This window comes from Cheilinus undulatus, linkage group 21 (genome assembly GCF_018320785.1).
Source record: "Cheilinus undulatus linkage group 21, ASM1832078v1, whole genome shotgun sequence".
NCBI classification, from domain to species: domain Eukaryota; kingdom Metazoa; phylum Chordata; class Actinopteri; order Labriformes; family Labridae; genus Cheilinus; species Cheilinus undulatus.
This window is the reverse complement of record NC_054885.1, coordinates 16,134,423-16,256,318: the sequence shown is the minus strand read 5'-3', so window position 1 is coordinate 16,256,318 and position 121,896 is coordinate 16,134,423. Positions and strand designations below refer to the sequence as shown.

At 38.7% G+C, this 121,896-nt stretch overlaps 8 protein-coding genes and 4 non-coding genes across 13 annotated transcripts in view; 1 reads left to right on the top strand and 11 right to left on the bottom strand.

The window, feature by feature from the left end:
- Nucleotides 1–7,316: 7,316 nt before the first annotated feature.
- Nucleotides 7,317–9,145, bottom strand: ndufa4a (NDUFA4 mitochondrial complex associated a). Its single transcript, XM_041816836.1, has 4 exons — nt 8,986–9,145; nt 8,141–8,229; nt 7,935–7,995; nt 7,317–7,583 (listed from the first exon to the last, which is right to left on the bottom strand). The coding sequence occupies exons 1-4, from the start codon at nt 9,025–9,027 to the stop codon at nt 7,527–7,529; spliced, it is 249 nt and encodes an 82-aa protein (XP_041672770.1). The 5' UTR covers nt 9,028–9,145; the 3' UTR covers nt 7,317–7,526.
- Nucleotides 9,146–11,489: 2,344 nt separating this feature from the next.
- slc35b1 (solute carrier family 35 member B1) lies at nt 11,490–20,459 on the bottom strand. The gene is made up of 9 exons (XM_041816963.1): nt 19,895–20,459; nt 18,913–19,016; nt 18,654–18,784; nt 17,990–18,020; nt 16,825–16,985; nt 16,590–16,716; nt 12,887–12,993; nt 12,633–12,786; nt 11,490–12,181 (listed from the first exon to the last, which is right to left on the bottom strand). The coding sequence occupies exons 1-9, from the start codon at nt 20,017–20,019 to the stop codon at nt 12,129–12,131; spliced, it is 993 nt and encodes a 330-aa protein (XP_041672897.1). The 5' UTR covers nt 20,020–20,459; the 3' UTR covers nt 11,490–12,128.
- Nucleotides 20,460–21,013: 554 nt separating this feature from the next.
- Nucleotides 21,014–31,318, bottom strand: fam117aa (family with sequence similarity 117 member Aa). 2 transcript variants are annotated; one of them, XM_041817116.1, is made up of 8 exons: nt 30,890–31,318; nt 29,092–29,237; nt 25,267–25,362; nt 24,982–25,098; nt 23,096–23,212; nt 22,647–22,872; nt 22,385–22,550; nt 21,014–22,163 (listed from the first exon to the last, which is right to left on the bottom strand). In XM_041817116.1, the coding sequence occupies exons 1-8, from the start codon at nt 31,011–31,013 to the stop codon at nt 21,950–21,952; spliced, it is 1,206 nt and encodes a 401-aa protein (XP_041673050.1). In that variant the 5' UTR covers nt 31,014–31,318; the 3' UTR covers nt 21,014–21,949. The 2 variants fall into 2 exon arrangements, with proteins under 2 accessions (XP_041673050.1, XP_041673052.1); XM_041817118.1 differs by lacking the exons at nt 29,092–29,237; nt 30,890–31,318 and adding an exon at nt 25,799–26,180.
- A 2,002-nt stretch (nt 31,319–33,320) lies between these two features.
- kcnh6a (potassium voltage-gated channel, subfamily H (eag-related), member 6a) lies at nt 33,321–70,727 on the bottom strand. The gene is made up of 16 exons (XM_041777875.1): nt 70,652–70,727; nt 67,498–67,728; nt 66,412–66,561; nt 65,977–66,080; nt 65,169–65,478; nt 64,749–64,951; nt 47,427–47,840; nt 44,247–44,664; nt 43,511–43,710; nt 42,495–42,747; nt 41,861–42,054; nt 39,676–39,775; nt 39,304–39,591; nt 37,157–37,340; nt 36,463–36,670; nt 33,321–33,921 (listed from the first exon to the last, which is right to left on the bottom strand). Exons 1-16 carry the CDS (start codon nt 70,725–70,727, stop codon nt 33,655–33,657), a joined length of 3,600 nt encoding a protein of 1,199 aa, XP_041633809.1. The 3' UTR covers nt 33,321–33,654.
- trnac-gca lies at nt 37,047–37,118 on the top strand. The gene has a single exon. It is a non-coding gene; the product is annotated as a tRNA-Cys (tRNA).
- Nucleotides 43,351–43,422, bottom strand: trnac-gca. The gene has a single exon. It is a non-coding gene; the product is annotated as a tRNA-Cys (tRNA).
- trnac-gca lies at nt 45,046–45,117 on the bottom strand. The gene has a single exon. It is a non-coding gene; the product is annotated as a tRNA-Cys (tRNA).
- Nucleotides 66,601–66,672, bottom strand: trnac-gca. Its single transcript has one exon. It is a non-coding gene; the product is annotated as a tRNA-Cys (tRNA).
- Nucleotides 70,728–77,941: 7,214 nt separating the features above from the next.
- Nucleotides 77,942–88,208, bottom strand: LOC121529013 (glial fibrillary acidic protein). The gene is made up of 9 exons (XM_041816656.1): nt 87,688–88,208; nt 84,143–84,203; nt 83,960–84,055; nt 83,114–83,275; nt 82,859–82,984; nt 82,188–82,408; nt 82,055–82,098; nt 79,528–79,610; nt 77,942–79,370 (listed from the first exon to the last, which is right to left on the bottom strand). The coding sequence occupies exons 1-9, from the start codon at nt 88,206–88,208 to the stop codon at nt 79,329–79,331; spliced, it is 1,356 nt and encodes a 451-aa protein (XP_041672590.1). The 3' UTR covers nt 77,942–79,328.
- A 12,191-nt stretch (nt 88,209–100,399) lies between these two features.
- nucb1 (nucleobindin 1) lies at nt 100,400–107,918 on the bottom strand. The gene is made up of 13 exons (XM_041778528.1): nt 107,825–107,918; nt 106,250–106,373; nt 106,053–106,160; nt 105,839–105,971; nt 104,207–104,307; nt 103,328–103,513; nt 103,151–103,241; nt 103,018–103,076; nt 102,805–102,897; nt 102,603–102,692; nt 101,661–101,831; nt 101,426–101,543; nt 100,400–101,334 (listed from the first exon to the last, which is right to left on the bottom strand). Exons 2-13 carry the CDS (start codon nt 106,367–106,369, stop codon nt 101,249–101,251), a joined length of 1,356 nt encoding a protein of 451 aa, XP_041634462.1. The 5' UTR covers nt 106,370–106,373; nt 107,825–107,918; the 3' UTR covers nt 100,400–101,248.
- A 667-nt stretch (nt 107,919–108,585) lies between these two features.
- ccndx (cyclin Dx) lies at nt 108,586–112,526 on the bottom strand. The gene is made up of 5 exons (XM_041817519.1): nt 112,523–112,526; nt 111,415–111,692; nt 111,117–111,332; nt 108,885–109,214; nt 108,586–108,735 (listed from the first exon to the last, which is right to left on the bottom strand). Exons 1-5 carry the CDS (start codon nt 112,524–112,526, stop codon nt 108,586–108,588), a joined length of 978 nt encoding a protein of 325 aa, XP_041673453.1.
- Nucleotides 112,527–118,251: 5,725 nt separating this feature from the next.
- Nucleotides 118,252–121,896, bottom strand: part of tbc1d17 (TBC1 domain family, member 17) — an 11,490-nt gene continuing 7,845 nt past the window's right edge. The window contains exons 14-17 of the mRNA XM_041778517.1: nt 121,060–121,157; nt 119,983–120,099; nt 119,789–119,875; nt 118,252–118,969 (exon numbers count right to left, since the gene is read on the bottom strand). Coding sequence (XP_041634451.1) covers nt 118,808–118,969; nt 119,789–119,875; nt 119,983–120,099; nt 121,060–121,157 — 464 coding nt within the window. The 3' untranslated portion in view covers nt 118,252–118,807. The remainder of the gene's footprint in view (nt 118,970–119,788; nt 119,876–119,982; nt 120,100–121,059; nt 121,158–121,896) is intronic.

The window sequence follows — 121,896 nt, the reverse complement described above, 5'->3', positions numbered from 1 at the left end:
GGAGGGAGAGCGGTTTATTCCTTCAGTAATGCATCTGCGAGCATTCATGTCTGTGTAAGTCTGAGTGGAAATAAAGAGGTAATTGAGATGTAACTAAGGCATTAAACAGGCGGTATTGACATGATGATAAAAGAGGATGAAAGCTATCACAGTGTGCTTTATCCTGGAGGAGGTTTTTCATATTTTCCCATACTGTGTGTTTAATGGAAGGAGAACATGTAATAGATAGTTTATCATCAACGCAGCTGTAGCTTATAGAGAGTAAATGTGAGTGTGAAAGATAAGGTGACATAATCGATAAGTGTTTAGTGCCAAGAGGAGCTGTAGAGTGGAGGAGGTATCACTTACAGCTCCTGCTATGTGATAACATATAACACTTAATTCCCAGTGAACACACCAGTCAGAGATATCAACCACTGCTTCATGAAAAGATGCCATTCTAAACAGTAGCCGCTGTATTTAAAGGTATAATGTGCAACCATCAATATAACAGACACAGTACTGTGCAAGTTTTAGGCATGTGTTGCTTTGAAGTCAAGGCCAAGCTGACACCATCAAATTTGCAAAATCTAAATAGCACAAAAAAAACTTGTAATGGAAACACCTGAATTTCGAAAAACTTCTCAAATATCGGTCAAAGGTTTTTACGCTCTCATGAGGAGGTTTATCAGATGTTTCGACGACCAGTCGACCAGCATGGAGAGAAGAGGAGATGAGACTTTTCTTAACTTCATACTTATACCCTTATACATGGCTTTTTCCATACATACCAACTTTGCCTCTGAACTATCATTTGTTGCCGTTGTCTGTTGTTCAAGATTGTCAAGGCAACCGCTGTAGATGTAATCATAACGTCCAGCTTCTTTCCAGCAGAGTCTTGCACAAGATGAAGTTTTATAAGAATTGCGAGGCTCTTGCCCAAAACTCCCTTCAATGGAAACATATTCAACTTAGTCAAAATGTAGGAAATATCGCTTTCATTTTGTGACAAGCTGTAATGAAAACACAGCTTCTAACGGCCACTTTCACAGACTGTTCATCTTCGCTGCCATGTATCTCAGAAAGGAAATGCCATAATTTGCCGCTACAACATTTTTCCAGTGTTAGATTTATTCTAATTCACACAATAAGAACAGAACTGTTGATCTTGATTATTTATCGTCATATGTGGATTTAAAAATATTTTGGTGTGCCTGGCTTTACAACATACAATATCCTCCAACTAATCTAGCCATTACCGTTCAGGACTCACTCAGTTACCACGTCTCTGCTTTTGCCCAGCAGCAGAGAAGAGAAAAAGTAAGGAAACAATGGAATGATAATGGAGCTCTAGCCAGTTTGTGGCTCCAGTGGGACCAGTGTTCACATGCGTCACTGGGGTTTTGGTGAGATACAGCCAGCCTCAGTCTGATTGAGTGCAAATTAAATTACGTTTCAATGGTTTGAAAGGAAGACAAAGAATAAGGACAAAAACAAAGAAGAATCTTTGTAATATTTGAGTGTAATCATTTCAGGAGAACATTTAAAGACCTCGTGTTTCCTCAGAGCAAATGTTACAGCTAGTTTATCACAGTGGTTGTCGCACTTTGTCTGCTGAGTACAGGTGATAAAGGTGGAAGTTTTAGTGCAAATTGATATCAAATCCCTTAAAATAGGGCATTATGCTCACATGTTCAATGTTTTATTTTCATTCCTTATATCCAGGCATGGCACTACTCATGGGAGTTGTGGTCACTTTGGCACATTAGATGCTCTCTGATATATAAGATATGTAATCTGCACAGGTTCTAAAGCACAGAACATTTCAAATATGCAGACAAATACTGTAAATTACACTGGGATTTTAAATAGTCAGATGGCACATCACATTTATTTCTATTATGCCTCTATTCAGCTCACCTGATTAAACATTAAAAGGGCCTCATGCATCAGTGTGGAGCCAATCAATTTCTTTAAATTCTAAAATGTGAATTTAAAATTTGAATATGTATGCTGCGAAACTGGACTTTTGGGTACCTATATGTTCCAGAAAACATGATAACATGCAAACCTTGGTGTACTCTCAGTTGACAAATATGATAAGGGGCCCTAAAAAAAAAAAAAAACATCACTTAGTGCACTCTGGGGTGCTCTACCTTTGGAAAAAGCAATGTAAAGTGCCCTCTATGATGTCCTCTCAGTTGACAATAAAAAACACTACAGTGCCCCCCAGTACATGAAACATCATAAAGTGCCATCTAGGGTGCTTTTACAATAGGAAAAACAATGGTTAAGTGCCCACCAGGGTGTTTTCCAAGTGGATAAAACATGATAAAGTGCCCTCCCAGCAGTGGTTTTCAACTGGACAGGCCTAAGGACCCACCACTACCTTCCTATTGGGAATCATAAACCACGTTTTTACAAATCTCCAACCACTGAAGACTGAACACACTCTATCTTTTCTCCCTTAGCATGGAAATTTCTCGAGGAATTATCTCGGGAAAACCAGAACCGTTTGAATCTTGAGAAAATGGCTTAAATGTAGTGGTTGTGGTTGAGTGCCTTCTTAGGTGCCCCTTCAATAGCCATAACATGTTAAATTATCCTCCAGGAGGCCCTCCCATTGGATATAACATTGGCAAAATGCCCTCTAGGGTGCCTTCCAGTGGACAACTGGTAAAGAACCTTTCCCTGCCCTGACAAAGCTCCTCAATATACTGCATTATGCCACATCATCAATGACAACTGCTCCAGTAGAGCGGTCCCTCTTCAAACTGAAGCTGGCCAAGATTCAATCCTATGATAAAAACATTGAATTTATTCCAGCTTACTAACTTTTTCACCATAAATGAACAACTTTTGTGCACCACTGCCCCACAGAAGGTGCCCTTTTAATTATTTTCGCCCCTGCCCCTCAGACATCCTGTGTCCACTACTGCCTTAACAAGCTCAATCATTAGTTCACGCAGCAACAAGTGGCTGCATTCAGCTCAGCCTGTCTTGTTTGTTGCACATTGACAAACAGCAGACATAGTTAGCCTCTGCTATTAAACATGATGGATCATATAGCTGCTAAAGAGCCACAAATGATCATTTTTGAGTCAGCAGATCCTAAACCACAGCAAAAATGAGTTATGTATTTTTTGCATGCAGTTATAGCAAACTTTTTGGAGTATAATTTGTTGCTCCAACTAAATAGGCAAAATTAAGAAAGTTTAAATTAGGTCTAATTTGGCAAAACTTGGTATAAAGTCAATAATAACACATGTGCTAAAGGGAAAAACTGCCAAAAAAGAAGAAAAAATAAAACGATTATTTTCTTGGCAGGGTATGGCTTCCTAAATGATTAAAAATGGAAGAAATTTCTGCCAACAAAATATCATCCTCTCAGCTGAGATGTTAAAATGAAAGTATGCAGGATTACAACACTTGAAGAGATTAACACCTGCTGACATACTGTGTTTACTCAACATTGCATTCGCTTTATTTTCATTTCATGTAAACTACATGAAATGAAAAAGGAGAAAACCCACACTATGCTTGCTAAGAGTCTTTTAGTTTGCAAGCTTGGGTGTATGCAGATGCAGATATATCAAGTTTATTACCCACCCTTGTCTTGCGCACTCTTTAAACCCTCCCATCCTCTATGAAGATGCTTTAGTAAGGACTTTGTTAGCCCAATCTCTACAGGATTCTGCACTCTCCCTGTTACTGGACTGCCTGACCTTTGGCATGACCTTTAGAAGACAATTTGCAGCAGCAGCAATCGCCCCGCGTCTCCCTCACATTATTTTCCCCTCATTATTTTTTCAATGTTACCTTTGCAGCAGGGCAGGAAAGGCCTGGATTCTGCACAGAGGTCAGGGGTCAGGGAAAAAGAGGGTAAAGATGCAGGTCAGGACTGGCTCCACAGCCCTGTGTCCGCTGAGAATTCATCGCCATGAAGCCATTTAAACTCTGAACCCTCCAGCTGTCCGTCAAAGATGACCCTCAGTGGTGACTGTCACAAGGTTGGGTGATAAGGAAGCTCCTCAGCATGAAGGAATAAAGAAGACCATTTTTAGGGGTCTCCAGTTTTAGGTGTCAACAACATAACATAATTCTTTGGAAGTGTGCACATCCTGCACAGGCATCACATTCGTAAACTTTGCATTGCTTTGTTGTTTATTTGGACATCATGACTATAATGGGCAAATTTGAACAATTCAGTGGGGAGACAAAATACTTTGTAGTCATGGCATTAGCAGATCAGTAGGTGTTTGAAAATTTTTCATGCACTGTTGTCCTTTGTTGTAATTTTGGCAGTAGAATATTGCAATGCAGCTCAAAACGTGATGCAGGATGAGGTTGGTAGACACTTTTTAACAGCTTTTCTTCTCTCACAATCCTGTATTTACAGATGCTATGCTGGAGATACAAGTGCATCTAAAAATATATTAAATTCATCAGTATAAAGTGAAATATTTTTTGACTTATCTTGATGATAATGGCTCACAAAAATCTACCATCTCGAAATATTAGAAATATAACAAAACATCAGTCCAACAGAAAGGATTTCTAATGCAGAAATGTTGACCTTCTGGAATATTGTGCTTTTCTATGCACGCTGTAATAAGTTGGAGCTCCTTTTACACAAATCACTGCATCTATGCAACATGGCATGGAGCCAATCAGTCCGTGGCACTGCTTGGGTGTTTTGAAGCCCAGGTTGCTCTGATAGCAGCCTTCAGCTGGTCTGTATTGTTGAGTCTGATGTCTCTCATCTTCCTCTTGGCAATCACCCAGAGATTCTCTATGGTGTTCAGGTCAGGCCAGTCAAACACAGTAATACCATGGTCAGCAAACCAGTTTCTGGTAGTTTTGGCTTTTCATAGTAAAGTCAAAATCTCATGAGCTACTTTTTAATGAAAAACTTAGCTTACACAGACAGGGACATACAGGTCACTATGAAATGAGAAAGTGCTTTTATTTTCTTATTTTCACAGTTGTAAAAAACATTTAAAACAGAATTTATCGGCCTCCAGCTGGTTTGAAAGACATGTTTGTGTTTCTGCAGTTACACAATTTACACTCACAGGATGATTTATCAGTTTGTCTTTAAAATTTTCCCTGGTTGCTGCCTCTCTCACACTGCCCCTACCACACATGTGCATACTGCATCTTGTGATGGTTTCATGCTAATGTTTAAGGATAAGCACAACCAATGGCTCAAACTGACGCAGGTCAGAGATGAATGGCAGCTGTGTTGCATTATGCAAAATTAACAATGAGTATATTTCCAGCCTTTAGTTATTAAACCTTGAAGAGCACAATTGAACAGAGGCAGAAGGGCGCACAGCCTGTGGGCTGTAGGTCTGTACTTTACAACTATCACTGTTGGCTAAGAGCTCAACTACAGGTGCATCTCAAAAAATTAGCATATCATGGAAATGTTCATTTGTTTTAAGCTGTAATTATTGAGAAATATTTCACTTAGAGTAGCAGTAGCAGGCGAAAACAGATGGTACTAAAGGTGATCATATTTTACAGTAATAGTAATTTAAATAGCAGTGTTTCCTTTTTATATTCCTATACCCAGTATCAATAAATGTTTTCACAATTGCACTGATTGCTCAATATAAATGCATTAATTCCACCCCTGGATTTCTTTCTGATGATTTCCTACTTGGCTCACCCAGATTCCTTGCAGAAGATTTACCCAGTGGACTAAGAGGAAAGTTCCCTAAAAAAGTCAGAGTGAGCAAATTATGGATTTGCATTTACACAAGCATCACAGCCTAAAATCTGGCACATTTTTATCAGTTTTGTGCATGTGTAAAAGCAGCCTTAAATCATTCCACATTATTTGTTGTATGCACTGAAGAAAAAAGCATGTTGGCACGCTATTATTTGCATTAATCTCAGCAAACACACGCTTTTGACAGCCATAACAACCAGTAGAATTTCTCTCGTATTTTTATTTTTCAGGTATAGTTACAAAATCATTGATGCAAAACTTTTAAGTAAAGTTCAGAAGTATATAAAATACCCTGATTTGAGGATCCTCTCATCTATACTGTAAAAACCTTGAATAGCACACTTTGGCCACAGCTAAGGTTATTTATTTGCAATTTAACAGTCCATTTTTTATCAAGTAAATCAGCAGTCACAGTTATTAATGCACTTAATTGAAGAAACCTGAAGCTACTTGTACATTTGACATTTCAAGATGAGATCATTTAGCTTGGTTAATTAAAATAATCACTCAAAGGTAGGAAGCCTAGAAGTTCCAACAACATAGTGGCAGCATAAAATAGAGACAAAATGTTCTATTTTTCCGAGAAGTGTTCGTTAATTCTTCCATATTTTTGTTCCCAACAGTCCACAAGTACTTGACCAGCCGCACAGCATGCCACTTATTTTCATCAAATTGAAAAATGCAGCTCACATCAACAATAAGAGAGCTTGGGATAGATGTTTTTGCATTATTTGAAATATTGGTTGATAAAGGCCTGCTACACTCTGTACCAAAGTTAATTTTCTTTCCACCAGATGAGAAAAACATCTATTCATGGTGAAGGTAAGTGAAGATTAAGACGTGGGCTTCTGTTCAAATAGGAAGGTCTCCTTGACATTTTCTGCCCTGCGTTGGCTGCTCATCCTTGTCGCATTTCCCAGAGCTGCATATGGGACGACACGACCTGTTGACATTTACAAACTCATCCGGATGAAAATGGCGTCGCTCTATAAGAGGAACACCTACACGTGTCCCACTATAGTCCTGTTTCTGCTGCTCAGTGTCACACATGGGCATGTTATTGCTTTAAAAAAACTCACGTCAACCTTTCCTGGGAGAAACTGGGTTATTTCACTCATCCTTTCCCAACAGGAGTCTATTCAGTCTTTTGAATGCTTGCAGTAGATGCATAGGATAGCTGGTAGGGCCCATAAAAAGGACCAAATGCTTCTGAGATTCCCGAGCGTTGTTTCGACTGTCACAGCTGCCACAGAAGGGACCTGGCTGCTCAAACGTGACCAGGTTAAAGTCTGCCCCTGCTGTACCGATAAGGCACTGGATAGCAGCCAAGAATAGCATGCCACATAATGCAACGGCAGCTGAGTTAAAGGAGGACAGGGTGAAATGAGGTGAAAGCAATAAGCCCATACAGCCCATATAGTAACAGCCAAGCATGATGTAACTGTAAACAATGTGTAGAGGTCGGCCTCGGTGGTAACGCAAATAAAGTATATTAAACATGCATTCAAGCAAGCAAGCTGCTATGAAAATATAAAAGTGATGTAGAATTAAAGCACATGGCAAGCAAAACGCACAAAAACAAAACCACAAAAATGCAGCATTCTTTTCTCTGTATTGAGGAGAAAAGACTCCTTCATTTTATTGACAACTGACAATTACAAATAAGAGACAACGTTCCAATAAGCTGATGAGATGCAATGGTAACTTAAATATGATTCATTGTGCGGTTTTAGCCTCTGCATCCCTCTGTTCGGCATGGGGCTGTGCGGATCAGCTCATCTTTGTACTTTTGGTCCAGCAGACATGACCTTTAGAAATCAGGACGGTCCTTCTTCAGCTTGCTGTAGTCCATGTTAACTGCGTAAAACTGAAGGAAAAAGCAAACACAGGGATAAATGACCTAGGGCTGCCCTCAATCTAGCATCTGAACTTGACAAGTAAAACTCCTGCACTGGAAAACCAAGAAATTCAACTTGTGCTTTGGACTCCTAATGCAGCTTTTGATGAAGTGTGAGAAGTTAAAGACATTATAAGATTTGCTACTACAAGTCAGAGTTAACCTGATTATGCTGTTTGATTAATCCAACTGTTAAACTGACCCATGGCTCAACACAAGCCTGGCAAAGTTCCATCATGAGCCCTGAAAACACTTGTAAGCACTGACAAAAGTCAGCATTACACGGATTTTAAGATTCTGTAAGTGGTGAATAAGGCACACCTTGTACTGATCAGTTGGGGCAAGCTTGTTCCAGGGCTCTGGGTTGTTCTTGCGATCCCAGCTGCAGAGGAAAACACAGACTTACATTGTGGCCACTTAAACCGCAGACAAACCATGGGCTATTTCAACAATGCTGTTCCCATTAAATCTATATAACAAGCACATCCAAAAGATAAAAATTCTCATGACATGAATTAATTCCTCACCAGACATCAGGGTTTCTCAAGCCCAGACGTGCAAGGTACAGCATGGACATGGCTGCCCCCCCGCCGATGAAAAAAAAAAGTGGGATCAGCTGCAAATCAAAGACAGGAGGGTTAGACCTTGATGCAAAAGGCACTAACAGTCAAGTAAACAGACACAGCTACAAAGTGTATACAAAAACGTAGCCGTACACTTATCAAGGCTCAACATTTACAACTGTTAGTTGTCCTTAAAATGTAGCTGTAATATTAATAACAAACACAGTTCAGACTATTTGCCCTTGCGACCTACAACTCTTATTTCTTTATGAGCGGGTTTAAATCCAGTTTTGTAGCAATCCACAGCTCTGTCAGTACTTCTTGAATACCTTAATGGAACCACAAACTAAAAAAAAATAAATAAATAACAAGCTTTCAGGAAAGAAAAGACTAAATTAATCGTTTAAACATCTCCAATGCTAACGCTACCTAGCCTGCTAACTAGTAGCATCAAATGCTATTTTGAGCTCTGAGGACCCTGCTGGGCTCGCTATCAGTTTCTGACTTCGTGACCTGATTTGACTCTAAAGCATCAACTGCCACATAGCTCTGAGCTCATTGTTCACAACACTAAATTCAGCTGTATTTCTCTGCTGTTGTCAAACTTAAAACCAGCATTAAAGACTCTCTTGTTACTGACAAAAATCCTCAAAGTCAGTGCGGTCAAAGGCAGACTACTAGCTTGCTAATGCTAACGTCGCTAACTAGTTAGGCTAAGCTAAGTTAGCTACACAAACCCAGACGGGTCAGGTTTAGAAAAACAACTCTGAAAGGGATAAAGAAAAGTGAACGATGCGGGCTGTACTTACGGCGGGGTGGGTTTTTAGCTGTTTGCGGACCAATGCAAACATTTTGCTGGTTAGGGAGGCTTACTTATCTCAATTTGTACAGAAATAAACGGATTACGAACACTCCTGCCAAGGCGGTGCGCAATTTAATCTACGTGTTTGGGCGGAAGAAAGGCCGAGAGTAGAAAGTTAGGATGCTTCAAATACTGCCTGACCGTAGCAGCGAAAACAAACTTTTATTTATCATTATTTTAAAGTTTTAAGGCAGTCCCGTCCAACTTTATGCATTGTATTTATAATACATGTTGTATTCTTTTATTTATATGCGTCAGTGTCACTTCTGACCATTTTCTCACAGTATTTCGTAATGGCAAAGTTAAATAGTTAAAAAATGTCGCACTATGATCAGTTTTCAACCCTGAAACCAAACCAACCAATACACCAATGCTGGAACAATTATCCACACTCACGTTAAAGTACGTTCACAATAACATTGATTGAAATTGTCATGTGTATTAGTACTTTCTGGTTCACAAATCATCCTATATTAATAGTTTCACTTTTCTCCAAGGTGGTATAATTAACCTTATTTTATGGTGCAGTCGTTGTATGATGTTAAGGTTATTGCAATGCAACATTTAGAGGAATACAGCTAAACTCCAGTCATCTATGTGACATGATTGAGAGAAAAGAGACTGGAGCAGTCAGCTGGAGGAACTGTATTCACAGCTAGTTAACAGCAAGAGGCGCTGTTTCTCTCCGCCACTTCAACAGAGGGAAAACTTCAGGGCAGCTTTTCTCGACCTTTTTCTGTCAAGATGCCCTTTAAAAGGGTGAAAAATCCAAGGCCACCCTGTCAAAATCTATGAATAGGAAATTAATATTTTACACCAGTGATTAGTGTGGGAAAATAATTAAAACATGAACCTCCAATGGACGCTTATGAACAATTAACATGTCTTTTTTACATAATGCTCATTTAGACCTTAAAAACACACTTCCACGTCCTTGGCTTTACACTTTAGGAAGTTATGATGACCTCAAAACAAACACTTTGGTGTAGTTTGTACGGTGGCCCAGGAGTACAATACAAAAATTACCAAGTGTAAAATACTTTCACAAACCTTGAAACAATATTAAGAAAAATACATTCGCAAAACACTTTTACAAATGACAAAACAAAATTTGTCATTTGTAAATGCCAAATTTTATATTTTGTAAAACGGATTAACAAAGTCAAATACAAAATTATAAAGTCTGAAACACTTTCAATGGAAAGAGTTCTAAATTTCATTAAAAAAAATGTACTTCTTTTAAAATTGTAAATGCAGTTTTCAAAACAAATTTACAAAACAGTTTTATACATTCACTTGAGGCTTTTTAATTTTAAAAATTTGTTTCAAGTTTAGTAAAAATGTTTCAGACTTTGTGTTTTTCTATCAGACATTGTACATTTGTTTCAGTTTTTTTTAAGTGTTTTTGTGAAGTGTAAATTTGTGTTGTCTCTTTTAAAAATATGTCACTAATGTCACGTTTCAATGAAAAAATGTTTTAGTTAAATATGTTTCAGACTCTGTGAAAGTTCGGGTTTTGTCAAAGTTTTTATGAATTTGTAATGTATCACACTTTGTAAATTTGTTCCAGGTTTTTTTCTTAGTTTGGTTTTGTAAAATGTACTTTTTGTTTTGTCATTTTTATGTTTTTTTTTTTGTTTTGTTTTTTTTTTTTTTTTTTTTTGTTAATTTATTTTTTTAAATACAAAAATGTTTTGGTTTAACTAAATCTGCTTGAAACTTAATAAAAATGTTTCAGACTTTGTAATTTTGTATTGCACTTCCAGGCTACCATAGTTTTGGCACAACTGCCTGAGTATAAAATACATGATTTTTGCACGACTGACATATGCCTATTCATTTGCTATTCTTAACATTAATGTGATTTCAGAAAAGGGCTTATGAGACAATTTTGATTTATGTTAGGATAGCTATGCATAGTCATGGGAATTCTAATTCTTAGTTGAATTTGAAGCATTTTGAAAACACCCCAGACAATGTCAGAAGGCACCCCGGTTTAGGAAGGCTGCTTTAGAGTCAGTTATGGACCCATATTTTATATATATATAGATATATATATATATATCTATATATATAGATATATGTATATATCTATATATATATAGATATATACATATATCTATATATATATATACATATATATATATATATATATATATTAAAGGAGGAAAACAATGTCAAAAATTGGTTTGTTTAAAATTCAATAGACACAAAGAAGACTAGACTTACTAGTTTAGTTAGAAATAGGGAAACAGAAGGATATATCTAATTCACCCAGTTTGTTAAAAAAGTGTTGCTGATGGAAATTACTTTGATAAGTGTTAACAATATCAAGTGTCCATTTGCTATTTTCAGCCATTTAAAAAAGCAGAAGCCTTTTAAAAGATTTCATCTTAACCACTGATGACTACCACTCCATTTAAGTTTAAAAAAACAAAATACACAGGAATTTATCACATTTTCCCTTTTATGGTAAATTTTCAACTAGTAGAAAATAAAACAATTCAATTGTAAGATTGGACATAACAGGCTACACACAACCGTTTATATTTCATAATAGCATGATAGTTGGCCATGTTTGCCAATAATTAAGTATATTTTTAATAACTGCACATAGTCAAGCAACATCTTGTAAACCAAGCCTTTTTTGGTTTTAAGTTAGTGACTGAAACAATGGAGATTTCTGTCTTAGGCTTTCTATATTTCAATATTCATTCAAAGGAGGTGTGCTGGTTCCAGAAACAAATATTTGTCTAAATACAGTATTTCCCACTTTTCCAGTCATAATTCCTCTTTGACTGTGTGATGTCTGAGTCCAAAAAAGAGATGTGAATGGCCCATCACAGTTCATCCAGGATTTGATCCCAAGTTAACCGTGTCCCCTTCAACAAATCCACTGTATGTAACAGAAGCTGGAGTGGAAAATAAGAGAGCTCCTTTAAATACAGCGAAGCTTCAAACATGAGTGTATTTAAACAGCTCTGAGGCACATACAGGATGCCTGTACAGGATTTCTTCTGAAAATAAGATACTGGCTATAGAGTGAGTCCGCTTCTTCTGCAATCTTTCCCTTTTGTCCTTCACATGTCTTTAGTGGGTCGTCTTCTTCGGGGCTTTGCCATATTTAGCATCCAATCCAAGACCTAAAGTGAGAAAATAAACCAGATATGTTTGAAGAAGAAAGGTGAACATCAGCAGCTAAACACCCTAACTTTTAAAAATTTGGATGCCACTATGAGAAGTTACAGGCATCAATAAAAGACGACATGAGAGTCATGTGCATTCTAGCACATTCTTGAACTATGTCAGTGTTTAATTTTGTACCTTGCTTACAGCTATTCTTCCAATGCATTATTTACCAAGCAGTTTGTGTGGGAAGCCTAAATATTCCCCAATAGGACCTTATTGTTTTTATTTAAACACATGCAGTAACTATCTAGCAGAAGATTTTAAACAAGTTTTTGCAAGCATTTTACCACAACTGTCATAGATTTTTAAAGAAAACACTGCATCAGTGAGTAAATTATGGGATCTTTAAAGCAATGGGAGGGGAAAGAAGGGGCAAAGGAGATGAATCCAGAGAGGAACTCTCACCAAGGAACACCAGGATAGTGCCGACCCACTGCATCGTAGTCATGACGTTTCCGAAAAGAATAACTGAGCCGAGGATGGTGAAGAACTTCCTGGTGGTGGTGACGATGGAGCAGGTCAGGGGCCCAAAGTACACCACCGTCATGAAGATGAAGGTCTGGTTATAAAACACATAAAAGAGTTTAATTTGGATGTACACAACCAGGGAAGTCAAAGCATTGAAGACAGATAATGGACCGATTTCTTCCTTCACCCACCTGCCCTAAAGCACTGGTCAGTCCAAAGAGAAGAATGTTGTAGAAGATGCTTGGGTGGCGTTCGGTGAAACTAAGGAAATCCCAAACTTCCCCCGTCCATAATACAGCTAAGACCAAAGAAGAAGAAATGTCAGATTTACTTTAGTTTCAGGTATTCTTGCTGGACTATTTTAGGCACAGATCTGTTGAGGAACTCAAAGCATGATGGTCATACTGTAGTCAAAGAGCACCATCATGTGGTGTAATAATAGAACAACAGTTAAATCTAAACCTTTGTGGGGGTGCGTCAATAATAAGTTGGAGTAAAGGTATTAGGAACTCATCCTATCTTAGGAAATAACAGCCCATCAGACGATTGAAAGCGGAATTCTTGCAGGGTCGCCGGAATGTCTTAAACAAATGACATCTGGCGACATTTTAACACAGCTGAACTTGAAGTTCTCTTGAAAACAAATATAGCTTTTCTGTGACACGGCCTTTTAAAGCAAGAAGCAGATGTGCAGCAGAGACGAAAACCTAACAGACAGAAGACTGCCAATTAGTTTGCTATAAGTGAGATAACGGTTTCTCAGTTCTCATACCAGCTTTGACCTTTTGATCATATCTTTCAGCCCATTAGCGCCTAACATTAGAAAGCACCTCATTAGACTGCATTTGTTTTATGCGTGTGAGCCTTTAGAATATTTTAGAAACCTCCACACAGAAAAGAGGGCTTTGAGGTGCAGTATTTCTTATCTATAAAGATAACACTGAGCACTTTCGCCTCCACTGAATTAATGAGTTTCTTCACCTGAGAGAATTGTGCACACCCTTTTGAAAAAGCCTCTAATGCAGAATCCATTGAGCTTTGTTTGGATGTCTCACTTATTTCAATCACATTTCTTATAGTTTAAATACAGATATTTGCTCTGGGGTTCACGTAGAAATGTATTTCTATGACACAAATCAAGAAAAACAGCGCATTACATTGACAGCTATGACAGCTGAAACTATTACAACGTCAATAGATACAACATCCAGCTGCAGATGAATAAAGTGTTGAGTTTACAAGCATCTTAAAGAGACGGTACATTAAAAAAGACATTTGTTGTTCTGGGTTTTTAGTTCAGTTATTTGCAGAACTATTACTGTTTTATTTTAGAGCAAGAGAGGATTCATCGCTGAGTAATTGCTAAATCACAAGGAACTGGCCTTGATGTGATGGTGTACATACTTAGAAAAACATGAAAGTAAAAAACATGAGCACAGAAAAAAGAATGATATGCAAAATGTTATAGGAAAAAGTGATAAATATTAGCTTAATACATTTGAAAAGCTGCAACATAACCACATATCCCATTTAATGTGGCACTGGTGAACATCAAAAGGCAATTAACTGCATTTATTATTACATTCTGTTTAAAAGTTGAACTTTTTCAAAACTATTTTTATCTGAAAATTTGTCCACGTCCTATACTGGTGTGACCAACATACCAGTATAAAATGACAACATGTCCCTTCTTTACCGCAAGTACAGCTGCAACCATCACCTTCTACAGTGTAAAGCAGTATGGCCTAGGCCTATTGGTTACTTGCAGTCTGTGAATCTGTACTTCACAACTATCAGAGCTACTTTAGGCTGAGAGCTACGGGACTGTACCAGGAGGCAGAAGGAGTAAAAACTCTGCAGACGATATAAATGGTGTTTGCCCACTATGTGGTGCCAGCTCAAATCGTCCCAACTAAGGTTAAGCTATTAATTGAAATTTAGAGTATCATCACTGGGAGCCTGTTGGGATTACATTTACTCAAATTACTGTAATTTTACTTTTCGTTGAGTACAATACTCAAGCACTTTGAATGTTATATGTATTTCTGTGTATACTGTCCCTTGAATTGTGTACGACGGAGCTGCTGTTAAAATGCAAAACAAATTTCAGACCTTGCATCTGACAATCAAGTATTATCAAATCAAATCACTTTTTTCAGCCTCTGTTGACTACACAGTAGCACATAGTGAGAAAGATCCCACACCACAACCCAAAACAGACATGCCTGGTCATGTTTCTGATGGATTTGTGTCGTTTTTAATGACAGAAACATTTGCACCATGAGTGAAGTTACCCGCTGAGTTAGAGTACCCAACTGTGACTTCAGGAGATCATAAAGGATGCATAATCTTTATTCTTCATCAGTATAAATTGCTTTGCTATGAGGTTGACTTTCTGCTTTGCTCTTGCCAGAGAAGACCCACCTTGTCACAGCTTTTCAAGAGTTACTTCAGCTCTGTCATTTTGTAAAATATTCAAGTGAGTGGTGAAACTTAAGTAGTAAAGCCCAATAATTTAAAACTTTTTAAGTTTGAAATGTAACTCTACTCTATGTGAGTTTAATTAACACCGTCAAATTTTCAGTGTGTTATACTTTATCATAGAGGTGTGACTTCACCTCAACAACCTGGTTGAAGATCTATGCTCTTGTTGTTCTTGCCAATAAGGAAAGATCATATTTTACTGTACAACTCCTTAGTAGCTACTCAGTACTTAAAGTAAACTTTATATTAAATACTTCTTACTTTTAATTGAGTAGATTAAAGCCGAGTACCTTTTCTTTTACTCAAGTAAAAGAGTAACTGTAACTTTTGAGTACAGTTTCACCCTGTGCTCCCCAAACTCTCCTGTATGTTCAATAGTACTTACTTTGCAGAGATAGAGATCGTTCATTTCTCTCCCTTTTATTAATGATACCATTATTGATACTCCTTTCAATCCAACTAATTTTTATACTTCATTGTGGATTTCAACATGGGATTAATGGCACTCAGTGGAGGTTCAAGCAGGAAGATTGTTTCTTACTCATTCATCAGTCACCACTCCTTCATACGTACATCTCCCATTTCCCATCTCCCATCATGCATTTTTTCTTTCTGTGACCAAAAGTCTTCCATTGTTGTGTTGAGCATCACAGCAGTTTCTCAAATCCATACTATGACTGCATCCCCACATTGAAAATGTACAATCAATACTGTAATGCAAAAAATAAGTGCCTGCCAAGTCATGCCAAGTCAAGCCTGTACCACATAAAATGCATCGTAAGAGAGCTACACCACTACACAGAACTGATCATTGCAGATCATCACAAAGAAAGAGGGTTTTAACCTTTTTTCATTCTGGAAGACCCACAACAACAGGCCATGAATTTTAATACTGGTGCCCTTACGTTCTGGACGACATAGTTCAGATTCAAAGCTCCTGTGAGAACCAGTTGGTTTATGATGATTTGGTGAAAACTGTGGACAATCTGTTTACTTATTTTGCGTATTTATTTGAGTCGGTTTCATAACAAGCTAACATACTCGTACTCATACTCATAACAAACTCCCCACAGGAGCCTCAGTTTAGATTAAAAAACATTAACATGTCAGTCAGCATAAAGCTTCGCAAACATTAAACCGGTTTTATACAAATAAGTCTGTATTTGCACATTTTAATCAACTGTATGAGTGAGTTCATGACAGCTAAGTACCACAAGCATTACTAAAAGAAAAACTAAACACTGAGAGCATCAGTCTATCTGTAATATTTTGGCAGTACTGAATCATATCAAGGTGATTCTTCTCATTAGTTTCTCCTCTCTGACTGCAGGGGAGCCAATCAGGAAGTAGCCTTGGTGCAGGCACAAATTAAGTCAGACAGGAGTTTGGCAGAGAGCACAGCTGACTCACCTATTCCCAGCACCAGGGTGGACCACAAGTTGATGTTGAGCATCATGTGGTTGGCACTGGTCTGGAAGCGGGCCCTCATGTGGTCCTGGGCCACACCTGTCAGGCCGTCCAATGTCAGAGAGACGAGCTATGTTTCCGCAAAACATACCAGAAAAAAATTGAGAGAAAAGACACAATAATGATAATAAATGTGTAACAGGAGAAACGGATGAAAAATGAAGGTTTTTGAACTAACCAACAGAATCTCTCCGAACCCAAACACATGGTCATCCGCAATGGCTGAGGTCTTGTTTGGTTTGTAGAGAAACAGAGCAACGCCACTTACAATCAGCAGCACACACAGGTACTTAGCTAGCGGGTACTTCTTCCTCAGTATTGTCACACCGAGGATCATCACTGCAACAATACAACAGCGGCATGAGGGTTTGCGTTAGTCATGCCCTGGATGCAATGTCAGGTCTACAACCCTGTGTTTAAGAGAGGAGAGTACAGATGGCCAAAGAGTGTTTGAGTGTACGTCCGTATGTGTAACTAGAGATAACCGAGCGGCAGAGTTATAGATATAACCCTACATGTTCAAACAGAACATACTGTATCCTGCTACGTGTGCTTTCAGTCTGCATTTTACGCACTGTGTCCTTGAGCAGTTTAAATCTATACCAGAATATCTCTTCTTCGTTATGCACTACATTCAATGTGCTTCATATTTTGAATCAATCAGTGTAAACAAAGGTGAAATCCTGAGGCATAAAACCTGTACTGTGAATGAAAATGATAAGATGGCTATGACTAAGCTACCAAATAAGTAGCTGCTACTTTGTAATGAGGAAGACATGAATGAAAATCCTGACTCTTTGCTTTTTATTATTTTATATTATGTTTTTCCAGTACTTATCACAGTGTAAATTAAAGTACTTTTTCTTCTTTTATTCCAAAAAAATCCATCACAAACGATGAGCCTTGTTCTTTAATAATTCACATTAATAATTGACATTACAGCATTGTATTGAAGAGATTTTGCAAACAGTTTAGGTTCACTCTTCTATCTGTCAATATGGATAATAACAATAATAGACTTTTTTTGATCATAAAACCATCAGTTAAAGTTGGCAAAACATTTCAAGGCTGCAATACCTTCTAATATCTTTGGAATAAAGCCAGCTTTTAAATGCAAGCCAAAATTCCTGTACAAGTTCACACTAGAAGCAAATATCTTTAGTAGTATAAACTGGAAAAAAATGAATCAGGGCCCTGCAACTGCATTTTACCAGTGAGTCTTCTGCAAGTATGGTATTTAATTTGGATTTTGTAAATTATATTATGCATGTTAGATATTGATGTCCAAGAAATGTGAAGGCAGAAAGCAGAAGGCTAACTCAAAATAATGCCATCATATTTACCTGGTATGGGCTTGCAGGATTTCCCCAACACCTAGAAAGACAAAAACATGGATTTTAGATGTATGTGCACCAAGACATGCATCCATGAATTTTCTACACTGCTTGTCCCATTTGGGGGTCATGGGACAAGCAGTGTAATCAGGCTTAAATTCATATCTACAGGATATTGAGAGTAAGGATAGATTGATTATCGGCCTAACTGAATCAAGGCTGATTGTTGGCATTTGAGCATATGGTATCACCTCCTGTTTCCGTTTATGCTGTGTTGCTTGTAGAAGTTTCTCAGGCTGATAGAGCTTGTGCTAAATTGTTTATTTTCCTTCATTTTTTTGGTCATGAAGTTTTCTTTTCTGACATTAAGTACAATTTGTACATCATAATAAATGCAACTGAATATAAGCTACCATGTCTTGGCCCTGAAAAAAAATCAGTAAACCCCTAATTGAGAGACATCAATTAACCCCATGAGCATGTTTTAGATGGCAGGAGTAAGGGGAATACCCACAGAGAACCAGCATATGCACAAGGAGACCACTCAGAAAGGCCCTGTCCAACCAAGAGTGGAACCAGGAACCTTCCTGCTGTGAGGTGACAGTACTAACCACTGCACAAAGACCCAACATCCCCCAAAAATAATGTTAAGTTATTCATGTGGCAGACTAACCTGTGTAGGGTAGTTGACATACAGAAGAGCAGAGTTACTGGACACCATGGCTCCAAGATAAGAAAGGGAACACACTCCATAGAGCCAGCTCTTGGTGGTATCAGGCTTGGAGCCTTCAAAAAACTGGATCACTGAAAAGGAAATGTCACATGAAATAAGGCGTCTAAACTGTTATTTTGACTGACAAATCATCATCATCTCAACCACATCTGTCCTGAGAGATTGCTTGAAAGATTCAGGATTCAAAACAAATACTTACGGATTTTAGCGAACAGAGCACTGATTATACACTGGATGAGGACTAGTGTTCTGGCAAATCTGAACTTCTCCTTTTTGTCTCCCTGACCATAATCCCCTCGAGTGCTGGAAAAGTCAAACAAATAACCTTGTGTTAGGAAGGAGCATGGGCTATGGTGTCAAGTGCTTTAAGGAGCCTCCATGCTATGAAAAGTCTCCTCAGACAGCAGACCCATAATGCATTAAATTTCAACAGACAGGGTGTGGTACTAATGGTGACATTTTGTTAAAGAGGCCAAGGACTTCTAGCAGTTGTCAAACAGAAGTAACATCAAACTTACAGGAAAGTGCAATATCAACACTGCTGACAACAACAGATTAGAGCCAGTGAATGAGGCTGGTTAAAAAGCTTTTAGGGTGAAGCTAAAGTTTACCAAGTAAACACTCTGAAACTTGATCTGATCTGGTATAGGCAGCAACATACCAGCTGTGTCATGCCCTAGTATGCGATGTGAATACTCTCACTGTCCAGGTTCTTGGACTGGCCTTTATGAGCTGGACTTGACATCAAAAAATGAAAGCTAATGGTTGTTTACAGCAGGCTGATAGACAGTCATTAACACCCATGGGACGCTAATGCCCCAATACTGAACAACAGACCCAGATCAAATGCTACAGAGAATGGGGTCACAACTTTTATCATAAGTAATAAAACAAAACAAACTCCTTTCACAAATGCAACGATTTAGGGTCAGATTAGCGTGTTTTATTGATGCAGGGGTTGTCGTACCTCTTATTAGCACAGCATAATGTAAAGTTTCTGCACTAGTACAGTCTGTACAGCGCAAGTTGTACTTTTGTAAAATTCAATTGAGTCACTTTGATTGGATATCTGTTGACGTGAGGTCCACCTATGAATGGGTGATTTGATAATGGAGTTTGGGGCTATAAACAACCTTACGTTGTCTTTAATGTAGTTTAAGACAGGTGAAGCGGTTACTTACATAGTCTCTTGTAATATTCCGTAGTAAAAGTAACAAACGAAGACTCCAAGGAAGCAAACAGCGAAGCGTATCCGCATGTTGTCCCACATTGAAGCGGGTTTTCCAGCTCCCTTTCCCGCAGCCATGCTGTCGTCCACCAGCCCGGGGATAGAAACCGACACCGCCGCGCTCCCTGCGCCCCTCAAACCGACGTCTCGCTCCACTATAGCCGCTGTCACGAGCCCGGAAATGGTGCTCGCGCTTTCACGTTATTGTTTTTTTTTTTTTAATTTACCTTGAGTTTAACTGCAAAATATCGTCAAAGCGCCTCATGCACAGGTACTGTTTATTTGTCAGAGCTTGTTAGCGATTCCCTGGGCAGGTAGACAGGAGGTTATCTTGCTATTTGTTTTCTATGTATCATTTTGTAGTTTCTTTAGCCTCCAATTGTCAAGGTTGTTCTCCTTGCAAGCTGTAAATTTAAAAGCGTCCCATTTTCAGATGGGTTGTGGCAGCCAGAAGAGTACTTTGTGATTTCATTTAGAAATAAAACCCTATATTTGGTTGGCAAGAGCGGTGGCGTCAGGATTTTTGGTTTAAGAAAGGACCACATTGTGCCCGTCAGCATAGCCTGATGAATGGAGCTGAATTAAACATATAAAAAAAATTGAACAAAACTCTACAAAATGTGTCTTGTCACTCTTTTCAATTTAAAGCCAAAAACACTGACAGGGCGATGGTTTTTCATTTTATTTTATATTTTGGCTTTGGCTTTAAATTTCATAAGGCAATTGAGCAGGCACCTATTAAGAAATACGAGGGCCTTCCTTGAAAATGTCGCGCGCCCTTTTGCCGTCGTAGGATGTGGATTAACTTTATTGGTCCATGTAAGGCAAAAGAGAGCCTCTTTCGGCAAATCACAAAACAGCTTTTTGAAAAGGGCGGGACTTGTATTTAAAAACCGCAAATCCACGTGTCAAAAACAGACAACAAGACTGAAACCACAAGTACGGCAGGTATTACAGAAAGCCTTTAGGCTTCCTGTAACTATGTCTGTTTTCCTCCTCACAATGGGAGCAGAGTAGTTTAAAGGTTATACTTTCTTAACTTTATACGAAAAGATGCATTCACAAGGCAGAAGAAATGGTACCTTTTAATCACTTTTGCATAGCACCATGCTAACAGAAACCGTCCGTTTGAATATAAACTCGTGTATGCCAATATCAAAAAGTAAACCCAGTTATAAGCACTTTACCATCATATAAAAGGGTTCATATAAAACAAAAACTCAAATGTGATGCATTTGAAGTCATTACAAGCAATCAATAGTGCAGCAGTATAGTAAGTAAGCCTGCTGGAGTCAAGTAAAGCTTTAACCATTCCCCACTGCTCCTGATAAATAACCAAAAAACAAAAGCAGCCAAATAATATCATCAGTGAATACAAGAACAGAATCACCAGCAAAGAAAGATACAAAATATATACTCTGAATATCTTCCTATGAATGCAGCAATAGAAAAATAGGCAACTAAAGGCCAAAATTTTCTCCTCAACTAACAGATTTGATGAAATTACAAAGACAAATCCATCAAGTACTTTTATCAAACAAGTCTCTGAGAATAAAGCCGAGAGTTATCTAAACTTCACAATACTTTACTAGAATAAATCAATAATAAAGTAAAGTAAGAAAGAAGTATCGTATGGTTCAAGTGCTTTGGTTTTCAGGTCAAAATTCACTCGGTCTGACATGAAAGTTCAAGCTAACTGCACCATTTGTCAAAACTGCTGTTAGAAAATATTTCTGTCAAAAAGAATGATTAATTAAAACATTTCAGGATTTTTTTCAACATTTTCAGCACTTCAATCTTGTAATGTTTTTCATAGCACATTTAGGTGTTTCAAGTGCTGTAACCATCAGCACAATACAAGTCATACTGTTTCCTCATTTGATCTCAACAATTATGGCACACTAATGGTGTAGTTGATCACAGATGTCTTGCAAATAAACATTTCCAGTTTTTGCAGGCTCTGATGGAGCAGCACGGTTTAGTCCAGAGTCTCTGCTCACATATCCACCTACTGCATGCCCAGGTGTCTGGTGGGAGACGCCTGACCAGGGCAGCCTGTGACTGGAGAGACTGACAGGCCCCGGAAGAGGAGGTCCATGGAGGGCAAGAGGGGCTTCAGGAGACTGACGGGGCAGAAAGCAGAGCCTCCATGGGGGGTAAAGTTGACTTTATTTGGGTCAGGGCAGGATGGCTGGAGGGGGGGCTCATCCTGACAGGCAGATCTGAGGGTAAAGAGATGCAGAGATAGTTGGCATGTCTTCAAGGGTGGCATGAGCTCAAGGTATACATTTACAAAAAAATCAAAACAAAATCATTATTTTCATAGTAAATATGTGTTAGTTGATGTAGAACTATGAGGTTTGCAGGTACTTCAAACCACTGTGCGGAGTATACCAACATGCTTAATTGATCTATGCATTATGGATAGAAAGTGTCAACATACATTGCTTCTTCACAAACTCGTATTCTCTCGCAGCCCTCAGGCGGCTCACGCTGGAAAGAGCAGGTTTTGGTGGTATGAGGGGAAGAGGAGCAGGGTTGCATCAGAGGAGGGTCCAATGCAAATAAGGGAAGCGATGAAGAAGGGGAGAGACGACAGTTCACCAGCTCTGCAAGGATGAAAGCAATATCCACAAATTACCACCTTAAACGTGTTAACTATGTAGAGCTTCTCTATACAATTTATGTACCGTGTGGTGTCTAACCTGGTTCTCCAATAGGACAGGGAGACTGTGAGGGAGACAAAAGAGATGGGTTCAAAGGACAGGGGGAGTTAGAAGGTGATAGAAGTGATGGATCTAAAGGACAGGGGGAGTGAGAAGGAGAGAGGAGTGAAGGATCCAGAGGGCCAGGGGATGGCTCACTCTGAGATCCACTGCTGCATCTCTGGGCAGGGTTGGGGGCCCTGTGGCCATCTGGGATATCCAGAATCTGTCACATAAAGAAGGCAGAAAACTGTTACATTTTTGTGGGACAAGAAATCAAATTTGTAAAATAGGGTGTGGATGTCCTGACTGTCCCAACATCTCACTTCACGTTAATGGTTGTCATTAGTTTTCATGATATAAATAGTATATTGTTGCAAGAGGCAAGCTGCATTTAATTTCAGAAAAATTCAATTGTTTCTAAAACTTCTTAAGTTTAGTGGCCTCACCTCATGCTGATCATCTATTTTCTCAGAGACAAACACTTCTTCCAGTTCCAGGTTGAGGCCTTCAACACTTCGTCTCAGACGGGAGGCGAGTCTGTTCAGAGGCATGAGTGGCATCGTCTGGAGAAGCACGACTCAAAATCAGAAAAAAATGTCTGCTAATGGATAAATGCAACTTTTTCTTTACTTTCACAGGCAAATTTAGCTCTGTCTGACTATACTTAGCAAGTTTGAACTGTGCAATATAATTATAGCAGCTGGGGAGTGTATGAAACACTAACATTCCTCCAGTCAAATTTATCTATTACATGATCAGTCTCCTAAAGTCAATGCAAGACTAATAGAAGTGAAGAAAGGTCTGACTTAAGGGAAAAACATCAATGTGGAAAAATGTACTAGTCCTGACTTTTGTGATGCATGATCAATTCACCAAAAGTTAATATTTCTATTAAAAACATACATATATATTGCATTCTCTGCAGATTTCCCTTCTAATCCGACAATCCTTGTCACTGCTTCTTCACTCCTCACGGTGGCACTTATGACATGATTGAGTGAAGCATAAACCAAAGTTAAGAGGTCAAGGAAGTAATCAGGGGGTTAAATAAGAGGAAGAAGAGGACAGCTGTATAATGTTGGATGGGGTTGAAAAGAAGTCACAATTTGAAGCAAAAGAGAAGAAATTGACACTAAATCACAGTAAATAAATAATAAAATGTGGGCCATATATTTTGTAGCGTATTGTCTCTTACTGAACTGTTTTGTATCATATTGTGTTGTCTTGCACAGTATCACAGCATTTTTTGCATTTCCATAGCGAAAAAGTTGGAAAGGGTCCCAAAAAACCAACTCATACCATCCCACTTCTCGGCACCCTTCTGCAGGAGTACCAATCTTACCTATCCGTCCCAAAAAGGTGGAGCTACACACACAACAATAGGGGATTGCACTGACATCAGGTCAGCACGTGACATGACTGCTCGGCTCCAGGCTGCAGAATATGGAATTCTGCTCTGTGAGGAGCAGGCAAAAACAGGAGAAAAACGGACTAATATCTGCTTATATCTGGGATATTTGGACTCAACGGAGATCCACACTGTTTCCTAGTCTGTGGATATTGATATCTGGCCTCAAATCAAGTTGGGGTTAAGATAATTAAGATGTAGTTATTTTATTTTTAAAAAGCATTTGCAGCTGAAATAAAGCTGTTTAAAGCTTATTCCCTACTGATTTCTCTCACTCATCCTTACAATAACTCTGCAGCTGGACCAGCAGACTCACGCTGCATGTGACTTCACATTCATAGCCTTTACAGCCAAGTGTGGGTACTGTTGTCTGTAGAAACGCAAACTATTTTGGTGTTTAGCGTACTGAACCATACCAAACCATACTCAATCAAACCGCACCACCTGGTGGAAACGAGGCTCAACACATCGTATCATATCATATACCATGATAGCATAGTATACTACTGTATACTAAACTGAATTGTAAATCATTATATATAATCATATCGTATTGTATCAGATCCTAACACATATTATAACATACAGAACCATAACTTACCACATCACATCACATCACATTGTGAGTTACCTTCATATACTAACTTCAGTTACTAATGTAATTTAAATTTTGTCTAAGGTTTCAATCACCAGGTCTCATATACAACCCAATAGGATTTTGCCCTTGTAATGACATAATATGCTGGTTTCAAATAGTCTTTCCATGACAACATGCTTTGATGACAGCAGCTCCTAAGAAAAGCACCTGTGTTTTTTATATCTCTGTTACTATGCTCCTTCTAGTCTGCCTGTGCTTTTGCATTAGAGTTAGGCATGGGAGTTTTGCTCTATGAATCTTTGGTTTACATGTAATAAAAAGATCACCTGAGAGATGCCCGCTGCATGGCCTGCTGGCAGGGGGTGGTGGTGTGGGAGCTCATGTCCAGCAGGGGGAGGTGCGTGGCGTGAGCGCTTCTGTAACTGGTGCCTCAGCTTCGCCACCTGAAATATGGTTCAGGCGTCACTTTGATTCATTTTGAAAAGGGGGAGGTCACTCGCTTTCCCCCACTGGGGCTGTTAATGTTTCACAGCATGAGTAAGAGGCGTGTAGAGTAAGGGGTGTGAGCGGAGCAAAAGCACAACTGATCAATGAACTGCTGGAGTACTCGCCTCTCTCAGGTGCTCAGCGCTTCCCCATGATGCTGAGCGCTTGTGTCCAACAGCGCTCCTTCTTCCTCGGGTCTCTTCGGCCCAGGAACTTGGAGTCTTTGCAGAAAAAATACAGCGATGCAACAAGTTAGGAGTCTATTTTTAAATGTAAGGTAGAAAAATGCCTGTTTTGGCACCGTTTAGAGGCATCTTGAATTTGTTTTATTAAACCCAATGAGCCTGTATCGACACAACCACTATAGGTGCAGAACAGAAGTGAGCTCCACAGCTGTGTCACACACCTGCCACAAACCAGCTGTACAGAGGCAGACACTGAGAAAACCACAAAACAGCCATGCTTCAGTATTCATAGCAAAAAAAACCCTAAACCACATCTTTGTAGAGGTTCTAAATTAAGTGCAAGAACCAACAGTTAAAGTAAGTTATCACTCATCAGAAAAGCCTGTTATTCAGAAATAAGAGTAAACAAAGAAAAGCAGCCATTTTTGCACTTCTTTTGTCAATCACAGCTCCAGAGGGTCAATTATAGTACCGATTTCTTCACATTGACTCTGGATCTTCTACCCGGTGGAGTCTGGTCCACTGCTCCGGACTGCTGACAGTTCATCATCACCCGTCCAAACCAGGCAGAGTTGACCCCAAGGACCAGTCTCTTCGAGTCAGCTGCTTCACCCCTCACTGCTTGTCCGTGCCATTCAGAAGGCAGCTAACATTACACACAGTCATGTAGCTCTCACTGCCTGCCTGCCTGGCCTGTGGCTATGTCATAGTCTTGTCTCCTGTCCCCCCAAAATACAACTTGCTCTTAAGGTGTCAGCCTCACGACTTGGAGAAATCCTACCAGGGCCAAAAACGAAGCATAGACACTTTCTCCTGCACCCCTCATATGCAGTCCATTGACTGGCTATGTAAGTCAGAATCACCGTATGAGTCAGTCGTGGTGACATCGGTGTTGAGTTACAGCTAGCAACTCCCACAATCATCCAAAACATGAACCCCCCAGATCATGGGACCCAAAGCTATAAAAAGACTGACTAGTCTGGCAGGGCTAGTGTTTCCATTTTGAAAGACTCATTAACGTGTATTTAATTCCTGTTTGCAGCATGGCCTACATGATGAAAACAGTGTTTCTTGCAATAAACACTTATAATTAATTAATTAAATTGTTTATACATTTTTTATCTAATCTTTTTACTGTTCTCTTTTAAGGTTATCTAACAAGTGTAAAGCTTGTCTTGCCTGATCAACAGTCCAGACAAGAATCTTCATTACATAATGCAAAACTGAGAAAAGCATCAAATCTTCACAGTGGAACACATTTGGCACTCCATTTTAAAGCTCCAGTGAGGCCTCATTATGACCTTAAAAAAGCAAACAAGATCATCCACATACAGACTAACCATTTCTATATAGTATGCATTTTTATGTTTGCAACTTTTGGCGTGGGGTAGATATCAGGCAACAGGATTTAGTAGTTTTATTCTACACTTTCCATGGTGAAGAATATCAGTGACAGACACATTTGACTTTACATTTGACTTTGAGTCAACTCTGAACTGCATGGTTTTTATATTGCTCTTACAGTTACTTAAATTGTATGGGTTAGGAGATAAAGTATCATTTTTTTAATCGTACAGAAATAATAATGGGGGGAGGGGGCATATTTTTGTTAGAAAAGCCTGAAAAATTGTATTTTGCATGATATGTGACCTTTAATCTCTGCTGCTGCTGGCAAAGCTTAACCTCCTCCACCTCAGCCTCCTTCTTGACAGAGTAAAGCTTGTTGCATCTTCATATTCAGATTCATACTACTATGGATTAATTGCTTTTGAACTAATTTTATTGTATTCAATAAGCATTGACATTAATGTATCAATCCGTATAGGGCTACTAGCCATGGGCTCCCTGGAAAATCAAAGCATGCTGCTTGACTGACTCAGGGAGCATCTTTTTTCAGTTTTTTCCCTAATCATCAGGCCTCATTTACCAATAAGTTTCTAAGATTTTTCACAAATTTGCTCTCAAGTTTCAAATTTCTAAGAGAAACCTATGTTGGATTCATGACACGTGTTAAAGTGCTGAATTGTCTGCACCTGTGTTCTTAAGTTGATGAATGCCAGGAGCTCATAAGCTCCTAATTAGGATAGAGAAACACCTTTTCATGTCCATATATAGACATATAAGGGACACACAGGAGTGAGGAGAAGTGCGATATCAGTAATTTTCAAGTTAAAAATAAATCATAAAAATAATCGCAATACTTTTGATAGTTCTAAAATAGATGTAGTCCTATTTAAAATAACATCAAAAGAGGAAGAGTTACTACCAGTAGTGGAAAGAAAATATACTGTATACTAAAATCAGAGTCATTGGGTAAAATCACTTGTTCAGACAGTGCATTCATCACAAAGGTCATGCATCATGGTGCAGCTCTTCTTTTTGTTTTGTTTTTCAAAGTGATTATAATTTGATTAAAACACATGTAGAATTTATTATTTATTTATTCAAATTAGTGTCTCAGGATTAAAAAAACAACTCCCTAAAAAGTGCAAAAGTTATATTGAAAATATAACTAAATATGTAATATTTGCCACCAAGATCAAACACTGCATGTTTAAATTAATACTTGGCTATATTCAGGTCATGTTTTGGTGCATACTTAATTATATTAAAGTGTTAAATTGATAAAGAAAAATAAACAATAAAATTAAGTTAAAATACTGTTTTATGTGCCATTATTAATCTTTCATATTTGAGTGCTAATGAGTGCATAATTAAACATTTTATCCTGTCATATCTGCACTCAGATGTTGAGAAGAGTGCTGAACTGGTCTTAGATTTTGTTCTGAGTTAAGAGGAAACGTTTGCGACCGTCAGAATCTTCTTTAAAACTGCATAAGAGGGCTTTAAGAATAAAGTCCTGTTGCCCCCATTAGATGAAGCTTTGGTCCAAAGGGGGCAAGATAAAGATAACTATTTATGGCTTGGATCATTACATAGTGTCAGTGTTAAATTTGAAAAATTGAACGCAGACATGTAATTTAAAAATATATCTCTCTTATTACTGATATGTTCAGACTTTAAGGGTGTTTAACAAGTGGAACTTGTAATCCTGCATGAGACTGGTAAAATGTTGGGAAAAACAGGGATAAAAGCTGACTGACACACTGTTCAAATCTTCAGAACTTTTAACCCACACAAGTAAATAATTTGTCTAATTCAAAGGAAACTTAAAGTATTTTGTAACTTCTGAGAAAGAATATTAACGTTGCAAAAAAATGGCAAAATCATGTGAAGTAATGGAAAGGAACTGTTGCACAAGTAGCTGCTGGGTTGGGTGCTGCTGCATGTGTGGTTGAGACGAGTGCTGGGGGATGGGGTGTCTGTATAATGAGGTCAGGAGGGGTCTGCTCCTCACAATGGGGGCAAAGGGGGTTCGCTCGGGTTTTTTAACTGCATGTGGAGCGAGGGAGAGGCCGCAGAGCTTGGTCGATGTTAGTCGGGAGGGGGGGCTTTGTACATCAGTTAGAAGCCGATACAGTGGAGGGAGGGAGCAGAGTTTAAAGAAGAACAAAAACAACTTTATCCAGTTGGCTGCCTTCAACCCGCAGCGTCAAACTGGAACAACAAGACACCTGCAGAGGCAACGTCACATATCTCATCTTTTATAGATATTGTTAACACTATTCTCACTGTGTTGTCTTGCAACATGAAGCAACAGGTATCATGGGTAGTGTTAAACAGATTGCTGGTCATCTTGTCCTGTTTTGAGTGATTGCAGTTATTACACCAATTAATTTGACAGTATTAGGTGATGGTATTCACCTGTGTAGCTTTGTCGTTGACACATGAAATAGCATAGCTCTCTGCTTCTTTGGGCCAATGTCCCTGCAGGTAGGGTCCAACTATGGCGTCCAGAGAGAGAGTGCGGCGGATGGTGGGTTTGGGTGGACGAGCTGCGGTCCTGTCAGCTTTTTGGAACAGATATAAAACAAGATTAGCAAAGGATGCTACAGAAGTTACATAAAAAGTTGCCTGTTCATGTCATGTTTAGCTTGTTTCAGCGCTGCATGTGACATTTAATGAGGATAAACATTATCTTTACACGCCAAGGTTTCCTCCCCACCAATAAGAATGCAGCATGCAGAGTTGTGTGTGCACGTTGGCAGCTCTTTGTAATCTCTGGCAGGTGTGGACTATGCTTTTGACCTAGAGCTAAGCAATCACACAGACTAGAGTCTACGCTGTTGTCAGTGCAGGTTTCAGGCCTGCAGGATGTATAAATAAACATGCAGATGTGACTTTGATGGATACAGTCAGAGGACGTTGTGCACAGAGTAAAACAAAAAGGCTGCTGCTGTGAGAGCATGAAGCATGCAGCACTGATCCCACAGGTCAGAGAGCACAGGGGCCACTCAGAGTCCAAATAACATTATTAGAACAGGGTTGTGTTTCAGGGTTAGCTATGGAGGCCCTAAGAGGACAAACATCCTTTCATCTATTGTATTCCATTTCCTGGGATAACAGGTGAATTTAGGCTGCTTTCTTGAGCTCTAAACCCAATAATGCTGTTATCTCTGTGTAACAAGGCTAGCTTTCCTTGGATGTGGTGTAATCTCTTGAGATCTTGAGAAATCAACCTAAATTCAACTGTTATGTCAAAAACAGAGTCAAATCAAATGTATGGCTCCTTAGGGCTTCCTTACTTTGCATAAAAAATCATAAGAATCAAGCCATATTTGTAATCAAATAGCTGTTATATTCTTCCCTAATTAAGTTTTAGAGTTTCTGTTACATTGTGAGTAAAAGTGCAACAGCTTTTTTGTCAAAATTTGGCTTTATATATGCTTCTCTAATACACTAAGAAAAAAAAAGATAATTGAGGACCTACTTAAAAATGCTTCAGTTTGTTACAAGCCATTTTAAGTAGGTCCACGATTTTCTTTGTTCTGTGTATAATACATTGCCTTCATGACTGATTATTATTGCTTAAAGCTTCAAATATGATTTATTTAAACTGTCATTTTACAGACTGAAATTATCTCTGATGTCTTTTTATGACCGACTAAAGCCAACAAGACAATCAGAGAAAAGACTACCTGTTTCAATATACAGTAGTTATTTCATACTTGTTACTCCTGGCGCAGGGTAGGTGTCAGACCTGTTTTAAAGTCTTTATTAACATTTTTCAACACCAAAGATTCCTTGATATTTGCGTGTTAAACATTTAAGATACAGAGGGATGAGCAAAGAAATAAACCAACATGCTTTGTCCACAGTGGTCGCCAATATCCACACAACCCTTAATGTTGTGTACAGCAGCTTTAATCTTAATTTATCAACTGAATTATTTTGTCTAATGAATGCCCCTTTATAGCTTCTGTGACAGGCATTTTTCTCTGATAAACAGCCCAAAACATTAAAATACTTACATTTTGTAACCTCTAGAATGGTAAATACTGATTTTTAATACATTTTAACATACCTTTAATCCACTAAGTTTGTTACCTTTAACTTTCTATGTCGACATCGTCACTCGAAATAAACTTTCTTGTTCCCTTTGGACCACATGGAACTAGACTCAGATTTAACCCCCTCCTCCTGTATCTGTGCGTGTATTTACCCGTTTTGACCTCCCTGTAGAGGAGACCGGAGCCCCTCTGGAGCTGATACGGGACTGTGGCTCTGAGGGGCAGCAGGCTGGGGTTGCTGCACCCCCGAGGTGCTCCTCCGCTTCTGCCCGACATCCCCCACTCAGGGATCGGCTAATGAAAACACACTCACAGCTAGCTCTGTGCTTTTCTTCTTCGCTGCAGCTCTGCACGGCTGTGGCTCTCCTCTGGCCCACATTCAGTCCATCCTCAAAACTGACCCACAACTCTTACCAGGCATTGTCTCCTTTATAAGGCACCCAGGTCGAGTTTTCTTTGATGATAATGCCCATTTTTGCTGCTCTAAAGTTAATTTCGACTTTAACGCGTCTTGTTAAAACTTTGCCTCATCCTGCTGCAGCTCTCGCGCTTGTTTCCCTGTACTGTAAAGTACAAACACAGCAGCTCCGTCTATATAGATGTCTCGTGCAGTCAGTAGGCCTTTATTATTTCAGCAGACGACGACCTAGTTGGCTGCTGCAGAATACTACTGAGCACTTATTGGTCTTCACTTCCATCTGTCTCTTAAAGGGGAAACCCCTCCCTGAACTTAAAGTTCCCATCCACTTTGTTCGGATTGTTCCCCCACCTCTCCCCCTCGTCCTCCTCTTCTTTAAGCCCACGGCCAGACCCCTGCATACATTCACAGTGGGGTTGGGTTTTTGTGTGGTCTCAGAAGTGAGGTTCAGGGACCCTAAAGGTCACCAAAGAAGCTTAGAGCATTGGTTCCCAACTTGGGGTCACCCCCCCTAGAGGGGGCGCCAAAGAACCAGGGGGAGAGGGGGGTGCAATGCCCTGTCTGCTCTGAGGTTGTAAACTTTGAATTTGGCCATATTAACTACTTCCAAAAAGCTGGGACATTGTGTAAAGAATGCAAATAAAACAGAATGCAATAATTTGCAAACTCATAAACCCATATTTATTCACAACATAACAAAAAAATCAGAGGCTGAAACTGAGACATGCAAAAATACTAGCTCAGTTTGAATTTGATGGCAGTGACACTTCTCAAAAAAAGTAGGGACAGGGCAACAAAAGATTGGAAAAATAAGTGGTAAACAGAACCCCAGAAAAAGGGCCCTGCCCAGTTGTGATTTACTGATGATGTCAGTGCATGCATTTTGGACCAGTCGCATTGGTGCTGGCATCCTGGCTAACAGTTACCTCACCTTGGAGCTGAAAAGTGTGTCAAGCTATTATTGGGTCTGATTATTGGGAAACTGTTAACACCTTTTATGCCACTTTTAACTGATTTTCACCACTTTTTGTCATCTATACCTTTCTGTCACTTTTATCCAATTTTTGACACTTGTTGCCACTTACACCAATTTTTGACCTTGTTCGCAACTTTTAACTGATTTCCTGCCACTTTTGCCAATTAATCCCAATTTCTAACAGTTTTTTTCTACTTTAAATCCATTTTAGCCACCTTTAACCTCTTTAACCCCTAATCCATTTTTCCCGCAGTTTTTTTGCCACCTCTTACACCTTTTGTTGCAGTTTCTATCCCACTTTATGCCACAGGGACTTTGCATTTCACATCTCTAAATCTTTATCAAAATCAGCTTTTTAAAAAAAAAAACATTAAAAAGGATTTTTTTGCAAGGGCAATAACTGATTGAAAATTGATCAAAAATGTTTTGAATCATTTTTCACTGGACAGAGGATAATGACTGCACGTGCCAGTGTGATTGAAATCTGATTAAAATAAAGCATATAAGACTACAAATTAAACTCAACAGTGTGTCTTTAATCTGAAAAAAGATAAATAACAGGTATTTGTGCTTAAAGAACCATTTTACATAAGAAAGATGCTAGCCACATTCTGAGTTTCAGATCATCTCAACAAAGGATATCTCTCACTTCCTCTCTTGAAGCTACACAGAGTGTGTGAATCAGGACAATCGCTCTGATGTTGGCTCTTTTAGAAAACCTCAGTGGGTTCGTAGTGAACACATGCTTATCATTAGAAGCTGACATACATGTGGGTGGAACGTATACAGACACAAATCAGGAAAAACCAAGCAAAGCAGTGATTTTCCAAATAAAACTCTAAGGGTTACATAATGGACACACAAGAAACTATGCTTTTCTTCTCTGTTTGATTGCTTTCTACCTCCTTGTGATCAAATGACACACTAATATGTTCTGCGATTCATGTTTGAAACACCTAAAAGTTGAGATGAAAATAATTCCTTTCAAAAGGGGCACTAACATCTCCCTTAGCTGTCCATGCCTTCTGATATTCTTACATAAAACAGAATAAAAACAGTGAGTCTCTATGTTGTACGACTCATCATAATGACATTTACCAATCTCTCAGTAACAGATATTTCTCTTACAATGGGAACAAATTCAATCTAAATTCATGGTTATCCTTTCTAATCTAAAAAATGTGCAATTCTTATACAAAGTGAACATGTACAGATATATTAGTAGTCTTTGACATTTCAGCTCTTGTTCTGGGATGATCCAGCTGCTGCATGAGAAAAGTTCATATTTATGTTCCTTCTGTCCACCCCACAGGGCAGGAATAATCTCTTTATTGCACAGGAGTGAAGGGATGCTGGAGCAGCAGCCTGTTAAACCACAGCAGAGTCCAAACCTCAGAGGCACTCAACGCTCAGACTCCCACAGCAGCATCTGAACAGGACGGAGGGAGTCTTCAGAGGGAGCTGACAAAGAGGTGAACTTATGGATGTCCTGTGTGAAGGAAAAGGGTTTTTTGACGGGTGTTCTAGCTCCCTGGCAGGACAGGATCAGAGACGTGCCTCTGAATCTCCTGCAGCTCTGTGGACGTCTCCAGGTGTTCAGGGAGGGAGGGGAAACGCTGGCTGCCACACATTAGTCCGGGAGGATCTTGAGGAGGGGTTAGGTTCATGGATGGTAGAAGGGGAGGGTCGGTCTCTGGCGACATGGACACGGTGTCATCAGAGGCTACGGTGAGGTGGATCCCGCTGGACAGCGAGTCCTTGGATTTGTGCTTCAAGTCTGAGTCTGGGCTCTGGAAAATGAGAGAGACAGATTAAGCAGTGAACCATGGGGAATACTTTGATATACAGCTGCTAACTCAATTCAATTCAATTTAATCATATGGCACATTCAAAATAACCAGTGTTGTCCAAAGTGCTTCACAGTATAAAAACAAAACATGAAACAAGAATACATCACTAAAAAATCATATCAATCAGAACAGAACTTCATAAAAAAATAATAAAAGTAATAGTAAAATCTTAAGTCTGTTGAAATTAAACAATCTCATCTTGAATTGAAAGCCAAAGAGAAGAGATGAGATTTTAACAATGATTTTAAATGTTCAGAAGTTGGGGCAGATGTTATATGAATGAATAAGCTGTTCTAACCGCTTAGTTGTTTTATAAAACCAATGTGACAAAGAGCTAAAAAAAAAAATGATGTGTCAAAAGTTCTTTGAGTCATCTGACCGCAGAACAGTTTCCATTTTGCCTCAGTCCATTTTAAATGAGCTCTGGTGCAAAGAAGATGATGGGATTTCACATATGGATTCTCCTTTACATGATGCAGCTTTAACTAGCATTTGTTGAAGGCATGGCAAACTGTGTTGACAGGCTATGATTTCTGGATATTTCCTGAGCCCATGCAGCGATATCAGTACAGAATCAATACAGTTTTAATACAGTGGAAACTGAAGGGCTGAAGATCACAAGCATCCAATATTTACCTTGTCCTTTGAGCAAAGAGATTTCTCAAGATTCACTGAATTATTTGATATTATGTACTATATATGGTGGGATATTTAAAGTCTTTGCAGTTTTACGTCAAGGAACTGTTGCCTGACGTTGTTCCACAATTTGTTGACGTTCTTCACTGACTGTCAAACCTCTGCCCATCTTTACTTCTAAGAGACTCTGCCTGTTTAAAATGTCAATTTACTAATTTGTTTGTAAAATGCTCCTCCAGCTGTTTTTGTACCACAAATTTTCTAATCTTTTGTTGCCCTGTCCCTACTTTTTTGAGATGTGTTGCTACCATATAATTAAAAATTACATAATATTTTTCATGAAACGGTAAAATATCTCAGTTTCAACATCTGTATTAAGTATGGATTTATGAGATTTACAGCTCATTGCATTGTTTTATTCACATTTTATACGATGTCCCAACTTTTTTGGAACTGAGGTTGTAGATCAGTAACATCACCAAACAGGCAAACAAACAACATTGAAATCTTTTGTTCAAAAGAAATTCACACATCAGCAGCTGGACCAAGTTGTTCAAAATAATCCAACAGGATTAAAACTAATGTAGAAGAATAAATATTGAAATTGGGTTTTTAAATGCAAAATGACAATTTAGAAAGATTACAATGGATAATCTAATTCTAAATTTGATCCAGATAAAATCTGTACTTTGTGGTTTTTTTAGTAGGAGAAGAGAGACTTTAATCAAAAAATCAGGAAGATCCTGAGCTCAGTGGATGGATGGGTTTAGACTGGATTATGGGGGAAAAACGCAAGAAAAGTATTCAACTAGTCAAGAAAACATAACATTTGTGCAAGGTAGTAAATATTTTAAGGCTTTCTTAAAATCTAACCAAACAGTGAATATTACTGGGGCCAAAATAGACCAAAATCTCCTACCTCCAAAATCACCATTTCTCAGGGAATGAAAAGAGATTCTCAAATTTTTTTTTTTTTTTTTACACTGAATGGTTATAGTCAGTGCAACTTTTTAGTGGTTTGAAATTTGTAAAAACCTCTGACAGATGTAGAGGGTGACCAATAGCACTGATTTATGAAACAAAATAGAACATGTAAAATGAAGGTATGAGGTTTTTGCCCAGTGCAAGCTTTATGCAATTTAAAATACCTGTACAAACTAAAATCTGTGTGTTTGTGTGGATTTTGGCGCCCCCATGTGGACAAAGCCATGTCCTGTGAATGCTGCTTTAAAGTGAACCCTGCATATTGAGACATATTGTTTGAATACAACACAAATAGAAATATTACATGAATGTTGTACAAACAAACATTTCATTTGTGCATTTTGTGAAAAAGTAAAGAGAGAAATTCTTCACGCCAGCAGCCACTGTTAAGCAATGCACTCTGGGTAGTGATGACAAACAATTGCATCGTTCTTCTCATAGCCTTCCAACTGTTCTCACCTCAGTTTACAAGACAGTAACTTCCTTCTTTTTTAACTTTTTGCTAAACTGCACTTGAGTAAGAATTAAAAGTCTTTAAGTATGACTCTCAATAGGAAAAACACTGCAACTATGTGACATCATTGCCCAGAATGCATTGCACAACAAAGGCAGCCTACATGGGATTTTTTGAGTTTTTATGATATTAGTGGCCATTATAGGTGCACTGATATGTTAATTTTGTTGAACTGAACTCACTATATTTCCTTAAATGTTAAACTTTCCTTTTAGTTACTTATTCAAACATTGGGAGCAGTGAAATAGTTATAATTGCTTGATAGAGTTGTAACTCTCTTATAAAGATCCAATAAAGAGTGGTCAAAGGTCAGTAAATGTGTAATAATATAAGTATAAATACTCCACCTGTATGAGTGAGGCAGTGCTGTCGATCTGTACCGACTGTATCGAAGGGACTGGGTGGATTGTGGGTGCTCCTGTGCCGTACAGGGTGGTGGGGTGAGGCAGGTGAGAGCTGGGGGACACAGCACTGTAGGCCGGAGGCACTGGGGCCATCTGTCTCTGGAGGAGCTGCAGGATCACGTTTATATCTGCTGTCATCCGGGTCTCTAGTCTGGGACAGAAAAATGTCAGTACCCTCTGTAATTTATGGTCTGCTATTTCAAAAGTGCCCACTAGGTCTCTCTCTTTCTCTTGCAAGGATCTTCCTCTCTCAGGCACATGAGAGCAGAAATGCAGATCATAAGGAGCATAAATACATGGCTGCCTTTACGAAGAATAATCCTGTCTTCTCTGTATTTGCATGTCCTCCCCCCTCTCTTTTGTGTCCTAAAGAAACAGGACGCATTGACACCATCCTCACAGCCAGCTGGGGACTGATATGCAAACACAACAGTTGAGGGAGGAGCTCTCAGAAACATGACTCAGAGGCAAACATTGCCACTGAGTAACAACAACGAATCACACCATGTGATCACTGAAAGTCATAAGGGGGTATAGCTCAGTGGTAGAGCATTTGACTGCAGATCAAGAGGTCCCCGGTTCAAATCCGGGTGCCCCCTGTGGACTGTTTTCCTACTGGGGGATTAAACTGACTCACCGGTTTAACTGCGACTGCAGCAGCTCCAGCCTGGACTCCAGCTCACTAGGCCGGTCCTCAGCGCAGGGTGGAGGGTGGAAACTGGCCCGGACTGAGGACGCTCGATTCTGGCTCTCCGAGAACCGACTCGCCCTGCGGTCTGGCCAGTAGCTGTATAGGCCTGACATGCTGATAGGAGCTGCTGCTGGGAAGGAAAAAACACAACAATAACATGTTTTAGTTTGTTACTGTTGATTAAAAATGCCCATTAATATGTAGCCAAGAAAGACTGAAGGAAGAACAGTGAATATTCACATCTTGTTTGATTATCAATGCAAAAATAAACATGTTTATACATTACAATCCTTTCAGCTGTGCTGAGGTAAAAAGAATATGTTCAGAATGAACATAAAGATCTCTATATCAATTTTTACTGTGGTTTAGTTTGATTTATTCAGGTAAAAGAAAGTTTTAAGTCTTAATTTACAATAAAATTTCAGTCTGAGATCTCAGCTTTTATTACTTATAGATGGGGTTGGAAGCTTTTGATTTTTTTACTCTTTTTTGTCTCCTTAACAGATTATTTATAAAAATCATTTATAATAATAATAATTTATAATAATCATTCTGACACTGCATTTTGTATTTACTTGGGTTGTCTTTGTGAAATATAAAAATTGGTTTGATGATTTGAAACATTTAAGTGTGATAAATATGCAAAAAATCAGGAATCAGAAAGGGGGCAAAAACTTTTTCACACCACTGATTTCATGATTTTTTAAAATAATTTTTCTGTTTCAAAAAAGTTAGCACATTATTGCAGTTTATTTATTCTTTTTGAGCTTAAATATACAGTACTTAACAAATTTATTAGACCACCTGACATACTTGTCTCAAAGACCATCCAGCATCATGAAGTGCTTTAATGCGGACTCTTTCATTTTCAGTGAGCTCTCCACGTTTTAACATTTTGAACAGGAATGAGGAATTTGTAGGCAGTTGTAGCATAAACCTTACTTTGGTTAGGGTTAGGGTGGTCTAATAAATTTGTTAAGCACTGTATGTTTTTGTTTTTATGCAAAGATAATTTTTTACATTTAATTTTTTTCTGCAATTCATAAATTGTTAATAATATGTTTTTGTGATTTGGTAAATGTTTATGAATTCCTTTTGTGTCACAAAATGTTTACAAAATGATTTTTTAAATTAATTTTCATTTAGTATTTTTTATGTTTCATAACATTTGACTCTTTCCTTCAATTATTTCTTGAATATATAATGAATATCTTTAGGTTTACCTAAATCTATAGCATATCAATTGAATTTGCATTTTAATATTTTATATTTTATTGAATATTTTGTGTTTTGTGTAATGTTTTTGTTTATGTTTTTTTATAAAATATTTGTTGCATGTTTTTTGCATTATGTGTAATCTTTTTTGTGGACTTGATTCCATTTTTGGAAGTAAGATTCAGGGCCACCATACACTGTGGTCATGGCTAATTCACCCTCATTCATTCTTTTTGCTAGCAGCCTCACTACACACAGCATGCAGGGTCACAGTCATGACCACAGAAATGATGTATGAGCTGCTGTTTGCATGAGAGACAGATGCCAACTGCTGTCACTCCAACTGCTTAGTCCATTCAGAAAGTTACAGATGGAGAGAGCAGGTGAAAGAAAAGAGAGGGAGAGCTGCCATCACAAGACATGTAGGGACTCAGTGATGCTAGTTATGCAAAGCCATTGTGATTCACTTATTATGTATCAAAGAAAGCTGATTGGTTGTTTGATTCAGACCAGATTATTTAAAATACATAAATAAAAAAGTAAGAGGCATGTGCTCACAGATACTGATCAGTCACATATACTATAAGGAAGACGTCAATGTATTATAGTTGAAATGTGAGAACATTTTCTTCTAACTTGAATTATATTGACATATTGCAGCATACTGTTGCTTTAAACTTTTAATGCTTTAATTTAAGGCTTTTAAAGCACAAAATACTTAAGGCAATTCATACTTTTCAATCAAAAAGAATCTCAAGAGCACGCCCGCTCTGAAGATGACATTGTAATTTGAAAATATTTTGTTGAAATGTTTTGTGATTTAAGTAAGTAGACTCCTTTGGAGATTTCCAGACATGAAAGAGGGAGAAAATATTTACCTGAGTATGGTGGTCCTCCAATGTCTACAGGCGGTCCTATCCCAGCTGAAGGTCCGCTGTGAGGCAGCAGGTTGACCACTGCTGGGGAGTAGTCTATAGTGTCACCCCCTGGTGGGTACAGCTCCACCTTGCTGTGTCCCATGGGCTTCATCTCCTCATCACTGGATTGTGAGCAGATACTGGGGCTGCTGCACAAGTCGTCCCAGTGGGATCCCGTGGTCACGCCCCGGTGGTGGTTTCCCATGGGACAGGACTGATCAGGGTAAGAGTCTTCTTGGTCCATGCCATCTGTGCAAATGATATATGAGACAACATGGAGATTACGCAGAATGGAAACAGACAGAAGTGTGAAAAGCCTTGATTTTCACTCACCTGGTCGGTTTCTGCGGCGCAGTGAGCCTCTCCGATGCCTCGCCCGGCGGTATCCACATTCAGAGTCCTTGCCTGGGGATGTCTGGTTTATTCTATCTGCCTGATACATATCAGCTTCAGTGATTTGGAAATATACAACAGATCTCATACTAAAAGCATTTGTATTTATAACACTGTGCAAAAGACTTTGTCCGCCACCAGCTTTGTTATTTTAGCAGGTGTTTTGATGACTGTTCATATTTATGACTATTTCTCTTCATTAACTAGAAAATACAGGAAATACTTAGCAAATTACTTCAACCAGCAAAAGTCTGTATTTTTGGAACCTTGTTAATGTCGTTTCAATCTATTATGGTCGCTTTAATTCAAATGTTATTTTGTTTAAAATAAATTGCTCAAGTGAAAAATGTTCAGTGTTGTTGCTGAGTCTATTTATGTGAATGCTGTCGACCAACGAATGTTAAGGGGACCAAACATTTCATAAGGAGGAGACTTCATCACTACCCTATGTAACTGTTTCTAGGGGCAATATGGCAAAAAAAACTTTATTATAATGTAGGTTTTTTGCAGTCATGTGGTTCTGCTGATGGGCGAATGTCCACTGGGGGGCAGGAAGTAGTTTCCCACAATTTAACCCATTTCCCTGGCACTGAGGGGATCAATATCACAATTTTCTCAGTCCTTCAGGCCTCCTGGTGTTCAGTGTTGTCTAGCCAGATGAAGGGAGGCAAGAGTGTAGAGGAGTGTTATAATGAGCTAAGGGGCTAGCTGAGCCTGTTTAAACATAAAAATCCTAATGTTGTGACAAAAGTGCTTTTAATTGATATACCATTAACAGAAGAAACCTTTTAGGGTAAGTAAAGATATGCCATTCATGAATGAACCTGATGTGCTGTTCATGATTGAGCCTGTGCTACAAAACGGATCTTTACTATGAGCCACTGAAGCTAACTCTCGTTTGAGTTCCAGTCTCCTTTCCTCCATCTTGTGTCATCATTAATCCACATTTAAAAAGCCAAACTGGTACCAAATGAAGAGCTGTTTGGGAGCCAAACATCCAGCTCTACTGAACTGGGCCAAATGATCCGAGACGTATTTACCGTCGCAACAAGAAGGCTCATCAGCTGAAGAAATACAGGAAACATCAGGGTTTCATGTGCTAAACAGTGGCAAAACTTAACTGAACCATACCAGCTCTCTTATTTACTGGCCTTTAAATGAAAATTTCTGCATGTTTTAACTGGTGAAATGATGCCAAGAAAGAAGTGACTGCCAGTAATCTAAATCTGTATTGCAGATCTGCAAGTAAAAACCTAATTAACACTTAAACAACAGCTTCAGATATGACAGACATGGCACTAAAGGGCTTCTTTTATCTTTTAAGGCCTGAACATTGGTATCAAAAAGAAAAAAATTATCTGAGAAAGTTGGCATACGCTAAGCCATGATCCGCTACAACACAGTGGTGTATTTAAATCTAACATATTTTGGGGCGCAGGCGGCATAGTGGTTTAAGGTGCACACCATGTACTAGGACGGCCCCGGTTCGAATCCAGCCTGAGGCCCTTTACCACGTCTCTGCCCTGCTCTCATCCCCATTTTCAACTATATCCACTGTCCTGCTCTATCATATAAAGGCACAAAAAATCTTATAAAATACAACATATTTCTCACTAATGCTAACTAATTAATACTGATGTACCATGCTGCTGCTGCCAAAGCTTAACCTCCTCCACCCCAGCCTCCTCCTTTTAAGCATAAAGCTTGTTACACCCTCATCATGCTTCTATGGATTAATTGCTTTTAAACTAATTTGTATTCAATACACATTGTCATGAATGTATCCACCCATATCAGGGTTCTAGCCAAGTAAAACTGTACAACCATCTTGTAATAAAATGATTAAATATGTTACGAAAATGTTCCTGAATAAATGTTTTTTAAGTTGACAGCATATTTTGATTTCACTGATTCTGTTTTTTGGGGATTTTTTAAAGTACTGAGCCAGTTTAGTGCTACACATTGAACAATATACCAGTAAAAGAGTATGTGAAAAACACATGTCATAAATTAGGTAAAAACTAAGGTAATGGGACAAAAGCTAAGCCAAGCTAATGTCTATAGACTGTTATTACTTTGAAATCAAAGCTACCTAGTGTTAATGTCATCCTCTGGTGGCACTCACATCTCTCAGGTTGAAGGTGATCTCCAAATTATCCCAGAACATGTCTGAGAAGTCTGGATACATGTCAAGCACTTCCAGCAGGTCCTCCCTCAGGATCTTGTGAAGGTCACAGTAGGTCAAAGCCCGGACATCGGCGCTGGATTTGCCTGTCCTGCCATACAGGCTGATGGGCTCTCCAAAGATGTCATTCTTTCCTACAGATAAAACACAGAAAAAGCAAAGATATGCATGAGAAAGTGTTTAAATATAGAAATTAGACCATGTGATCTTGCACAAAAGCAGGGTATAAAATACAAAGTATTAAGATAAGACTGATCTAATAGCACTTTTGCTCAGCACTAATTGGTACCCTAAAACACAGCTGAAAAGAAATGACCTATGCAGCCTGGATCTGAGTGCTAGGCTTATTGATGATCAATGCCACAGTGGAATGGAAGTGGAGCTGTGCCCAAACACCTCTGGCAACACAACCCACTGTGAGAGTATCTGTTTGATGCGCACTTGAGTTTGTGGGACAAAAGGGTCGGAGAACACATAAAACAAAGTGACCAAAGCTTTTTCAGATATGAAAATAGCATAAGGTATGAAACCATCCAGGAAAAAAAAGAGAGAAAGTTGGCACAAGGTCTGATACCTAGTATCGCCACAACCACGTCGTCCCTGAGGATCTCAATGGAGCCTCTGGAAACGAAGTAGAGGGCGGTAAGAATATCCCCGCTGTGGACCAGAGTGTCACCAGGTGGAGCATGGGTGGTCTTGAACCGCATGGCCAGAGCCCGCAGACAGCCTTTGTTGGCACCTCGGAAAGCTTTGCAGTGCTGCAGGAGGCTTCGGTTCAGATGGAGGCAGATGTCAGCCTGCAGACACTCAGGGAAACCTTTTAAAACCTGCGGGGATACAAACTGCATTGGTAAAAAGAGGACTCAATTTTCTTTTTTTTTTTTCCCTTGAAATGTGCATCTTCTAACTCTAAAAACATACAATCTAAAAATGGAAAACAAATCTAAAAAAATCGGGTGAGAGAAGGAGAGCAATGTGTTAGATTGATTTAGGCTGGACATGAAGGACAGTGGCATCAAGTGATGATCTATTTTCACATTGAATTGGCAATTCAATTGACCGCTCTGCAATGCCAAGTAGCAACATGACGCACGTCATCTCTGAAATTTGACGTTAATGTAAATACACTTCTGAGAAGGGGGCACCCAGATTTGAACCAGGGACCTCTTGATCTGCAGTCAAATGCTCTACCACCCCCACCTGGAAGTAACCTGGTTGATTTATCAACACATATGCATTTAAATTTATTACTAAAAAGTGGTTCATTGCAACAGGAGGAATACATAATATGCACATTATGTTTTTAAGGTTTAAAGTGTGATGATATTTACACCCTGAAGCTGTCATATGTTTGTAAGATTTGTTCAATGATGTACACGGTCAGAAAGGTTGGGATTATGCAGACAATACCAGCTTTGGTGTCTAAACATAGGGGGCACCCGGATTTGAACCGGGGACCTCTTGATCTGCAGTCAAATGCTCTACCACTGAGCTATACCCCCACACACATCCAGAGTTTGAGAGCCAAAATGGTACAAAAGACACAATGCTCTTTTGCGCTAGTGTTGGACTTGTTTGATCCTGACTCACAGCGTTCATGTCGATGCCGTTGGTGTAGGACCAGGCATGTTGAAAATATTCCTCCAGTCTCTGCCTCAGGCCTCCGGGGATCTGATGGAAACGGATGAACTCTTTGACCCGCAGCATCTGAGTGTGGTACCGAGCAGTGCCTGAGTACAGTCTCTGGATGATGGCTGATACGTTTCCAAAGATGCTAGCGTACATCAGAGCTGCAGGGATTAGATGCATGGATTAATGAGCAACTTAAAAGCTTTGGTTTCAGTGATACAAAAAAGTTAAAGAAGATGATGGTGCATTTTAAAACGATGTACTAGACTATGAAATCCCATGATTATTTGAAAATTTGTGTTTCCATTGTCACCCTATTTTGTATAGCCTTTAAGAGTGGCAAGCCTTACCTCTATCTCTTGGATACTCTTTTTATAAATAAATGTGTTACTAACCTTTAGCCTGGTAAACAAATAGTCTGTGAGATGTTCCACTATGTGCTTTTACAGCTTTTCAAGACTTTTGTTGCCATTGTCCCAACTTTTCTGAAAAGTGTTGCTAGAATCACATTTAAAATGGACACATGATTTCCCAAAAACAGTGACAGCTCTCATTTTCAACATTGATGTGTTGTCTTTGGCTGCTTCTGATCAAATATTGTGTTTCAATGTTTTAAAAAGCTTCACATTCTGTTACACAAAACCCAGCTATTTCTAGAATGGGGTTATAAGGGTTAATGAATCTCTTCTCTACTCACAGCCAATAAGCATGACGCAGATGGAGAAGATCTTCTCTGGGTTGGTGTTGGGTGAGACGTTACCAAAGCCCACACTGGTCAGACTGCTGAAGGTGAAGTACAGCGCCGTAACATACTTGTCCTTGATGGACGGACCTGAGGCGGCATCACTGTCATTATACTGTTTACCGATCTGCTCAGCGAGGTTGTCCAGCCAGCCAATCTTCATCCCTCCAATGCGAGCCGAGCCGGTGCGCTCCACGTTGCCGATGGCATACCAGATACATGCCAGCCAATGAGCTATGAGGGCGAAGGTGCACATGAGGAGGAAAAGGACAGCGGCTCCGTACTCTGAGTAACGGTCTAACTTCCTGGCCACGCGGACCAGCCTCAGGAGTCTGGCAGTTTTCAGTAATCCAATCAAAGTGGTTGTCTGAGGCTGGAGGAGAAAAGTAATCAGTAAGGCTTTTAGCTGCAGAAATAAAATGAAGTCCTGAATGAAGTTTTTTGCACGTAAATAAACTTAGAAATACAGCAAAAGTACAGAAGACCTGATGCTGAACACTAACATGCAACACTTTTCACACAATTTTCACTCACTTTACATGCTTAGAATCTACCTATAAAGATTCAGTGGGCAGTATGGATGAATTGCAAATATTCTTTTTCAGGTTGAATGAAAAAAGGGTGATGTTTAGTCTGATAATAATACAAGTTGTTCTAAGGTAAAATGAGAAGTTAGGCAGAAATATATTCTGTATCATCCATCCAGTAAAAGGTCAGGATTATGCAGACAATACCAGCTTTGGAGTCTAAACATAGGGGGCACCTGGATTTGAACCAGGGACCTCTTGATCTGCAGTCAAATGCTCTACCACTGAGCTATACCCCCACACTGCAAATTCTTCACAGAAAATCTCTCAGATCAATAGTATACAGCTTCTATTTCACATTTCTATACAGTAATGAGCCACTTTCCACCCAAAAAGGTCTTCAATCTATGCAACTCAATCCAGAAATACAACTTCTGTGAACTAGTGGAAGATACAATTTTGGCTATAGATAATTTTAAAACATGCAGTCTTGAAAACTTCTAGAAAATTTCAATGGCAACCGGCCCTTCTGTTGAAATCCAACATGGCTGCAAGTGTTGGAGTTTGCTGCTATACAGCCAGCTTTTACTTTATACTGTCCTTATCTGTGGAGCAAACCACCAGAGAACCTGAGGCTTTCTATTTATTTTCTAATTAATCTAATATTTTAATCTTCTTTGCATGTGGTAAGTTTCAATGTTGCCCTGCATATATTAACAGTTTTATGCCTTACCAATGCACCATGTAATTGCATGTATTTATGGTGTCAATTGAGTGAAAAAGAAAGTTTAAAGCATCTTCAATAAGACTTCACCATTACATCCTGGTCATCTAGTGTAAATTTCATTATTACAGACCTTTCTAAAAACTAGTTTAGTAATGAAAACAAATGCCTGTATACTGGTATGTATATATATATATATATATATATATGCACATGCAAAATTAGTGTATGTGGGCATACCCACTCACATTTTTCTGCTCTGAGAACATTAAAAAGGTTTAGATGACTTTGATTCGTCCACTGAGCTGTATGTACATTTTTAAATGAGACATTAAGGAGCAATGGTGGACTTACTTAACATCACTGTGGCTGCAGGGAGACACTGAAATGCCTTAAAATGACTGTACTACTTGTGGACCTTGTTGATCACGATTAACTTGGTTAGTTTTGAGATCCCTAGTTATCGATAAAGTAATTTTGTATCTCCACAATAGTATCAAGCCCTATCTATGGCACTAAACTGTCTGACTGCAGTTGAGAAGGGCAGAGCTACGGAAAAATGCATAAATGTTCTTTGATTGATTTCAGTCTGTAAATTATAATTTGCATTTTTCTCAACAACAAATCTGCTGAGATTATGTGATGATACAGTCCCTTGATAAAAAAAAAAACAAAACAAAACAAAACAACACAAAACAAAAAAAAAACCGTCTGTCATGCCACTGCAAATCTAAAATGTTCAGTGGATTGTGGGGCATTTAGTTAAATTAAACTCAGCTGCTAGGAACTGTTTATTAAGAAAGATTTAGTTCTTAAGGCCATATAAAGCCATTTGAGGCCTGAAAGCCATTATGCCTTGTGCTCTAGCAACATTGTTCATCTGCTTGTTCCTTGTGTCAGGACTGAATTAGGGAAAAGAGCGTTCAGTTTTGCTGTCTGCTCTGCATGGAATACTCTCCAGACTGATTTGAAACTGTCTGATCTCATTTCACTTGAAGCATTTCATACTGTCTTAAATGACAGACAACGCAAGACCATGGAACAGTGCCTGTGTTTATAAACTTGTCATTTTCCCAGCACTTTATCTGCAAATTACCTAAGCACTTTCCAAATTATTGTCTGTTTTAACTTATTGTTGTAATCTATCACTGAAATGTATTATTTATTATGACATGTGCTGCTGACCTCTTGGCCAGGTCACCCTTGTAAAGGAGATCTCGATCTTAATGGGTCTTTATCTGGTTAAATAAAGGTTAAATAAAATACAATTAAATTATGTGCCAGGCCGGTTTTGGCCCCTTGGCCTTGAGTTTGATACGTGTACCTTAGAGGTATAAAAGAGTGAACTACTTGGGCTTTGTTAGAAATCTGGCTGCAACCTCACAGTGTGTTGATACCACTGTTTCTCCAAAACTGTGACTAAATAAGCAGTTCAAAGTAAGCTGGTGTCCTCTTCTCGTCTCAATGTTTAAGTAATTTCATTTTCAAATTGGTGTTGTCGGCAGGATCTCAATACAACAAAGACTGGTAAGTCCATTTCTGATCAAAAGAACAAATTTTAAAATCCTGCTATGATCATTAAAAGCCATATGTAAATACACTTCTTACCATATCTGCTGATAAATTCCCTTTGTAGCAAATTTGCAAACATTTTTTTCTTCTCTAACACATTACCTAACCCTTACTTCATGTTCAAAATTTACAAGGGGTCTGTTTTTAATTGATTAATTTTTATGCATATGTGAAAATGCCAGTTGTTTAACATGTGTAGCGCACAAATAACCGTGAAAAGGGGTTTCCAACAAGCAGTAATGCCACCAACAAGATTCTAGGAATAGTAGGATACTACGTGGAAGATCTTTTGCAACTTCCCTTCTTTCTCACCTCTTCAGACCCTGAGCGGAAAATGAGCAGGTCAAAGGGAATGGCAGCCACGATATCGATGAGGAACCAGCCCTTGAAGTAATGCTGTGCGATGCGTCCCGGGTGGCTCACCACCTCATCGTTGTGGTTTACATAGGTGGTCCTGAAGTTGATAAGGATATCTACGATGAACATGACGTCAACCACCAGGTCAACCACGTTGAGCGGGTTGCATGTGTAGCCGCAGGGCTCCTCCACCTCGTTGAGCAGAAAGGCGGCAGAGTACGGTGTGAAGATGGCTGTGTAGATGACGAGGAGCAGGATGACCCAGTCCCATACTGCTTTGAAGGGGCTGTAGTGAAGAATGGTCCATTTGTGGATACGTGGGGCCTGGAGCTTGTACTCTGGCAGCACGTCAGCACCAAGGGACAACACCTGAGGAGGCAGGGAGGATAGTGAGGTTGTTAATGATGTAGGTGTGATAGTACAATTAATTATGGGGAAATAAATTACATTATCTAACAGGGAGATGAGTACATTTTTCTTTAAGGAGATGGGAAGATGAGAGGTGCTTGTTGCCTGCTCTCTAGCAAACACATCGATATAATAAAGAAGTATATAGTATCCTAAAGTACAGACACTAACAAAAAGTCAGATTTTTATATTTACTATCCATCTAAAACCATCTAACTTTGAATTATATTTCACTATCATTTAGATTCTTAATATAGCTTTCATGACCAGGTTTAATTTTTCACCTGTTTTAATTTTTCAGCAGATTTCATTCTTCACATGGGTTTAAATATTTATACACCACACCATAATTCAAACTCAACTTATACTCTGTGTACTCATCCCTAATCAGAAATGCTGATTTTATTCATAGTACTTGGAAAAGTGTATTCTTTCTATTTTATAACAAAAGCAAAAACTCTTCAGACCTGTTTTGATGTCTTTATTCCTGCAATTTCTGTTTATATTTGTAGAAGTAGAAGTATCTTTGAGGTAGAACTAAAGCTTGAGTTATAATGAAACATAAAGACTAACACCAATTTAAGCCTGTGACACTATCACATTACACTCCTCTGTTTGTATTTTTGAGTTTTTTTAGGCAAGCTCAACACTTGTCACCTCTGAAATGATACAAGGACACAACACAATATCGTACAATACAACTCGACATGATGCAGTGCGTCACACGATACAAATTGTTGATACATTATAATAAGATAGGCTAGGATAGGATAGAGCTCAGTATTACAAGATTTGATGCAATAAGATGGTATATGATTCACTATGATATGATGCAATATCTTAACCTTGCAAAGCAGATGGATTTGCCTGTTTCTGTTTTTCACTGGCGAATCCATCTTGCAAAGCTCCCATCTGAACAGAGTGCTCTGTAAAAAAGTGACAGGACCAATCAGGAGCAATCAGGTGTAGCAGAGTCGTGACCTAAGCAAGCAGCAACAAGAGGCCGATGCATTTATGGTGTAAGAGATTAGCATGGATGCTGCTATAGCATCAGTTTTATCAGAACTTGACGACATTTCTTCGTTAAAAGAAGAACAAAGAACAGCAGTGAGTTCTTTTCTTTGCGGGAATAATTTTTTTGCCCTTCTCCTGATCGCCATGTGTTTTGTTGCTCTGATTGGCCTGTAAAGATGTGACAGACAGAACGTTCATCCAATCACCCGCCAAGTGTTTTTTTTTCAAAGGCTCTGCCCTTGCCCAAACACAGTGTACGGGAGGTTTTACAGATGGTGTGCGAAACAATCCATCTGGCATGTCAGGTTAGCAATATCTAGCATTTGATATGATACATTATGGTGCAATACAGTTTGCTTCAGTAAGGTATGGTATGATGTGGGGGTGAGGGAATAAACTAATACAGCAAAGTATTGTGATATTTTCCCCGGTGATATATCGTAACGTATCTTCCACCAAGTAGTGATTGTTTTTTCAAATTAATTACTCATATGAACTGAAGTCTATGATACTGGATAAATAGCATCAGTTGCATTTCTGTCCACTTGATGATGCTGTTGCACTCTTTGTCCAGTGAGGTCGGCAGAGGTGATGGTTATACAGCAGGAGAAAGTTAGTACAACCAATATGGCAGCACCAGGGAAAGGACATTAGGAATGCAAGCAGGGCATGAACAACATGGTCATGACACATGAGGTTTGCCAGGAGTGCCGCATGAAAATAGAATACTGCGGTAATACGATAAAAATGAAGGCTACTGTTATACAGTTGAAAAATGGCGTAGATAGCAGTATATGGTATCGCAATACTCTGTGTATCGCAAAATGATAATAATCTCAATAATATTGAATCATGGCAAAAGTATTGTGATAATATTGTATTGTGGGGCCACTAGTGATTCCCACCCCTAGTATGATAATGACACAATATGCCATGATACAATATAATACAAAAATATGCGATACGAAATAACCCAATTCAATGAAATATGGTCCAACACAGTATGACCCTCAGCAACTTGACATGATACCATGCAATGTGAACCGGAAAGCACAAAATGTCTTGTTCATACAGATTTACAGACAGCAATGAGAACAAAAACATCTCAAGCAATACATAACAAACAATTCCAATAAACAAATCATTATTCAGTGTTTCCACACCTTTCTGTTAGCGTCGTGTAATGGCATTAAATTGCAGACCAATACAGAAAAGTAAGTTAAAAATAAATTAAACAAGAGTTAAAGTCCCTCTGACTGGTCCAACAATTTAAGCGTCTTTGTCCATGCTTATATCCTGATGAACACAGCAGTAGAGGAGGAGAAGGCCTCTCCAAACCCTCTCTAGCCCTACCTGCTTGTTGTGCAGCGGCCAGCTCCACTCCTGCATCGCTCTCTTGCTTGTAAAAACTCACATAAAAACCTCCAACTCAGCAGCTCCGTCTACTTTAACCCACCAATTCACAAAGTCTCCCTTTTACCAGACCCATGTGACCAAACCTATCAGCGATCTGGTCAATTGTGAACCAGAATTAAGTACTGATATTGATTGGGCGCTGTGCAGAAGAGTGATTTAAATTCATTCTTGTTAACTGCAAGGTCAGGGCACGGTTGCTGATGTAACAGACGGCTGGTGTGAAAGTTCACACCTCTGACAAATTTTCTAAAGCCCGTGACATCTACGTCTACACTGTTAAACTAGCACACGTAAAATGAAACACGTGCATTGTTGTACTTCCATGTGCTCACACAATCCACACCGATATTTGCATCTTAATTTGCATGATTATGGTCATTGTCAGCATGACAAAATAGGTTGGAAGTTGCAGTGCTTCAACAACCTCACAAGAATCACAGTATATGCCACATGGCCTTCCTGCTAAAAAAAAATGCAATGACTGGCCAGATTAGATGAAAAATGGAAGGAAAAGTACTTCAAAAAAGCATGTGTACTGTCATATGCGGGAAACAAAAAGCATTTGTAATCACAAAATGAACTTTTGCTTACAGTTTTTCACCATCCATTGATTATTTTTGACCAGATGGACCAACATTGTTTGGGAATTAAAAAGGTTTGGTTGATTTTTATGAACTTCTTAATGCAACATTCAGAGCTCCTGTGAGTTCCTGTAACTGACCACAGCTGAACAGATGCAAAAAGACAACACAGTAATTGGAGTGTAAACACATAGGCAAAAGTTCATTCACCCAAGAAATGTTAAGTTATTGACGCTGTCCGCTCTGTTTCATAATGATGACCAAAGACCAAGTGTCACCGCCAGTTTGCACGCAACAGCCCTCCAACGGTCATGATGCTGAGTTTATATGTGACACAGCCAGACTTTACAGTTAACAGATATTAACTGGGATGAAAGGAAATTAAAGGAAAGACAGCTTATGATTTGGACTGCAGCACAGTCATATATGTCTCATTTTAGTTGCTTATAAACATCAGAAAACAGGAAATTAAACTTTCCAGCAAGCAAATCCATCCCAATCACGTGTGATTGTAATCCAAACACCTATTTCTGCAATATAAAAGCCATAAATAAACCAAAAACCACAGCAAAAGGGTTCAAAAGCAATGCATGAAAACAATTCTGTGCACAAAAGGTAACACTGCATCAGCTTAACTTTGATAAAACTGGTGATGGAAAGGTCAATATGATGGGAAGGAAGAGGGGAAAGGCAGCAAAAGTTAGGGGAAAACAGCAGGGTGCTTGAGAAAGCCAGTATAAGGCTACTTACAGGCTGAAGTTTACGCTTAAAGCTCATGTTGAGGCGTTAAACCAAAGGGCAAATACAAGAAGATGAGTAAGAGACAACCAGGCGACCTCAGTCCATCAGTTTGTAGCTCCCTCTCTCTCCTGCTGCCTCGCTCATCCTCGCTGTGTGTAGCCCAGCCCTTAACACGGGATCCTCTTTCAAATGCAGAGAGATCTGATCTATGAATGACGCCTCCTCTGAGGGACAAACTAGTGAAAGTCAAAGTAGGTCCTGACATTAAAGACTGTTCTGTTCATGAGTGAGAAAAGAGCATGCCGATATTTTCTTTCATAGTGTGTTCATACAGTGATGACTGCACTTAAGCTGAGGTAAATAGAGTAATTAAGGAAATACATAAATGAATACAAAGTAAAATATGTATTGTTGGCTCTTTGAAATATGTGTTTCAGCATAGTGGTGGGGTTTGGGATTATGCAGAAATTAAAGCTGATGTTGACAGAGAGGGGGCATGGAAATCCAGCCTGCAGACAAAGTGAAAGCATTTTGCTATAATGGTATGATTTAATCTTATATCAATGCTACATGTGATTGGATGTGTTCATGGAATCTGTGAATGAGTAAAAAATAAAATCTGTAGCATCTTTATTACATTTGAAGATCACATGAAACATACTGTCATGTGTGCCATCTCTCCACGAGCTCAGTGATTTATGCAAAATACATGAGCTCATCTGGACTTCATGTTAAAGTTCTACTGGGGGCTGTCTTAGGGAAAAATCACCTGTTTGCCTTCTTTTAATACAGTTCAACCCCAAAAAAATGTTAAGTTTTTTGCACATGTAGAAAATCGCATTGTTTAAGACTCTCTGCACAGACAAAGGTTTGGGATTATCTAAAGAATAAAAACTGAGAAAGAGAGAGAGGGGGCAACCAGATTTGAACCTCTTGATCTGCAGTAAAATGCTCTACGGCTGAGCTATACCCCCAACACTACTTTCAGAAAGAAACTTTTCTGGCCATTATACGCTTAATCTGAAAAACAACAATATTTAGTGGTTTTGTATTGGGCACTCCATATATTCTGCAACTTACAGGTGTTTGTATTTATGAAAATTCTAGAAATAGGATGGAAATGTCACATGCAAAGTGTCAAAACTCGTGCTCATGCAAATGGAGCTGTCTAAATCATCAATACTACTGCTAATACCATTTCTTCATATTTATGTAGTGCTATTGCTGTGGTCTATAACTGGAGTTTAATGAGGGGTAAAATAAAAACTAAAATTAGATATAAGGGAAAGTGATAAAAATGCATGAAAAGAGTGCATGCTTTAGACAGTAAAGGTCTAGAGTCAAATGGAAAACGTGCTCTTTTTATGGTAAAATTAACAAATTGATAAAGTGATCATTTCACCCATAGAAGTCTACTTGCTATTTTTGCTGTTCTGTCAATACTTTTCTTTTATGTAAACCACTCAAAAATGTTTGGCATCTTTTTTTAGCATGACCTCAGCTTTATGAACTTTACTTTCACTTTAAGTCACCAACTTGGATATAGGACCTCCAAAAGAGCACAAAAACGAACATTTTTTTAAAATTGCTGCAAAAACTGCAAAAATGTGATGAAGTTATCATTGCAACAGTTAGAAATTTAGAAATTGTTGTAAGCTAAAATATGTAAGTGGTAAAATTCTGAAATGAAAATGAATATTTTCGCGCAGAACACACGTGTATCTATAAGTGATTTTTCTCCACGAAACAACGGCCAGTCAAAAAAACACGCATGTATGGAGAATAATGCTACAATATTACACTGTTAGCAGTGCCTTTATCCAAAACGACAAACATTCGAGAGCAAGAACAACAAAAGCAAAGATCTAGACAAGAAGAAACAACATCAGGAGGTGCCACAAAGTGCTTCAAGTCCAATTTGATGCAGGTGCTGCCATGCAGTGTTGAAGGCAATACACAAAGTGTATACGTTTTTCTCTATTAATTTTTTTAATAATATGGCATTCTTTGCAATCCCAGACTGAGGCATTTCCAATCAGTGCAAATAAAACACACAAAGATGTATAAGTGAACCAAAATCAAGCTTAATACAGAAAAACAACCTTTTCATTGGTGTTTTTCCATTTTTAACTGGTCCACTCCAGAGAACATCTTATAAAACACAGGTAAAAGCAACATTAAAAAGAAGTAAATTACATGCACTATATTTTCACAGAACGTTCTCCCCATGCATGTGTGGGTTCTCTCCGGGTTCTCTGGCTTCCTCCCACCATCAAACACATGCTCGTTAGGTTAATTGGTGACTCTAAATCGGCCGTGAGTGTGCCTGGATGTCTGTCTCTGGCGACCAGTCCAGGGTGTACCCCGCCTCTCACCCAATGATAGCTGGGATAGGCCCCAGCTCCCACAACCCCCAATGGGACAAGCGGTATAGAAAATGGATGGATGGAGGGATGGATTAACCTCCAACCAAAAGTCTATGTCAGCGATTTCAATTTATACAGAACTATTTTGTAACTAAGCCTTTCTTTTGCTTTAACCTTTTTTAAGTTATTAATGCACTTTTTTGTTTATTTCTTTAACCCCTGTTACTATTTGTGAACTCTTTCTCAATGTTGTATGTTACTATTATGTACCGGTACATCTGATTGTTTGTACTTGAAATGGTTCAATAAAGAAATAAAAAAAAAAGTAGAAGGGTTAAATTCACATGTATTTAAAGCTTGATATTTCAAACATTGTTGTCCTTTTTGTTGTAATCATTGCTTTTTGTGACTTTCATCCTTGAGGCCACTTTCCTTAAATGATAAATGAAGCTGATTGTGCTTTGAATGATAAACAATGACTGAAAATCAATTAAAAAGATTTAATTTGGCTCTGTTTTCATCAAAGTGGGACAATAGCCACCCTGTTTTTCAATTCAGATACACTTTATGCCTTTTTAAGCTGTTTATTTATTTCAATTTTTACCTCCTCCACTTTTATCATTTATCCTTTTTAACCCCTTAGAAATCCAAGGGCCCACCAGCAGTCAGGCAGATTTTCACTGGAACTATTCAGATGTTTACAAAATGTAAATATAACATGTAATACACAACCAGAAAGCTCTGATTCTCAGGATTCTGACTATGTTAATCATTCCAGGATAAAACCACCACTGCAACCACAATCAATGCATTTTTCAGACTACAAATCAACAAACCATAACAAAAGAGGCACAGATCACCCTTAGAAGCTTTCCTGTACTCTCCTGATCATAATAACCCATCCAAAACGTCCTGCTGCATCAGAAAGAGTCCCCCACAATCTAAATCCAGTCAAATATTTAATTCAAAACATGATTACATCCATAAAGATCCATAGGCTGTTTTTTTTATCATTTCAAATTTGCAGCTTCTGTTCTCATTAGTCCGCTGTACTTGGTGTAATAGTGTATTATGGTCCAACACAGCATTCAGTTTAGACTGGGTATTCCTGCACAGCTTTTTCACTTTGTAACAGGTTTCACTTTTCAGTATTTTATCATTTTAGTTCTATTTGATGCTCCTTTGTGTTGCTCCTTTGGTGCGGTAATGTTGGAGCATCCTGGCACAAGAACTTCCTTCAGTATTCATCTCTCTCCTCTTTGTTATTCTCTTATTACTTCAGCCTGCGCTCAGCAGGCGACATCAACTCCCCCTGCAGCATAGGCACAAATAAGTTTGAAGGACGCTTCTGTTATTTTTTTCTGAATATGAAGTATTACCTCCAGGGAAGTGGCCAGTAATCTCCTTCCTTCAGACATCCACTGCTTCTAACAACAAATCATCTGCTCAGCTTTAACTGCTCAGTGTTAACAACTTTTATCAGCTCTTTTCAGATTACTTGTCAGAAGCTCTCTTACAGTTATTACCCTGTTATTCCTACTTATTCGTTTTATTTCTTTAATTGTGAACCTGGTGAAATAGGTCATCACAGGTAACTTTGCTTTTCTAATGGTTTATCTCTTCTTGCTGTTTGCACATTGCATTCCTTTCCTTTTCAGTGCCATATATATATATATATGTAAATATTAGGGCTGGTAGCACCAATGATGGCCAGAATCAATTTGATTCTGATTTGCACAGTCATGATTTGATTCGATACAATATTGATTTACAGAAGGATGTTAAAGTTATTAAACCTATTCTGATTAAAGAGATTCTCAAAGAACAAACATTGTAAATAGTACAAGTACAAGATACAAGTATTAACTGTGTTCAAACAGGCAGGTTTATGGACAACTATGCTCATTTGATTTTAAGCTATTAGAAGTGTCTGTGGTGTTGTATCAAATACAGACAGATTAGTAAAGTATATTCTAATCTACTGTAAGTTTTTTTTATAGTTATAACATATAACTGTTAAACCAACTTTCTCTATTTTATTTCCTATAGATAAGTTAAAAACGGTCCATATTTTAACAGCCTGTGACCCCCAAAATAAACAGTGCCAAAGACTGAGGACCCCCACCAGCCCTGAGAAGAAATTTAGATTTTAGGGTATTTTAGTACACATTAATTACATTTGAGGACAAATCCCACTTAAAATTTATAGTTTTATGATAATAATGACTGAAATACATCACTTTAAATGGTCATAATTTTTCTTTGTTTTTTGGAAAGCGACCCACACCTCATTGTTCCCTACTTGGGGAACCACGGGTCTAGTGCAGTGGTTCTCAACTGGTCTAGTCTCAGGACCCATGAGTGTTTTAAAGGACAAATTATGACACAAATTTCCCAACATTTTGAACAACGCATGTTGATTTAATGAAAAATATGGCAGTTTGGATCTTGAATAAAAAAAAATAAACAACAACAATAAGAGACAGAGCAAAATGAACATGTGTTATACCCAATTGTCCCAAGATAATGTTTAAATGTATGCAAATTTCTTTCAAAAATCTTGAGGAATTACTTCTCTATCATGGGAAAGCAGCTTTATCATGGCAATGAGATAAATATTAAAAATACATTCAAATTTACCAATTATCACGGTAAAACAGAGTAGAAAGTAATGTATGGATTTATGCTCACAAAGGACTAGACTTTTTGCCGCCATAATTTTTGTGACCCACTGAAAACAGCTCCCAACACACTTTGAGGTCCTGACCCAGCAGTAGAGATCCACTGGTCTAGTAGTTATGTCTACTTGTCACATGTACGGAGGTTGTTTTCCATATCCTTCCTTTCCCCTCTCTCTTCCAGTTTTCCAACTCTATCACTGTTCTGTCTCTCCAGTAAAGCCATTTTTAAAAATCATTCTGCCTTTTTACTTTAACTGAGATCACATTTATGCCAACGACTTTCATAATTCATGGCACGCCCTTTAAAAAAAACAAACAAAATTCCATAACCTGTACTGAGATTCCTCCACAGGCTCATATTGTATCCTGATGCACCACCAGGGGGCGCCACAAATGTACATTTCTTTCCCACACACACCTCTTGTCCCAGCATGCTGGGCCTTTACTACAGTTTTTTACAATCAATCACACTCTGTGCCTCATGTAACGCAGACAAATCAATGTGAGCAAAGATCAATGACAACCTTCATTTCCCTTTCTGTAAGGTGCCAATCGAAATCCAATTATAAAGGCAGGATAGCAAAACTTTTTATTATTGTATAACTAAAGAGAACTGAAGGCATGATTAAAAGTGTATGGATTTTGTTACAGGTATTACAATATGATAATTACTAAGAGAGGGTTTGTTTATTGACTAAAGTTGGTTCCCACATGGCAGCAGCAGTTGACCTCAAATTTGACCCGGTTTGACATTAGTCTCTGACCCTGTGACTATGATACCCCATGAGTCGATTCAAGCCATTTTACCACAATAAAACGCAGCAAGAAGAAAGCTGCTAGAGGAAACAATTCAGTCAGTTTTTAGTCAGAGCTTTGTCGGATGCAGAGCAAGCATTCCCACTGCCCTCAATGTCCATTAGCTCCACAGGCCAAGGTCACTTGTGGCATCAAGCCACTCGATACACTCACAGTTGTCGCCCTTTTTCACTGGCTTTCATGAGCGCATCTCAGCAGAATAGACAGCATCACACTTGGGGATCCCCACATAAACACTCTAATGAAATATGTGTAAATGTCCAAAAGCAACTCAAACGACCTATCCAACACATATGAAAGATTTATCAACCTAAACTGAAATTCTAGTTGACATAATTTCAGTCACATAACTCATGTTTGATCATTTGTGTTTGGAGTCCTCAGGTTTCATCCTCATCACTACTTGAGTATTTAATTTAAATGCAGAACTTAAGGGAACATGAGAGTATTAAAACCTACAGGTGGATGCTGATGGTGTTGATGCAATGCAGAGCTGGAAATGGTAGAGCAGAGAAGGAGGGTCTTGCAGCTTAAATAGACCACCAAAAGGGAGGATGTTTGTCAAGTGATGGGATAATGATACATGCTGAGAAACCAGTGCAGCTTCAGTTATCTGCCTTTATTTGTCCCTGAATTTGTCCAAATGTCTAAAATACTTTCATGGAAAGAAGAGGATTTGTAACTTGTAGAATAAATTTTGATATAAAAATGATTATATGTACGTAATTCTGAATTCTGTCACCAGAAGACCTCCCTGAAGACACATATGAGGACATTCTCTTTGGCTTTCCTACAGCAGTGTAATTCTGCTATTAGAATTTTTGTGAAAGTAGTCATACATGTTTATAAAATGGAAATATTTTGCTTGAAATGTTGAGTGAATTTCCATAAAAATTTACAGGAATTTTCATGGAAATATTGGTGATTTTTCAATTGGATATTTTGGGTAATTTGGAGGAAATTTTAAAGTACTTTCAAGGAAATTCCAGGGATAGATTTGTAATTTTTCAGGATTTTTTTTCTGGCATTCTCATGGAAATTTGGGTAATAAATTAGCCATTTTTTAAAATTTAATTTTAAATGTTTTTTTTGGGGGGGGGGGGTGTTGATCTGATATTTTTATTTTAATATTTTACAAATATTTTCTAATTTATTTAAAAATATTTGGGAGTACTTTGAAATTTTGAAAATTTTTTCATGGAAATTAAAGGAAATGTGATTAAAAGGTTGCGGGATTTCCCTCCATTTTTATGGAACATTTTGGGAATATATTTGTACAAAAATTTAATGTGGTTTTCAGAAATTTGCTAAGAAATGTTAGGGGGTATTTGCTTTAAAAACTATGGAATTTGATTTCACATTTTTGGCTTTTTCATGGAAAATAGGAAATTTTATGATGATGTTTGGGGGAATCTAAAAATTTTCAGACTTTTTCATTTTATGGCATTTGATATAAATGTTTGGTAGGGAAATTTGATAGGAAGATTTTAGGTATGTCATAGAAATTTTGGTAAATTTATTTGAATATTTTTAGGGGCTTAAGTAGGGAGTTTTCTTTGAAATATTCAAAAAGTTTCATGGAAATTTGAGGAATGTATTTGGACAATTTCATTAGAAATTTGATAAGAAATTTTAGGGGGAAATCGGCTTAAAAATTTTGGGAATTGGGCATTATTTGAAATTTTGAGGGGAAATGTGAAATTTATTCACAAATTCATGGGATATTGAGGGAGGGGGTATCATTTGAAATTTTCAAGAAATTTCATGGAAATTTAAGGATATTTATTTGGAAGTTTAGGGAAATTCTCCCTCATTTTCATGACATTTTGGAAAATATATGTTAAACCTTTTTTTTTTTAGAAATTTGATGAGATATTTTAGGGGGTTTGTTTTAAAATATCTTTTAAAATTGTTGGGATTTATATGGAACTTGGGGGCCTTTTTTTCTTTTCATTTTCTTTGTGGGGGTGGGGGGTGATTAGCTATTTAACGGGCATTTGTTTAAAGATTTTGGGAATTTTCATGAAACTTTTCAGGGAACTCTGGGAAAATAATTGGTACAGTTATTTTTTAGAAATTTGACAAGAGATTTTAGGGGGAATTTCCTCAGAAATTTGGGGAATTTCCTTGAACATTTTTGGAGGATCAACATTGAATTTTGGGAAAACCGTTATTGGATTGTAAAGGCATTATGAATAAGTTAGCCTGAAATATTTGTTGAATAATTTGGGATACTTTTTATGGGATACTTTACAAATATTTTCTAATTTTTTGGAATTAAAGGGAAATTTGTTTTGTTTTGTTTTTGTTTTAACCAAAAATGTCCAAAAAAAAAAAAAAAAAAAACTTTGAGTGAAAATGTTGTTAATGCTTGGTCTGAAGCAGTCCTTAAGGTCTATCACCAAAATAACAAGAAAATGACTCACCATACCTCTCTAAAAAACTGACACTATTTCTAACTACACCACGTTCCACATTATTATACAAATGATATTTTTCTCTGATTTTCCTAAATATTAATGCAAATGACAGACAGAATATTTTTCAAGTCATCAGCCATTAGAGCATAATTCAAATGTTTTTGAACAAACTTCATAATGACAAAAATAGTTTTTTAAAAAATAAAAAACTCAAAATGCACTGTTCCACATTATTAAGCATAACAGCTTTTTAAAACATTTTATAGGTTGTAAAGAACTGAAAATGGTCATTTGTAGAAATTGCAGCATCAGGGGGTCATATTTACTGAAATCAAAGCAATTTCAATCAAAAACATCTTAACAGGACAAGTTCCATGTTAACATAGGAGCCCTTCTTTGATATCACCTTCACTTTTCTTGCATCCATTGAATTTGTGAGTTTTTGGAGAGTTTCTGCTAGAATTTTTTTTGCAGGATGTCAGAATATCCTCCCAGAGCTGCTGTTTTGATGTGAACTGCCTCCCACCCTCATAGATCTTTAGCCTGAGGATGCTCCAAAGGTTCTCAGTAGGGTTGAGGTCAGGGGAGGATGGGGGCCACACCATGAGTTTCTCTCCTTTTATGCCCATAGCAGCCAATGACACAAAGTTATTCTTTGCAGCATGAGATGGAGCATTGTAATGCTTGAAGAAAATTTTGCTACAGAAGGCACGATTCTCTTTTTGTACCATGGAAGAAAGTGGTCAGTCAGAAACTCTATATACTTTGCCGAGGTCATTTTCACACCTTCAGGGACCCTAAAGGGGCCTATCAGCTCTCTCCTCATGATTCCGGCCCAAACATGACTCCGCCCCCTCCTTCACATCCCAGCCTCATTGGGACATGGTGGCCATCCACCAACCATCCACTACTCCTCCATCTGGACCATCCAGGGTTGCACGGCACTCATCAGTCAACAAGACTGTTTGAAAATGAGTCTTCATGTACTTCTGGGCCCACTGCAACCATTTCTGCTTGTGAGCACTGGTTAGGGGTGGCTGAATAGTAGGTTTACACACGACTGCAAGCCTCTGGAGGATCCTACACCTTGAGGTTGGTGGGACTCCAGAGGCACCAGCAGCTTCAAATACTTGTTTGCTGCTTTGTAATGGCATTTTAGCATCTTCTCTCTTAATCTGATGTATTTGTCAATCAGAAACCTTCCTCATTATGCCTTTATCGGCACAAGCCCGGCTGTGCACTGAATCAGACACAAATTTCTTCACAGTACGATGATCATGCTTAATTTTTCCTGAAATATCGAATGTTTTCATTCCTTGTCCAAGGCATTACACTATTTGACACTTTTCAGCAGCAGAGAGAACCTTTTTCTTTCCCATATTGCTGAAACCTGTGGCCTGCTTAATAATGTGGAACATGTGGAAAAGTGCATTTGAAGTTTTTATTTAAAAAAAAATAATAGTTATCATTATGAAGTTTGTTCAAAAACATTTGAATTATACTCTAACTGCTGATGACTTGAAAAATATTATGACTGTCATTTGCATTGATATTTAGAAAATCAGAGAAAAACATTGTTTGCATAATAATGTGGAGCGTGGTGTAAGAGAAAACAGCAACTTGCCAACACACAGCCAAAACATATGCTGTAAAATCTATGTAGTGCTGTATTTTCTGTCAAAACAGGACCTTCAGGAGATTTGCAGTCATAAATTTAGGTTAAAACTACTCTCGCTACAAAGATAAGGCTGAGCTTTTAAACTTTAAAAGTTCTACTTCTCCCAAACAAGTGGGAGAACCCCTAAAATTACCTCCAAACAAAAGCTAAAGACTCAGAAGGATGTGCAATAACTGATATCAACCAGCTCATAAAAATGAGTAATTAACACAGCAACAGACAAACACATGCAACATTCATTTTTATCCAAACTGGATCTGCCAGGCCTGTTTGGAGGCCTTCTGTTCCGCCTGTCAGATCCTTTCTCCAGGCCACAGGAGTCCATGTTGCTTTCACACTGTGAATCAAGATGCAGCCTGCTGTCAGTACCACTCTCATTCCTGTCCTCTCCTGAAACAGTAAGAGTTCACAGCAACCAAGGCAACACCGTACAATCTTAACACGGTTACATTTACCTACATACCTACACAGGCATCAAATGTTCTGCTTAGGATCACTGTTGTCATGCTTGAAAATAAAACACCACCACTATTCAGACTCTTTCCAGGAGGAATAAAAGGATGAATTACACAAATATTGCTAAAACAACAAATCTCATATTGCTCAAGTCTTTTGCATAGTACTGTGTGTACAGGTCATTTTTATCTGAGTACTGAAATTATCACAAATATTTCCAAGAGTTTCACAAGCTGAGACATGCCTAATTTTAATAGTTGTGACAGGATGTGTTTTATTATGGGGGCTGTCATGACAGACCTGCCATGACAGACACGAGTGTCACATCTAAATCTGTGAAATGTGAACTACTACTGGAAGCTGCTATTCTGTTGCTCCATCTCATTCATGTTTTGTCCTGCTTATTTCTGAAGGACCACAATTTCTCTCTACATACACATCCCAACCCACTGACACCACCTCCTAACACATGACATCACATTTCAGCCCCAAGCAACTCTCTGGCTCACTTTTGATTTTGAATTCTGGAGTCATTTAAATGAAAACCTTCATTTAGACAACATATTCATAAACCGGTAAACCACTGTATAGTTCATGGATGATTTTCACATAATGAGGTAGACCAGCAGTTAAAAGTGGCCTTTTCCTGATGATACATTTGGTTGAGTAAAGCCTAGACCCTTTCTTTAAATCAAAGCGCCATGTGACGGTGAGTTACTGGAAACATAGATTTTAAATGAAGCCAGAAAATTTCAGTAAACACTGCCAGAGCTTTTCTCCCAGGTTATTTACAAACACTATCCATGATGCTATTTATCCAGATTTTCATCAAAAACAGCATCGCCTTTTCATTGGCTACAGTCCACCTTTCCGGACAGTTCTGTTGAAAGACGTAAGCAGGTTTTTGTTCCACTCTGCCACATTGTAAACCAACAACAGAACATCAGACAAACTGGGACAACACCTCTTTGGCTAAGGCTGGATGGAAAGAGAGTCGACCGCCCTCTGTGGACTCCCTATGGTAAACTAGGTTAATGTGCTGCACTCAGGGAGTCCCACAGTGTCAAACATCACAGCTGTCCTTTACAAAACATGCAAATGCACCATGGCTGTGTTCAGATGGACTAAGAAATGTTAAATGTAGAGTAATTTTCCAATTAGATTATCTTTTTTTAAGACAAAAATGAAAAAATGTGAAACCTTAACATGGATCATTAGAAAATGCTCATTTTCAGTCACGTCAACCATAGAAAAAGTTAAAATCATGAGAATAAAAGTAGGAAATATGAGTTTAAAAGTCTGACTTCTGAGGAAAACAGTCATAGTTTAGAGATTAAAAGTATAGATTGAGAAAAAAATCACAGAATATTAGAAAATAAGTTATGAGAAAAAATTAGAAATTAAGGGAAAAACATTAAATCATGAGTTTATTTCATTTTTTTATCATAATCACTGTTGAGTTTTCACATTTTTCTCTCTTAAAGGCAGAAATGGCTTTGTAATAAAAAAAGGGAAATAAAAGTACAAAAAATGCTTTTTTACAACATAATTAAGCTGATAATTTAGGAATTCAAAAAACAGAAGGATCAGCTTAACAAAAGTAGACATCTACACTTACTAATCACATGTTGAACTCTTTAATAATGTTCCTATTGCCTACAGCGCACTAATCAGCTGTTTGGGTCTACAGGCTTTGAAAGAGAAAAATACAACCAAACTAGAAAAATTTCTTTCTACAGCGTTTCTGACATGTCTTTTATTTCTCACAGAGACTTTACTTGTATTGGAGTATTTTTCCATTGTGCAACAGCTAACAAAGCAGTGAGAAGTGCTGGTGTGATAACAGGTGGCTGACGAGTGTGCTTCACTGTCGGTGCCATCCATGTCACACCTGAGGTGAGATTATTCTCTCACACTTTCACCCTGTGACTGCAGATGTCTTTCAGCATCTTCACTGAGCCAGAAGCAAAGACCATTTATAGAAATCTTTGAACTATCTTTGTACAGAGGCGATGCCTGGATGTGAGGGGCGCAGGCAGATCAAGGACAAAAGTGGCCAACAAAGTTAAGCAAACAGTAAACCAGGGTGAGTCAGCTGATAGGACTCGGTTTTTCTTTTTCCTAACATTACTGAGCCACATCTCAACAAAGAATCTACTATTTCCAGTTCAATAGACAAAACTATCATGAAACTATCATGATGTGCATTCTTGAAATGTTGTGCTCACAAGATCTGAGGTCCCAGTGACCTACGCTGAGAGGTCATTTGTGCTCAGTTTGAGGAAATCTCTCAGCATTCTTGAGATGTGTTCACAAGCAAGGGGTGAACATGAGAGCCAATAAACTTGACCTTTGACCTCGAGAAATCTTATCAGTTTATCCTTGAGTCGGAGTTGACATTTGTGCAAAGTCTGTAAAAGATCCCTCAAAGCGTTCTTGATACTGCATTCACAAGAATGGCCCAAATAGACAACCTGAAAACATAATGCCCCCATCCTGGCTGTCGATGACGAAGAGGCAAAAAAAAATTCTCGGTGTAAGGGAAACTGTGCTTATAATCTTGGCTAGAAATCCTGCTTTAGACAAGTAAGTCATGTTGGATTTAGCTTGGTTTCAACTTCTCTTCTCCTTTGACTTCTCACACATACTCTGAGTGCATGAAAAGCGAGCTCCACGAAGATGGAAAGGAAGTCGTCTTACCTGTGTGACCTGAGTGACCTTTTCTGTGACGTTCTGGGTTCGGTCTTTTATCTTGCTCGGTGCGATGATCTCGATCTCGGTGGGCGATGGAGGTCTCATCCTATCTGAGCCAAAGGTGAGAGTAATCTGAGGGATGCGGTTGATGGTCCTGTGTCTCATTAAGTCTGAGTCTGATGTGGAGTTCAAAGCATTGGGCTTCAGATCTGAGGGAAAGAGCAGCAATAAGGACTCTAAATGAGATATGGTACAATAATTTAAGCTAGAATACTGCTTACTGTAATTTGATTTAGTATGCTACAGCTTTATAATCCTGTCAAAAGTTTAACTTAAATGAATGAAATGTTATAACAAATTATATTCTCCTGATAAGATTTTTTTTAGTTGGTCTCAAAGACAAATACCGCTGTGTCAATGACTTACTGCTGTTGTTCCGGGGGTCTCCTGCTCGACTGTTCCATTCTCCCCTCATGCAATCAATGTCATCCAATGAGGAGGCTCGTCTAAGGCTACGGACGCTGTCCCGAGAGCAGCTCCGGGGTAATGTCCCCCTGGGGAAAGTGATGCTGGGGTCCAGTCTGTCCGTCAGCAGGGAGCGCTGCTTGGTGGAGGACTGGCCTGCAGGGGTGGGAGGGTCCTGGTCCTGTTCTATCAGAGCTTCTGTCTCAGACTGCATGCAGCTCTCCTTGGACGGGATTCGAAACTCTTTGAGAGGCACCTCCTCAATGCTTGGCTGTGAAGAAACAAGATTAAGAGGCCATGTGTGCAAAACGTATTTGCTTTGCAGCCATATATAGACAACAACGCAAAGACTACACAAAAAGAAAGGTGCGTTTCCCTGACAACAAGGTCTAATACATACATTAATCTGGCTTTGTCTTACAGTTCCAGTCAAGTGTGGATACTGTCTGGAGACAGTTTATCACAAGAGGTGATTAATCAAAACAACAGAGAGGTTTAAACTGAATACATAGGTTTTTGAAGCTCCGTCATTTTTCTCTTCAGTGTGTGTCTGGCTAAGACATCAGTCCTTAAATTTAAACAATTCCCGCTGCTGTTTGAGGCAGAAGGCAGTTGAAACTGCACAGTGCTTATTTAATGGTTGTGAGAGGCATACACCAAAAAAGTGCTTTTCTGTTACCAGTTTCAGTGCAGAATATTTTGGGGCTTTTCCCTTCATGCATTTGTGAAAAGCAAGTCTTGTCAAAAATGTATGAAAACAAAAGCTCACCTGCAGATAGTCCACAACCACTCCTTCAAACTGATCTTTGGAGAGCGATGGCCGCTGCATGGAACGAAGGACCGGGAGCCTCATCTTCAACCTGCGATTCTGACCTGAGAGGAAAGGTTTGTGGTTAGCTCTTCTGTCAGTCGTAAGGACACAGTCTGTCAATATAATAACTTGTAAGTGTTACAATAAACATTGGATGTATATCAAATGCATAAATGTAAAATGTGGTAAGTATAAATTACTGACAGTTTTGTCGTTTGCAGGTGGAGATCTCTACTACATCCATGATTTATAGTGCATTTACAAAGTATTCAGACCTAATAGAATTTTAAAAAGTGAAGGGGCTTAAATTCTTACTGAATGCTCTGTACACTAAACCCATATTTTAGTGGATGATTCAGTGTTAGAAATGTTCATTAGTTCACAAAAGCTTACAATTAATCCACCCTTGGGCGACTCTTTGCCTGAGACCTGACTTCTTGTGAGAACGACTTATCAGCTCTTGGAAGTCAAGGATGAACATGATGACCATGCCTTCCTCATTCTTTACAGGGACAATATCCACCAGACACGGTCTGCAGGTCCCTTTAGACACAGAAAGAGAGAGGAAGTTAAATCAAAAACAGGGGGCACCCGGATTTGAACCGGAGACCTCTTGATCTGCAGTCAAATGCTCTACCACTGAGCTATACCCCCACACACATGCAGGAGAGTTGCCAGCTGATCTTTTACATAGGGAAATACTTTTAAGAAAGGTTGTAAAGGTTGATGTCATGAGGGAGAGTGGGGGTAAAGAGAGAAGGGATCAAAGCTAAAATAGTCTATAAGCTCACTTCAGTCAGGTCTAACCTCACTCTGCAATCAGTTTGGTCTAAAAATAGAAACAGGGGAGAGAAAGAGGAGCACACAAACACACACGAAACGTCACACGTGCTAAGTGGCTGCTTTCACTCCCATTCACACGTCCACTGTGAACAAAACTGAATGCTAAGGGAGAGGGAAAAACAGATTGACCTGGAATAGCAGCTAAATTTTTGTGAATTTTTGCATTAAGAAACACAGATTACAGGTTTAAATTTAAGAACCAACAAGATGGAGGAGAATGTTGGGTAAGGGTAACTTCCTATTGGTTAAATCAGTGAAAAAAACCCCAAAGCAACACAAATGTACATCAATAAAGACCAGTGTTAAGAAGATATTACAGTAGGATGCTGGATCTGCCTCCATAGTCTCAATGGTGAGGCAACTCAGTCCCAACAATTGGGCTCCTGATTTAAAGCCTGATTATAAAGACTGACATTTGCAAAAGCATGGCGGATCACTGTAAGCAGTCCCCAAACATACTGGAACAAAATTAAAGTCCTTTTTCTTCCTGATCTTTCATCTTTTCCTTGTTTGATATTAATCTCATCTATCTAACCTTAGCTGCTTATTTTTTGTTTCTAAGCCAAAAGGGTTTCCACTTGATGTAAATTTTAAGCCCTTTTCTCCTAGTCTTGAAGCGTCCTCTTTAAGTCTTACCCTCCTTAGCGTAGTAGAGGATCTCCACCTTGCGCTCTTCGGAGCCCAGCAAAGCCTGCGCCAGTTGGGCCAGGGCGCTCTTCATGGTTCCAGGTCCCACCAAGAACTGACAGGTACAGGGCTGCTGCATGATCTCTGCCCTGGTGAAGCCAAACATCTGGCAAAAGCCTTCGTTGCAGTAGATGATGCCGCAGTTCTTCATCTGGGCATTGGCAATGACGAACTTGCGATCTGACGGGGGAGAGAGGCTTAAGATGATTTTTCAGTTTAAAGAGACAGATATTTTAACATCTCTATGCTTAAAATACTATGTCATGTTTTCTGCTGGACAAGTTTATCTTATATTTCTTTTCTCATCACACTTTTTAGCTACTGCCTCACATACAAAATATGGATTACAAACTTAAAAAGCTGTCAAACTGCAGTAACTTTAATAGCTAGCTAAAGGCTAATATTAGCTTTAAATTTTTTAGCTGGGCTGGTTTAGCTTATGCTACTCTCTGTCAGTTTTCAGCTACTGCCCCCATAGTTATGAATAACAGACTAAGGAGGCTATCAAGCTAAAGATAGCTTATTTTTAGCTGGACAAGTTTAGTTTCTTTCTCTTTTTGTCATAGCAGTTTTCAGCTACTGCCTCCCAAAGAAAATATGTATTACAAATGTTCTGAGAATTACATTTTCTTAATTCTTTAGAATGTTAGCACTATATTGATTATTTGCTTTATTTTTCTTCTGTGAAAATATATAAATTTTAACACTCAGTAGCTAATTGCATGGCAAGACATATAGTATTATTCATTTTAACAATTTACTTAACATGTACAAGTGTACAATCAGATAAAACCATGTTAAAAATATTTAGTTTACAAAAGACACAGTTTGATTTAATCATTTAAGGACAAGTGTTCAACGTGATGCGTATGGCTCTGTACACACCACTCGACAATCAGCCAAAGTGGAAGTAATTACACTAAGTCCATCTTTCCATGGTACTAATGTTATTAGCGTCACAATTTCTCCTAAGGGACTGAGGAGGAGCAGGTGGGCTCTTAAAGATAAGAGTGCCAGTGGCATCACACCTGCTGTTGTGTAAATTATGGTAAATTGGAGTTTGTTTAAGGTCTGATTTGCCTGTTAGATTTTACCACACTTTTACGACATACACTTGAAATAAGGTGATCATCTAACAGGTTTCTTATACTGCTACATGTTAGTTTTATGTATATTTTATGTTAAATTAGTATGTAATTCATGTATGGTCTGGCATGTACCTTATTAGCTCATACACATTATGTGTTTATTCATCTTGGTATGTGTTTTTGAATACACTGTGATGTATAAAACAACAAAAAAGGTTTTTTTTACACATATTTCACTTATTTCTAAATAAATGCCCTGAACTACAAGTTTCATCTATGCATTAGGTATGAAAATATAAAACCATTTTATGGCTGTCACAACAATATATTTTAAAATTCAATATTATCCCAGTAAAATCAATCAAAATTGATATCTGTTTAGATTTCATAACAATTAATATGTCCTTGGCTCTCATTTTAGCCCAATATTTGTTCATTTCTTGTTTTTAATATTGCAAAAAAATGTAGGCAAAGTGTACATTGCCAATGCTTTTGTGCAATTTTGACAGTGCACAGGAGTTTGCCCGTACTTTTAAAAGCCTTTATTCCTCTTGCTCGCACATCTCTTATGAAATAAATTTACTTTTCAAAAAGTTTTGTTACTTGTTAGACAAATTTTCCCTAAAATGGCATACTGTACTGTTTTAAAAGCAAGTAGTTTTGGAAAAGTAGTGAATATTTACCCCAATAGTCTGGAAAAGCACACTTCATGGAAACTATAAATTACAGGTGGATTATTCTGTTATTGTGGGTATTATTGTGGATACCCTTTAACACAAAACCTCCTTGATATTATTCCAAAGCACATACCCAGCTTGTGTAATGCCTGTTTAAAGGGTTTCTGCAGTCACCATGCCAAAAACCCTGTCCATCATGAAAGTGAATAAGGCCAGTTTCGTTTAAGCGCTGCTAATGGAGGTGTTCAACGATCTGAATGAAGAGCACATACCCTCTGCAGCCTCCAACAGGCCTTTTTATTACCCCGTGGTGAACTGGGTTAAAAAGCTTTCTCTGTTTACAGCCCCCACAGATGAGAAGAAGAGACACAGTCCCTCTCTCACTAAAGTAAACGCCTGAGCCTCTCTGATGGAAAGCACATCTAGTTCAAAGTCATTATCTGGGACCGAGAGAGGAAACACTGATCGTCACACGGTTGCTAAGCAGCTCTGCTGTCTGTGGCACATGCACTCACCTGGTTGTACATGTTTGCTACATGTGGCTGCACGTGCATGTATACACACAGACATACAGGGGATGCATTACATTACCTTTTAAGGTGCTCGTTGCTTTTGAGGATTGTTGTCTTTAAAGAAAAACTTTTTAGAGTTGCCAACAGCAAGCACTTTTTCTATTTTTGGTTGGCAGAGTGTTGAAGCTGTGAATGGTCCATAGTGAGGCAGCAGGAAAAGGAAGGGAGAAAACTGACAGGAAATAATTTTTAGCTTTGAAATTATATTTAAAAATGAGTAAATGACAGATGTCTGACACACAAGGTAAAATGGATTTCAGAATGAAGCCAACTGGTCACAGGGAGACATTATAAATGTAACACCTGTGTTCTTTCACAAGCCTCAGTGGTTTCAGAAGAAAGATACATTTTTCCATCACAGCCAGTGGAACATGTGAGTTAATGGAACATAATGTGAGGCATCAGGTGTGCACTTTATATGCAGGCACATGTGCAGGTGCACTAACCCTATAACATAAACTAATGGAGGGCAAACTAAACACTACTCATACACCTTTCTGCACCTACTTGGAGCTGCCATCAATCTTTAAATATGTGGTTCTTGAGCAATGTGCAAGCTCCTACATGTGCTTTGTTTTTATCTTAGATTTAATTTGTAATGTCTTTTTGATGTTGAAGTTATGAATGGCACTCTGTAGAAAGTTGCCTTCTAGCTCAGTGTGACAAAACAACATCAATCTTGATTGATTTCAAGCTGATAAAGCGTGAATACTGAACGTTTTGTTGTCTCTTCTTACAAAACTTGCCTCATATCATATGTACTTACTTTGCTCGTCGAATTTCCTGATGATAGTGTCCAGGTAGGTGTTTTGGAGCGCAACGTGACCGCGTCTCACTGGCATTTTGGTGCTGAGAGAAATCACTTCCTCGACACATGAACCGCCTCTTGAGAAAATTAATACAACTAAAAAGAAATTAGATCCCCAGCTGTAATGAAAAATGCCAGGTTCCTCATGGAGAAAAAGCGTTAAAAGCACGTTCTGGTCCCCTCCGATTTTGATGGTGGCAACCCTGTAGAATGAAGCGCGTGAGATGATGGAGAGGAGGTCTGGTTGCCAGGGCGATAACACAAGCAGGATGTTGCACGCGGTAAATGTGGGGAAGGAAAAGTGGACTTCGATGCTTAAAAAGCGAAGCGCGCCAACATTTAACCGTTAAAAAACCCGCACATCATCTCAAACTCTGCATTTGCATTTAAGAGAACCTGTTTGAGGAGAGAAAGTTGCGTCAATTTTCCCGGTGGTTCAGTAGCCGCGGTTTCTTCCTCAAGTGTGGACACGACACAAAGACGACGGTGAAGACCCTCCTGTTAGCCAAATATCCTGGACCCTCTGGCCCCTCCACGACCCCCCCTCCCTGGACTCAACAGGAGCGGCTGTCAGCGTCAAGTCATTGTGAGTAAACCAAGACAGAAACGGACACACAGTGTACTGTATTTTCAGATTAAAAGTCAAGCATTTCAATGTTGTATGCAGTATTATGTAGAGCTACAGGGATAACCGGAGTTAGCATCAAAAAGTCAGGATTTTTTTTTCATGGCCTTTTTGTGTTGTGCTGAAAATAAGCTTAGTGGGAAGAAAGCATAACCCTTACACGATTTGTTAATTTAGACTATTCAAATAGAACACCAATTTCGAAATACAACTTGCAAAAGTAAAAGGCTAATGTTAGGCTACAAAGCAACTATGCTAGAGTTGACTGGCTTTAACGTCACCAACAGTAGGCCTCAAGTTTTAATTTGGCGCTCTTTCCACTTCGGCTAAAGACTTTCTTATGGTGCCCCTAAAGCCGACTTTAAAAGAATAAAAATGTGTTCCTGGTGTGCACACAAAACTTTATCATGCTCACCATAAACTATCTTAACCTGGCTTTAGCCTGGATTTGTTTCACACATCCATCTGGAAAACCTCCCATAGACAGGTTTAGGAAAGGACAGAGCCTTTGAAAAAAAAACTCAGAGTGATTGGATGACCGTTCTGTCTGTCACATCTTTATGAGCCAATCAGAGCAACAAAACACGTGACGTAGCCGGTACCGAGCTGCGCCCCTACATAACGCGATGCATAACGTGAACCATGGCGACTGTGGACATGTCAGTACGTGACTTTTGTCATTTTTTTTTAAAGAAAACAATTCACTGCTGTTATTTGTTCTTCTTTTAACGAAGAACATCACGTTCTGATGAAACTGGTGCTTTAGCAGCATCCACGCCAAGCTCTTCCGCCATAATAGCACGGGCCTCTTGTTGCTGCTTGCTTACGTCACGACTCCACCGTGCCCCAAAGTACTGCCCCTCGTCGCTGATTGGTCCTGTCACTTTCTAACCGAGCCCAAACGGTTCAGACGAGAGCTTTGCAAGATGGATTCCCCAGTGAGAAACACTGAAACATACCATCTGGTTTGCAAGGTTAAAACTATCTTGGACACACTATAAATTATCATGTGCTCACCACAACTATCTTTTTTTTTTTACCAGAACTGATCTTGTAAGCACCAGGATCTTGTTCTCAATTAAAACTATCTTGTGCTCACCAGAAAGTATTGTGTTCTCACCAGAAACAATCTTGTATGCACCAGCCACTTTTTTCTCCCTAGAAACAATCCTGTTCTCATCAGAAACTATCTTGTTCTCATCATAAACTATGTTGTGTGCACCAGAAACTATTTTGTGCTCACCAGAAACTATTTTGTTCTTGCCAGAATTTATCTTGTGTTCAGCAGAAGCTCTTTGGTTAGCAACCGACTGTGGCATTCATTTGCAAGCTTCACCAGCTGCATGTGGCCAGTCTCATTTTCATGTAAAGAAGTGAGCTGCCCAATTTTACCAGAGATGACTCTTCAAAGTAAAAGGAAGTATTATTTTGAAATCCATATGCGTACTCTGCAGTGGACAACTTGACAGTAGTGTGACACTGACAGAGTGCAGACCCCCCATCTGTCTACTCTGCTTCACTCCACATCACAAGCCTCTGGGCTCAAAATAGCAGCATCCCCTCTTTCTGTGGCTGCCATCACACGTCAGGAGTATTCTATTAATCTATAATCATGATAAGAGTGAAAACGGCACTCTATTATTCATTGTTTTTTGGAGTCTATGTGAGGCCTCTTTTAAACTATTCAGAAACTAACCATACTAAATATGTCGATGCCCCTTTTCACTCTGTTTTATCAACATTTCATCTAACAAAATGAAGCACTCTGCTTAAAAATGCAGAGAGCTGCTATTATGTGTCACAACACACTGGTGAGCTTTAAAAGTGCCAGTCGAGCAGAAAGGGACCTGTTTGTAAAAAAATACAAAACATGACTGTAAGAATAAGGAGTAAAACCACTCTAATTAAAAGATAGAAACTCCCCATCAGTGTTTTATTGTAGAAATTGCTGATTAAGAAACGAGATTCAAACGTGATCAGCTCTTAGCTTGCATTTGTACCTGGTTGTGTAACTGACTTCAAGGAATGAATGCCTTTCCCTGAATCCAAACAGGGGACACTTAGCTGGCACATGCTGCTTATTAAGAGACAGAGCAGATATTCAGGCCACAGCTTCAATTGTATACCTACTTAAAGGTCAACATGGAGAAAATAGACATAGAGCTCAATGCACATTGTTAGTTTTGTTTGGGAAAAACTGCCGCAGACAGGTTTTATTGACCAACTGAGGTATGTTCAGCACTAAGAAGCAGGTCCGTCCGTCGACTTCCTGGTACTGAAAATGACTCCAACAACAACAGCAATACTTACGTAAGGCCTAAATAAAGTTTATTTCACTTGATTTCAAGTCATTAAGGGTAGTCACATTTATGTAAAAGTTTATGAACCAGCATACCATCATGGCATTGAAACTAAGCATGTCCCATTTAGTTTGTAGTGCATTCAAAATTCATGGTATATGATTATTCATGTTGTGTTGATTTTATGTTTACTGGATTACCCATAATTCTTAAGTAAATCAGATTATCATATGGCATAGCTTGCAAGCCATGTGCACATAGAAGTTACAGCACTGTGGTATATTTCTGTGTTCAAATAACTTGAGTAACTACATTTCATTATAAATAATGATCATAAATATATTGTTGATAAATGCCCAGACAAGAAGAAGTTGATTCATGATGTCAAGTGACATGCAGGTCAGGTGTGTCACCTTTTTGCATTTGCATGGACATTGTATTTCAAACTAAATTGTTTGTCCTCAAGTGACACATGGCACAAGCATGTATTTTTTATGGACATTACTTCTCTTTATCACTATGACACTTTACAGAGCCCAGATCAGATCTACCAGCCAGTAGCCCTTTATGCACCAATCATTAGTCAAGTAACACCTGTCATCCAATCACAGTCTTCCTTACACATGGTATTATATATACAGCATCAAAAGCAATAAATTTCTGGTTTGTTTTTTAGAAGAGAGGCTTATGACTCATAATTTTCATAATGACATTATTCCTTGTGGTACTAAGCTCCAGACAAACTATTTTAACCCTTATTTGGTAAGGAAAAGTTGGCAACCCCTAAGGGATGTATGAGTATGCAGTAGTATGTTGGTAATGGCACTAATAAAGTAATAATGCAGTATACACTTGCTATGTAGGAGTAGATAGCAGGTAAAACATTAGTTTGTGGTTTTGAACACAGTCTATTTTCTCCTAGCTGTCAATTATTACCTACTCACAAGTCTTTTTCAGTTGTTTATCAATTTGTATTGACTAGTTAATATTCTAACTTTTATTTTATACAACCTGGAACTAAATAGTACAATGTAACTTTTAAGGTTTCTTCTACAAATGTGCTGACAGAGAAAAACAACTGCTGTGGAAATATTTGTTGTAATACAGGCCCCTGATCTGACAGGTTTGAGACCCAAGAAATCATGGCTCCACCACTTTGTCCCGAGAAAAGATATTTACCGTAAAGCATGTGTTTATTGAAACAGTTGTCTTGTTGGTGAGGTGTTCGGAGATCAGAGGGTACGTGCCTTTGTGTAGCAGCAGACAGGCTGAGGTACTTGTTCTGTGTTATGTCTCAACAGTCTTGATAAAATAAGGGCTAAAATTAACCAAGGAGTACACATGCCTTCTCATGACCCCTTAGTGTGAGAGACGAGTGAGACGTGAATGTGCACTTAGGAGGGTAGCCAAAGGCAAAGAGGCGCAACACTGTAAGATGTTTGTGGGATTGTATGAGCTGCAGATGAGCATCCTTATGAGTGTGTCCTTATAATTCCCAAAATTTAAGCTTTATTCCATCTTTATGTTCTTGGTCCATTTTGTACATGAAGCTTAAAGTGTTGATTCAAGTCTGGCTGATGATACAAAAAATCAAATCTCTCTTTATTGGCTTTATTTTACCTCATTAAGATCCATCAAACTATCAAAAGCAACAGCTAAAATAATCAGTGATATTGGTATAGTGTGTTTCCTCTTTAATTAATCTTTTTAACCCACAAATGTCACAATGACAGTCAGAATAGCTTTACTGTCCAAGTATAACATGAAAGACAGTTGCACTAAGCACTTCTTGCATGTTTTTTCCAGCAAAAGGTGTTGCATACTGTTGTGTGGATTCATGTTTAAGCCTACATGACAGCTGTTGTCACCCAGCACTAGTTGTGTAGAGATAATGAGCTCAGAAATGTCAATCTCTGTGCCCTATGTAATGGCACTGATGGGAAAGTGTTTGAGAGTCGGACGTCAGGGCTGACTTTTATCTCCCTGAAATTCCTTCAGCTCAGGGTCTCCTTCAGTGCAGACCTGAGACCATCTAATCCTGCGATAAGAGCTGGGCTAAACAGATACTCCCTGTTCTTAGAACAACCGCAGTTACTTCAACACATTTAAATACACACATCACATCCAAACAACAAAGAAAAACATGCTCCTCTTGTTATGTACCTGTTTTTGAGCTGTTTTTCATAATAAGAAAAAAATCTTAGAAGCCTAAATATCTTTGACCCTTGTTTTTGATTGTCAGGAATTTTAAGGAATTCAAACATTTCCCAGATATATTTCAGAATTTTTTCAATCCCCCCAGGATATTTGCGAATTTCCTCATCACTTAATGGAATATTTTAGGAATTTTCTACCTACAAGCCCTTGAGAAAAATTGTCAGACACATTTTTGAAATCTTTTATGTTAATTTTTTAGGAATTGTTAAAAAATCCCAGGACTTTAAAGTGTCTTCTATGAGATGCTTTCACAGACTTTCATATGGACTTCTATTCATCTGAAGTTTTCAGAAATTTTTGACAGTACCAGAAATTTTTTTCCAAGCTCATTCAGGATATTATCAGGATTTTTTACTGTGACTTTCATGGTATGTCCTGGAAATATATGGACATCTTCCTTGATATTTAAAAAATGTATCTTAAGGTTTTTTATCTGGAAATTTTAAGGAACTTTTCAAGGACTTTTGGAAACTATTTTGATACTTTCTAGACAAAATTAGGAATTTTACGAGAGGCATCTGGCTCTAGACCTCCATGGTAGGGTGTTTTGGGCTCATCCATTGCAGACCTCTACAGTGGATGAGCCCGTGAGGCAGGAAGTGGTGGTCTAACCCTTGTTGGGTTTTCCTTAGGTTGTGCTGTTTTTTTTTTTTTGTTTTTTTTTTTCATTTCATCCCCCTCCTCTTTGCCCTAATGCTCTTTGAATATTTCCTGGTTTGTTGTGTGTTGAATTTAAATGTATCCCCCTCAGTAAATTCTTGATTTTTATTCGTACATTTCTGCTGCTGTGAAATAAAGCCACTTACTGTAACCTCTAACAGCAAGTGGAAAATTCACATCATTCAGGACATCATTCTGATTCCAGCTTGGGTGATGTACATCACTTCCCGCCCCACAGGTGAGGCCTCCCCACTGCTGAGATCTGCAGCCAAATGCACCACCGTAGAGGTCTGTAGCCAGATACTCTTGAATTTTCCTGGGAAACATTCAAGATTTTATTTAAGGGAAGTTTTTTTGCTTTTACTTGGATAGGACAGCTGAAGAGAGACAGGAAATATGGGAGAGAGAATGGGAAGAGTCATGCGCCAAGCAGTGCCAACTTTGAAGACTACAGCCTCTGTATTTTGGCTCCTGTGGGGCTTTTCCAATACACTGCACAGCTTGGCTCTCCTTGGTCTACTGCAGCCCAGGACGACAGGGGATTTGATGGATTGGCTGATGATTTCAAGAGTACTTGGATGCAGCCGTGGACTTCCACTTCACACCGGAAGTCGTAAAATCACTGCCATATCTCGTCTTCTAATACCAGAAGTCACTTGAACTGAACGTCTTCTTCCTTGTTTTCTCCGTGTGTCACCACTATATTAATATGGGCAAGTCCGCCACATAAGGAAATGCATGCAGCCACTGCCTTCCAGGCAAAGTTAAGGGCACAAAACACCATAAAACACACTGCTCAGTTTAGCTGTCCACTCATGTCATGTATGCCCATGCTGTTGTCCTGAGGTATTTCAAAGTTTGGTGCAGCAGTGGCTACTACTAACCCATGAATGATGATGTCAATGTGGCGTGCTTTGAGGCGGAACGGGCGTACTTGGGCCCTGCTCCAGAGCAGGACCATTCTGGGCACAGCTCGGCACGGCCAAACTGGTGATGGAAAAGATAATCAGCACTGCTTGGTTTGGATCGGCCAAAAGCAACACTGGAAAAGCCCCTCTGCTCTGCCCGCTGAACTAAACTGGCATCCTCTTTAAAGAATTTCACATGCAATTTTCAGCAATTTTGGAAAGTTTTGGAAACTGAAGTAAACATGCCAAGGTTGTTCTTGATTGACAAACGAGCTCATCAAACCAGTCTGCTTTTTGTCCTTGTTTTGGCCCAGGTATCTCTCAGCTCATGTAGATCCTGTATTTAGTAACACTCTGCTCTTCTGCTGGGCTGAATGACCTGGCTGATGGGCACAAGCAATCAGTTCGAATGAGCAGTGTTTGACCTCTGCTGTCAAACTTTCAACACCCTGAAGTTAACTGTCATATTATTGCAGTGAGATCAGGCCTGATATGCTAAAGATGTGTGGAGCACAGGACAAGACTCATTAAAAGGACATCAACTCAAACAAAAAATTTTATTGTCGGTAAGTAAACATGATGTTATAGCTTATAGCATAGGTCAAAACTAATGTTATATTCACATATGCAGAGGTTTCTTTGATAAAAGCAGGATTCAGCTGTCTTTGTCATAAATTCTATCTAAATTTGACATAAAAACAGAACAGAGTGAGTACAAACTGGGGCTGAATGTTATAAGACATACAGGAGAAGGGGTTGAGTGACGGGGTGGATGTTGTCGAGGATCAAAAGTGGGTGGGAGGTACATGGGAACACAAAATCACAGTGTATCCTTGGTGACAAGCACAGCGACAGCTATTGCACAACTCTCATTAGAGCAGGGACTGTCAGCAGCGTTACAGACAGCTTGCAAAGCTTGAGTCTACGATTACATGGTGTGAGCTGTGACATCCATCCATCCATCCTGTAGCCCCTTTCCTTTTTGATACAATAACCTCTCTATCAAAATAAAAACAGGGTTTCTGGCACAGGTATTTGTTGTGAGATTATTGGAGATTATCTCCATTTTCCTTCTGGTTTCAATCAAACATATAGGGTCAGATGGAAGATGGAGAGAAGGAGTGACATCAGCCTCCAAGCACCATACCTCTAGCACATCCCAGTCTCTCACACCTCTGCTAGGTGATAAAACATGCCCTCACATGTCCTGGTGTCAGAAAAATGATGGGGTCTTTTCAGGCAAGCTGGGATAAATGGAGGGTGAGGACAGCATGAATTGCTGCACAAAGTAAATTATTTTTATAAGACACTAATGCACCAATCGAAAACACCTGAGCAGGCATTTAATACATGAAGCAACACATCGACGGATTAGGCGGCTACAAAAATGTGTTACAAGGGTTAAAAAACATCCCAAATTTACATTTTGTCTCACCAAAAGTTGCTCTACGGTACACAAACATATCTCTCAGTTCCTGCCTTTATCCAATTCTGAAACCTCTTCTTCTTCTTGTACGTTCTATGAAACATTTCACATACACAAAACCACATGTCAACCTCCACAACGCTACATATTAGCTGAACACATTTGCTACATTTCAAGGCCTCTTCTATGGCAACTAATCTGAAACAATACTACAAAATCTGGTCCATCAATCCAGTTTAAGAATCAAAGACAACCGACCTGCATCTAACTTACGATCTTGGTCAGTCAGTGAGAAAGCTTTTGTTTTTGGAGTACTAATAGGTGAGGCTAGGGGTGGTTTAATGGTTAAGTCATGGGTGTAGAGCAGATTATGCTTAGCCTGCAGAAAAGAGAGTAAAATAACTCTGGTAGGGTAGCTTTGGGGTTTGGAATTTTAAAAATCTTGTAATAAGCATTCAAGTGCTCAGATCAATACCCAAGACAAGATGGTTGAAGAGCTTTAAGGAAGATCTTTGTGTTCAGTTGTTGATTCCTTTATGATCTGAAAGGAAAAGAGATCAAAGTTCAAATAAAAGGAGATCAAATATCTTGTGAATGTTTGCTGGATATGACATCAGGCGTGTAGAAGGGTTCAACATTGCCCCCCAGAGGGAATGGGTTCAATGTGCAGATTGGCTGCTTCGGTGTACAAACTGTACCTCTCCATCTCGGGTCTCGACAGTTCGAACCAGGATACTCCTCTTCACATGGGCTTCTGGGGTTTTAGTGTCCAGATTGGTTTCTAGAAGCAGAAAGATAGCAACACTTAATCTCTTGAGACCTGAGCCGTTTGAAATGCATTTCTATTTTCTCCCACTTATTTGGGTTGAGTAGGACCTGATAGGTTTAAAAGAACACCCTTGTCTTTGAACAGGAAGTAATTTTGGCCAAAGAAATATGTCCAATATCAATACAAACTCTCTAAAATTTGAAAGAAGCTCCCTAAATTTCTGTGAAAAATAGAACATATTCTTAAAGTTTCTTGTAAAAGGTACTCCAAAATTTCTTGAAATATTTCTCAATTTTTTTTGTAGAAAAGTAATAAGTTTAAACATTCAATAACACCCCCCCCCCAACAAAAACCCAAATCTCAAATTTCTCAAATCTACAAATATACTTCCCAAGTTTCCTTGAAAATTCCCCAAAAATTCAAAGCAAATTCCTCCCAAAAAATAGATAAAATTCCTAAAAATTGCAACTAAATTTCCCAAATTTGTATGAAAACACCTGAAAATGTCCAAAATGCCTCCGAATGTATAATAAAAATCCTCATTAAAATACAAAAAAAATCCACAGTAATAAAACTTCCAATGAAACTCTCCAAGGACACAAATATTTCCCAAGGTTTTCTTGAAAATACTCAACAATTTCCAAGATATATTCCCCGAAATATCCATGAAAATTCCTGAAAGTTTTAATAGCAAATTCCTCCAGTTTTTCAAGTAAACTACTTAAACTTCAATGGAAATTCCAGAGTTATTTCAAATGTTCTAATAGTTTTAATTATTACTACGCCCAGTAGATTTGCAGACCATCTGTTCTTTCTTTTTGTAATAATGGCCACCTGCATGCCAGAGAGACATCCGTTAAAGCCGAGCGTGCACTGTGCAAATTTGGTCTGAATCAGCCATGAATTTTGAGCCCCACAGATTGTGCATCGTTTGTCGTGCTGTGTTCAGAGGGCCGGCCACAATTGGATCACAGCCCAACCAGCTGCTTCCAACTGGTCAGGTGGATTTCTGACATGTTTGATATTTTGGTTATACAACTCCAGACACTTCCACAGTGAGAGCAGAACTACAAGCAGAATCCTCAATTTTGGGGCATTTTGCTTCTATGTAAACTGTCAGACAGCATTTTCAGTCATGACAACAGCAGGAATGACTACTGCCCCCCCACCTAGATAGGACTTCAACCTAAGTACGTGAGTCTTCGCACAGTCTTTCCCAACTTCACCCATACAGTGTGAGCACAAAAAATGTGTGTGATGGTCATGCATCATCAGCGAATCAGTTGCACAGTATGAGCTGATGTTGCACCACAACTGTTATAGAGTCTGCTTGAAATCTCAGTTTACACCCGGCTTAATACGTCACTCCCATAAATGCTCTGATTCAGATGTATTGACTTAACCTTGCAAAGCAGATGGATCGGCCATATTCTGTGTCTCTCATCAGGCAAATCTATCTTGTCAAGCATCAGGCTGAAACATTTGTACCAGGTCTGAAAACAGATCTGACCAATCAGCGTCATTTGAGGGGGTAGCTACAGGCAGGATTTAGTTGAACTGGAAGCAATTAGTGATGGTTGAGATGAAGAATACGCTCTATGCGTCCTTTAAGAGCATCTAAGGTCACAGGCAGGAACTCTAACTCATTGGAAAAATAAAACACCACAACATTACAGATGCCCCAGGAGGGCATGTATGCAAACTTTTTTTACTCAATTTCCTTTGATAATAAGCATATTTTATTTGTTTTCTAGAGATCTTTAGAAATTAAACCATTATCAAGGTAAAACTAGTCTTGTAATCCAAAGAAAATGAGAAAAACAAGACTTTGAGAACAGCCAACCAATAATTACATTATCATGAGAAACAGAGCATAATAAAATTAATGATGTATGTCTGCTAGGAGCTTCTGTAAATCATAGACTCTTGCCACAATTTTTTTCCTTTCCACAGAAAAACATCTCTGTGACCCCACTTTGGATCCTGACGTACTAGTTGAGAACCACTCTTCTTGTATATATTGTATGAAAAGTTCAAAATGTAGAACTGGTATCACACTGCCCTTTTTAATGGCCAGCAGGAGGCGACACTACTGTTTGCAAAAACAAGTGCTCAAGGGACTAGGAAAGGATTTTACTTATCTTGAGTAATTTCTGTTTCCTCAGTCAACATTTTCTTTTGAACTCTTTTCTGTTTGCAAGCAAAAATATCACTATGCATTAAGCAACAGTTCTTGTGAATTATAAGTGCACCTTGCAGTCCATGGAAAGGATGCTTGCTAAGCCTTTGCTAAAGGTACTTGTCCAGTTATTTTAGCTCCTTTAAAAAAGGCAGAAATGCCAAATTCAAAGCCTCTAATGATAATCATTTATCAATGGATGCAGTTTTGATAGCAAATTACTTAAACGCAGCCTAACTAACAGGAAATTTTGAAATAAAAAGAGGTCATATTTTACCTCTAAACTGCAGGTTGGAAAAGCTCTGAACTGGAATTGTGATCCTAGAGGATGAGAGATAAGACAATAATAGTAAATAAAAAATATTTAATGTCTCTACTTGTCCACATATGTCTTTCAGGTTCATTCTCACCTGCTCTCCTCTCCCTCTAGCAGCTTCCTGTAGGTGGCAATCTCGATATCCAGGGCCAGCTTGACGTTGAGAAGGTCCTGGTACTCCTGCAGGTGTCTTGCCATCTCCTCCTTCAGTGCCTGGATCTCCTCCTCTAGGTGGCTTACTGTATCCTGGTACCCAGAAGTCTCCATGGTGAAGCGGTCCTCGATCTCACGAAGCTGACGTTCCAGGGACTCGTTCTCAATGCAGAGAAGAGAAAGATGTTACTGCTTACACTAGCTGAGGCTAAAAGCTGAAGGAGATGATGCAAAAATGGACAACAAATATCTGATGCAGCAGAATCCAGCTTACTCAGGTAAGCCACAGTTGTGCTTACAATTCTTTTATCTTCTCTACCACTTTTGTACTGCATCTCCTCTTCTATTGATGCTAGCATCTACCATTTTATTAGCACAGTTTAAAGCTCCAGCAAGGATCTTTGGGTCTGAGTTGATTTGTGTGCCCCCTGTGAACAAAACAGTGCGTCTTTTCTCCCTGCAGATACGTTGAGTGAGTTGTGCCCTTACACCGAGCCAACACGTGATGTGTCGATGTCCTAATACTGCCTGACCATCTCTTTAAAGATGAGTTATAGTTATTATATTTAAAGTTTCTTAACTGTTGTGTTGTCTATGTTTCAGTGGACTTACTGTCCCGCGGAGCGCCTCCAGATCACAGGTCACCACTTGTATCTGACGCCTGTATTCATTGGCCTCCTGTTTGGCCTGGCGCAGCGTTTCTGCATTACGATTGGCTGCATCCGTCAGGTCAGCAAACTGCAAACAAAGACGAAAAGCCTGTGACTATGGGTGATGTCATCGTTGTTTCCTCATTAGTCCGTTGCATGCAGTGTAATTTTGGTTGCTTATTAGTCCACTTCATAAGATCCATAAGAGTCATCTGACCTTGGAGCGGTACCACTCCTCCGTGTCCTGCATGTTTGAGGTTGCCATGGTTTCATATTGGATCCTGATGTCTCTCAGAGCAGCTGTCAGGTCTGGTTTGGACACATCAAGGTCCACATGCACCTGCTGGGCCATGATTTGCTCCTGTAGCTCACGCAGCTCCTGAGAAGGTGGAGAAATTGAAGCAAAGCTATTAAAAACAGGTAATTGAATGTGGTTAAAGTGTAAGTGAACCCCCAGCTCAAAACTCATTCCACCCACTTCAGTAATTCAAAAAATGCATAGAAAGTATGCAGTTTGGAACTGAGAGGAGGGAGGGGGAAAGGACTGGGTTTTCCAGATGAGGGCGATCTTTTGAGGTGGAGGATTTTTCCCCTCCAGTCCCTTGAAGTAGGCTGTAGTGTGGTGATGGAGCATGGTGGTTCTGGGCACTACCTGTTCGGTCCGTTTGCTCCAGCACCAGTGTTACTAAAGCCGTAGCTCTCGGAGCCGAAGCAGTGCAGACGCAGGAGTGTATGGGAGTGGTCTCTGAATGGGAAAGTCAGTTAGAGGCGGTAACATTCTACCATTTATATAAAGTATGTGACTTAGAAACCTATCAATGGTAGGATTGTACATCACTTAAGCCCCGCCTTTTTAGAAAAGATTTTTCAAAGCAGATGTCCGTTTGAGCTAATTAAAAGCCGTAAAAGGCAGTTTTTTTTATCAGTTTGGTGCAAATGTAAGCATTGATGTGTTTTATCATAGTTCAGTCAGATACCTCAGTGTACAGATGAAAAAAATTTTAAGTGTTCACTGCTTCTTTAAAGACGCAGGAGATGCAGGCAAAGTTAATTTTGTTCTTACCTCCTCATGAGTTTTCCTCAGGAAGTTGATCTCATCCTGCAGGGCATCGATCTTCCTCTCCAACTGGACACGGTTTAGGGCAGCCTCATCCACATCCTGTATAAAAATAACGACACTTAAAGTAATTAGCCTGGAAAAACAAGTATTTTTATCCTAAACTTAGAAAAATATTGACAGAATTACCTGTCTGAAGACATTTAAGTTGTTCTCAGCATCCTGACGGAGGCCGTTTTCTTCATTCAACCTGAAGTAACGGCAACAATGATGATGAATGGCAAGAATGAATCAAAACCATTTTAAAAAAGGTACTTCCCTCTCATCTATCTACAGACTTGTCCATTTAAATTTAGCTCTTTCAGTAACACCTATAATTTTGATAAACATGTATTTCAAAAGTCCTGCCATCCTGAACAGTGTAGAAAATGCATGGTATTTCAAAAGAGCTAACATGTATAGCATTAGATTACCAATCGCAACAACTGTCAGTTAACTATTTTGTATTCACTGTATAAAACATGGACGTCATCTCAGACGTCACCCACTGGCTTACAATCAGACATTTTGAAGCCCAACAATGGAGGTTGCCACATTGAAAATGTTAGCTACATCTTATTTTTATCAGTCTTACAACAGGCAAAGAGGTACTTGGCCAAAACTATGCCAGTCCCGCACCTGCCTGGTTAAAAATGCTGTTAATACGTTAGCAAATGTGTGAAGCATCTGTGAAAATCCCTGTAAAAGTGAAATCTAAACTTTGCGTCCTAACACACTAGATATGCTGGAATAAGTTTGCTGTAAAAATGTGAACACACTGAGATCTATGTGTAACTGAATTTTTGATTTAGACTGTTAGAAAGTTGTTCACCTCTTTCCTGGCTTGGTTTTTATTTGGGCAGGGCCAAAATCTGAGCACTTAATGGGGAATTATTCCGTTAAAATTAAATAAAATCACAGTGCAGTTCATCTCAGTGCAGTCCGTTGTTAGCTGATGTCGCTGACTTTATGGAAGGTCAGCAGCCCGCTAAATGCAGGTTTTTTTGTTCACTGTGAGGTTAATTTCCTAAATCTATCAGTCACTGTGGCATACAGATCATTAAAAGTATAACTACAGAGAGATTTGTGCCAGAAAACAGTAAATTTAACCCCAAATTCCTGTCTCCTCTTCCTATTCATATTTCTTGTGAGTGGCTGTGGCTTCAGCTCCCTCAACTGACATGCCCACACCATCCTGTAGCAGATCTTAGTGCCCAATTTTTTATGATTTTGAAGTTTAATTTAAAAAACTTAAGAGATGTTTTTCATGACTCAAACTCAGCCTGTCATACAACAAACTTAAAACTAGAATGGCCGTCTTATCACCCTACAGGGACTTTTACAGGCAGGCAGACTACAGCTCCTGCTGTCACTGAGCAACCGCTGGCTTGACGCCCATGGGAACACAACAATGGTTCCACTTTTGACCACTTTACTCTTCTCTAGTTTGTGTCCTGAGCTCCTATTCAACACTCCTACCATTTTAAAATGAAAAGCATAAATTATGGCTTTTAATCTTTTTAAGCACAAAATGTAACACACTATCATGTAATTATATTGCCACCACTAATTTCTAATTTACTGCTAATTAGTGTCGGGGTTTGTTTTCAACCAAATGGGGGTGTGTTTTTTTTCTGGCAAGTGGGACGTTGCACAGTCGTTATCAGTTAGCTTCAACACTCGCTTATCAGTTGGCTTAGCCACACCTTATTATGAAAATATTTCATTCCTTAGCCAAATGTAGCTAAAATTAATTAGTTTTAGGCCCTGTCCACATGAAGATGAATTCAGGAGTATACGCAAACGTTCTTTGCCGTATTGGCGTTTCATCCATATGGAAGCAGCGTTTTGGGAGGCTGTAAATGATACTTTTTGAAACTGGGTCCCAGAGTGAACAAATCTGTAAACGCTTATCGTTTCACCTCCATGTGGACAGCCAACTGCATCTTTTTTGAAACGATCACGTCACACATAGCATAGCCATCTTACGCATGCACATGTCAAACCAAAACAACAATGGCTGATTACAGGGGTGTGTTCATGCTGCAGAAGCTATTGAGCTTATTAGGGCTTTTACAGCAAAATCTGATGCTCCTTTTCCACCACGACAAACAACATACACCAGATGTTCTTAAATCCAATGCGGAGAACAATCAGAAGTGCAAGTAGGAGAAAGTTTCAGGCTTGGCATATGTACTACAGCGTTTTCATTCTTTTCAGTGGTTCTGTCTTTACGTGGACATTTCCTGAAATGATCACGTATTTAGAGAACGTTTTCAAAACGAAACAGAAATACAACGTTTTCATCTCCGTGTGGACAAGTCCTTAAAGAGGCTGTACCATTTATTTTCTGTCTGCTGCTTCCCCGATAAGAGTGTGCAGTCTTTTATCATAAACGAGAAACAATGGGGGCAGCAGACATACTGTTTTTAAGCATTGTGTTCAGATTTGTGTTTGTTATCAGTGCTGCTCTCCATGCTCTGGGGGGATGACCGAGGCTCAGCTGAAAGGGCAGCTTACGCATCATTACACTCTCACATCTAACAGCCAGAGGCCTTTCCCACGGGATGGAGCCCCCACTCACATATATAGACACAAAGAGTCCATGTGGAGGCTCATATACAGACACTGCAGTACATCTGCCGTACACGAAGAGGCGTGAAAAACTAACGGCTCAGACTTTGGGCTAACATCTGTACTGCTTCACGCAGTGTTTGCTGAATAGAGTGGCTCTTGAAAAGCAGCAGGAATCACAATAGTGACTTTTGACCTCCTCAGCCACCATACACCCTGTGTTCTTTTTGTATACGAGCAGCTGTGTAGTTATAAAAGAGCCTGAAGTGGACTTTTCCTCACTAAGAAACAGTCAGTCCCTCTATATCTGGCTAAATTAAATAACAGATGAATGCTACGTGTTCACCTTTAGTAAAAAAAAAAAAAAAACTGCTGTATGACTGCAGTGAATCAGAGTTTAGAGTAACCACAGACAAGAGAACATCTGCCTGTCTGTCTGCTCCCATTGTGCAGAGCCGTCATTGTGCCTCATTCCTTCACACTCGCTCAATGGCTGCGAGGGGTTCAGTCAGGATCAAGTTTGTAAAGAGGGATCCAGGAGCAAAGCTCGGGTAGAGCACAGCGGGCTGCTTTCCAGCGAATCAGAGACAGACCAAATCTGCATATAAATGCATTTCCAATTTTAAAAAGAAAAAAAGTCTTTCTAGACCTCAGATTTTGGCAAGATAAATTACATTTTCTTGGCTTAAAAAGCTGAAATAATTAGTTTGTAGCTTCATAACCCAACAAAGTTGAGCAAAAGCTTCAATCCACAAATTTGTGAGTAATTTATAGTCACACATTTGAAAATTAGCTTCAGTGCTATTTTAAGCACAGATGCAAAGATAGATGGTGCAATAAAAACAAAAAAATAGCACACTTTACAGTAGATTGAACAGAAATGCACTTTAAGCCTGTTTAGATTACTCTAAACCTCAAAAGTGTTAAAAATGGCATATTTTAGTCAAACATTTTCTCCCTATCGAAGCTAGCAAGTCTGAGTTTTGGATAATCCTTAAACATGCTTGTAATGAGAGTGATCGTTTCAAAATAAGAGTAACTAAGAAACATAGCGAATAGTATGCCTGCATTCAGCCTATCTGCTCCCCCACCCACACGAGCCCCACCCGTCTTCCGCTTACTTCTGTTTGAGCATGGCCAGATCTGCAGCCAGGTTGTCCCTCTCTATCTCCAGCCGAGCTTTCCCAGCAGTGAGACCATCCACTTGTCTGCGCAGCTCCCTCAGCTCCTCCTGGTAGATGTCTCCCAGGCGGCTGGGCTCCTTTCCCCTCAGTTGGTTCAGCTCTGCCACCAGAACTTTGTTCTGCTGCTCCAGCAGGCGCACCTTCTCGATGTAGCTGGCGAAGCGGTCATTTAGGCCCATCATTTCCATCTTCTCATTGGTGCGGGTCTCCTTGTACTGGGCCTTCATCAGCGAGTCAGCAGAGAAGTCCAATCGGTCTCCAGGGCTCCCCAAAAGCAAGGCGCTGCTGGTCGAGCCGAAGGAGATCCGTGATATGGGGCTTGAATGAGTGAGGCTGCGAGGGGTGCCATGCCAGGAGACGCGGCTGGAGGAAAGGCCCCCAATACGAACTCCTGTGCTGCTCGAGCCCTGAGGGCCGAATCGCTTCCTGTAAGAGGACTGGATTCTCTGACTCTCCATGATGTGGAATGAAGCCCACTCGGGGCACAAACGGGGCTTTTATAGATGCAAGCGAGCCCCCCAAATCCAAAGCAGAGAGGCCACAGGGTGCGGCAGAGCGAGGGGAGGGTGGCAGGCAGTGAATGGGACAAAAAAGGGAGAGCGAAGGGGTGGTTTACATGACACTCAAAGAGCTGTGTGCCAGGGATTGTCCGTGCTCGTCCACTCAACGACAAATGTCTCTTGGCCTTCTCTCTCTTCTCTCTTCTCCCCAGCCTCTGACTCACTCTCTCTCTGTCTCACTCTTACTTTCACCCCCTTTTTTGTCTTGCTCTCCTCCTTTCTCTTCCAGCTGAATGAAAAGGAATGTGTGTGACAGGGTCTAGCCCCCAATTCAACCTGACCACACATGTGCTCTGACAAAAACAGACCCAAGAAGTTTGATCCAACAATGGGACAGAGGTGTTGGGGAGACATTATCACCTTCTAATTAAGGAAAGAAACAACAGATTGGCATAATTAGACAGAGAGAAGAGGGAAATCACAAGTAAAGCTGTGATGTACATGTTAGATACTGGACTGCACCCAACACATAAACCTGCAGGATTTAGAGAATTTCTCTTTGGGTGCCACTGTGATACGAGACAAACAGCATGAAGGACAGAGCTGTTTATTCTCCTGTTTGGATCACAGTTTGTGGCACAGTTACATAACAAGGGCATTACTGTTAATAGTTATTCACTAAACACCTGCTTACTCTAATGGGAGTAATTTATGATGGAAACAGGGTAATGAAGGCCACGGTTTTCACTGTTCCTCTGTGTTCTACTAATTTTAGATGACCAAAAACAGATGATAGATTACATATTTCCATTGAAACATGCAAAAATAGTTAAAATGTCAGAATTATTCCGCATATCTTCTGTATCGAGTCAAGGCGTCTGTATTGAAGCTCCAAATAGGAACCACCTACAGTCAAGGGCGCCCATAAAGGGGATAAAAGGTTTAGCTTTATGGGGCTCAGCCAAAAGGGGGGCCCATGGAGACCAGGAAATAAAGTTAAGCTATGATAACCAAAAATATACTTTTTACCTGAATAATAACGACTATTATCAAAGCAACAAATAATATTTTTGTATTTATTCATGCCATATAGAATAGGTTCAAAGTAGCAAAAATGAGTTAAAAGTGGTAAAATGGGTAAATAGAGCCAAAAAATTGACAGTAAGTAGGGTGAAAAGGGTTTACAAGTGGCATCGATGGGTTTACAGTGGCAAAATTGGTATAACAAACAGTCAAATGCAGTTAAAATGGGAAAAATTGGGCGAAAAGGGGTTTATAGTAGTAACAATAGGTTAACAGAAGACATAACAGGCAAATAAGTGGCAACAATGGGTTAACAGTTGCAAAAATGGGCACAAAGAGTGGTGGATAGGGTTTGATAAGCAGCCTAAAAGTAGCATGAAAGATGGTTGAATAGAGATACAAAGTGGTAAAAATTGATTAAATGAGGTCTAAATGGGTTTAAAGTGGCAAATATGGGTTATAAGTTTCAAAGATGGAGGCAAAAATAGGTAGAAAGTGGCAAAAATGACTATAGAATAGCTCAAACACACAGAAGAAATAGCTAAGTGTTTAAAAAAAGTGGGCCAAATTGGTTCAAAGTGGCAAAAATGGGCAGAAATAAAAATGAAAAATTTTAAAAGCAAAAATGGGCTAAAAATTACTAAAATAACTGTGTAAGGTAGCAAAAATGGGGTAGACAAAATGGGTAAAAAAGTGTGCATAATTGATGAATTATGCAAATTAGGGTGATAAAAATGGGTGGAAAAGAATTTAAACTGGGTTAAAAAAGGGTCCCAAATAAATAATTTCAACATCTAAAGTCAATAATGACTTGACACACTTTTCAACTCCAAAATAAAGTAAGCACCAATGCTACTGATCCAGCACACATTCATTGATGTCATCAATAAATCAGAACTGGGGAGGGTCCACTCCCTGGATTTGTCAGAGGCCCAGCCAGTTCTGTGGGAAGGCTTCTTTGCAGTTCATAATATCATCAAAAGATTCAGAATATCTGAAGAAATCTCTGTGCGCAACAGATAAGACCAAAAGTCAATATTGGATTCTCATGATCTTCCGGCCCTGAATTCAGCACTGCATTAAAACGGGCATGATTCTGTACTGAAAACCACTACATAGGCTCAGGCACATGGTTCGCTGTGCCATCCACAAATGCAAGTTAAAGCTTCATCATGAAAAGGAAAAGCCATATGTGAAAGATCCAGAAATCCTGCCATCATCTCTGGGCTAAAGCTTATTTAAAATGAACTAAGGCAAGATGGAAAACTGTTCTGGGATCAGATGAATTGAAATTTAAGATTCTTTTGAAAAAAATACATCATAAAAACATTGATATGCAGAATTTCTTTGGACATAGTGACAGCTCTTTGAGGAGATTCCCAGAATGTATAAATGCATATTAATGCTTCGTTCCTTGAACCCTGGTAGTCAGACATCAGATCCGGGGATGACATCTCACCTAAGTTGAATACATCCCATTTGCTGAGTTCATAACTGGGTGTAATATAGTTGCTCCAACTCTCCGAGTCAATATTACGAGTTCTGGGCTCTGAATAAAAGGCTGCATTGTATGTGGGGGATAAGAAGTGTCGTAGCCCACCACCTCTGTTCAAAGATGGTTTAACCAGCTTGACACAACACTTCTCTCAAAGCAGCAATCTTCTCAAGCCAGTAACGTTGCTGTCGTCAGAGAAGTGTCCTGTATCCTTTAAAAGAAAATGAACAGCCTAGTCCTGACCAGACAAGTTGGTTTTTCTGTGTTGGGACGTGCATTTTTGTAAGGGTTGTTTTGTTTCTCCAATATAAAAGTCCTTGCATCATCACAATGCTTTTTTTGTGACTGGGTGTTTTGTCATCAGGATGAGCCAGTCTGTGTCTCAGAGTGTTGGTGGATTTGAAGTGTACTGGAATGATGTGTTTCTGAAAGATTTGGAAAACCATGAGAACCTATATGGATATCATGCATATCAAAATCACAGAGGGAGTTTTTAGCTGGTTATGATGCCAATAAAAATGAGTTATATAGTCTATTTATGACTTACAACAGCAAACCAGACCATTAAAAAGAATATTAAATTTAGTAACTCTGCAATGGCGATGATTTTTGTAACCTGATCCTAATGAAACATCCTGCTGTAGCGCATACACAAGCTTACGTAGCAGGGACAGCTTGTAGCCAAGGTTCCTATGAGACTGCAGGACTCTGGGGTGTTCCCTCTGTTCTTCTTATTAAAAGTCTTGATGGCTCTGAGGACAGATGGATGGAAGAAACGAGGAGGAGGAGGGGGATGTATGGAGAGAGGGAGGGAGTGAAAGGGTGAGACCTAAACTGAACTCCAGAAAGACTTACAGACGCTGCGTTACAGAACCAGCTTGATCCATTACCATGACAACAGCCACATACGCAGCACTGTAAGAGATCTTCTCTTCTGACTTCTATAAAGAGGAAATAATTTAATCGCCTGATTTTCATCCAGTGTTAAGGCAAGCAGAATTTAGGCATTAGTGTCCTTCATTACAGCTGTTTAATTTAGTTATTTACTACAAATTCTGTATTGTCAGAAGGCTGTAAGTTGAGGCTACCAGACATGTTAAACCTTAGTAATACATATAAACAATTAAAATGGGCTGTGAAAAAAACATGTAAACTTAGCACAAAACCTAAGGAAATTTGTGTTTTGCAGATTATGTCTTAGCTGTAACGATGCCTCTTGCCAATACATTTTTTAAAGTTTGAAAGCCTGTTTATTTCTCTTAAATGGTGCCACATTTGTAAGGAACATGCATTTGTGGGATGAGCAGCAGAGCTGAATATGTGGGTTGAGCCCATGACAAGTTTGCCAAATCTTCTCAGCTAAGTTTATTTATTTACTAATTTATTGGCTCCAAAAAACATCACAGCACAGGAGCTAGTAGTGAATGTAAACAATAGCTACACGTTTAGTGTTTCCAACCAAATCTGTCATTACTGCTTTAATCCTCTTAAAATGCTTTTAGATCATTTTTAAAATGGTTTTGCTTTCTTTTTTTTGCCTTTAATGCTTTTATTTCTTTGACTGCATTTATTGACTCTATTGCTTCTATGTGTTCATGAAGCTCTTATCTCTTTGGAATGTATTTGTCTTTTTATTGTTTTCTTTCCTCTGTGCTTCTGTTGCTATTATTTTAAAGTTTTTTTGTGAACATTATTGCTTGTATTTTTTTTACAACTTTTTTTATTTTACTGCTTTTGGTAACTTAATTGCTTTTATTTCTTTTTACTGTCTAACTTCCTTTTTGTTGCTTGTTTTAATTTAATTTCTTGCATTTATCTAATGCTTTTACATCGTAATTTTTATGCTTACTGATACTGCTCTAGTGTTTTAATTCATTTTACTGTTTTTATTTATTTGATTGCTTTTATGTCTGTACTGCTTTTATAGATTTTATTTGCTTTTTTATTGTTTTACATAAATAACTGCTGCTGTGTTTTTGAATGCTTTTATATCTTCTTGATTGTATTGCTTTCTGTTATTGTTTATATTACTTTAAACTCATTGTACTTTTTTCTCTCTTTTTGATTTTATTTCCTATAAATCTTTAGGTAACTTCTGTGCTTTAATATTTTTAAAACTTTTACCTCATTTTATTTTTTTTCTTCCTTTTATTGTCTTTTTCCATTTATTCATTTTACTGCCTTGGTTGACTTTATTGCTTTTATGTTTGTACAGCTTTTATTTCTTTTAACTGTTTACATTTTTCTTACCTTCTAATAAATGTTTATTTATTGTTTTTTAAATTGAATTTCTTGCATTTATCTGTCAACACTGCTTTTTTCTTTTTAAATGTTTACATCTTAATTTTTATGCTTCCTGTTATTTCTCTATTTTTTATTCATTTCAATGTTTTTCATTTTATTTTATTGCTTTTATGTTTGTACTGATTATGCCTATATTTCTTTATTTTATTTTTCTGCTTTACTACTACCTTATTGGGTGTAACCTCATAACTTCTGCTATGTTTTGAATATGTCTAAATCTTCTTGATTTTTTTTTAAAGTTTTTTGTGCTTATATTGCTGTGATTTTGTTTTATTGTTTTGCCCTCTTTTTTTACTTTTATTGCTTTTTAAATAAAAGCAATAAAAGTCCCATTTTATTTACTTAATTGCTTTTGTCAGTCAATAGCTTTTACCTTAGTAAATGCTTCCAAATCTTTTTGTGCTACCTTATTTTATTGCCTTTATTTACTTTCATCTTTAAACCAATTTAATTACTTTTGATTTTTTTCTCTCTTTTATTATTTACCGTTCTCCTTTCCTTCCATTATTCTCATTATTAACATAATTGTTCTCTATTTACTACTTTTATGTGTTCTTGTCTCTTTTTATTTCCCTGACTGTTTTATTATTTTGTTATATTATCTTATTAAAACTTTTTATTTACTCTAGATTTTTAATTGCTCATATCTTCTTGCTATAATTCACATTCTTTCATGGAGCGCTTTTTAAAAATCCAACTTACAAATTTGCTGTTAATAAGGCAATAAATTACAACAGACAGGCTTCTAAATATAAGTTTTTAATTAAATGTAGAAAAAATGAGGAAATAAGGCTTTTAAAGGACAAGATTAAACATGCAGAAACAGAGTTGTGATTGTTTGACTGTTGTGTTTCTACATGGTGGTAAAACCACAACAGCAGAGGAACAAAAAAGGCCTTCTTTGTTTCTGGCTCATAAAATCCCCGGGAGTGGAAACCAGTGGTACTGAGAAACAGTAAATAAAGGCTCGTACAACTCTACTATCTGGCCTCTGAGTGTTGTTGAGATTAAGGGAGAAAAACAACAGCGCAGTGTCTTGAATCCCAATTGGACTCTGTTAACGGAGGTTAAACGAGATGGCACACTGTATGTCTGGCAGAGATTTGTTGACGTTAAAGGCTCCATCACTAAGGATTGATGCCTCGGTTGCATCATTAAGGTGACACTGATTGTTTCTGCTCTCTGGATTTTTTAACAATCTCGAGCGTTGCCTCAGATCTGGTCTCTGAGGTAATATGTCCTGAAGATTAAACATCCACAGAGAGAGGAGAAGAAAAGGGAGTACAGGCCTTTCTCTCTCCTCCGTCCCTGCTGCTGAAGTCACTAAAGAGCCAAGTCAAACAGCTGATTCATGTGTCCAACATGAGGAGGCCATTTCATTTGCAGAAAGTATGAGGAAAAAGAGGCGTGGGGAAGAATGCTAATGCTGCTGGAGTCGGACTGATCTCAGGCCCAAGGAGCTGCCAGCTAAGTTTGACGGCGCAACACTTAACATCGCTTTGTTCGCTGGCATTTTACACCCAGAATCCCCAGTGAGAACCTCTCCAATACTATCAATCAACCTCAACGATGGCCGCATTCCAAACTGAATCTTGACTAACCAGCTGGAAACATGACTGTATTAACCCCACCTTTAAGGGTTTCAAGAAGAGAGGAGTTCAGGCCTCCATCGAGAAAATAAACTCCTTTTATCCATCAACAACTGATGTACATCTCAAAGTCCTGTCCTTAAATAAAATTGATTAAAGTGGTTCCCAACCTTTTTTCCTATGAGCCCCCCTTACATGTATCATAGAAGAGCTGAGGACCCCCAGGACCCACACAAACAAATGGTGATACATGGATGTCAAAAATTAACATCAAGTTTAAAAGTTTTCATTGTTCAAATCTTTATAAAATAGCCCCAAACAGAGGTTTTCTTATCAAGAGATCTTTTCATAAGTGTTTTTTTGTGATTTTAGTTAGTTAACAACTTGTATTTTGTTTTCAGGGATCTTTAACTTGTTCAAGGCCAGCTCGTAAGCTGCTGCTCCAACATCCCTGCAAATGGGGTAGTCTACTTTCAATTTATTTATGCACACCGTAAGGAGACTGATGAAAAATACATGAGTTGTTTTTAGGACTGCTTAAAAGTATTAATAGGTTGATATTTAGACCAGTGTAGGCTATGATTCATGAATAATTGTGGAGAAAACAGGCAAATCTACATAAAAATAGACATTTACACCCCCATAAAGCTGGAATGGTATGATCCTCGATTTAAAAGCAGATGAGATAGGCAGTCATATTAGTTGTTTTTACATGAATCCAGCAGATTTCTGGCTCTTTTGTTTCACTACTGACCAACAGGACTTCTCAGCTACATCTAACCCTCTGGCATAAAGCTTAAAAATATAATTAATACATAAATGCTTTGGTTTTACTGATCCAGCAAGGCCTCATGAAATTGGACTGTGATGAAAATCAGGGGGCTTAACTTGGACAGGCAAGCTGGCTATATGACTCAGCACCACTGAACCCAAACAGAGTGTAGCAGTAACAAAGAGGGTCGGTGCAGAGCCAGTTCAGGACCGAAGCGCCAGTCTGCCTGTCAGCAGGAATACCAGGGGCCCAAATTCTCACCACAGACAGATCTGCATACCAAACAAACATCACATCATGAGCACAGCACTCAGACAGTTGAACCATGATCTAAAATCTTTGAACAATTATATAGTCCTTTTTCAGATATCTACAGTCTAGTGGCTAACAGTTATCAGTTTAAATTCTGATATAGAAATTAAACCTTTTCATATATAAAAGATCAAATATACTACAATTACTTATTGATGGGTATGTGCCTCCACAAATATTCATTTGACAGTGAGAGTACAGTGATGGTGAAAAGGAAGGGCTGGTTGGATTTTATGGAAATGTGATTCATATAGAAATCTTACAATCAAGTGATGAACATGAAGCCCAAAGATCCCCACCTTTAACCTACGCCTTCAAACATGATCATGTCATTCTGAAATCAGAGTGGACATTTATGCAGAGTTTGAAGAAGATACCTCAAAGCGTGCTTACAAGAGTGGCCTGGACAGACAACCAAAAACAAAATGACCTCAACTGTTGCAAGCATGGATGCATAGAAATGATTCTGGTCACCTGGACTCTAGCGAACCATGGTCAGAGCCATTATCCACAAATGGAGAAGACTGGGAACAGTGTTGAATCTCCCCAGGAGTGGTTGGCCAACCTAAGAGCAACGACGACTCATCCAGGAGGTCACAAAAGAACCCAGAATGACATCCAAAGAACTGCAGGCCTCACTGGCCTCAGTTAAGGTGAAAGTTCATGATTCAACCATGAGAAAGACACTGGGCAAAAATGGCATTCATGGGAGAGTTCCAAGGCCAAAACCACTGCTGACAAAAAAACAACACAAAGGCTCATCTTACATTTGCCAAGAAACATTTTGATGATCCCAAAGACTTTTGGAGAAATATTCTGTGGACTGACAAGACAAAAGTTGAACTTTTTGGAAGGTGTGCAGCCTGTTACATCTGGCGTAAAAAATAACAGCATTTGATAAAATGAAATTGACAGAGTTTTTGTTACCTTAATGTTTGGACTGCTAAGTTCCAGCAGTCTTCGTCACGTGATGTTGCTGGGACGTATCTTACCAGCTGATCTTGCACAGGTTTGTTCATCCTGCCTTGAGAATAAAATGTATAAGTATAGTTTAATTTTCAAATATTCAGAGTGAAAATTCAAGTTTCAGTCTCTAAAATTGACATGTATGATTCTGGTCCTTCCCTGAGTTTTGGACTGAAGTCAAAGCGCCACCTTGTGGAAAGAGTTAGTGCTTGCTCTTAAAGGTCCAATCAGCTACAGAAGTTGCAGGTATGATGACGGCGACATTTCGATACTTTTTTGGTCATAATCATCACCATACCATCTATTAGAAAAAGAAAGCTGCAGTACTGTTCATTGAAATCAGATATGATTTATTAATTCATAGGGGTAATTTCAGTATATACAGTTTTTAATTTAGGGCAAATTTGAGATATTTTTGTTCACTTCAGACATACGGACATCACAGATGGTGATCAGTGTCATAGCATCTCCTCCTGGTAAAAACAAGAACAATTCCTCATTCAAAGTGTTTCATATGGCTCGGACGGGCCAGTGTTGGTCTCCAAGTGAATTTGTGTCATGCTGACAGCAACATCTGCTGGTTCACAGTAGCTACTGCATCACAACACGCAGCTTGGACACCGATTGTGGCTGCAAAAAACTCCAACATGTGCAAGGCGCAGTTTAGGCCTCATTATGGCTTTGTTTATGTTTCCCTGAAAATATAAGTTAAAATGTGTTGGAATGAGGGAATGGTTGGATGGTGGCTACTTCCAGGATGTCTCTACCCCACTTAACTCTGTTTTCAACTCTATCCACTGTTCTTCACTATGAGTACAGGCATAAAAACCAAAATATATTTATATCTTCAAAAGATGTTTAAACTTCAGTTTCTACTGAGGTGTCATGACATCTTTAATCTCTCAATTTGGACCTAATTTAATAATTTCAACCAAATTTATAGATTAAAAAGATTTTAAAATATTGACAATACCTGATTATGGGCTTTTTGAAATTAATCTATCAAACCATGAGCAACACTGGTTTAAAATTCAGAAATCCTTTTTGTCAAATGTGGGAATTATCATAAATTTATGTTGGACACTGTGACAGAGACTCCAGAACTCTTTTGAAAAATTTCAGCAGATTTTCAGGAAGTTTTGCCTTAAAATATTTTTAGGAATAGATATTTTGGATGCAAAATACAAAAAAAAGAAAAAAAACTTTCTGGGATTGGTCAAAGAGAATTTTGTTCTGAAAATGTAGAAAGTTTTTGAAAATACTGAAAACTTTGATGGAAATTGTTAGGCATACTTTAAGAATTTATGGATTTATGTTTTTTAGGATATTACTATAGAAACGCACCTCAAAAAAGTAGGGACAGGTCTATGTGTATCATTGTGTGGCATTTCCTCCTCTTTTAACAACGGTCTGTGAATGTCTGAGAAGTGAGGAGACCAGTTTCTGGAGTTTTGGGAGAGGAATGTTGTCCCATTCTTGTCTGATTTAGGAATCTAACTGCTCAGTAGCTCTTGGTTTTCTTTTGTTTTCTATTAGTGAAAGGTCTGGCCAGTTCAGCATCTGGACCCTTCTTTTGTGAAGCCATGCTGTTGTGATGGAGGGGGTATGTGGTTGAGCATTGTCTTGATGAAATATGCAAGGCCGTCCCTGAAAGAGACATTGTCTGGATGGGAACATGTGTTGCTCTAAAACCTCTATATACTTTTCAGCAGTGCCTTTCTGGATGTGTAATCTGCCCACGCCATAGGCAATAATGCAACCATCAGAGATTCAGGCTTTTTGAACTGGGCGTTAATGACAAACTGGATGGTCCTGCTTCTCTTTAGTCTGCAGGACTTTGCCTTTATTTAAACGGGAAAGCTCAGGAGAGAAAGGAAACATGGCGAGAGAGAGTGGGTGGGGGGGGGACTTGCACAAAACAGAGGCCAAGATTGTGAACTGATCCCATGGCAAATGTATCAAACTCTAGCCTCTGTATGTGAACGCCTGCCTGACCCACTGAGCTTAACTGATGATCAAGTTCTCAGATTTTTGTCTGAAATTTAAAAGTAAAAATGGCCCCAGCTCTTCCTGGTCATAATTGAGGACTCCAGGCTTGGCTAGTAAGACTTACTATTTGGAAGTTTGGATGTTTTTTTAGCATAATTTGGTAATATCTTATGTTGTGCTGGAATACTGAGGGTAGTCATCCAGAGAAAATATTCATAGATAATGTTAACACAGATATTGTGAGGAGAGATCAGAAATTAAACATACCTCGGCATTGGAGCTGAAAAATTCAAATATATCACTCTAATTCATCTGTCATGAAAAACATAAACTAGTGATCCAGACAGTTTCCTAAAGCTGTCACCTTTTTGGCTGATGTCAGAGCAGTGACTGACAGGAGCGACACCAGGAGAGGAGGGACATTTTGGGGTCATGACAGGTCAGTGGGTCAGAGGAATGCTGATAGGAATGTAGCCAGAGGAGCATCCCATCAGGGGGGACAAGAAGGGTCAGTAGGAGGTCCCGGGGGGGCGAGACAGTGGACAACAGGAAGAGAGGGAGAAAAAGGGTGGCGATACACTGGTGGTAGAAATTAACTTTCAGTTTCATTTTTGGCTTTTTTTTTTGTTTTTTTGTTTTTTTGTTTTTGCTTATTTTGTTCTCGCAACAAATTCCTAACATTGGCCAAAAAACTATGTTCCCTGTAAAAGTTTATTTAATGAGATCTTGAGAAAATGACAGAACTAATCAGGTTGGAAAACCATTGAGATGACAATAGAAATAGGTCAACATGTCAAGAAAACAACCAAAATGTTTCATGTAATTATCGCAAATTAAGTATTGTGAAATGAAAAATATATTAACTGATGTAGATATGTGCAACTCATTTTGAGACATTTGAGTAAACATTGCCTGTTGTATTGGCATATAATTTCACTTATACAAGCAGTCCAGCCTTATTTCTACCTTATTGAAAATGGCCTAAGTAATATCTGAAAATAAGATATTTATGTGGTTTTATTTGGTGGTTTCCATCAAGAGTAATGGCATATTTTGACTAAGAAAAGGCTAATACAGTGCTTAACAAATTTATTAGACCACCAATCATATTTGTCTCAAAGACCATCCAGCATCATGAAGTGCTTTAATGCAGACTTTTTCATTTTCAGACAGCTCTCCACGTTTTACCATTTTGAACAGGAATGAGGGATTTCAAACTGAATTCACCTTTTTATACCCAAATTTGAGCTGGCTCACTGGGCTACCCTGAGAAGTCAGAAATTAATCAAGCAAAACATTCAACCACTAAAACTCATTTTTCTGTTCAGGAATGCAAGTAAATAACTATAATTTGACATATTAATCAAGAAATATTAATGTGCTTTACTATTTTTTCAGTTTTTTGTAAATCAGTAAATTTGAAAATTCATGGATAACAATAATTCTATTTTAGCATTAAAAATATAATTTGGGTTAAAGAGCTTCTACATATTGGTGTATTAACCATTGCAGAAACATAAAAAATGATTTTGGTAATTACCAATGCTGTTAATTTAGGACAGCTGTGGCATAAACCTTACTTTGGTTAGGGTTAGGGTGGTCTAATAAATTTGTTGAGCACTGTATGTTTGCTAAGATTCAAGTTTTGCATTCATCATGTTGAAAAAAAAACACTAGTATGATCTCAGGGATCCCTGAATCCTTAAATTATGACTTTATTGAGATGTTTATGATTTCACATTGAAATACCCTGCAGGAAAACTTCCCTCAAACTGTAGGTTTCTGAGAATAAATGTATTAATATCCATATATGTCATTTTTCATCTGAAGTTGAGCAAAGAAATGAAAGTACAGTACAATATGTCATGATTCACAAGCCACTTCTGTCTGAGTTCACACACAGAGTTCACATATTTGAGTCAGTAGGAGCTGTCTGGATATACAGTGTGTGTCAGTGCAAATCAGGGTGTGGAGTGTGTAATAATGTCTGCGCGTTAGGCTGGCTACACACTAGACAATTTTAGGCCCAATTTGCAACCAACAACAATCAACAGGGGGTCACAAACAATTATTTGTCCAAATAATTCTAAAGTAAGTGGTGTCAATATGATTATTTTGCTGTTGGGGGCCCCCCTTACACTCTAGCTGCCTCTGGTGAAATACCTGCGATAACCATTAAGCAGAGCAGGAAGCATCACCAGAAGGATGCACTGTTACAGCTCACAAACAAGGTGGTTAAAATAAACAGCTGTGCTCCAGGTCAAGTAGAATATTGAGAAAGAAGACCACAATGTGGAATTATGGCGACAAAACGAGTGCAAAAGGGCCAACAGCCAGCCTGATTTTATTCTGAAGTCACGTTTGATCGCGAGTTTCTGTGAGATCTCATGTCCGTGGAATCTCTACTGTGAAATCACAAGTGGCTCAATCATCAAGTGGTTACGTTCAAATATCAATAAATAATTAAAACTGCCCTTATATCTGTGGTTGCCCCATGTTAAAATTGTCTGGAGTGTAGCCGGCCTTAAGGCTGTCTGAGCGTGCTGCTTTAAGTGTGTAAAGGCAGATTCTGTGGAGGCTCTGCAGGTAGATTATTCTGGACTTCTGCTTCAGGTGCAGCTGGGACTTTTTCCACTGTGAGACCAAGAAGAGAAAGATTCACTCATTAGGGACAAAACATATAAGCACTAACAATACCATACATATCATATCTCAGAATATTTACCTTTATCCTCCTCTTTTTTTGCCTCTGGTTTAAACTGAAGTTCTCCGTTAGGACCTACAGGAGGCTGCCCGTCTGCTGCCTGCTGCTCCTTCTGCCTCTGCGTCATCTCTAATACTGCCTGAAATATCAGAAATGACACCTTAAGTATCTTCTGTACAGCGTTTTACATGTTTTCAAGTCCATATAACAAACACCTTGAAGGTTGAACTTGTCTCTGATGATGTTAGATGCTCACCTGCTGGTACTCCTTCTTCTGGGCCTCCAGGGCTTTTTCTCTCTCCTTCAGCAGCTCCTGCTCCTGACGCAGAGTGGCCTCTCTTCTCTTTAGCTCCTCCTCTTTGTCCCTGAGCTCAGCCTCAAACCGCTGGAGCTCCTCCTCCGTGTACGCTGGCCTAGCGTCCAGAGTCTAGAGGGACAGGGGTTTATTCATATTCTTTAGTTTATAATATGATCAAAATTCTCTACATTGTGGCTTTAAAAACATGGCCTGCTCTTAAGATCGGGATATAAAAGTGTGTTTTGGCTATTAAAAGAAGCAGAGGCCAGCCTGAGACTGCTACAGACTGAGGTGAGAGCAGCTGCATTGCCTCAGTTTCAGGTACTATTATTAATGCAGGTTAATTCTAAATGTCAGACAGTGATATGCCAGATCATGGCAAACATAAACTACTCTCTTCTGACTTTCCATGAGACTTAAAAAGAGATTAAAGAAAGCCTGAAGTGTCCGATAGCCTACAAAATTATTTCAATCTCCAGGCATGTGGATTGTTAGGATGCTATATAAAGTAATTTTTTTGTGTTTGTTCATAGTCAGCTCTTGATTACAATCTACAGGTTTATACAGTTAAATAGTTTGGAGTAAATCACTCCTCTTCCTGTTAACTCTTAACTCTGACACAAAGGTCTAAAAATATCTCCAATTTAAGAAGCTAAACTTGCTTGCTTTTATATCAATGTTTAGGAAAACGACTTATATTTATGAAATAATCTGTTACGTGCACAAAGGCCGCTCTGCTTGAATGATCTTAATAACCGCTCCAAGTATATGACATGATCCAGGTAAAGACACTACTTTCCACTAAACTTTAACACCATATTCCCTCTGCTTGTTCTGCCCTTCAACCACAGTCCACTCCTTAAATCACCCATGACTCCAGTCCACCTCTTGGCTCTTTACCTCCCACTCTTTTGGATTATTGAACTCCTTCTTCTCTGTGGATTTGAGGAACTCCTCCAAGCTGACAAGGCGGTCCTTATTTGTGTCCACCTTTTAACACAGAAAAACGAGCACAATCAGTGGAAAGCAAAGGACAAAACAAAGCTTCATTTCTCATAATTAAACAAAAGCGGAGGGATAAAAGTGAATAATAAAGACTCACATTCTTCATGACATGCTCCCTCATCCTCAGCCTTTCTTCTTCCATCTCCATCATGTCGTCTTCCTCATTCTTGGGGTCGTAGACTTTTTCCAGCTAGTCGAGAGACATGCGCAGATGTTAGCTGCAATCGGGGAAGCTGTGCATGCAAGTCAAAGTGCTTTAAAACATGGGATAAACACTTAAGAAGCAATAATGTACTGAAAGGGAAGATACCTCTTTGGTAAATAGTGCCTCTAACTCCTGCTCATCTAAAACACCATCTTCATTTGTGTCTAAACAAGGGAGAGAAAAAATTAGAGGAAAAGTGATGCTAAAATACAGGATTGAATGAAACAACAGTACCCACCATGTAGTTTAAAAAATGTTTTGGGGTTGAACTCCTGAGGATCCAGTCCATCTGTTTCCTCCCACACTTCCCGCAGCTGAGCTACACTACCCTGCATGTGTGGCAGAGATGAAGGAGAAAACATTCAAGAGATGTTCACTTCTTCCTTTCTACTGAAACAAAACAAACGAGCATTACCGGAGCGTTAACTTTAGGATGCTGACGGTGTTTGTCCTTCAGATCCTGCAGTCTCTTCTCCTCCTTCTCCCTCTTTTCCTGGTCCAGACCCTTCAGGTACTCCCGCCTCTCGTGCTCTTTAAGCATCTCGTAGCGTTTGAACTCCTCGTGCCTCTCAGCGTCATAGTTCTCCAAGTCTTTGGTGGCCTAAACAGAGAGTCATAAGTTCAGTTCCATATGGTACACAATTATTTGCATTTCCAAAAGTTGGGAAAGTTACCAAAGAAACTGATCTGTGGGATCCTATTTTTAGAACTTGTTGGTTTGAGTACTAAGTGTAACAGAATTGAGCTAGACTTCCTGTATCCATTGATTGGTCAAAGGAACACGCTTTTAAAGGAAAACAGTGGTATATTTGGTAAATAAACCCTGTGGGGTACTGATTACACTGTAATCACAGCTCGATTTCAGACAAGCAAGAAGTGACATGTTGTTTGCAAAAGAGCCAATTTGAAGAGTCAGAACTTTATGTGGAGCCAGCTCCTCTTTGAGGTTTTGTTTCTTTTTTGTTGTTTAGCCAAAAATGGTACCAAATGAGGAGCATTTCGGGAGCTGAAAGACCTGGCTTTTATATGCGAACTGCATGACCCAGCTCTCTAAATTTCCATCACAATGAGCAAGGCAGGCTGTGGAAACGCAACAAGATCAAAGTCTACCGTCCAAACTGTACTGAACCAAACCAGGACCCTTCATGGAAATGCACATTTTGTAATCAGAGAATTAGGCAGAACAAATCCTAATCAAATCTGCTGCTAAAATCTGGTCCCAACATTTCAATCACTGAGAGAATTTTTTCTTGACTCTGTGGCGTCCTTTTTTTTAATCTCTGAAAAAGCTTACTGTTGAAATGAGCAGCTCAAGGTCTTTAGCTTCAAAGTTTTGATTGTGGTGATCCAGATGTTCGAACTGCTTCAGCAGGGAGGCGTGGTCCATCTGCAGAGCTGCAAGGAACAGAAAAGAAACATCAGACATGTGCATGTCTTTAAGACCAATTGTCATCTCTGATGTCCTCTGTTTACGATACAAACATCTCAGTACTGGCCCTGCTAAACACAGTTTGTTTTAGTATTATAAAAGTGAGAGAGCTCATTTTACAAAGTATTACAGCTGAAAGCATAAAAAATAGATCAATTATTCTAACAGAAATGATGACAGCAATGTGATTATTATAATATCCTACCTGCATTTTATCACTTCTTATTCTCTTATAACTAGGGTTGGGTATTGTTTGGGTTTTTTTCAATACCGGTGCTAAATTAATGCTTTTCGGTGCCTAAACAGTGCCTGAACCAATACTTTTAAAGTAAGGGGAATGAAATGATCACTGTCAATGGTACAAAAATACTTTGAAAATTGCAAAGATCACTTTATACTTCAAATTGAACAATATATTAAATCATTAAATCAAGAATCTACTACTAATATAACTAATAACTACATGATGATCCCTTCCATGAAACTCTTGAATGCATGTTACATGCATCTGGTAAACAATCAGCTGCAGGACAGAGAGGCCTGATGATGGAACATCAATCAACAATAGATCATCATAAATCATCAACAATAGAGAAGGAACAGGACTAAAATTCCACCCAGGTAAAAGTCAGACACCTTTATATTTCTCTTTCATAGATCTGATCCACAGATGTGTGCATCCCTGTCTGCTTTCATACATTTAAAACATTTCATACTAAGACTGAAAAATACCAGAAACAACCTTAGAAAGGACGGAAGGTAGTGCTCAAAGTTCCTGCCTTGTCTGATCATTTGCATTATATATTTTCTGCCGGGATGAGATAGGTAATACAGCACGCAGTATGCTGTGCTCTCCTTAATTTAAGGCCATCACTCATTGATGATCTTGTCCTCCCTATGAATACAAACGAATAATAATCAACCCAGATTGTCAAAGAGAGGGATGTCTCTTAAATAGAATCAAATGTTCAGCACCATAAATATTATTTTTTGCACTATAAGAGCGATGTAAAGTAGCGCGGTCACGTTAACCAATCAAAACCACTGAAGATGGCACGTGAATAGAAGCCATCTCAGTACCGTAGGCCTAAATAATTCTGGGAACCCAAAGTGACTGAACTAGGCTCTTTCTTCTGAGTGGTTCAAACCTCCAGAGGGTTCTCCACAAGATCTTCCAGTCTGCTGCTTAATAATTACGCTTCATTAAAACTCCAGATAATAACCTAGATCAGTGCCATCACTCTAGACAAAATAAAATTAATCTTTCCCACCCACCAATCTGTTTTTGTTTGTTCTTTTCTTTTCTCTGTGTAGAGCACTGACCAATATTAAATCTCCTGTACCAGGTCTGTTCTACATCAAATATCTAGGCGATGCCATGGATAAAAAAGTAATGTGGGTGAACAATTTTAATTGGAAAATCAGACATTCCCAAGAAAATCCAGAGAAATTGCATCCCCTATCTGTTTAAACAAGGGGAAAATACTCAAAACTCACTCTGAACGTTGGTGCTGTCCAGTTTGGCCTTGAGGAGCATTCTGAGGCGAGAGACCTCCTGACGCTTCAGCTCATCCAGGCGAGTACGGACATGGTGACTGACCAAGTCCAGCTCCTTACTGAGACGACCGTTCTGACAGAGAAAGAACAAGCAAAGGTAAATCAGGAAGCTCAGGTGGTGAGAATGACGAGAGACAAACGGTAAGGTATGAACCTTGATGTCCTCCGTGTTTGCCGTTTGCAGTTTCTCTCGGAAGTGAGGGTCAGTCTCCAACACTTCTATCACCTCTCTAAGATACCTGTCATAGTACAGGCCAGTGTCCTGCAGAAGTGTGTTCAAAAGGATTTAGTTAGATAAAATAGGCTGCATTTTAACTGAATCTTGAAATAAAACACTTTAAATGGCATTACCCCCGTCTCCTCCTGCACCTCCTCTTTCGGCTCTTCTTTGCCTACATTGCGATCTATAGGCACCGACCAGACCCCGGCACATATGGATAGAAGCAGCAGCCAGCCAGGTTTTAAGGTCATTCTCCTGCAACATACACAAAAATGAAAATCCCGCTTAACTGTCAGAAGTTTTTGATCATTTAAAAACCAGTCATTCTGACACTTTTGCAATTTTGTCATTCTTCCCACACAGAACATTTGGAAATATTCAGACACCTTCATGACATCTATACCATTTGTGTCTTTCATATTGCTCAGCTAATATGTAGGATACAATTATTAAAGGGAAGCTTATGAATGAAACTGTGGGAAAATATGTAGTAAGCATAATCTGATGCAACCATTTGACATCACTACCCAGAGTGCACTGTAAGCCACAGGAACCTTCCTGTGATTTTTTTTTTATCAAAATGTTAAAATCTAGAGTGTTCCTTTATACAAAATACAAATGTATGTCCTTCCTGTTAATTCATTAAAGTAAAAATGTCTTAATAGGCAGGATGCCCTTAAAAAGACACCCCTAACTATAAATGTAGTCTGCACAGACAAAACCCAAATCTGTAACTGAGTGTGGACATTCAGAGCTATTTACTGTGGAATGATCAATGTAATAGGACACACCTAAGCAACTAAACACACCTGTCAGTCACATGTACCAATACTTTTGCTCACGTGAAAAATGGGTGGATTCAAAGAAATAATGCTGTCTTCTAAGTTGTGTATCAGATCCAGATGAAAATACCAGGAAGTAAAAGCTGAATGCTGATCTCTTATCTCATTTTCATCTTTTTTTTTAATGTCAAACCCAAATGTTTTCAGTCTACAGCAAAAATATAGGAATTGGCCTCAAAGTTCCAATACTTTAGGAGAGGAGTGTACATGTACTTATTTTTAGTGAAAAGACTGAGAAACACAGACCAAAACATAATGATAAATACTATTTTAAAAGCACTGATATGTGGCTGGTTAACCAAGAGGCTTAGCTACTGGTAGCTGTTGTTCAGTTTTGTTGTTAAACTTGGTGAATTTTGATCCAGGAAACTTTCTAAAGAGGACTATATACTAAAAAACCCATTATGTTTCTTATTTCTGTCGTGTTATGGCACGGAATATACCATACACTTTAAAATGAAATAACATTTAAATATGTCGTTTTTCCGTACATTCTAAGCTAACTAGCATAGAAAGAACACGGATGAAAATCCGGTTAGGAGTCATCACTAATGTTGATCTTCCTTACGGTATGGGCATTTGCGAAATAAAACCGACGTCACGAATAGAATAATCAATGTATTTTAATAAAACTTAACCCTTACAAATGAGATACAGGACATTAATGGTGGATATCAGAGATCTAATCTTATCGCACCTCTCCGTATTCAGAAAGGTACTACAGTAACCACCTTTCCTACCGGGTTGTCCCTTTTAATAGCGACACATTTTCTTTTACTTTTTCATATAAACGCATTAAAATATCTAATAACCGAACAAAGTTCGTCCCAAGTCTACACAACTTTAAAAAAACACGTCTCTTACCGCAAATATGTTTTGTTTAACAGATCCGATGCTCCAAGAGCCGCACGATCTATATTTGCGTCGGGTGAAAATGACGTCACAGGAATACAGCGCCAGTCTAACGTGCTGCCTTCGAGTGTTGTTGGAAATAAGTGTTTTCAAATAGAAAGCTGTTTATATGACAGTAAATTAAAAAATGACGACATCATATCATATGTTGTGTATCTTTTATGTCTAACAAAGTATTTGAAACAAGGCAAATTTACCCTAGTCACTAACCTAAAATAGCTTGCATATTTTCCAAGTTTGTGTAATGGATAGCAACTAGATATGTAAATTACAAGGGATATGGAAAGCCACATATTTATTTAGAATTAATGAAACGCCGAGGCTATGGACGTTTAAAACGTTTAATTGCTTTCAAAAATAGATTTGTTGTATTTTACATCAGTTCACCAACACAAAGATATGGCAGATTGAAATAAATTAGCACAAAAGAGTCAATAATTGCACATGATCATAAATAAAAAATATATAAATATGCTTTGAAACATCTAGGTCTACAATAAAATTAATAGAAATAGATATAATATATGGCACATGGAAACACAAAGTTGCAAAACTTGGTTATAAATAAATAAAAAGAATTAACAATCACTTAATAAAAACATCTCAAAAATAGAAAAACATGTCACAGTTTGAGGTTATTTGAATCAGTTTGACTGATGAACTTGAGAGCTTGTTGATTGATTCACAGTCTCAAACAAAAGCTGTTTGAGGGTTTAGAAATCAATTTCTCTCATGTCTGTAGGTGTCCCAGGCCTCTCAGTCTCCACCTCTTCATCCTTCTCCATGGGGCCCTGCTGAAGCCCTGACCTCAGCCGTTGCCGTAGAGCATATTCGATCATCTCACTGTAGCACTGCAGCACTGCCTGGAATGCAAGACAGAGAAATTCAACTTTTTTTTAAACAAATGCATGATTCTTAAGTCATAAAATCCCGAACCCACACAGAGCCTCAACCTGAAGTCTGATCAACCAAAATCAAATCCTCAGGATTAAAAAACTGCATGCTTACTCACCAAGTCAGTCTGACAGAGCTCTGCCAGTGCTTCACCCATAGCAGCCAGATGAGTGGGACTCCTGTTGCCTAGGCCTCTTAGGGCACAGTTCAGGGATGCTGCAGCAACAAGTGATGGAGGAGCTCCCAGAAAGCGGGAGTCACAGGCACACATGGCAGCAAGAGTGTCGCTGTGCCGCCGCAGGGTGGAGAGCAGGTTCCCTTCAGACTCCCTGTTGTCTCCATCTCTTCTCTCCTCCTGCAAGAGGGCAAGGAAGTGTGGGAGGAAGTCCTGAGGAGTCACTGCTGCTGTGTCCCAGCGGAGGGTGGCGAGGATAACACGCTCCATCTCCTAAAGAAAGAGAAATGTGTGTGTTAGGAGTTAGGTTTTGTAGTGAGAAAACAAAATAAAAAGTAGTGCTATAATGTAAAAATGTGCAGTGAGAGGGCATAATTATCTGTTTGTACTGTGAAAGATCTTAAACCTGAAGTCTAATTGAAGGTTATTGAAAGCATTCTAATAAGTGGGCCTAGTAGGACTATAAAAAAAGACATATTCATATATATTCATATTCAAGTACATCCTATTGCTCCATCTACTCATATGCATCTCTTTGAGGCTCCTGTGGCTTTTCATGCATCTTTCAACATTTTATCTTATACTGATATAAATCCTGGACTGAGGAATCAAATTAAAGTCAAATAATCTTATTTTATTAAAAAAAAATAAACATAGCATTATTTGAATTGTGTGCTCAAGTTTTAAAGCTCCTGTGAGGTACTTCAGTTTTTTTTTTTTTTGTAAAAAAAAAAAAAATCTGATCTTGCTTTCTTTTTGCAGTCAACACATCACTTAATGTGAAGAGTGTGTTTCTGCGGGGTCCCATTAATCCTTTACCTTACACCTACCCCTCACAAGAGCTACAGTTGTTAAAAAAGTGCCATGTAGAAATAGCTAAACCTGTCCACTCCTTGTTTAAATTTTTTAGGTCATATAGAGTCATCAGGATCATTTTCAGTTGTTTACATAACCAAATAAAAAATCCTCACGGGAGCTTTAAATTGGCTGAAAAAAAAGCCTTTAAATCATCAAAATAGAGATAAATCACTTTTTGAAAAAGTTAAAATCCTATCTTTATCTGTCTTTTTATTCGTTCGTGCAAAATTATTTGCAATTATTTAAAGAAATTTAAAGAAATTGGATAAAGTGCATTCTTAATTTAAAATCAAGGTTTTAACCAAGTTTGGATCACACCGAGAGCCACTAAAAGCAAGGTTGAAGGTCTGGATGGTTTAAAGCATTAACAATTTAAAAAAAACTTTTATAAGAAGTTTTGTTTATTAATATTTGACATCCTACTTTCATTTAAGAGCCAAATGATTAGTACATCCACAAACTTTGCCATGAAAAATGTTTAAAAAAAAAAAAAAGAACAAAAGAAAGAATGGAGTGTATTTAATCACTTAATCTGTCACCTACCCTGCAACACTGGTTTCAGGCATTTATAAAAAAAAGAAAAAAAAGAAAAAAAAAAGAAAAAACATTTATATTAATGATAAATCTCATTGCTGACTGTTAGGTTAGTTTTTTGGAGCTTATAAAAAGAAATTCGCATGAATTTCAGTCTGATTCATAAAAAGTTAAAAACTACTTACAGGAGCTTTAATTTGGCTGTACTAAAGCATTTAAATAATCAAAAGAGAAATTAATAACTTATGTTAAAAGTTATGAACCTATCTTTGTCTTTCTTGTTTTTAGTTTGCATTAAAAAAAAAATTAAAACATGAAAAAGTGTGCTCTTCATTAAAAGCAAATTCAAACCAGTTTTGTAGGCTTACACTCAGAGCCACAGAAAGTGAGTTTAAAGCTCCTGTTGGCAAATTTTTAAAAACTTGTGTAAGAAATGTTGTTTTACTTTTATTTATAAACCTTCTTTCATTTAAGAGCCACGTAAAAAGTAATCAAGAAACTTTGCATGAAAAATGCAAAAAAGGTTGTTAATTTAACTGCTTAATCTGCCACCTACCCTGTGACACAGGTTTAAGGCATTTAAAATAAAATATAGTAATAATAAATCTCGTCCCTGATGGTCCGGTTGGGTGTTGTAGCTCATAAAGAGACGTCAGCATGAATTTCAGCCTGATTCATAACCAGTTAAAAGTTCCTCACAGGAGCTTTAAGTTAATAAAAAAAACTCCAGAGGAGCTGTGACTTTATAGACTCAGATGGCTCAAACGTGTTCATCTTACTCACCCGCAGGTTTGAAGGCTGGAAGCTGTATTCAGCTGCAGCACAGAGGGTGTCAGCAGTCACATTTTCACACTCTGTGAGTTTTGATGCGATGAGGATGCAGCCGGCAGCTAGGCAGTACGGTGAGACGGGTACAGAGAGAGAGTCAGACAAGAACCTGTCCAGCAGAGAGACAGACAAGGGGAAGACGGCCTCGTCACAGCCGCACTCACAGCACACCTACAGAGAGAAGGAGAAGTTAGAGGGATCAGTCACAGAAGTCAGCCAAAGAGATAGAGGAGTAACAGAGTGGGTTTCGTACCTCCAGGGCCCATTTGGCGAGCTCCTCCCTGCGCTCAGGGTCCCTTTGGATGAGAGTGATGTAAAGGGTGGAGGGCAGGTACCTCTCCTCCACGTGGAGCAACCTTTGGATCACACGGTGCCCCGACACGATGGGGTCCCAGGCGGCTCGTAGCTGAGCCGGACCCCTAATCTGGAGCTGGTTCTGTGGCTCAGTCTGGCTCTGCTCATCCTCCACCTCCTCACACCACAGAGACACACACTCACCTCTGTCCATCTCCAGAGCTCTCTGGGTAAAAACTGTTAAAGTCCAAATGAGTGACAGAGATTTAAGCCTATGTCCACTTGTTAAGTGAAAAGCTCCCTTTCCTTAAAACAGTTTTTGCTCCTCAAGGTGCTCGGCTCAGTGTTACTATTCCACAGCCATCTCTGAGTTTTATACCCAACAGGGTGGAGTACTAAGTGGGAGTGGCATCACAGAAAGAAGGAGAGAAAAGTCTGTAGAAAAAGGGGCGTGAACCCTCGTGAGTGACATAAAATAATCAGATGACAATAATGAGAATGCAACAATTGCTCCAACAGGTGGAGAGAGGGAGAAGGAATCAGAGCAGGGGTGGGTTAGGGGGGTAGCAGACAAGTGAGGGAGTGGCCCGCAGGGACGGAGCGACAGCTTGTGTTCGACAGTGAAAGAGAGAAGGGAGGAAAAAAGAAAAAGGGTGTGAGGGGTGAGAGGAGAGAAAAGGTCACATCCAGACTCTGACAATGGGAATGGATGACAAAAGGATGAGTGTTTGTTTACAATGTGTGGACCCTAGTGGAGGTGTCACACTCTGGATGGATGTTCTGGCAGATAAATATCCCAAACATTAATATTTATACATTTTAAATAAATACATATTCAGCAACTTTATTTTGGTTCAGAATACTTGTGTCTTGCTTTAATATGTTAAAGATTACAAATACCTATTTACAGAAATAAAGGCTCCAAAAATATTGATGGTTCAAATTTGTGTTGGATTTTTAATTTTAAAAAATGTTGGGAGTAAGAGGTAAATGAATCCCTAATTATGATTTTGGATGAAGAAAATATGAAAAAAGGCTATTTCTTAAACCTTTCATGTGGTACCTACCCATGGCAAAACTAATCTAGGCACTTAAAAATTATGTAAAGACCTGTTATTGAAGAAGTTACAACGCGCTTGGCATTGTGAGCTTAAGCTAAAGCCAACATGGCTACTGTAGCTCTGTAGTTAACATTATTATGTAAGCTAATATAACTTTAGCAATAGAGCTTTGGCAAAAGTAGCTAAAGCTAACTCAGCTACATTGGCTACCTAGTTATAATTTCTATGTTAGCCAATATAGCTTTAGCAAATGATATTTAGCAAAAGAGGCCAAAGGTAATGTAGCTGTAGTACCTGGGGTAGCTACATAGCTATCATTACTATGTGTTCTGTTACTAAGTTACTAAAGCTAACGTAGCTACTTTTGCTCTGTAGTCATCATTTCTATGTAAGCCAATATAGCTTACTCAATGTAGCTGTAGCAAAAGTAGCCAAAGATAACATAGCTACATTAACTACATGGTGATATTTATTATCTAAGCTCCTTAGCAAAGAAGCTAAAGCTGATATAGCTATGTAAGCTACATAGTCTTTATTACTAAGAAAGCCATTATAGCTTTAGCAAGAATGTAGGCAAAAGTAGCTAAAGCTAATGTAGCTACTTTCACTATGTAAAAATCATTACAATGTTAGCCAATATACGGTAGCTTTAGCAATGGAGCTTCAGCAAAAGAAGCTAAAGCGTATGTAGCTGTGGTAGCTGCAGTAGCTACAGTAGTCATTTCTATGTAGCAAATACAGCTTTAGCAATGGGGCTTTTGCAGAAATAGCTAAAGCTGGTGTAGCTACAGTAGCTACATAGTTATAATTACTTTGTAAGCAAATATAGATTAAACAACACAGCTTTAACAGAAGAGACTAAATCTAATGCTAACGTAGCTATGTAGTTACTTTTACTGTGTACACCAATATAGATTTGGCAACAGAGCTTTAGCAAAAGTAGCTAAAGCTAAAGTTGCTGCCGTAGTTATGTAGGTAATGTATCAAAGTTAGTTAGTAAACATAGCAGAAGCTAACATAGCTTTTAGCTTTTTTTTAGTTTTATCTGCTACGTAGCTATTTTACATGAATAAGATATGGGTTTATACGTTTTACAAAACTATGAAAGGTCTTCACTGCAGCTGTGTTACATAAGTAGCTCACGTAGCTCTGTGAGCTTTGGCCTTAGCTATGTTAACTAGGTTAGAATGTTTTCATGGTAGACAAGCCTTTTTTCCTGTTAGCAGATTGTTCAGTCTGCTTTTTAAAATATTTTGTATTTAAGTTTACCTGGACAGCTTTTTGACATTTAACTTTTGGTATCATCACCCTTACCTTACCTGAAAGTTTAATCTAATACTATTTTGAAAGTTTGAATGTGTTTCCTGACAGAGTATGACAGTATTTCCCGTTGTATCGAATTCAGACGTTTAAAATGACTAAACAAAAATAGTCAATCTCATCCTCATGGTCTCTTTTGCTGCCATAGCTGATAAAGAATCTCTATTATTGTATCAATTTGTTTCACAACCAGAGAAAGCTGCTCACAGGAGCTTTTTCCAGTATAGTGGTTTTCAACTGTTGGGTCAGGATCCAAAATAAGGTCTTGGGCCAGTTGTTGGTGGATCGATTTGGGAATTAAAAATGTCACAAAGAGTATGATATAAGCTACAGAATTTATTTTCCTCTGTTTCCCCATGATAGTTTGTACATTTTGGTTGTTTTCTCGAGATGTCAACTTACTTGTCTCCTTTTCTCCAGATTTAAGTTGTTTTTCCCACGATATTATGATAAAATCTATGATTTTGGTGGTGTCCCCTGATCTCTACTGATTCATATTTTTGTGCACAAGATTGATTTTTAACAACTAAATTCATATTTCTGTCTTTGTCAGTCAGATTTGTTTACTGAGAAGATTCTATTTTTACATTCCCATTAAAGTTTTGGCTTTGCCCCTCCATTCTCTGAGGTTGTTTCATTGTCAATGCAACCTGTGCCCCCCCCTCCCTTCTTCTCTGTGGCCTGTGGCAATCTGCTTCTCGTGTTTAAAGAGCAGTGAAGCCGGTGGGGTGGGCCGGCCAGGCGGCTGGGCGAGGTATGTGCAACAGACAGTGGAGCTGCGGCAGGTCAATGAGCCGTATTGTCTCCCTTTACAAATCAGTGTCAGACAACAGCCCCTGGCCTTCTGCCTGCTGCCAGCTCCTCACACATTTCCACAGGGGTAGACACACTTTTCACACGCTCCCCGGGGACTCCTCTGCCGGTCACAATGGGGTCGCTCTCAGCAGTGAGAGGGAATACAGATTGTATTTGACAGTCATTACAGGTGGCTCTTCACACATTAAGGCTCTCATGTTTCTAATAGGAGTTAAATGGACGAGCACATGGACGCCATGACTGGATTTCAGCTGAGCATTAATTATTCATCCTCTGTTCAAAGACTTACAGTACATGCAGGATCAGATTTTAAAGATTTTGTGACAAAAACAAGAAATTTGACTTCAGTTAGAGACTGATACTTAAGAGGAACATGACACCATATTCAATATATAAATTATGTCTTTTGTCTTTAACCTAAATATAAATTTTATTTTATTATAACTTTGATATAAAGGAAAATACAAGTAAAAAATTATAACAATAACATTTTAAAAACACACTAAAACTAGAGAAACAAAGATATGAGCTAAAATTCAAAATCAAGATTTTTAAAGTTCAAAATTTGAGTTCAAATTTTAAATTGTGAATCTAAAAGTCAAAATATGAGACAAAAAAGTCATAAAATCATAAGTTGTAAACGTGAGATGAAAAATAGCAAACAAAAAGAATTTATTTTCCACATTCATGCATTTTAGCTAATTATTTTTACTTTTCACATTTTTTTTAAGATTTATTTTTGTGCCTTTTCATGCCTTTGTTAGATAGAGGAAGGACAGTGGTTGAATTTAGAGACAGTTTAAAGTCAGAATTTGAGATAAAAGTCAGAATTCTGAGATTAATGTCAGAATTAATGTCATTCCAAATGAGGGCTTGCCCTCAGTGATTTTTTTGAGTCTAAATAAAGATTAAATAAATATAAATAAAATAAAATACGTAAACAGAACACACATAAGGGCCACTGTATAAAATGGTGGCTGTGGATTAAAGTCTGCTGAAATCTGTTTGGGACAAAAGGAGGGCCTTAAAAGTATATGAAGCCCAGCTCAAAGTAACACAGCTGGACCAGCCTCTGCACACATACTCTGAACAACAGCAGCACTAGCTCTTCTAACATATGGGCTCCTGTTCGCATGCATTGCTGGAATTCCTTATTTTGCAAACAACAATGTAAGAGTTTCTGTAAGGCCAACCTGGACAGAGTAGAATTAGAGCCATCTTTATAGTTATTTTTCTCTGAGTTTATGTAAAGCCTTTAAGGAAATATTTATCCTGTGATTCATGTATTTATTTAACCTTTTAATTCTTTTTATAAATGGGTGTAATCTGGATGTACCAAATACATTTGTTTGGCACAATTGCCATAAAATGGTTTGATAGATAAACTGGACAATAATATGTAATAAGATAGAAGGTCACGTCTAGTTACATGAATGTGATCATAGTTAAAAGAATATATATAGCTACAGTTATGATAATTGGAGCAAACAATTAAGATTCTTCACTATATAATTTACTTGGTTGGTAGTGATTAATCTTTTTTGTTGAATTTTGAAATTCTGCTTTTATTTTGAAGGAAAATAAGCTACTTCAGTTGGATGGAAGATTTTGATTTTCATATAGTGGTATACCCATTAATTTCAAACCTACCAGAGGAGCTTTCAGTGAAGCCTTAGATGCAGCTCTTTTAAGTATTGCGTTGTAAGTATTGGTGTTTATACAGTAAATGATATGAAGACTTCTCCTGTCCTCCTTTTGGTGCTCAAAAACAAACAGAGGCTTACATCTCCTAAGTCAGTCGACATAATGACAACATGAAGAGAGAGTAATCCTCCGGCACACAGTCGATTGAAGCATTAGTAAGAGAATATGAGGTTTAAAGCTGTCGACAAGGCCCTTGCCTATAAAACAGGCTTTGAGAGGAGCTGAAAGCAGATTGAGTGTGAATGAAGGACATAGTGAGTTCAGCTCCGGGGGTCAGGTTAGGGAGGATGGAGAAGAGGGTGGAACAGGGTGACAGATCGCCGGCCTGTTTAAGCACCCTGCTAAATTCATACATCCCAGCTGTATTCAAACAACATGGATCGAGGGGGACAGAGACAGTGACGAGCAGAAAGAGGAGAGCGCAGTGGGTCCTGAGAAGGAGGTGTGTCTGCCCCGCCCCTCATTTTCCAGCTCATTTCCCGGGACAGTGGAGAACAGAGGTCCCATTTTACCCCCGGCCATTCACCTCACACAGACACCTGCTGGTAGGAGGGGGGAGAAGGGGGAGAGGGCCAAAGTTTAACCAGTTCACGAGTTAAGACAGCACATAAACAAACACTTGTTGCTGTGACACTCAAATAACTGCTGGTTTTATGTGAAATTACACTTTAACTTTCATCAGATCTGACTTTACTGTAATTATCAACCTCATTTATCCCCAATAAACAATGTAAAGACATCCTGTTATCTGTCTAAGGCACTGTACAGTATAATAGAGATAATTTTGCATTGCACAACATTTGAAAATGCAAGATTTATCAACTCTTTATGAAGACCATTTCTTCATACACAAAGGCAAGAATAAATTACAGTTGCTACAACGTAGAGGCAAGGCTGTCTCGAAGAAAATTCTAGGAGGGCTGAGTTGGAGAGAGGTCTAGAGCAGTGTTTATCAACTGGAGGCCCAGGGGCCACATCAGGCTCCCCAATGCTTCCCATCGGGCCCCCAGAGGACTGTTGAATCCAGACAATTTGAGGGGGCAGAGTATGTCATGATATTATTTTGCTTTCTTTCTTGAAGTTTAAATAAAGCCTTCAAACTAGCAGCTTATCAGACAAGAAGCACACTAGTATTTCTGTGATTTGGCATGGTAAACACATACTTCTTATTGTTATCTTGATCAATGATTGAAGTTTTTTGCATCAATTTTCCACATACTGCTCTTTCAGAGTGTTAATTTCCCCCTGAGAATCTTCACAGAAGATCTGTGTCCTGCATGTGTTTTTGGTCAATCACAACACAGCATGTTAGCATCAAACTCAGTGATAGACATCAAGAGGGCTCCAGAAATATGGAGGTAAAATATCTCAATCGCCCCCTTGTGGCTGGCTGCAGTATAGGTGAAAATAATGCTTTTATTTCAGTTTATTTTAATGTCCAGCCGCCACACATTGGTCACGAAAAAGCTGGCCCTTGTGAAAATGAAGTTGATTGCCCCTGGTCTAGAGGGTCCTTCTTTTTCTGCATTTTGAAATGTACAATACATTCAGGAAGTATTCAGATCCCCTCAATCTTGGCAGTTTTGTGATGTTGCAGCTTCATTAATCTACGCTCAAACAAGACACACACCTTTCTCCCTCTTGATAGTTATTGGACTATTAAATCAACTAAAACTTCTATTAACAGGTGGAAAAGTTACACATTGTTCTAAAGATTATTTTAAATTTTCACTTGTGAGATTGAAAAAAAAGCTGTTTCTGTTGTCGGTGTTTTGGTTAAATTACAGGAAGGGAAGTGTTTTTTGTATTCTGTTCATTTTTACAGTGAGGGTGGAGAAAACGTACAGAGAAAGATGGTTAAAGAAAATGAAGTTAAAGACTCTCCTTCACTTCGATTCAACATTTTAATTTGTAATAATCAGAGGATGAAAAGGTTAAACATAATACAGATAATAACAAGGCTTAATGTAAATTTCACCACGCCACTCGTGAAAACTATAAGGCATGCAATGAGTTTGCATAGAGCTGGAATGGCATCATACAGTACTAAAAGGAAATTATCCTTCATCTTCTTCCCTTTGCAGGTTCAGTGGCGAGGGGGACGGGAGATAGAAAACAACAGGCAGCAATGATTAAATAATGTATGAGAGGATAAAACAGCAGCATGAAGAGGAGGGAGGAGGTGAGTAAGATCGGCAGTACTCCTCAGCAGAGACATAAACACAGAGAGAGACAGGGCACTGCACGCAGTCATAGTGTTTCAAAAACGCCAACCATAACATTCATGGGAACACTTCAACAAAAAAACGCTTCAACAACGCCCCCTGCCATTGACAAAGAGTAACAACAGTCTTCACTTTCTAATCCATTCATTTACAGTTTATATATATAAATTCTTATATATAAATACTTTCTGGACACTCGTGTCAGTCCATCAGCTGACCTGCAGGTTTAAGGATAGGTAGGGACACGTGCTGAGCTACAAGACGCAGCGCCTGCTTCTGATTGGCTAAGGAGGCCTGCTGTCTCACTGGCCTGGGAGTTGGGACTGTCTTCCTCAGAGCTGGATGGGACATAGAGACCCAGGACCTGCTGTACCTTCAGGGGGAGTTCCTGGAATGAAGAGAGGAGAAAAAGAACCAATATGACCAATCTGGAGAGCTAACATCATCTGAGAATCCTAATTTCATTCTCAATTTTCTCCTTTTTTCCTGATTTTGTATGTTTTGTAAAAGGGGGGTTAAAAAGATGAAATTACCAAATTAGAATAAATAAAACACCTCTAATTGGCTAACACAGACTTTAAACTCCATTTTCACAAAGTATGTCAGTAATTACAGTCTGGGGCCACTTATTTCTAACTTTTTGGCCCCTAGGAAGCTCTTGTGAGGACTCTCAAGCGCTATGACAAACTGAATAAGTGTTAATGCCTCTATATATCTAAAAAAGGCAAAACAAGTCACAGCACTGATTATTTTAATAATATTGTTTTTAATGTCTTAAACACTAACCATTACAGTTAGGTCTTCCTCGATAACAGAAGAAAGGCTGGAAACACAACTGTCTGATCTACGGGGACAAAACTGGAGAAAAACGAACTGATGTCTGCTAAATTAGGGATTTTTAAACCCAAAAGACATCCTAACTGTTAAAGATGCAGCAGACCATGAGTTTGATTCATGGCTAGAAAGCATTACATTTAAATGGACCTGTTTCAAGCACAAAGGAGGGCCTGAAGGCAAACATCAGCCTTCTTTAAGCAGTGATGGATGTGAAACTGAATCAACGTCATAGTTTCAGGTTACTCTGAAGGTTTAGATCAGTCGTAAGTGATCTATTTGCTTCTTTTTATTTGGCTTATCTGTAAAAAGATCGCTCTGTGCAGCACTGACTGCGATGTCCCCTACATCCCCTCTACAGAACGCCTCTTACCTTGCACTGAATCAGCTGTAGGTAAATACCCTCGGCTCCCAGCAGAACACTTTCCAAGTCCAACTTCATCGTCAACTCGTTAATGTGCTGAGGAGATTTCACAGAACCAGAAAATGTAAAAAATCTATGTCATAAATTTGCAGACAGACTATATAAACATATTTATATCTAAATCAAACACATGCAGCGCACACCTTCAGAATGGTGTTAAAGTCGTGGTCAGAGCCAATCAGCTCTCCTCTCTGGGACTGCAGGATGGAGCAGGCAATCAGCAGGTGGAAGTTGTCACAGGGGAGTCGAGTCCAGAGGACCTAAGGAAGACAGGAAGTTCGAAACAATATAAAAAGTTACATAAAATATGTATGAAAAACAGCATTATGGGAAGGAAAGATAAGGCAACAGGAGTAGGACACTATGAGGTTTCCCTGCGAACTTCAAAGAATGAGAAAAAGTCTTTGGTTGCCTGGGTGTTTGCTTAATCTGCAGAATTTTCACAGTATGCCTTTGGGCTTTAGAAACTTTTGCAAGTTATTGACTCAAGTCCCACCTGTGGGGATCAACTACAAGGAGGATGCATTGAACTCTCTAGAAGTGCACTTTCTGGAACACACACACCTGTAAGACTGAAAAATTAAAGGTTGTCAAAAAAATAAGCTGTGTTTATTTAAGAATCCAAACAGCTTACTCAGCTTTATTATTTAGCTTTATTTTTCTGAGTTAACTGAAAATATTCTTAGCTTTAATTGAACAGTACTTAAACACTTCAAGCATTTTTTGTAGTTGCTTTCAAATTATCTGACAATCATCCCTTAGTCAGCAGATTTTTCCCAGAATACATTTGGGTGTTAGACACTTTTGCACCATGAGTGAAGTTACTCACTCAGTTAGACAAGTCCTGCTTGTAGGGAGCAATCATAATATACAAAGGATGGTATACTGAACGTGATGGAGGAGGACTTCCTGGTTCAAATTGCACCTTTCAGTTATTGTCGTCACTTTTAGTTCAGTAAGTTTGCACTCCCTGAGTGGCATAAATATTCAAGTTTATAGTATGTGACAGGAATATGTGAAAATCAGGGATACAACTTGTTAATCTGAGTTGGGAACACATGAGTCAACTGTTTGTTACCACTTGAAGTACTTGTTTAAAGTTTATTCAACAGTTCCTTTTTAAATGGAAACTGTATCCTGGTATACAGGGTGGGAAAAACATGATTAGCCTGCCTGACCTGCAGATGTCATGCCTGTATGTTCAATTACAGTTATCTCACCTCCCACAAAGTGAGGATGTCCTCAAAGGAAAACTCTCTCTTGAACCAGATGAGCAGCCAGCGGAAACAGAAGCAGAGGGAGCCGCTGTCCTGAGAGTCTGGTGGAAACACAAAATACAGTTTGTTCATTGAGCATGAAAAACAAAGATCAATAGTTGCTATTATACACCTATGAGTAATTATTTATCTAGAAGCTGGCCGTTCTAAAGTAATCCAACAGGATTAACACTTTCAGTTTAAATCAAATCTTGAAATCAGGCAACTAAGGGAAGGAAAAATAATAAGATCCTGGTTTTGATGCAGATAAAATCTCCAGTTTGTCTTGTCCAAAAATTTCTGAGTAGGATCTGTGCTATTCTCTTCCACAAAAAAGGAATACCTTAATAAACCATTCAACTGATAAAAAAGAAAGAAAAACATAAATAAGGTGCTTGATATTAAGAAATTTTAAAATAAAATCAGTGCTAGAACTCAAAATTGCTCCAGGGAAGAAGTAGGTATTGTTGGCATTAATAAATTATAACATTTTGTCCACATAAACTATTATATAACTATCCAAATATCATCAGCATCAAACACTGAGAATCCCATCTACAGTAACTGTGAGGTTTTTCTACTTTGTATGGATTTTCCTGTGGACAGCGTAGGTAATGTGAAGTCTTCTTTAAAGGTAAGGCAAGTTTATTTATAGGGCATCAATCATTCACAAAGCAATTCAAAGTGCTTTACAGGATTTAAAATAGAGCATTCCTAAAATTTAGAGCTTTAAAATACAGCAAAAGACATTTAAAATGAAATAAATTGAAATACATAATGATATAAAAATGACTAAAGCAA

Excerpts from the sequence above, each read along its gene's own strand:
- ndufa4a (XM_041816836.1), bottom strand. The coding sequence starts at position 9,027 with ATGTTTGCATTGGTCCGCAAACAGCTAAAAACCCACCCCGCC. Across the intron at positions 7,996-8,140 it reads TTGAGAAACCCTGATGTCTG|CTGGGATCGCAAGAACAACC; the intron begins GTGAGGAATTAA and ends TTTCCTCTGCAG. Across the intron at positions 7,584-7,934 it reads CCCCAACTGATCAGTACAAG|TTTTACGCAGTTAACATGGA; the intron begins GTGTGCCTTATT and ends TTTTTCCTTCAG.
- slc35b1 (XM_041816963.1), bottom strand. The coding sequence starts at position 20,019 with ATGGCTGCGGGAAAGGGAGCTGGAAAACCCGCTTCAATGTGGGACAAC. Across the intron at positions 18,021-18,653 it reads ATGTCAACTACCCTACACAG|GTGTTGGGGAAATCCTGCAA; the intron begins GTTAGTCTGCCA and ends TTGTCTTTCTAG. Across the intron at positions 12,787-12,886 it reads TGACCAGTGCTTTAGGGCAG|ACCTTCATCTTCATGACGGT; the intron begins GTGGGTGAAGGA and ends TTTTATAACCAG.
- fam117aa (XM_041817116.1), bottom strand. The coding sequence starts at position 31,013 with ATGTCGGGCAGAAGCGGAGGAGCACCTCGGGGGTGCAGCAACCCCAGC. Across the intron at positions 29,238-30,889 it reads CTACAGGGAGGTCAAAACGG|CTGACAGGACCGCAGCTCGT; the intron begins GTAAATACACGC and ends TGTTCCAAAAAG. Across the intron at positions 25,099-25,266 it reads GCGCTGAGCACCTGAGAGAG|GTGGCGAAGCTGAGGCACCA; the intron begins GCGAGTACTCCA and ends ACCATATTTCAG.
- kcnh6a (XM_041777875.1), bottom strand. The coding sequence starts at position 70,727 with ATGCCAGTGAGACGCGGTCACGTTGCGCTCCAAAACACCTACCTGGAC. Across the intron at positions 64,952-65,168 it reads AGACCCCCGGAACAACAGCA|ATCTGAAGCCCAATGCTTTG; the intron begins GTAAGTCATTGA and ends TCTTTCCCTCAG. Across the intron at positions 44,665-47,426 it reads TCCGCTCAGGGTCTGAAGAG|CCTCAGACAACCACTTTGAT; the intron begins GTGAGAAAGAAG and ends TTTCTCCTCCAG.
- LOC121529013 (XM_041816656.1), bottom strand. The coding sequence starts at position 88,208 with ATGGAGAGTCAGAGAATCCAGTCCTCTTACAGGAAGCGATTCGGCCCT. Across the intron at positions 84,204-87,687 it reads CTGGCCATGCTCAAACAGAA|GTTGAATGAAGAAAACGGCC; the intron begins GTAAGCGGAAGA and ends CCGTTACTTCAG. Across the intron at positions 82,985-83,113 it reads AGGAGTGGTACCGCTCCAAG|TTTGCTGACCTGACGGATGC; the intron begins GTCAGATGACTC and ends CTTTGTTTGCAG.
- nucb1 (XM_041778528.1), bottom strand. The coding sequence starts at position 106,369 with ATGACCTTAAAACCTGGCTGGCTGCTGCTTCTATCCATATGTGCCGGG. Across the intron at positions 105,972-106,052 it reads CAAACACGGAGGACATCAAG|AACGGTCGTCTCAGTAAGGA; the intron begins GTTCATACCTTA and ends TTTCTCTGTCAG. Across the intron at positions 102,898-103,017 it reads AGGCACTATTTACCAAAGAG|CTGGAAAAAGTCTACGACCC; the intron begins GTATCTTCCCTT and ends TCTCTCGACTAG.
- ccndx (XM_041817519.1), bottom strand. Across the intron at positions 111,333-111,414 it reads TCGCCAAATGGGCCCTGGAG|GTGTGCTGTGAGTGCGGCTG; the intron begins GTACGAAACCCA and ends TTCTCTCTGTAG. Across the intron at positions 108,736-108,884 it reads AGCTCTGTCAGACTGACTTG|GCAGTGCTGCAGTGCTACAG; the intron begins GTGAGTAAGCAT and ends CTTGCATTCCAG.